The sequence below is a fragment of the Esox lucius genome, chromosome 23, assembly GCF_011004845.1.
Source record: "Esox lucius isolate fEsoLuc1 chromosome 23, fEsoLuc1.pri, whole genome shotgun sequence".
Classification (NCBI taxonomy): domain Eukaryota; kingdom Metazoa; phylum Chordata; class Actinopteri; order Esociformes; family Esocidae; genus Esox; species Esox lucius.
In genome coordinates, this window is record NC_047591.1 from 8480117 (window position 1) to 8624295 (window position 144179).

General features: G+C 41.5%; 1 protein-coding gene across 2 annotated transcripts; it reads left to right on the forward strand.

Moving 5' to 3' along the window:
- Nucleotides 1-417: 417 nt before the first annotated feature.
- Nucleotides 418-112137, forward strand: tafa5a (TAFA chemokine like family member 5a). 2 transcript variants are annotated; one of them, XM_010886984.4, is made up of 5 exons: nucleotides 418-758; nucleotides 65968-66117; nucleotides 94631-94758; nucleotides 105190-105381; nucleotides 109963-112137. In XM_010886984.4, the coding sequence occupies exons 1-4, from the start codon at nucleotides 647-649 to the stop codon at nucleotides 105196-105198; spliced, it is 399 nt and encodes a 132-aa protein (XP_010885286.1). In that variant the 5' UTR covers nucleotides 418-646; the 3' UTR covers nucleotides 105199-105381; nucleotides 109963-112137. The 2 variants fall into 2 exon arrangements, with proteins under 2 accessions (XP_010885286.1, XP_010885287.1); XM_010886985.4 differs by lacking the exon at nucleotides 418-758 and adding an exon at nucleotides 40543-41549.
- The last annotated feature ends 32042 nt before the right edge of the window (nucleotides 112138-144179 follow it).

The window sequence follows — 144179 nt, forward strand, 5'->3', positions numbered from 1 at the left end:
CGTCCTTTCTGCCCCTTCTCGTTTTTATTCCACCCGAATCAGAAAAGCCGTGCGCATGGTGATATTGATAATCTACTCGTTAGGTTTGAGGACAGTCGATTGTGACTCGTGATCTCCAAGGACTTTCCTTCTAGGGTCGATCCCATGTCCTATTTATTGGATTTAAAAGGACCTTGTTAATTAATCTTTTCAGTATTTCTTTGCCGAGGAGGTGCACAGCCTAAAGCATTCGCATCCTCTTTAAACACAGGTGAATTGAAGGAGCTGTTCTATGTTGCGGTATAAGTAATTTAATCCTTTTCTTTTTATCTCAAGATTTCACCCATTTTCTCCCCATTCTGCAGTATACTAATTATACTAATTTCGCAAAAAAGTATCTTGAACATAAGGGACATTATTAAGCAGTTGCTTGCGTATTCCCAAGCGCAAAGACACCTGTTTTTATTTTATATAATATATATATATATATATTATCAAAAGGCTACAATGCCCCGGCTGCATAAACATGTGAGAGCTTTTACGATGAGAGGTCCGTTCCCAAAATGTATTTTCTAGGAATTACACGTGGAGAGATGCGCTTTGTGGAGGGGAAGATCTGGCTGGTGAAATTACATTAGATTTTTGTGAGAGGATATCGCTCTGTTCAATGGCTCCGGCTTCAAGGTTGACTAAACGTAAGGATGCCAGAACCTGGCCAAGGATGTCTTCAACTTTCTGTGCTGTGATATTGTTGACCAGCTTCCTAATCATCTACTGCGGTAAGTGTTTTTGCTCTGGCTCTTTTTTCATGGTCCTATTGGCTCATATTGATAAAATGCTGCGACGCTTGGCTTTAAGGTGACCGTGGTGTCATTGCTCTGCCCCTTTGACATCAGAATTATGCGGCATATTATCGAAAATCACTTCAAGGGTTATTGGTTTTGTCATCGCAGTCTTGCGGTTATCGTTTCATAAACTTATAAGTATTAGATAACAGTTTCGATCATCAGTGTCTCATGCAGACAAGCACGCACACGCCCCCCCCCCCCGCACACGAACACGCACACACACACACACACACAAACACACGTACTGCATCGCACCTCAACATTGAATGCTCAAGTTGCTGCTTGGTTCATCATGAGTTTTGTACATATCTACCTTAGGCCAATGCAGTATTTGATCATTTCTGCTTTTGAACTGTTTGGTCTATGATTGAACTGAAATGGAAAATATACAGAAGAGGATTACTTTTGTTAGATTTTTATGAATCAAGATAAAAACAAAACAATTGCATGGAAGTAACACACATCTGTTATTTATACCACCATGGTTATTTATCAAGGTTTTTAATTTGTGCTCCTTGGTTATTCTCAGACAGGATTCCACCTGTAATAACAGTGAGGGAAATATGTCCTACAATTGCAGACATAAATCCTCATGTGAATTCCCACCAAGGAGGGACATCAAGCTATGACTGTCTCCCATTCACCCGGGCCAATCACCCAGTCTGAGTCACTTGAGAGTGATCTCCAGCTGGCACTGTGGGTTGTGTGTGAGAATGAATAGGAAGGGGAAGTGTCATGCATTAACCACAATAAGCCCATTACAAGCTAAGCTATTTTATTATCGCTTCAGCTAATGACTAATAAGATCATTGCGTTGTCTAGGAGCGCGGAGTGCTGCTCTACGACGGAGAAACATCCCTCTGCTCTGCCTATGTCTTTGCTTCATCCTAGGCTGCAGCAAATGTCAACCAGGGAATTGGAGCTGTTTTTACTTTTTCTGCTCTTTTGTTTTGAAAATTCAATCTGTTTTTCTTTTTCTTTTGTCTTGGGGATAAACAGCCGGTGTTTTTTTTTTTTGATCACACAGAGACTGTGGCTGTTTAATCATTGGCCAGTGTTTTTCTGTATGTTTTGAAGCTGTGTCTGTGTGCGCGTGTGCGTACGTGTGTACGTGTGTGTGTATGTGTGTACGTGCGTGTGTTGGCAAGCCACTCTTCCTCGGTGGTGACCTGCTGTGGATGATTGATCCTCTGGTTGGTGTCCAATCAATGCTCTGCTTCGCTGTTTGCTCTCTTCAGCAAGACTCAGAGCTGTACAATATCACCCTACTGCTAAACAGCCATTTGTTTCTAACTAGATTTACCACCTGTTTCCACCGCCTTCACTGTTCTGGTCCCTGTCTCTTGCCAATCTTTAACCCTATCCTTTCCCCCACTCTACCTTCTTCCATATTGTCCTGCCTAACCCTCTCTATCCAACACTTGGTACTGGATGGCCTTTTCTATGATGGTGCATCTGTCTTCTGTCTTCATTTGATTTGCTTGTGTCCCTCTCACGTGTCACTTTATCTTGCCCTCACATATTCCTCTCCTGCCCAGTCCTGTCTCTCTCACACCATCCCAAATGTCTCTTGAATTAGTGTCCTGACCCAGATGTTGTCTCTGAGATGAATCTCTGAACCTAACTGGCTCATGGAGGGATGTCACTAGCAGAGACAGAGCAGGGCTGAGCCGGGGCTGATCCATGTTTGTTATGCTGAGACACAGCTCTCCTCTTGGCCATGAGATGAAAGTATAGCTTATGGTGCATGTGATTACAGCAGCTGGATGACAGGGTTTGGACTTAAGCATTATTTGCAGATTGTTTGTCAGGCGATGACAGAGGCAAAGTATTGTTTCTCTAGAATGTGCTATCATGGGTTGCAGTTTTCGTTACAATATTGTTTAATATATTTGTTTTTAGTTTGATGCTGAACTCCGTACGCTGTCAATGGGCTCTGATGAAGATTTGGACTGAGGTTTGATCAAACCTGCAATAACAATCTGCTTGCAGTTTACTTATTATATCTATCCATTTCCCACACGCTTTCCATTCTGAAAAGTGAAATAATTCCTTTGAGGGCCGAATTTGACCTAGTAGCAGTTGTCGGTAAACTGTTGCTTGATTACATTTTGAATGATGCCAAACTAATAGCTTAGGAAAACCCTTTCTCAACTAGGTGCTGATGGCAGATTAGCTTTTGTTGCAGTAAAATATTAGCTTGCTAGCTAGCTAAAATGAATCACTGGGCACTGGATTATAACTAGACAACTTTAGACTTGATAGCTGTTTTTCACTCAAAATAGTAGCTCCCCAATACTGTATTTGCCCACATTACACAAATAAATTATTTCATTAACCAAGTGTAAGTTCGGTGTAACAGCCATTATGTCCTGATCAAATTCATCTGCCCACCTTCTTCTTTTGCTCCTCAATGCTGCACTGTCCTTAGAACAGTAATAACAAAATGTATAATGTGACACAGCGATAGAGTTGTGCTGCATGAACAATGCCATCCAATGACTGGCCATAGATTGACGTATCTTACACACACACACACACACACACACAAACTTCATGCTCCAAGTGACACCTATTTGGTCACAAGTGCTACCATAAGCTTCAGAGAGGAGAGAAATAGGAGGTCTGTTATTATGCTTGTGACTCATATGGTAACTGCCTCTTTAAATTAGCATCTCACTGAGATTATGGTGGCCCCTGACAGGGAGAGAGGGAGAGATCGAAATAAATGGAAATTAAATAGATTTTCATCCAATCATGCTTGTGATTATATTATAAATGTATGAAATAATTGTAATTATTATTAACAATTTTAATATAGACAACACTTTGGTAGTTTATGAATTATATCGACCATTTCTTTTCCAGAAAAACCCAAATGTCCCAAATGAAAAGTAGTCAACTTTTAGCACCTTTATTTCTTCAGTGGTATTATAAAAGCCCAAAACCTAATGTTGAATTGTGTGTGTGTCTGTGTGAGGGAGAGGGAGAGAGAGGGAGAGAGACAGAGACTTCTGTAAATTAGATCCCATTCCTCAGCCTAAATCACCAACAGTATTTCAAAGACAAGAGTTAGTTTATTTATGCAAATATGCTGATTGAGTTTAAAATATGTCCCTAGCCACAGATGATAGTTATCATTAATAAGTGAATTTCAGGCAAATACAGAGACCGTTTTATTCTGTGCACTGTAGCTCCCTCCTCTGGAAGCGACTTAAGATGCATTTGTTTTTTTGCTTATATTATTATTCTTTCATTGGCTCTGGTTGATAGCTTTGAAGTGCTAACGATGAGGCCACAGAGGTAGCAGCCAACATGCTAACAAAGTTAGCGTAGCGCTAGTTAGAGCCACAGGAATGTGTCTGGCTGGGGTCCTCTGAAGCGCTACAGTAGTAGAAAGGAGAACCAACACTGGGTCATTAGCGAGGTGTGCTAGCAGGCATGGATGTTGATGCTGGGGATCATTATCACTGCATGTATTTGAATGGAGTTTGTGTGTGTGCGTGCCTTTGTGTGTGTGCGTGCCTGTGTGTGTGTGTGCCTGTGTGTGTGTGTGTGTGTTGGGGGGGGTGTTGTGTGAGTATGTGGTCTATTAGTGTGTTCCGTATGAGAGTCATTCTAGGTACTTTGGAGCATGTTTTCCCCTAAAGGGAGGCCTGTGTTGTAAGACAGAGGGAGGGAGAAGGAGAATAAAGGCAAGACGACAGAGTTTCTCCCTTCTTCTCCATGAGCTGTACTTCCTGCCCTTGTGGTCAATTTCGGCAGTATCATATGAATCATACCTGGTCCTGATGTAACACCTGCTGTCAGAAAGAGGCCTTCAAAATACCACTGTGACTCACTGGAATTTCATTAGTACAGTACACAAGCCTTCAGTACAACCACACTGATCTCCCGTCACCGTACAACCTCACGTACAGTAGGCACCTACAGCACAAGCAGTGACTCACTAACACCGACCTAAATCCACAACACACCATTTCAGGCTGACAGATCAAATAAACTCCCAATGCTTCCAGTTGTATTCTGTTATGCATCAGTCTGCTCTACCTGAATCCATACAGCGTTGTACAGTTTGTGCCGACCTTTGTTTGGTAAATCTTCGGTAGTCTTCTGTAGCCTGCTGAGGTCTGCCGTGGCTTGTTGTGTGCCTCAGGGTGTGCAGGAACAGAGTTGGGTCACTAACTTTCTGAATTTAATCCCACGTAGTTACTAGTTACCGGTCCAAAATTATAACCAGTCGGGTAACTTGGAATACTCAAACTGAGTAATGTAATCTGGTTTCATTCCCTTTATTAAAGTTAAAAGCCAAATTCTACGAATGTTGACATGCATTGATAGATGTCCTTACATTTTTCTACCTATGGTTATCACTTGATAAAATAGGTGAAGTAAACCTGGCACCTTGCACATTCAGAGATGCTGTGGTTGACAATGTGAAAACAAAGCCTTGCATCTTGCTCACTGTGGTGCTATTTGTGACCACGCAATTTTGCCCATGCTATCATAAAGTGACTATCCAGCGATAAACCTTGATGAATTCATACCCAAATAAGGTGTTGACCTATTTTCTTGTTTGTGGACAAAGCAAAAAATAATGTGGACAATTGCAGGTTCACTGACATGGCCTTTCCATGCACAATCAATATTGTGATGTCTTAATGAACAAATCAAATGTATCCTGTGTAGTTCAATTGCTAGAGCACGGCACAACAATGCCAAGGTAGTGGGCCGGTAAAGAGGATGAATGAGCCAGTTGGAAGCTGAGGATGCCTAGGTGGCCATGACAGTAGGGAAACCAGATTGAATATTTAGCCAGGAAACTGGGGTTAATTAACAACACTACGTTTACAGTAAATGCCATGGAATATTTAGTGACTAAACAAAGTCAAGGCAACTGTATAATTTTCAATCAAAAAGACGTATTTTGATCTAAAAATACTGTTGTGCTATGAGCATGCCTTTAGGCTAGCCTGGGCTACAGCTAGCATACTGTTTGGGTGACAATAAACACTTACAGGAGGCATAATATCACAGGGAAATGTAACATAATGGAATGCAAATCTATTTATTTTTTTTACTTTTAAAACAGGCAGGTGCTATGGCCCCAGCAGAACTAGCTAGCACCCTTTTCCTTAATCTAAACAGGGACACATCTTCCAAGATTTTTTTTTAATACTTATGTATATGAGGAGTCCGCTATGATGATAACAGGATGTATGAGAAATGTATTTCAGCCTATGCTTTTCCAAATAAATCTTAAACAGAACACAATGTTCTATATGTTAAAAATAGTTTCATTAATAGTTTAAAGAATACATCTCAGAATAAGCACACAAAATGTAATTTTAATGCCCATATATCTGAAACTAGATTTTCTACATTTTGCTTCAAATCCACAAACGTAATGGTTGTTATGGACACCACAATGCTAAAAATGGATGCAGACAATAGGGAGAAACCAATTATAGACTCTTTTATGAAAATGTTCTTCACTGAGAAAGTTTCAAGATGATCCCTGTAAACAGTGTAGTGTTTAAACACATCTCATAGGGTGTTTAGTATGGGCTGATCTTGTCTTATGGTTTGCACAATTCTTGTTGTGGTGCGAGAGAAAAGGACGCCTTTCCTTTCCTAAAGTAACTCAGTACAGCTGATGAAAAAGAACTGACCTCAAAATCCAAGCAGTTGTAGGTAAAGACACACACAGACACGTTTGAATATCTTATTCTATTTCGAGCAGTGCCTAAAGGTTCTCTCGTCTACTGGGGAAGACACTCAAAGTACATCTATAACTATCCAATTTGTTTTATGGTTTCACCAAGAAAGAAGAAAGAAAGACAGAAATAAAACAAAATTAATAACATTAGAAATATATGTGTGGAAAATGGGGCTACTGAGCAGTTGTTATAAATATTTCATTAGCTTGGCAGGACTTTACAAAATCTTATGATCTTTAGTGTCATATATGATGTTGAGAAAGTTCTTTAGCTCTGCGGTTTTAATGCATGTATCACAGATGGAACGCTTTGGCAGAAGATTAGGCGTTTTGTGGCTTGATAAGGGATGGAATCCCTCGTTGTTATAATGCATATACCATTAGCTTTCCATATGAATCAGTGTAGCACTGTGTTTGAATAGTACTTTGTATGGCTCTCATAGTGATTACTGCTAAATCTGATAATGTACAAAATAGATTATCACTGGATTATCGTTATTCATTTTATATTTATATATGATATAGAGCATGGGTAAATGTGTCCAAACTTTTGACTGGTACTCCTGTGTATGTGTGTGTGTGTGTGTGTGTGTATGTATATGAAATTAATCCATATATATAAAATCTTAAGAAGATAGTATGCAATTACTCAGGTTCAAGATCAAATAATAATTCCAAGAAACAACCTTGCATTTTGTGTTGCTTTTAGTGGAAGGTGGAAATCAATGATTATTGCCTTTTCAATCTGCAATTCCAATGGCTTACTTTAGGTAACAACAAGGAAAAATACAGACACACTATTCAATTATAAACCCAATATCCATCTTCTCCATTTTAAGATCTTATTTCTTTGCTCCATCTGTTCCAACAATTAATGTAGGAGACACCCGGGAGAATAGCTTAATGGAAAAGAAAAAAAAGCAGAACGATCCATCTCTGTCACCACACTTGTTTATGTATACAGATGACCACCAGAAACAAACACTTCTGGATGACAATTTGGAATAAGTGGAGTTTTGAGACAATATAAAATCTATCACAAAACACTGCTACCATAGGGCTAACAGCAGGACCATGTTGGTGGAAAAGTCTCCTAATGGTTCTAGCTGCCATTTTATTTGGTAGCACCCCTAGAAAAACAATCCCTAGGCTAGTAATTGTTATAATGATTGTACTAGACTTCAGGTTCAAAGCAAACATGTTCTAGATTTTGTTAAGACCCAATGTTGGCTATATCTTGACCCAAACAATCTAATCTGCTACTCTAATCCTGTTATTGGTAAATGCTGCCAGTAATTATTGAAACTTTAAATGTTTTTAATTGCGATCCTAGTTATTGGTATTTGCTTCTGCACTGATTTTCTTTTAACGTATTGTTTAAAATGCCATCATAAATCCATGTACCAAGTTATCTGTGAAAAGATTTGAGCACCCTGACATTTTGGCTATTTTTAGCTCTGTTTTCACAACTCAATCAGCAGTGAAACTGCAGCTTCTGAAAATGGCCTGCTCCACTGCCTTCATAGGGTCCCCACGCACTAGGCCGGTTGACTAGAAGACCACCAGATCCACAGGACCAGTAAAAGGGTGAGTTGTGACAGCAGTTCACAGTGAGTTGGTTTAACAGGATGGACTACAGGTATTTAGAGTTATGTTGTATACCTTAACTACATAATGTGTTGCCTTTGGTTATTCACTATGAGTGTAATAAATGCTACAAAACTAAAATTGACAAATGCTGGTGATCCCATCTTGTCTTGAAAGCTTTGGCATCTTGTACGAAAGCTGATGTAATTGAAACCTAGTGTAATAAAACCTGACCATTTCATATTCATTAGCCTTATCATTCATGAGAAAGTAAACCAACTAGCCGACATGTTTGTATTTAGTTCTGGCATCAATTATAGAGATTACTGCTGGTTATAAAATGATACATGTCACTCGCATTAAGAGTTAATATGGATTTAATATTTAATTAGCATTAAAACTGCATGCATAATCAATGGTTGGTGACATTTCACACTGATGAGTTTGATGTCTATTCTGGACTGAACATGTTTTGTGGTATTCAGTCAAGTTGATAGAGCAATTATTTTGTTAAACACAACAGCAGAAATGGACGACTATGCAGGCACTCCACTACACAGGCACACTTTGCGCGTATGTACTCACACACAAATCAACAAATCACCTGTGGGGAGTCTCTGGACACTAGAAGAAAACTGAAAGTCTGTTTGATTTGCTGAGGGAGAGTAAAGTCATTCACAGAGGACAGTTAGAGCTACTCCTCTTTATTATTGAAAAAAAAAAGCAATTGCCCAGAAGAAAATGCCACAATAGCGTTTTAAATTCCTGGAGGGCCACAGCCCGTCACAGCCTGGGAACTCACAGACCCACGACAGCAAACGTCTGGAGCAGAGAGGAGAAGCTAGCATAGTGGAGTGGGAGAGAGAGAGAGGGAGAGAGAGAAAAGGAAAAACACTAGACAATGAGACAAAAGCAGATGGAAAACACCCAGCCACCAATCGACAGATCCACAATCTGGCTTGAGGGAAAACTCTGAGCTAAATAATACAATGAAGAAGTCAGCTGGAGACGGAGACTAGCAGAGTGGAGACTTCAAGAAGCAGAAACAAATATTACATTAGATGAGACAGCCCCATTTATCTCTGGCTGCTCTGAGAGGCAGTTACTCTACAGAATAAGGAGCAATGCCTGGTTGATGCCTGTTGTAGGGGCACTTAGGCTGGGATTCAATCCCAAAGTGGCTTAGGCATTGCTTTTAAATGCAATTTCTAAAAGACAGTTTTTACTATGAATGGGATCTAAGTGAACATTGCCTTTAAAGGTACAATGCTTGTAACCCGCTTTCAGATTGCTGCTGTATTGCAGTGATTTATTTGATCAGATCAGATTTTGGTATTTTCTTTACAATTTGGTGAATTATTATTTTGTGTGAGAAAAATCAACCGCTAATGAAGCCTGAAGCTATCCATTAAGATGTAAAAAAGATAATTCATGCTGATAGTTTTTAATATGAGGAACTTGGCTTAATGCAGAATGGTGGAATCATTGTAGCCAGGACTTCAAATCCTGGTCAATGCATACTGAGTGTTCTCAGGGATCTAGTAGAGGATGTTAAACATTGGCAAAGCAAAGTCCTGAGTGGATGGGTAGGATGCTGGATGACGTGGCATTGTCTTGTCTAGCGCTAGCTACTCCGTTTGTTAAGTTTTGCAAGCTCAGTTGTGTGAGTTGGCTGGTGAATGTGCTCACCTCCAAGCATGGCAAAGAATTTCTGTTTGAGAAAGCAGTCTGGCAAGAAACCAATTGGCTTAGCGAGGTGTGCTTTGGTGATCATAAACACATCTTGACCTTCAAGTCATATTAACCTGTTACTGCAATGAGGCAAGGTTGTCATTGCAAATTGGGACATCACAAAATAGGAAGGGATGGAAAAAAGCATTTAGTTACACCTCTTCTTCTCTCTGGGGTTTTCTCAATTTGATATTCTCAAATATCGCTTAATCTCTTCTTGGCCCTCTCTGGTTTCCTTAAAAAATATGATTTGGCAATTGAGAATATGTGGCGAGGAGAGTGAACATGCAGGGAAATGTGTTAAATGTCTGGTTAACCTAATTTCACTATCCTCTTAAAAATATGTTCTTAATTATTAGCTCAAAGCATTTTCTTCAGTGTCCATTTCTGAGAATTTCTAGGCAGGATCAAAAGTTTTTCAAAAAGTTTTTTTCACCTATTATAATGTTTTGCACATTTAATTCTCTCAAAATAATTATTGTCCATGCCGCAAATTCAGTTGATATCTGTCTCACCAACAGCAATGTGGTCACACACAGCATAGCAATATTTCTTTACTCAGCTTCCCCCAAAAACCTGGAATCAGGCGAAAAATGGGTTATTAGCTATGGCATGGATGCAAAAAGATCTACAGCAACAAGCCAGGTGTGCAGAAACTGTTTCTCTCCATTGTTGTTTAAGCTGTAGCTCTCTCCATCAAATTACCTTGTCAATAGGATCTGCTGGTTGTAGGAGAGCCTAATTGTAGATGTACAGTAAGTATTTTGTGTCAATCATATATTTACTTCAATATATTTCTTTTTAGTTTTGCAAAGCTGACTAACTAGCAACGTGTAGGAAAAAGGCTACTGTGCCATGTTTTGCACTGCATGTGGATTCCCTGCATTTGATAATGTAATTGAAAATACATATTTCATATTATTTTGATCAGTAGATAACATATCGTGTGAACAATTACAGTGGATTTTGGATGGACACACTCACCTCTCTAATTTTAAACTCTCCCTCTCTCCTCTCTAAACTCCTGACATTCTCACATTAGCAACACATTTTCTGGGTTTGGCAACACTTCAGTCTCTATGCACACCTCTGTTAGCCTACCCTACTGTAACTCCCAGTAGACAGCTTGGAGGAATGCTTTGTGAGCAGCTTCTCTAAACCATTATACACTTTAATAGTGCAGCATAATAAGGAAACACAAATTCACAAGCTAAACAAATGTATGCTATGCGTCACATAATTGATTACCATGGCTATTGCTAATTATTGCTAGATAGTTAGCTAAACCAGCTTTTAGCGTAAATTATGATAGAACTTGATATAAGCTAATTACCTTATAACAAACCAGGCTTAGTTACATTGGGTATAGTTGAGCTAATTGTATCAGAACATTTTAGTTTGATTTGTAGGTGTCTTGCCTGCCAGTTTTGTCATTAAAATGTTATTTCCAGCTGTTTTATTTTATTATTAAATCCACCGACGCCATGAAACGGGCTACTTCTGCAGCATAGTTGCTGAATAAAACAACAAATATATGTAAAATATCCATACATGTCAGCAATTTGAAATAACATTGCTCTGTTACTTGGATTTGTAGTGTAGGATGGGCTTTGAGAAGCAGGACTCTTGAGGAAGGTTCATCTACAACCTCTGGGAATGCAGTAGCATATTCACATGCTTACATGATAGCTACAGGTCTAGCCAAGGGTATTTTCTGGATAACTGTGGAGAATCATTCATTGATTCTGTCCTGAATGGCGCCCTACTATCTATAGCACACTACTTTGAACAGAGATATATGCGTCCTTGCCAAAAGTAGTGCCCTGAATAGGGAATAGGTTTAATAAGTAACGGATCAATGTGTGTGTGCTTAATGGTGTGTTTTGATTTCCCATTTCCTCAGGGTTTGTAACAGGGATACAGGCTATGTCTTATGACTGAATTTATTTTCCTTATGTTCTATGCATTGCCTGAATGTGTGTGTGTGTGTGTGTGTGTGTGCATTTGAGAGAGAGAGAGACAGAGAGAGAATTATTAGAAGATTCATGTTAGCGTAGAATACTACGCTGTGTGAGTGTTATGGGATAACGTGGCTAATCTGAGATCTTAGTCACCTGAGAGGAAAATGTTATAGTAAAAAAAGGAATTGATCCTAAGCTTATTTTGTTGAAAGAGCAGTTACAGAAATCACATAATGTTTTTAGCATAGTGAAATAAGTGGGGTTTGTATTAAGGTGCAAATCCTAAATGTTATCATATTAGGGTGAATCACAAGTGTCATATAAAGGTAAGTCGGCCAGATGTATCGGCCATTCCACTGTATTCTTTTGATGAAATAATCCCACAGAATCCCACAATATTATTGCTTTATTTCACTCACATAACACTTATTACTATTAGTATTGTTTTAGTCTAAATTATTTCCCCAATTATTACATTTGTAATCTTTCACCCCCCCCCCCCGCCCCCCCCCCCCCCCCCCCCTATACAGGACATTCCAATGGATGTTCAAGCACAAACATCAAAGACAACCAAACACCCCGCGTTTCCAGAGGTCCCCAAGAAACATATATATTATTTATCCAGGTGACATCAATTAAAGGCGTGACATGAAAACAGTGCATTTTCAGATGGCACACTATTCCCTTAATAGTGCTATTGATTTTGACCAGAGCCCAGAGGATCCTACTGGCCCAGGGCTGAAGTATTGCTCTGCAGCCTCTACTAAAGCAAACAGTGTGCCATACTGGACCAAGTCTGTGACCTTTGGATCATTAATATTAATGCCGATGGATGTGACTTCAGTACCATCTGCCGGGGTCTTTCCTGTTGTTTCCAGAGGAGATCACAATACTCTTGATATTCCCTGTTAATCCTCCCTAACACACAGGACAGATGTCAGTGCGGTAATTAACAAATCCTTCGGCACTGTGGCGGAATATCTTAACAATTGTTGTGTGTATCTGTGTATGCGTGTGAAGGACTGTGAGAGCGTTGTGTTTTGATGTGTGTCCACCCAACGCATCTGTTGAATATGATAAGTCACTGCAGTGTTGAGGAAGAGAAAGACAGGAGGAAGGGGGTCAAATGATAGGGGACCACGAAAGAGAGCAACAAAAGACGGAGTGACGGGACAATAAAAGAGAGCAAGAGAGAGTGACGGAGTGACCTAAGGAAAGTTTGATTGTGTGACAGAGGCCGAAGAATAGGTTCATGGATAGGAAGTAAGAGAAGATGAAGGAAAAAATAGAACAGGAAGAAAGGGAGGGGAGAGGAATGTGGTAGGGCCTGGCAGAGCAACAAATCAGTAGTCCCATATATTAATGTACTGAACTGAGGAGATGGAGAAACCAGGAACCTCTAGATGTCATAACTCACCGCGCAGAGGTTTTTCTACTTTCCAAATGGCAACCGCTTATGTCCACTTCATTGTAAGTGCACTAATTTTGACCAAAACCCTGTGGCTAGGCGGTTTGGGATACAGAATTGGTCATTTTAGTAACGAGGTCACACAAAATCGGTTCACCACGGCGGTAACAGGAAGAATAGAGTCTACTGCAAATGTCACGCATGAAATGGTATGAAGTTGCATGGCAGCAAGGACCTGCACAATGACCAGGTAGCCGGGTGTGTTATTTGTTTGTGCAACAACCAGGTGATCAGCTGACTAATAACCATCATCCAAAATTCCATGACCAGTGACAAAGTGGTATTGGATAATAAGAGGATTTTTTAAATCAAAAGAAAAACAAAATGACATCTCTGTAAGGACTTTTAGATGTTTATAACACAATATTTCTTCCTTGGAATTAAAACAGGTAATTTTGATTCAAGTCATTACATCCACCCCCCCCCCAACTGCTGCTTTCCACATCCTAATTTGACGACTCAAATAATAACCTATAGATTCAAGCTGTGACTTTTGGTGGAAGAACATACAGCCATCTGCGTCAGTGTAGGCTAGCCTACCCCCAACAGAGCTAGTCTGGGCTCAAGAAAGTTACTTAATTATGATTGGGTGATGTCCAACGCATGAGTAATGTGGGGATCTGGGGGGAAATTAGTAAACTGGAGATTATTTTATGTGTTTTAAATGCTTTATGTGTGGTTTAGAAGCTAGGGACACGTCAAATTTACTGGGGTGTTGTTTCTAGTCAAAAATGGAGGAGGGGGTTTGAACTTTTATGGTTGGTCTGGGGAGGGTAGTGTTTTTGGAAGTGTGATTTATTTTTATTTTTAGGGGGGTTTGACGGTTTTCCTAATATATTCCGTCCTTCCCTTGATTGTTTTTTATGGTACTTCCTATTATAGGGCTGATATTGGATGAATCTCTGCTGCGTTCAGAAGCGTGTGTTTTGATGAATGTTCAAGTAGAAATATGTTATGTAGATCAAACATTCCTTGACAAAAAGTAGAATGAGAATCACTTCAGCTCTATTCTTGGAATTTCGATCTGCAACATTCAAGAATGTTTTGCTACAGAACCCATACCCTCCACTCCAAAGAGGTTATTTTATTGAGATGTTGCACCTCTGAAATTCATTGCACCACTGTGTTCTAATCTCTCAGTGTTCTAATCTCCCAGGAGATATCACAGTGTAAAGGCTGCTGCATATCTAGATGTACAGTAGCCACCAACAACGTTTTGGGATGGGATAAAAGTAGCCCATTCAAATCCTATCCAAAAAAAATTATATATGTACTCTCAAGAAGGCTGTACGTGTAGCCAATGTTTTAGTTTAAATTAATAAATATTTTGACCACAACTTCCTGGAAATGTCATCACAGTTAAAGAAGCAAGGGCAGTGATGAATTATTTTTTTCTAGGTTATTTTAAAGGGAATGTAATGTACAGTGATTGAACTATGGGGCTTATTTAGCCAATATTGCTTTTTATCCCTGGTTTGTGCCCTGTAGGTGGAGGACATTGACATAATTTCCATGTGGTAGGCCTTTATCATAAATGACTGTCCCTTAATGGTGGCAGTTCATGCTAGTGTACACTCCTGGTTCAGTTTCTCGTATATACGTGTAATGGAATTCACATGTAAGAACCTTGTTTTTTAATATAGTATATATACACTCACCTAAAGGATTATTAGGAACACCTGTTCAATTTCTCATTAATGCAATTATCTAATCAACCAATCACATGGCAGTTCCTTCAATGCATTTAGGGGTGTGGTCCTGGTCAAAACAATCTCCTGAACTCCAAACTGAATGTCAGAATGGGAAAGAAAGGTGATTTAAGCAATTATGAGCGTGGCATGGTTGTTGGTGCCAGACGGGCCGGTCTGAGTATTTCACAATCTGCTCAGTTACTGGGATTTTCACGCACAACCATTTCTAGGGTTTACAAAGAATGGTGTGAAAAGGGAAAAACATCCAGTATGCGGCAGTCCTGTGGGCGAAAATGTCTTGTTGACGCTAGAGGTCAGAGGAGAATGGGCTGACTGATTCAAGCTGATAGAAGAGCAACTTTGACTGAAATAACCACTCGTTACAACTGAGGTATGCAGCAAAGCATTTGCGAAGCCACAACACGCACAACCTTGAGGCGGATGGGCTACAACAGCAGACCCCACCAGGTACCACTCATCTCCACTACAAATAGGAAAAAGAGGCTACAATTTGCACGAGCTCACCAAAATTGGACAGTTGAAGACTGGAAGTATGTTGCCTGGTCAGATGATTCTCGATTTCTGTTGAGACATTCAGATGGTAGAGTCAGAATTTGGCATAAACAGAATGAGAACATGGATCCATCATGCCTTGTTACCACTGTGCAGGCTGGTGGTGGTGGTGTTATGGTGTGGGGGATGTTTTCTTGGCACACTTTAGGCCCCTTAGTGCCAATTGGGCATTGTTTAAATGCCACGGCCTAACTGAGCATTGTTTCGGACCATGTCCATCCCTTTATGACCACCATGTACCCATCCTCTGATGGCTACTTCCAGCAGGATAATGCACTGTCACAAAGCTCGAATCATTTCAAATTGGTTTCTTGAACATGACAATGAGTTCACTGTACTGAAATGGCCCCCAGAGTCACCAGATCTCAACCCAATAGAGCATCTTTGGAATGTGGTGGAACGGGAGCTTCGTGCCCTGGATGTGCATCCCACAAATCTCCATCAACTGCAAGATGCTATCCTATCAATATGGGCCAACATTTCTAAAGAATGCATTCAGCACTTTGTTGAATAAATGCCACGTAGAATTAAGGCAGTTCTGAAGGCGAAAGCGGGTCAAACACAGTATTAGTATGGTGTTCCTAATGTACATATCCTAGTCAAGAAATTCTTATATAAGCTTACATATTGCCCTGTGTATATGTGGGTGTGGCTGGTTTTGGAGTGTATATGAGTGAAGTTTCACAGACGTTTAAGGAATGATGTATTTCTGAATCAGTGTTTTGGGATACAAAAGAGAGTGAATATATGGTATTTCCTTGTTTGTAACCCGCTCCGTGTATAAACCGCACCATTAACTTTATAGCTTTGTTTGTACTGTATACAAACCCGAATATTAACTGCACCCATATATAAACCGCTGTGGTTGAAAATGTTTTCAAAATCTGTGTATAAGCCACGGTTTATAAATGTGAAACTTCGGTACCAGAGAATTTTATGACATTTTAATAAATCCTGAGTGGAGCTTTTAACCGAAGCACACACTTTATTCACGTGTCATCATTTCTCCTGTTTTACGGTATTATCTGTCCACCTGGCCCCTTCCCACAGGACCTGTTAGAAATGCATCATCCTATGATGCACTTATGTGATAAGATGTGGTCCTGAGGGAGGGAGCCCCCTTTCCTATCCAGGAGGATAACCGGGAAGCATTTTCTCAGCTTGGAGGTTCGCGTTGTCCAGCCACTACTAATCGAATGCAAACATTATTCAACCAGCATCTATTTAAAGGAGAGCTCTCCTAGATTTATCGGCCAGGTTTAACTGTAAGGTAAAATTGCACATTAAGCAGATGATATCACAGTGGATAAAATGATTATGCACGCTTGCAGAAAAGTGGAGGAGGCCGGCTTAATTAAATGCAAGGTCCTGGTTATACATCACTAGCTCTAATACACACACACAGATGCAAGCATTCACACAAACACATATATATAAATATATATACACAAACACACAAGACCAGACTGAGGCCTCTTAACCGAAACAGTAGTTTCTTTCTTACATTAAAGAAGGGACAAAAAGCTGAGCTGAATATTTTTTTCTCCTTGTGACTATTTTAAATAAATATGCAGGGCTCAGATTATGCAATGGAGTTTCTCCTTTGTGCTGGATTTTCCAATGATCCAAATTCTTGTCTTAACTGGGTAGTTTTGGCTTAGCTTAGCCCAGGACACGAAGGCGTGGCATTGTATAGTACACTTTTATTTGTACTTTTGTAATATTTTATTTTTTTGTACTTTGTACTATTTTCGATAACATTTGTCATCCTAGTTTGCTGGGAAAGCTGTCTTCCTTGGAAATGGAAATTAATACTGGCTTATGGTTTCAAAAATATCTCAATGATAGAACTCAAGCACTTGTAACAGATGGGTTTGAATATAAATGTATTGTAGTTCATATAGGATTTCCCCAGGGCTCCCTTTTGGGTCTTTTACTGTTTAACATTTTTTGAAATTATATTTGTGACTTTGAGAAACTATAATTTTCACTTTTATGCTGATGATACAGTATTTTCTCTAGTGCAAGCATTTTTGCACTAGCAGTTTGATTTCCAACTTTCATAAACTTCCTTTTGAGATCTTCGGTTAGTTTTGAATAAAAATTAAACAACATGTTTTTCTCTAGGTCTATAAACATAGGTTCTTATCATTTTAAAATTACTACCCTGGACAATTCAGTCTTAGAATGTGTTCCTTCATACAAAAACCATGGAATCTTGTTGGATGTTGAGCTCTTAAAATGCACATCGAGTTGGTTAAAACGTAGAAATGAAATTGTTCAGGCGACATTTATGTCATTTCTGGCCTACGCTGATATACTTTACACGCATGCTTCAGCAATCCATTTTAAAGAGTCTGGGCTCAGCGTGTCATGTAGCATTGTGTTGTATTACTGGTGCCAGCTTTTGTACACACCATTTGTCTTTTATACAGTAGTGTTGGTTGGGATCCCTTGTTTTTCAGACCGGCCAGACATTGGTAAATGTTTGTTTATAAGGCCATCTGCAGAAACCTCCTAATTGTCTTTCTTTAAAAACTATTTGTAGAAACACCACCTTTGAAATACCCTCCCAGGACTGACTAGTACCAGAGGAACATCGGGCTCATTCCAACATGGGTAAGACCTTGTTGACCAGCAACGCCCCCCACTCTTGGAATCTTTTGCAAAAAGTCCTTAAGTTGAAGACCACTGTAAAAATGCAGTTTAATCAATTATCGAGTGAGTGTTTTACAGTGAACTGTGTTTGCTATTCTTAATGGGTTTTCAAATCTGTATTTTGTGTATGTTTTTATTGTTTGATGTCGTATACTACAATTGCTCTCTCCTTAAATGAGGTCTCAGTCTTTATTTATATAGGTTTTCCCTGTATAAATAAAGCAACATATAAAAAACACTGTCTGAGTGTAAATCAAGTATATATAACAAGATTTGGACTTTCTTCAATGCTGTACCTTGGACATGATTTCTCAGAGTTCACTGGTAAATTGGGGAGTCACAAGGTGGGGTGAGAAAGAGCATGACCCCCGTTTGAACAGTCCACCTCAGACGCCTGCTGGTGCCAACCCTGCCTGTTTTACTGTTTCTTCTAGGCAAAGCTCACCAGGGGTCCCTTTCAACTGACCAGGCTTTCTCAACACCGCAAATGCTTGACAATGCACAGCTCCCAAAAATCTTTTGAATCCATAGAATCATTCAACATTTAGCACTCATTTGTGAATAAAAAAGAAGATTTAGAGCATTGCTAGGTTAAAATACATTTCCACAGTAAGCGACTCACCCCAGGATAAATCAGCTGAAATCAAATGCTCACTACTTTTTACCAAGTGGCTGCTGTGGGCCTCCCTCCGTAGTTTTTTATTGAACAGCCTGATTTGTCGTAAAATGGGAACTGGGGAGAAGGGCAACTTCTGCCGCTTCCTTCTGCTACTACTGCCGTCGCTTAAAATATACCGGCTCAGGGGTAAAGCGAGACGAAAAACAAGCTGAAGTTGCCTATTTCTTTTTCTAAACTAAAATAACAAAGCCGTGACAGCCTTCTGTGGGGCACATGCCAGTACACACAGCATTCACAGAACGGGGATTGAGCAAAGTGCTCCGTGGTTTTCAGTCTGCTAGGGATTTGTTGTTGTTGTTGTTTGTTGGTGTGTGTAGCTGTTAGCTACTGATTCTATTTATCCCTGCAGTCGAAGTCTCTGTAGTTATGTATTGTATTTCATGCTATTGTTTTATATTGTACCATCTTGTACCATCCTCTCTCCTTATACTGAAACATGTTATAATCAAGTAAAGCAGCTGAAACTATCTGGCAAGGAGTCTTCTGTCCCTGGATAATCGAAACCAAAGGGCTCTTTTGGCTTGTCTTGAGGAGCTGCTGTGGGGTGAACTAATTCACTGAATGCTGCTTTCTAAAATGTTACATAACCAAGATGGCCACAAACTGAGATTGTCTGTGTGTGTGTTTGCTTGAGTGTGTTCGCATGCCTTCCATAAATCCTGTCTTTGTTCTGTTCCTCGCATGGCCAAATTCTATACAATATCCTATGGATTTGACCTCCAACTTCCCAGCAAACCTAACAACATCAACACACCCAGAAGCTCCGATTGCCTATACTCCCACTACTATGCTTTACATTATATCAACCTACAATAGCACACTCTAGTAACTGCATTAGAGATGGTGGAAAATAACAAAAATATCCCAAAGTCCTTTTCACCTCAGTCTATACAATAATAATGGTAGCAGTAGATCGAGTATGAAAAATAATTGTTGGCCAATTAGACAAGTGCAGGTCATTCATTCAACTGTTAATTGAAATTCCTACGGTTAGGAAACGTCCCAAAGATGCTTTAGTGACTCACGTGGTGAGTGGAACAAAAATGCAGTTAATGAACAGCTTGTTGCATTGGACAAGGGCTTGTTTGACTAGAAACACAGAGCCAGGCCGTTATTTCCCACCGAATTCAGGATCTGTAGAGCTGTTACACCAGTTGATCAGCATCTGCATTCTGACTGCTTCTGTCTTTTTCAATCGTTCAATATTTCTGCCTCTGCGTCTCTCTTGCTCTTATTATTTCGTGATGCTCTACACAGGCCTCACACAAACCGAAGCATTTTAAAATCACTACAGTCTGAGACTTTAGGCGCTTAACTCTAAGACTAATGTGTATAGTCATGCAGTTGAGAAACCCACAACTGGAATTGCTGTCTCGGTAATCACCTGCTGTCACAGACATATCCTGAATGTAGTTTAAATAGAGAAGGAATACTCATAGAAGTCCAATTATTATCTTCATTTTTTATTATCTTCATTATTTAATGTGCTCACCTCCACCTTCTCATTCCTCCTTTCGCACCCCTACTAATTCCCACTCTGGCATCATCACTCGGCTCGCTAAGAGTTTGCCACTGGGTGTTCTTGTTCTATCTGTCTTTTTCTTCCTCTCGCTCTCTTAGCCTTCTGTATTTTATGGTTTCGTCTGGAGGGAACATGCTTGTGTGCTTTGCACATGGATGATAAGAACCAGTTTATGTTCAAGGCCAGATGTAGGCAAAAAAATTATCCTGTTTGACCCCTCTGCAGAAAAAAAAAATATTGTGTTAATCTTCCAAAAGGAATATTATAAATGTTTTCATCACTTCATCTCTAAGTCTCTGTTCTTACTTCTCATTGTAAGCTCTGAAGTTTTATAAACACATATTTCACAGTATAATTTAATTCTATCAAATGATTGATTTAAAAATGTTGTACTTATGTTGTTCTTATCCCAATATCCCAAGGTCCAATAATAGTTACAGTCTTATAGCAACAATACCAAAGGAGAGTCTAAGATTGGGACGTGTCCTCTGAGACATATACTTGTCAAGCCATTCTGCATTTTTTTCATACTGCACACCTGGACGTTAGCCAGGACCAATGCAGTTGTCATGTAATGCTCCTCTGGCTAGCAACCAAAATGACCTGCAAATGACCTGCCTGAGGGAGTCACTACATAATCCAAGGAAACCTTAGCTGACCTCCCTCTCCCTTAACTCCAATGCTAGGAAATTTCAAATCGCCCATTGGAGTTTCCACAGTTGTATTGAACTGTGCCTATGATGTGGAGATTTAGATGACTGTTTCATATTTTTCTGTAGCCACTCACACTTTCTTACAATCCAACCTATGTAAACACATTCATAGATAGTTGGTACACACAGGGATACACACACACACTTTCACACTCATCATATTCACTGCTGTTGTTTGCGGTTATTCCCTACACTGGCTTGAGAAAGTATTTAAACCCCTTTCTCCCCGTTTTGTTGTGTACCAGACTTACTTCATAATTGATTCATTATATTTTTTGCCATCAGTCTGCTCACAACATCCCATAACAACTAAGAGGAAAACACATTTTGGGAAATGTGTGCCATTAGGCTCCATTATTATAAAATGGAAGAAGTTTACAACCACCAAGACTATAGCTGGTCATCTGGTCAATTAACCAAGCAAGGAGGACCTTGGTCAGCGAGATTACCACTTTTGTTACTGTGGTTTTGGAGAAAAATGAACAGTAGGTATTTAATCGTTGGTCTACACCTGTTGTTAACAAAGCATTTGACAAATACAATTTGATATAAACAACCCCCATTTTGATGACCAGGAAGCTTACCAGCATGCAACTAAGATTGACCAAAAAGTAACAAATGTCAAACTGTCCTCTTGTCATTTGGAATATATTAGACAGTTCAGTGCCTGTTGTATTATGAAGTGAGACATCTGCAGACAGCTTAATCTCTGCAAGTCCTCGTCAAATTCAGACTTCTGACAGCCTGGAGCAAATAATACAAAGTACCAAGATTAGCACTACTCAAAAGGAGATCAATGCGGTTGGAGAAGTCAAGCATCACAGGCTACAATCATCACATTTAGACAAGATTCTCCTTTTCCCTTACCTCTTCGCCTGTGCTACTCTAACACAATGGTTGTTGTGCAGTCAAATTACACACTTTTCTTAGACAATTCACACCATTATCAATAGTTTCTGGCTCAGAGTGCCGGGGGTTTCACAGTAGGAATCTTAGAGGCTTTTAGGAGAACACTAAGGAGATAGAAACCCAGCAGCCACCTGAAAGACTACTGAGAGACATCAATACACTGGTCATTAGCTTGTCCCACATTGATGACACTTCCTGTGCGGGTGCATGTATGCACCTGTGTGAGTTTGTTTGTGTCCAGTATTTATTTCTGGATTCATGTAGGTGTATTCTGTGCATGTGTGTATGTGTGTAGGTATGTGTGTGTGTGTGTCTGTGCAGTGTTGGATGATTACAATCTTGTTTTTGCCAGACCGCGTAAACTGAGCCGACTAAGAAGAGCAAATGTCTCTTACTGAGTGAGTGAGTGAGTGAGGCAGGCGAAGCGAAGTACGCATTGTGAATTATTTTGTATTCTTTGTTGGCTAAAACCGAAACCTGAAATTGTGTATGGTTATATTGCGACTATTTCTGGCATGGAAAAGTTAATCTTCCTTCTCGCTAGCAATTGCTCAATTCTTATAAATATTCCTAAGAAGTTAGTAGATACCAGTAAGCCTATTACTGGCTAATAAACTGTTAAAATGGCCAGTGGCAAAAGTTAACAGTTCATAGATGCTATTTTTGGTGGAAGTAAACTTATTAAGAAACTTAGTTAGTCAGTTTAACACAATGCTCAATAGTGTTTAGTGACTGGTGAAATGCATAATGCTGTGGTTATAGTTAAAGACAGTGCCTCTCACGTGGAAGGCTCAAGTTCAAATCTATTGTGAAAAACAACATTTATCTATTTTATTTCCAAGATTCTCTCGTCGTTTCACTTGATGAAAAAGTTAGTTATCGTCACCTTTCTTGATAGTTATAGTATCAATGTCATTCACAAATGAAAGAAAAAAGTATGTTGTTATGCCATGAAAGAAATGAATATGTTCTTATGCCATGAAATGAAATAGCTTTGGCAGACTCGCTAGCAATTCCTCAATTCCTATGACTATTCCAGTAAGTTAGTAGATACTGGTAAAGCCTATTACTGGCTAATAAGCTGTTCAAACGGCCAGTGGCAAAAACTAACAGTTCATAGACGCTATTTGTGGTGGATGTAAACGTTAGTCAGTTTAACTGTATCAATATCATTCACGAATGGCCAATTAGCTGTTAAAACGGCCAGTGGCAAAAGAGGATTTGTTCATAGACACAAGAGGCTATACTGACACTCTTAGCAACACAGCCTTTGACATGGGTGACCTGGGTTCGAATTTCAAGAGGGCAATACCTTCTATTGCGGTCCGCCTGAACTAGGCTTGCCTGGTTTCTTGTTAATATATTAAAGTAACTGCCCAGTGAAAATCTGACATAAGTTTGGGGAAAGAAAACAGTTTCAGTCAAATTGTAATTTTTAGCATCTATAAGGGGAATAGCAGAAACATTGTATTTACAACTGTAGATAGCTTTAGCTGCTGACTACATAACTCTCTAGCAACGCAGACCAAAAAATGCTGGACACTTTCTGAACTTCTGGGAGGGTTGGGATGTCTGGCAACGTTTGTTGGCACTGGCGCATGACAGACAGATTCATATGATAGAATCAAGATAACAGTTAACTAGCTATATTTTAGATAACCTTGTAAAAGCGTGTTTCAGAACACCCATTTCAGTTGCCTATCTTCCCCATTGTAGACCTAAACGAGTGAACAAACACTTTATACATTCCCAAGGCTAGTGTGGTGTCAATATACACTCACCTAAAGGATTATTAGGAACACCTGTTCAATTTCTCATTAATGCAATGATCTAATCAACCAATCACATGGCAGTTGCTTCAATGCATTTAGGGGTGGGGTCCTGGTCAAGACAATCTCCTGAACTCCAAACTGAATGTCAGAATGGGAAAGAAAGGTGATTTAAGCAATTTTGAGCGTGGCATGGTTGTTGGTGCCAGACGGGCCGATCTGAGTATTTTACAATCTGCTCAGTTATTGGGATTTTCACGCACAACCATTTCTAGGGTTTACAAAGAATGGTGTGAAAAGGGAAAAACATCCAGTAGGCGAAAATGCCTTGTTGATGCTAGAGGTCATAGGAGAATGGGCCGACTGATTAAAGCAGATAGAAGAGCAACTTTGACTGAAATAACCACTCGTCACAACCGAGGTATGCAGCAAAGCATTTGTGAAGCCACAACACGCACAACCTTGAGGCGGATGGGCTACAACAGCAGAAGACCCCACCGGGTACCACTCATCTCCACTACAAATAGGAAAAAGACGCTACAATTTGCACAAGCTCACCAAAATTGGACAGTTGAAGACTGGAAGAATGTTGCCTGGTCTGATGAGTCTCGATTTCTGTTGGGACATTCAGATGGTAGAGTCAGAATTTGGCGTAAACAGAATGAGAACATGGATCCATCATGCCTTTTTACCACTGTGCAGGCTGGTGGTGGTGGTTTAATGGTGTGGGGGATGTTTTCTTGGCACACTTTAGGCCCCTTAGTGCCAATTGGGCATCGTTTAAATGCCACGGCCTACCTGAGCATTGTTTCTGACCATGTCCATCCCCTTATGACCACCATCCTCTGATGGCTACTTCCAGCAGGATAATGTACCATGTCACAAAGCTCGAATCATTTCAAATTGGTTTCTTGAACATGACAATGAGTTCACTGTACTGAAATGGCCCCCACAGTCACCAGATCTCAACCCAATAGAGCATCTTTGGGATGTGGTGGAACGGGAGCTTCGTGCCCTGGATGTGCATCACACAAATCTCCATCAACTGCAAGATGCTATCCTATCAATATGGGCCAACATTTCTAAGGAATGCTTTCAGCACCTTGTTGAATCAATGCCACATAGACTTAAGGCAGTTTTGAAGGTGAAAGGGGGTCAAACACAGTATTAATATGGTGTTCCTAATAATCCTTTAGGTGAGTGTATACTATGAGTAGTTTACTATTAGTACAAGGTCGCTAGCTTGCTGGTTTTATAGAGCTTTTCTGAAAAATAAATATGGCCAACAGCTCCAATTTCTTAGGTCCTTTTCAGCCTGTGTATTCCTCTATCCCTGGAAGGTGATGCATACTGTATTACTGGGATGTCTCCAGAACTTTATCCCAATTTCATACCCTTTATATTATAATTAGCATTTCAATGCGTTCATAAGGAAGAAGTCTTGCAAATGTCAACTTTAAGACACAACAGACCACTTAAAAACTGTTTCAGTATGGTTACAGAAACATTGTAACCAAAATAGATAGAGTAAATTGGCTTGTATTCAGGCCATTGAAGTGCAAATCGAAAAGTACTCAAAAGAAACATACATTTGTTCAAATACATGTGATGAAACTGTGTGTGTTTGTGTCTGGCAGTGGAAGCCCTGAAGGTTCTCTGAGGTGGTGGGCCCCACAGACCTCTGGGAGCTAGTGATCCCAAATACCTGTTGCGCCCCTTAGTTCTCTTTTCTCTGACACCTCTGATCTACATAACCAGGATCTTGCTTTCCTAGTGCGGATAAAGGGCAGCCAGGAAACTACCCACAGTGCACCTGGCAGTGTTTTTGTAAAGAAGCAGATCCCATATTCCACCTTAGCGTGAGGGCCAGTATGGAGTTTATCAGGAGTCACCCCTCGATATGTCCCTACAAATACAGTCCCTACTCTCAGGGAGGGCTCTGTGAAGACTACACACGCTTCATAACTTCTGAATTAGTTCACTATAGTTGATGAGAGACTGAGAGAAAGACTGAGGCTAGCCAGGTACCTATCAAATCCTTCACCCCTCTCCCCACATGTCCCTGGCTGTCATGGGAACTTCATCAAAGTCACTCCCCTGCCTCTTGATTGTGATCTGTCTCATCAACTCAACTCCGTGGTCTTGGCAGCTGCAGCAGGACTGATATTGCAGAGAGTTGCCCTCTCATCGATTACCACAGCCACAGGCAGCTCGTGTCTTCATTCCCTCACTCACCGTCCACAGACAAACCTGGGTGACAGTATTGGTGTTCTTTCAAATGCATTAAAGCTTTTGATTAAGCCTGACTGGCATGAAGCCCTATCTGGTGACCGATGCTACTGCTGGGTCTGTACACAGCAATTTGGCTACAGTTACCTGGTGTTGATTCTGTAGTTAAATTAACTCTGGAAGATTGACATTGACAATCTATGGTGTAAAATCATGTTTCCCGTCATGCTCTACAGTAAACAGGTATTTTGGGTAAAATTTCTTGGCAGATATAATTTTGGGTGCATAGAAACGTGCATTCTGAAATGTGGAATTCTTATATACTGGTTTCACAGACCGGTGTGAACTGAGGAATTTGCTCTGTCTGTCTCTGATAGAACCTTCTTGTGTGGGTAAAATATGTTGGAACAAAACATTTCACAGTAGGCCTGATGGAACAAAACATTTGTCTGTGAACTTTCCAAATGTCAACGAAACACAATATGCTACAAGAGGTGGAATGTCTTTGTGCAATAATGCACCAATATTTATACAATGATATCACAGTCAACTGTGAGTCATGTGATATGTTGACCTGTTCCTCCCACTACAACTTTGTAAGCATGCAGAGTAAAAATATCAAGGGTCTCCTTGCAACATAATGATCTGTTCTTAGCTGCCTTTTGACAAAATAAAAACCTGATCTCTTTGTTATCCATGATGATCTCATCATGTAGTCTTCCATATGTATAAACCAGAGTTGGCACATTTGCTGTTTAACAGCATTTAAGGTGAAAATATTTGGTAGGGTTGAACATGCTATGGAAATGCACTGAACTTTTTTGAAACACTTGCTCCAGGATATCTTGTTTAGAATAGGTCAGCTTATTTAAAAGGGCAGTATTTAATAAATGTTTACTGTACTACTAGTATAAAAATAAGCAAAAATGACCAGTTGACATCTGCAGTTAATGTTTTAAGTTAATGTTTCTAATAATCTTTCTCTACAATATTAATTACAATGGCTGACATGTTGCAATTACTTGTAGATGGCATATCTCTTTATACTCACTTTAGACACTCATAGTTCTATCCTGTCTGTCTTTTTATGTCTGTCTATATCTGTCTGTCTGCTTGTTGGTCTGTTTATATCTGTCTGTTTCCCTGTCTGTATCTCTTTATCGCTGATTCCCTTCATCTTCCTCTTTATTTGTCACTGTCAATTAAATGAATTCAGTAGACTATTGATATGGATCGGATTAGTATTATTTACTGTTTCTCTGAATCTCTGCTTCCTGATTGTTAGTGGATATAGGATCATGCCTTAACAACTCGGAAAAACGGAACACTTCCATCTATTCTATTACAACCTAATCTTTCCCCGGGTGTGCATTAACGGCAACAATAACCATGACTGGTGCCTCCGCTGTCGAGATCAAATCAACTCGGAGCGTTCACGTAGATGGTTGTGCCATCGATGTCAATATGTGGTCACTGTGGGGGTTTAGCCGTCAGCGTGGTCCGGTGCCACGGTGTCTGTATCTATGTCATCTCAATGAGGGCTGTGCATTGTCCGGCCATTATATCACAGCCCCAAAACAATGGGGCCTGCTGGCTGGCCACACTCTCCATCCGTCGCCTCGGCCCACATGAAAGGAGAGGGGATACAGCGTGACTGCTGAGGGATGGGATGAGCTCGTCTGCAGTGGGAGGGAACCTGCCAGGCCCCCCTGCTCCCTGCACAGATGGAACGACACCCGCCTCCCCCTCCCTCGCCGCAGAGACGACGCCCTGCCAGCCAACGAACCCGCAGACCCATGGATGTCTGTGTTTAAGGGGACCGCGTGGGTTGGGGGAAAGCGCATGCGTGCCTGCGTGTTGTGTGTGTTCAGAAGGGCAGAAGTCTGCATGCAAATCTCCATTTCTTTCCTTCTTTGAATTCACACATCAGCACGTCTTACTTAGATGCTTTTCTTTTTACGGTTTGCGTCTCATGAATAAAAATGAAACGACACATATGGTGGACTTGGATTGATGTGAGGTGGTGCGCCGGTGGCAGAAAATTGCCTGAGCCGGATATGCAGACGCAGTGGTTGGCGGCGAGACCATTTCCAGGTTCTGCTTCAGCTGCAGACATGTGACCGATCTGAAGAACGAGTGCCAGGGGTTTGATGGCAGCACAGGGATGTTGCCATCCCTGTACACCAACAATGTATGGAATGTGTACCAGGCTGTCTTTCGCTCAACTCTATCTAACCCCACCAGCCTGAATCTGAGGCAAATCGCAGCATCTCAGAGATTGCATGAATTAAGGGACATGTACTTTTAATGCCCACTTTTCTTTTGACTGAAGGGCCCTGCTGTACCATGTAAAGTGCTCCAATTTATCTAGGGGAACGGAGTTGTATTTGGAATGCATCCTATTTTGAACGCAGCCTTTGTGGAACAGGATTTTATCTCTTTGACTAAGTATTGCCCCCGTATGAACAACAGACAGATTTCTCTAAGGACTGTTCCCCAGACAAATGACAGACAAGAGTTCTCTGAGTATAGCCCTGGCACCCAGACCACAGCAACACCCATCTGTGCCATTGGCCGTCTGTAACTGTGATTGTCAGAGGAAGCAATGATCTGGATGTGTTGAGAGGAACATGACGAATATGTTACATCCCTGCCAGGGGGGAGCTACGTGTGTGGACATGTGCGTGCACGCGTGCACATTTTTGTGCGCCTGTAGACGGGGAGTAGGCGACCTTGGAAAGCCTGTCTGTACTCTTGACTCTTTGTGCTTGGACGGGTGGAGGTTTGAGCTGTAAATCCTCGCTTGTGGCAATCTGTTGCCTCTTACACACACATGCGTATGCAAATGCAAGCACACAGAGGCGGGAAGACTGACAATCCCGGGGAAAACCACAGCCTGATCCGCAACCTACTCTCCAACTCTGGTCACACGAGATGTTTACAGGGAGATGGGCCTCTATGAGGCTGAGCTGTGGCTTAGAGCGGGAATCAGCGTCTGCGTCTCCAAAATGATACCCTATTCCCTACAGCAATCAATCAACGCGGCTTACTGCTCAGGCACCTATTTCTTTACCATATGCTGCCCACTACACCTTCACAACATCAAACCACCTCTTTGAGCGTTGCTTCATTCAGAAGTAGGGCATCCTCGTCGCCACACAATCTAATCCAATGCAGTGTAGATCTCTATGCAGGCCAGAGGAAATGGAATTCCAAGAGCTGATATTTTCTTAGTGTGAGGAGTCTAACGCCATGGCTGAATACGGATCATGAACTATTTACAGTATATTATCAGGTTTTAGTAACTTGATGGGGACCAAAATCCCAGCCAGCAAACGTGTGTTTCAACTCTCTTAGTGTTCACTAAATATCCCATAGCACTTATCTTAAGAATAGGGGTGTTGATTCTAGTGTCCAGGATGTCATTTGTATTAGTTGGTAATTTGGCCCTCATACCATGGCTACCTAATCATAATTATGTTCCATTTGGTGATCCTTCCGCTCTCAATTGGCTGTTGCAAAATAATACAAAAGATATAAAGTGCTTTAGATATTAAATATAAGCAATTACAAATGTTAGGTGCTCTGGATCAACATTTCAGGTAAATGACTACAGTATACACGTTAAAAATGTAAGAACCCATGTAGGTGTTATGGTTAGGAGTTAAGTTTAAAGTAGTGCTGTGAAATGATTCAAATAATTAATCGTTCATCGTGATTTAATCGTGATTTTAGAATGTGTTCGAATTTTGCCCTTAATACACACTTTACTGTTTAAAAAGCAGTGCATTATGTTTTATTGCACAATATGGACAGTGCCTGACTTGGAATTAAATAAATACAAGTTGTCACAGCCTTAATGTAGTTTAATATACATAAAATGTCAGCCCATAACTTACCACAATAACTGGCCCCATCTAAATGTAGACCATGTAAATCTAAACAGAAGGTTGCTGGTCTATGACCCCATAGTTCTACCATCTCATATTGTTCTCTTGATTAATGCACCAAGGACAATAACTGCTACATTAGGCTCCTGTATAAAACACATATCAGCCCCTCTTATCTGGAGAGCTGCCGAGTGAGCAGGCATTTAACCCACTGAATCACACCTAAGGAATTGTCCTTCGATGTTTAGGCTGAAATGTGTTTAGAATGGGGTTCAGGTGGGGGCCTGTAAACATTAGATTTCCTGAAAGATGGTTAGCCACAACTAAATAATTGTGTCTCTATGAAATGATTCCCAAATTGAACCAAATGCATAAGGTAGATTACTTGAATAGGCAATGACAATGACAAGGTAGTCATAGCGGCTAGAGATGTTATCTACTAACATTAATCAGGGGACATCTGTAATTCATGCAGAGCACAGATGTTGTTTGTTAATTCCACTATTGGAATATGCTTTGGTGGAAACATTAATGCTTAGCTTAGATTAGCACAAACATTAAATTATGACTTACCATGCTACAAGGAAAGTGTTAGCAGGTGGATTCACGCAACACAGCGCCTCTGGTCCAGTTGAAGAGTTAGGGGGAAAATTGCCTGCATTTTCCCCCTAACTCATTAAGTGTATTCAAGTAGTGCGATCCTGACAGCTCCCGCTAAAGTCAAGTTCTAACTCTGGATGGCTCTGTGGTTCAAAAAGGAAAAATATGTTAACGGCGACAAAGAAATGAATGGCATTAAGTATTTTCATTTAATCGCACGCATTAACGCGTTCATTTTGACAGCTTTAGTTTAATGTGTTGGAGTAAGGATTAGGTTAAGGGTTTGTGGAATTGGGATATGAAATGGGGTCTTTGGGTTACATGCCAACAGTAAAAAGAAAAACTATGCGTGTGTTTATGTACATCTGTCTGGATTTTCTCTCCCAATAAAAAAAGCTGTTTTGTGGCTGACAACTCTTTTTCACAAACGTGCACCCAAGCGCGCGCACACACACACACACACACACACACACACACACACACACACACACACACACACACACACACACACACACACACACACACACACACACACACACACACACACACACACACACACACACACACACACACAGGCTGACAACTCTAACTGAAGGCCACGTGCACAGTGAGTAATTGAAAGTGAGCGGGAGGGGATATGAATCCAATAGCAGCTGTCAATCTAGCGGCAGCCGCGGTGGTGATAGCTACTGACAGCGGCACGGCCTGCCCCTCCATCGGCGTTACAAATCAACAGCATGTTACTCAGACTGTACAACTAGCGTGTCCTTTTTCCCTTAGCCTGAATACACGTACATACATGCATACACACATACACATACACTTTAACACATCCGCGCGCACACCAATTCCAGCATCTCCAATCCGTTCTCGCTCACAGTTGTATCTATTTACCACCATAACTCCACTCACGTCGTTAGGTGAAGTCAAGGTTACGGCAATCTTCCCTTGGCTGGTATCATTTCACAAGAGTTGGTTTGCCTACTGGCCCGGTATATTTTCATAATCTTTCTCTCAATAGGCTGCTAATAATTGAGGCCAAACAGTCAGTTGGTGAGTATTTAACAGCATCTACTTCATAGATAGTGTAGCTCGTTGCTTCTCTTCTGCCTTCATTCTCATTGACTTAAACATATACACACCGGGGACTGAAGATGCGTAGATGAGAAGAGGTGTTATCACCAATACCTACGCTCAGTCGTTGTCTTGCTCTCTCTTCCTTTCTCTGATTTGCATACTGATATTCTCTTTGTATCCTCTCCTCTCTATTCGGGTCGATAAACACCTGCTGTGCTCATCTCGTTACATTCATTCCTCTCCTCCTTTCTCCTTCTCTCCTTCACAAGCTGTGCTGCTTTCTTGGGCCAGAGGGTTTGTTCTTTACAGGGGCGAGATGGTATGGATTTTTTCAATTTCTAATCCTGTGCTTCAGTTGTTTTGTGAAGAGTAAAGGAATAGTCTATACACTGCTATCACTACCTGGTCCTTCAATGTTGGACAGGATCCATACCTGTACAGGTTAGGCTTTGTCTCTGTTACAGTTATTTAGATACTGAAGGACAAAAAACTGGGTTGTAAAAAAAAGCATCACTGGTTCATTTTCACACTTAATAATCGATATGAGTGACCACTGGTGTCATTCTATCATCAAGCAAACATTCAATTAATGAGACTAGGTGACTGAATGTTGCATAAAAACAGAATGTTTATTTTCTGGCCAGTGATCAAGCGGATGGCCACCTGTGCAGAATATAGAACCACCGCCCTGGGCCCTGCTGGGTAGACAAGCGGTTAGTGTTGGGCCAGTAACCAAAAGGTTGGTTGATCGAATCCCTGAACTGTCAGCTGATCTGTCAATTATTCCTAATTGCTCCTGGGTTGCTGTCAATAATAGTTTAGCCCTGGCTCTGACCTCTCTCTGGAGGGTGTGGGATATATATAAAAAAAAAACACATTTCCATTTCACACCTACACATATGTAGTACTTGTACATGTGGGTGGGACAGGACAAATATAAGCATGCAGTATTTACACATAGTTTTATGACTTTCAAAGGTATTTGTTCTTTCAAATAACAGGACCTTTTTCATAATTTCCAGTACAGACTTGTGATGCCACTGCAGCATGGAAGCACAAAGAGCACAATTCTCTCATTTAACATGTGTTATAAGTGCTCCCTTACTCCCCCACCTCGTTTTGGTGCTTTGAATTCTGCTGCTGATTATCTGTAGAATAAATAATTGTGAAAAAAAATTGAATAAATTATAGCTTATATAATTCAACCCCATCAACTCAAATAGACATTCTTATTTTTTTAACCTTGTGGGGACAGGAAAACCAAAAATCCATGTTCCCTGTCCCTTGTCTCTAAATTGAACACTAATCCAAACCCTAAACTTAACCTAACCCTAACCTCAATAACCTCACCTCCATGCCAGAACTTTACTTTATCCATACTCTTAAACATAAAAACTTAACAGGAAATTCATATCGGCAAATATATATATATATATATATATATATATATATATATATATATATATATACACTCTCACCTAAAGGATTATTAGGAACACCTGTTCAATTTCTCATTAATGCAATTATCTAATCAACCAATCACATGGCAGTTGCTTCAATACATTTAGGGGTGTGGTCCTGGTCAAGACAATCTCCTGAAATCCAAACTGAATGTCAGAATGGGAAAGAAAGGTGATTTAAGCAATTTTGAACATAGCATGGTTGTTGGTGCCAGACGGGCCGGTCTGAGTATTTCACAATCTGCTCAGTTACTGGGATTTTCACGCACAATATATATATATACACTCACCTAAAGGATTATTAGGAACACCATACTAATACTGTGTTTTACCCCCTTTCGCCTTCAGAACTGCCTTAAGTCTACGTGGCATTGATTCAACAAGGTGCTGAAAGCTTTCTTTAGAAATGTTGGCCCATATTGATAGGATAGCATCTTGCAGTTGATGGAGATTTGTGGGATGCACATCCAGGGCACGAAGCTCCCGTTCCACCACATCCCAAAGATGCTCTATTGGGTTGAGATCTGGTGACTGTGGGGGCCATTTCAGTACAGTGAACTCATTATCATGTTCAAGAAACCAATTTGAAATGATTCTAGCTTTGTGACATGGTGCATTATCGTGCTGGAAGTAGCCGCCAGAGGATGGATACATGGTGGTCATAAAGGGATGGACATGGTCAGAAACAATGCTCAGATAGGCCGTGGCATTTAAACGATGCCCAATTGGCACTAAGGGGCCTAAAGTGTGCCAAGAAAACATCCCCCACACCATTACACCACCACCAGCCTGCACAGTGGTAAAAAGGCATGATGGATCCATGTTCTCATTCTGTTTATGCCAAATTCTGACTCTACCATCTGAATGTCTCAACAGAAATCGAGACTCATCAGACCAGGCAACATTCTTCCAGTCTTCAACTGTCCAATTTTAGTGAGCTCGTGCAAATTGTAGCCTCTTTTTCCTATTTGTAGTGGAGATGAGTGGTACCCGGTGGGGTCTTCTGTTGTTGTAGCCCATCCGCCTCAAGGTTGTGCGTGTTGTGGCTTCGCAAATGCTTTGCTGCATACCTCGGTTGTAACAAGTGGTTATTTCAGTCAAAGTTGCTCTTCTATCAGCTTGAATCAGTCAGCCCATTCTCCTCTGACCTCTAGCATCAACAAGGCATTTTCGCCCACAGGACTGCCGCAAACTGGATGTTTTTCCCTTTTCACACCATTCTTTGTAAACCTTAGAAATGGTTGTGCGTGAAAATCCCAGTAACTGAGCAGATTGTGAAATACTCAGACCGGCCCATCTGGCACCAACAACCATGCCACGCTAAAAATTGCTTAAATCACCTTTCTTTCCCATTCTGACATTCAGTTTGGAGTTCAGGAGATTGTCTTGACCAGGACCACACCCCTAAATGTATTTTAGCAACTGCCATGTGATTGGTTGATTAGATAATTGCATTAATGAGAAATTGAACAGGTGTTCCTAATAATCCTTTAGGTGAGTGTATATATATATATATTTATACATACACAAGAAAGAAAATTATGGCTCATTAATGTAAATATATATATCAAATATACTGTTTACTGCAATAAATTGAGACCAGAAAGATCCATCCAGATGTGTATTGTTACTGGTGTTGTTAGAAACTGATGCTAGTCTCTGATTCCTCCCCTCTCCTCCTCTTGCACCTGCCTCTAGGCATTAAACTCCTATTGTGATCTGTCTTGATGCTCCCTCCTTGCTGCTTATCTTTCTTAACGAACTTTGTGTACAGCATGTGAAAGGAAGACCGACATGTCCTGCATAATTAATTACTTTGTGGGCCTAATTCATACCCTTTCAAATCATATCCTATGTGTTAGGCTAAATGCTTTGCACTTTCGGAAAGCCGATTCTAGATGGTGCATCACACACGCACACAGGCTGACACAAACATAGACACAATGAGATTGCTGTATGTCGCTAATAGGTGAAATCACTTTGTAAGCACTGACATCACCACCACCTGGCATCCTTTTGTTTTGTGAAGGTGTGTGTGATCCATGTCTATGTGTACATGGCTGGACCCAATGTCCCCACAAGGTCTTTTGGCAGGTCTGCACTAGGGAAAATGTGATTTCCGGTTTAGGTAAGAAAAATTTAGAATTGGTCATTTTGTTGAATTAGGGTTGCTTTTCAGTTTAGGCATTGCTGATTAGGATTAGGGGTAGGTTTACGCATAATTTAGGATATTAAAGTTTGGTTTAAGGTAAGGCTTAGTTTACGGTTAGTTTTAGGGGATGGTGAAAATGGATTTCTAGATTCATTTCAGGTCCCCACAAGAAACAGAAAGGTGTGTGTGTGTGTGTGATAGACAGAGTTTTAGTTCTAAAAAAAACTTTATTGGATCCAAGACCCCACACCACAGAAAACACTTATTCAAGCAAAACATAGTTAAACGTAATTAAAAAACACAGAGAGAAGGAGATATTAAGCTAGTCTTCACTTACACAGACATGAAAGAGGACGAGATGGTTTGCAGAGCTAGCTATTGTTATTACATCACCCAAGAGCGAGATGTATCACTTGCACTTGGTGATGAAAGGGACATTTCACTCTCTCAGTCCATTTGAGGTTCTGCGTGCCTTGGCTTTTTATCTGTCTCTGACTGTCCATCTTCCTCTTCTGGAGTTATGTAATCCTTGTCTGCTTACAGGACGTTGTTAAAAAGGGGCTTGGCACTTGGTTTGATGGAGTTCTACAAATGTAAGCTTTTGGAGAATCCCTTTTAAGTTTTTTAAATGTGTAATAGTAACCTTTACCAGAACATTCAGGGGATACTTTTGAGTAGGTAGGTTCTTTGAGTAACCATTAAAAGTATTGTTATTTGAAATAATAATTAGCGTTTTTCTTGAACAGCTTCTAGGGATTCCCTCACAGTTATGATGAATGTGAAGAACCTATTGAGGATCTTCTAGTAACCTTTTCATTTTAGAATGTAGACAGCTAACCATGCTAAACAAGAGACAAGGTAGTTAGAGTAGGATGAGTCCCAAGACATGAGACAGATATTTGTTGGTACATAATGGCAGTGGCGTTGTTAGAGCGGGGTGTCCGGGGCTATAGCCCCTGATCTATTCATCTATAATTCCGATATAATTCCGTTATGACAATGTAGACGTGTAGGCCGCTAGCATGTACATCAACATTTTCCTTATGCACATTCAAAACCCTGTACTTTTTTTCCCTGGGGGGTGTGGAGAGGGCTTGGCTCAGAATGTATTGTGTTCCTAGCAATGTCTCTGCATAATGGCAAGTCAGTGCTTTTAAATTAAGTGAAAGAATGCTTTTGTGATCACCCACTGTTGTAACTGTATAATGATGTGTCCTGATATCTATATATTCTTTGTGTCTATGGCAACAGTTAGTTCAACAGGTTTCTATTTCTTTTTGTTGGGCGACATTGAACGACAATGAATCTGTTTCATAAATAAGTTGAAGTTTCTGCTTTGTGTTTGACATTTGATATGTTTGTTTACATTTCCACTAACAGTTGTAATGCCAGTGAAGTATTCCTGAATTTGAAAAATCAGAACAGGTGTGATGGATGAAGGACTCTAACATATGATATTATTAATATTAACATTGCAGATTAACTTTAGTAATGATGTGGTATTTATTCCAAGTAGCATGGGTTCATTAGAAATGTACAAACCTCTGTTAGCCTCATTGGTGCTACATAAACTTGCTTGTAAAACAATTATAATACAGTAGTTAGTTTATTAATGTGATGAAAATTCCACAGAACAAATGAACAGTAATACAATTTTTAATGGGTGGTCATGTAAAGATCCATCATTAAGCCAAGCCTCTACCATTAACCATCACCACTCCTTTCTATGAAATCCTGCTTCCTTTTGTCTCCTGATTCTGCTTCTTACACTCTAGTCTCCACATTCTATCCACATTCAGTTTGTTTCATTGGTCCCTTGCACACCGAATTCCTCTGCGCATGAGCTTCCACGCTGTCCAGATTAAATCCTCCCAATAATTATGTCCGGTCATCCGATAACGTACCCCCTTGACCCCAGACCTTCCCCACTATCCAGACCGTCTCTCTCTTCTACCTGTCATCACTTCCCCTATGAACTCAATCATGTCCACTGGCTTTGTGCCCTCTGACTAGAAGATGGCCAGGGTTACTCCTCTCCCCAAGAATCTCGGTCATTTCCCTCAAACGTCAGTTTTAGTGGAAACACATTACTGGTGAGAAATGTGCACATTTCGTATGCATTTTATAATACATGCATGAAGGTATGTCGTCAGTTGAAGGAGTACCTAGCTGTGTGCAGGAATAAGTGTGGTCTATGTGTTAACAATCCTTTTTGTGCTGTTCTTCTTGGGAGTAATAACTGTATTGCTTACACTTGATTACACATTTTCTTTTAATGTAATATAACAACATGATTTAGTATAAGAAAATAATTCCAATGCCATTGATGAAGCACGTATTTCATTCCCAAGAAATGTCTTCAAACCTATGCAATCAGGTTGAGCTGTTTGTGTAGTTAATGAGGTGGCGTTCTCTCTCACTCTCTCTCTCTCTCTCTCTCTCTCTCTCTCTGTGTTAAACTGAGAATATTCAAGAGCAAACAAACATAATTACACTCATAACACACTGACTCACAGCAACACATTACTTAAGCTGATGACAGCTAGGATGAAAGCAGGACTTACACTGACAAAGTGAGCTAGGTGGAGAGAATGAGGTGAAAAGGATGATGGGAGATAGTTTTGACAAACTCCTGATTGTTATGATTTTCCAGAGTCTGCAATCCTAACAGTAAAATGTGTGACCAGTGGTTGTCAAACACTCATCTAAATATAATCTACATTTCTAATTGCCTTTGTCCCAGTGTTGTTGAAATTATTTCTTAATTAATTGGTGTTGTTATTGTTTTCATTTGTTTGGCAATTTCAAAATATTGCACCTTTAAACTGAACTAAAATAAGAGACGCAGGTGTATTTTCAGGTTGAACTTCTGATTATAGCTGTTGGTTTTCCTCAGATTGGGTTAATTGCTGGGCGATTAATAGACTAGAAGGAGTGTAAATACCACTGTTATCACAGAGTCCTGATTAAGCTGTAAAGTAGGACGTCATTATATAGCTCAGTGACCTAGACTCCAAGTTATACTTACAGTTAGTGCTTACACTCTTAGTGCTGCCAGAGGTGAGGAGATATCATCATTTGTCAAACCTCATACATTGTTGAGGACCACCCAACACTATGTCATAGCTGAAAGCATATCTTAGCTGAATGCAAGAATATTTTTCTATTGTCTGTTACGAGCATATACAGTATGCATTTCGTCTGCCAAAAAGAAAACCCTTGGAGAGCCTTTTTGAGTAGGCCTACTGTATATTTCATTTGGAATGTCTTGGTTTCAGTGGAGCTCTCGAACAGTGCTTTGAAATTATTTTCATCACACAAACCTTGGCACCGACTGTTTTTCTCTATTTCATTTTTTTTTTTGGCTCACACAAATGTAACTCTTATTTCTGTATCAGCTAATCAAACTGCTCCTCTGAATCAAGGAAAGTAATAATAATGTAGTTGACTTAACTTTGAGTTAGACACATACAATTGGACAGTATATTAAATGAACATCAGCTTTTCCCCCTTTTTTTCTTTTTTTCTTCTTTCACTAAATTAAAAAAAGGCTTAACATACGCTTAAGCTTCCTTTTAAACAAATTGCCCATGTAGGGAGTGAAGTGAATATACACATTCTGTTGCTTTTAGTTATGTGTATTTTATTGCCAATTGCTTTGATTTGGCACCAAACCGACAAACAGAAATGAACAAGACAGGGGGCTGATGATATAGTTGTAGTGTATTTTCCTTGCAGTCAGCTGAATCATTGTTAGAACAAGGTCTGAATCCTGCTCCCCGGATTAGCCATGCTTGTAAATTAGCACCTCTGAGTTCAATCAAAGGTGTACGGCCAGATTGTGTGTACCTTTCGATGCATACGGATTCCAGTTGAGACTACCTGGTTGATTGGACAACATATCTTGACATCGACTGTCCCGAGTCCACTGGAGGTTGCTGGGATGAAGTACAGACTTAATCACAAATTAGATATCACAAAATTGGGGAGAACAAGTCGGGTCAAAGTATAATAATATGGTGAACAGAACAAAATCAGATGAAATACAAGAGACGGGAGGGATACTGCTGAAACTACAGGACTACCTATACTCAGGTATTTGCTATACAGACCTGGCTATGTAGCTTAGAAGTATTGTAGACCACTGCAATAGCCTGCAGCTCTACAGAAACCCATGTTTTGGCCATAGAAAATTTGAATTTTTAACTACTGCACTTAGAATAGGCATAGTATGTTTGCTTGAGGCTTCAGTGCAGTTCACGGATATTTGCTGCGTGGCACCTAAGTGCTTATGCAGGGTTAAAAACATACGATTCTTCAAATTGTTTATTATTATTGTTTAGGCTTGTGAGTTAGTTTGGGTAATACTTAATAAATTAGTTGATTCATTCCACATTCACCATAGACCACATAGACCACATAGACCACAGCCCTCCCCACCACTGTCGAACATGTGCGCGTGCACACACACACACACACACACACACACGTGGACAGGTCTCCACTAATTGCTGTCCCACTGATTGATGTATCACAGCATGAAAATGGGGGGAGACCCCCCCCCCCCCCCACATCAATTACTCCCTCTCCTCTTGTCTGCAGAGGTGGCATCAAACATGGACGCGTTAACACCCACCCCTTACACACTCCTCCACCAGACCATGAACTAGGTGCAGAACCACTTTACAAAGGCAAAAATGGAAGTTAATCTGGATTAAATTGAACCTCAGTTTGTATCAGCTGTGTCTCTGGTTTACATCCTGTCTATATTAATAGAACAGAACATGGGAATTGGCCAGACAATGGCTTTAAAACTGAGATTGAGACACTGCTTTGTCGAATATTGCATTAAAATTGGCTTGATCTATAACATTATTTCGGTATTTGTATATAGTACAACATTTCTGTTCTGTTCAGCTTTAAATTCAATAGCCGAGATGTCTAGGAATTCACTAAATTGTTTATAGCTTGAGTCTACATATCTGGTTGTTCAATATATTTTATATGGAGCTACTGGCACAGTCGGGTGCTGTAGGCCATAGGCTACTTAGGAATGGAAAGACCGAAAAAACACTTTGGAAATCCATTGGATATGTCCTAAGGCATCACAACTGTAGTTCTCCAACTGGAGAATACGAGTTGTAATGAGCGAGTTAATAAAAATCAATGCAGTATTTTAATCGGCCAACAGGACACTGCTGCTCAAGCCTCTCCATGCTCATCTCACACTCTTCTGTGAAGTCGCCTGAGGAAACATATTTTGGGGGGAGTTAGTTGTGACGTAATCCACCGAGAGAGCAGAGCAGGGAGACAGAAAGTCGCGTCTGTAGTCAGTTATCAGCCGCTGTGAAGGGGCAAGCCCGAAAAACTAGCACAGAGCGCGAAGATCGTGATCATCGTTATCATCCCTAACGGACAACTTTATCGAAATCTCTATTAGATTATCTGATTGATACAGAAACCTAAACATCGCGGAGGGTCTATTGCGTATTTCGTTTATGGTTTATTTTCCGAGAAAGCCCCACAGGTCGGAGCGTATCGCTTCCAACTCAAGCCACGAGAATATTTTATGATCTACAGGCACAACTAGACGAGACGACAGTTGACGGTATCCACGGAACTAATTCGTGGTTGGTGATCTAAGCTATATCCGTGCGTAAAATGGCAAGGAAGCCATCTGTCTCAAACTAAAAGGATTTAGCCCTGGTGCATAGCGACATGGTAGCGTATCCTCCACGGGAGTGTTGTGGAACATGCACCGGATGAGAGTGATCAGGTCATCGAATTACAGTTTCAGCGCTCAGCAGTCGGAGAGAGGTAGCGGAGAAAGAAAGCTGATGGTGAGCCTGTCGTGGCCAAGCCACGAATGCGCGGAGGAGAAATTGTCGTGGGAATGCCAGCACTTCAAACGATGGGGGTTTAACGGCCCCGTTTTATACTGAGGAACCCCACACTTCAATTTTTAACAGCACTGAGTCATTTCCACGGGCGGGATCAGATCTGTTTCTCTGATATTTAACTGATTATCTTAACGGAATCACTGTTTTTCATTCGCCCCGTTTATATCCAAAACGGACTACGGGGAATCTTCTTATTCCACACCTGCTGTGTTCATTTTGAGTCCTTTCTTCGGAGAAGCATTGCGCTGCGTTGGAGCAGAATGGGAGACTGTGTGTCTCTCTGAAGACTGCTGGCTACTCTCCCCGGGTGTTTGAATCGAGCTGTTGCCACTCGCCAGCCAGGATGCAGCTTATCAGAGTTGCGTGGGCTTTAGCGGGAGCGGCAATCTGTTGTTTTGTTATTCTTCTCATCCACTCACGCTTGCTCAAAGAAGGTAACAGCCGATTATGTTGAGATATTTTCATGTAACAAACATGTTACAAATGTTTTCACGTCACCTTTATGTAGTGTAGCTCATTCAATGTCCGTCATATATTAAATTACATGAGAGCCTCGCCGGAATGCGTCTTTTGCGCTCGTGCGTAATCATTGCCTTCGCGTCAACCTGCTGTATTTTACCCCAAAGCCGCAATATACAATATGATAATACGAATATCTATTTATTCGCTGAATATGAATCATTCCTGGATCGAATTTACCACCAGCAATGTTTTCTTATCTATTATTATTACCAAGTTAATGAGCCCATGAGCCAGTTTTATTATATTTATTGTTGGATACATTTTATTCTATGCACTAGAAGTAGCACACGATTATACCTACATACTGTAACTTATTTATGTGTGGCATCCCTTTTAAATATATAATGTGATTTACAGTAGTGTTCTTCAATAGGTGGCACTAGAGTCTAGCTTTAGGGTAACGCTGAGGTCAAACCCTTATTATTTCCTTCTATTAGCCGGCTATGATTTTATTTTTTGTACCGCGTGCCACAGCCCCTGGATACAATGCAACTAAATGTTATTATAGCTACAGATCTCGTGCCCTCTCTACTGCTTTATTATGGTTGTTAGTTTTGGGCTGCATCAATGTCGTTAATACATCTAAGAGCCGTTTTGACTGCTTTAAATATGACACTTCTTTCCAAAATACTTTTCAGATATATTTGTGCTTAAATGCAGAATTAGCATAAGGGAAATGTATTTATAGGCGCCATCAGTTAGTTCTGACACCTTAAAATACTGTAGGTAGCTTTTATGATTGTATTCAGTTCTAACTCATTATTTGTCTCATTAAAGTAGAAACAAATGGTAATTTAATTACATAATTAGGCTGGTATAAACCTGGTAACGGTATCTCAAAACCTATGGCGTTTAAATCCAACACATGAAAGATTTCACATTGCTAAAGCTTTAAATAGATCTCCTAAGCACAAACTGCCATGCCTTTCTCCCCCCTCATGACTGGCATGAGGCTAGGGGCAAACGAGCATTGTTTTTGTGTGTGTGGGTGTGTGGCAGGCAGCCGGTTCATGCCTTTCTGCTGGGGTAAAAAGCTCAGAAGTGGCAAGGCTCCTTCTCTCCTGGCCTCTCCTCTCTCTGCTGCCTGCCACTGTCAGTGAAAAGGCAGGTCAGCTGGTAACGAATGGTCTCTCTCCACGATAAATTTGTGCCACATGGTGGAATGGGAAGTCCTTTTGTGCCAAGTGAGAAATACATTTCCTGTCCGATTCTTGCCAACCAAGTCGAGGTCAGGACACTGCTAATCTCTAACTACAGACCAGTTAATCCACATCCACTCCACTGCATGTAAAGCGTGATTGGCCAGGGTCATGCCATTCTCTAAAAGGGGAATGCACTAGGCTCCACAATACTTAGAGGATGGTAAATCATGCCATGTGCTTTGTACATACACAGTACAGCTTGTGCTTCCTGGTCAATTATTATTATTATTTTTTTTTTTTATTGTGGGCAAGGCCAAATTGTTTCATGTTAAATAACAGCATTTTGTGAATATCATTCACTGCCTTTCTACAGTACAAAAAGAGCAAATTGGCTAGCAAACATGATTGTTATGTCTTCTTAATTGTTTTCATTTTTGTTAGATGTATTAAATCAGTGCTATACAATGGGAAGTATGCACTGTGGGGTTATTTTTCATTGAGATCTATGTAAGGCAGGAGCCATATAATGGAAACTGGGACCATGTTCATTTTGTGCTGTTAGAATAACCAAGGTCAAACATTTTGTAAAAGACATGCTGCTGATATAATCAACTGAAAATATCGGCATCTGCATCAAAGACAATTTATCAGGGCTATAGTAACAAAAAGGCTTTCACAGTACGGAAGTACATCAATTTGCTCATACAGCTACTACTTCTTAATACTCCCTTAAAACAGTCTGTCAAAATTCCACATTTCTGCCATCTTTGTGTATGAGATGTTTACTAATGGAGAAACAAATCCTTCCTAAATGAAATAAGTGAATAATTAATTTAACTTTCACAGCATGACTGATAGTTACAGTAGCCGTGTATACAGACAGGCAGTAGTTCATTGCTAGATGACATGAGGAATCACACCGTATATCTCATTATCATACTGCATGGTGGGGGCTGTCTGAGAGACATAGTCATTTTGTTGCCAGTGACAGCAACCTGACATTTCAATGTAAATACAAGGTAACAAATATCAGCACGTCGGACACTCTTGAGATAGCCACAGGGTGTCAGGAAAGGGTATCTTGGGTAGGCAAGCATAAGGTTGCTGGCATTTTGAGCAGGGAACCGTGAGGATGCATCTAGCATAATAGGAGACTGCATCAGATGAGTTGAGGGATGAGCTGAGGGATGAGGGGAGGAGTAATTGGGAATGTCACATTATTATTTTCCTGTGACAGATGACTGAGTTATCCTTCATTTAACCCACAAATCCATGTAGATAGCGTGACTCGGTGCACATTTGTGCACATTTTCTATGGAGCATATTGGAACAATTTCTAGTCTCATTTTTGACTGTCATTTTATGTTTTGGATTGACGAGTTCACTGCCTTGGCTTGTCGCTCAATACATACATTTTACCAAGACTGTTGTTGCAGACCACCAATGAGAAAATGAAGCCTATACCAACAGTGGGACCTCTGTTCTGGGGATTCAAAAGGCACTGGTGTGGTGTGGCAGGAACAAGGTTGCAATGCCAGGAAAGAGAAATGGTTTGTCCGTATATGCACTGTGGTGACATAGAGAGGAGGGCCAGGTTATAAATATGGAGCAAATGGGGGGCCAGTATTGATGTATGGTGCTATAAGGAGCCAGGTTAGATGTATGGTGATATGGGGAACCAGATGCATGGTGATATAAGAAACCAGGTTAGATGTATGGTGATATGGGAAATCAGATGGATGTTGCTATAAGGAACCAGGTTAGATGTATGGTGATATTGGGGAATCAGATGGATGTTGCTATAAGGAACCAGGTATTATGTATGGTGATACTGGGGGACCAGATGGATGCTGCTATAAGGAGCCAGGTTAGATGTATGGTGATCGGGGGAACCTGATGGATGGTGATATAAGCAACCAGGTTAGATGTATGGTGATATTGGGGAACCAGATGGATGGTGATATAAGGAAGCAGATTAGATGTATGGTGATACTGGGGAACCAGATGGATGGTGATATAAGGAACCAGGTTAGATGTACGGTGATATGGAGAACCAGATGGATGGTCATATAAGGAACCAGGTTAGATGTATGGTGATATGGGGAACCAGATGGATGGTCATATAAGGAACCAGGTTAGATGTATGGTGATATGGGGAACCAGATGGATGGTGCTATAAGTAACCAGATTAGATGTATAGTGATATGGGGAACCAGATGGATGGTGATATAAGGAACCAGGTTAGATGTATGGTGATATGGGGAACCAGATGGATGGTGATATAAGGAACCAGGTTAGATGTATGGTGATATGGGGAACCAGATGGATGGTGATATAAGGAACCAGGTTAGATGTATGGTGATATGGGGAACCAGGTGGACGGTCATATAAGGAACCAGGTTAGATGTATGGTGCTATTACCATTGTATATTACCAAGTATATTATGAATAATTCCTCCAACTTTCCATTGATATCTGAAGCCACATGCTGTACAGTTGAGATGCAAATGTTTGACCGCCTGGTGTGTCAGAGGAATGTCACCCTCTGGAAGGTTTGTTTGTCTGTGTGAGCCCTAGATTGCATAATTACTGTTAGTGTTGGTGCGCTGTTGTGTAATTGCCGTGGTAACGCTGGTTGTGTGAATTACAAACATTGATGGCAGTTTTATTCACCACTGTTGCTCTACCTCACAAGGATGCTTAAACCTACAGAAAGAGACGATAAGGAGGGCTTTGGCTGATTTTCCCTTGAGCACTGAATTGCTTAGGGCTAACATGACATTAAGAAAATACCTGCGTTTAGCATGTCAGTAATACACACAGACACACGCTCACACGCGCACACACAGATGCCAATAGGATCTCATGGTTATTGTACTGTATGCGTAAATCCCTTTTTCTGTTACAGGGCCATCTATACTACATTTATAGGTGAGTGGAACCCTAAATCAAGGATTAGCGGTTGAATAGAAGGATCTCAAAGGGATTGCTATCTGAAATTCCCAATGATAACGATACAACAATAAACCATGGAATTTGTGAAAAACCAGGTCATAAGCATCATACATAATTGAAAATACAGATTTATTGTGGTATTTTTATTTTGCCACAATTCAGAGAAAACAGCCTGGGACGGTTCTGTTCTTGTAACCCGCAGCATCTCTTGCACCATATTTCCTTAGGGTTGTATTGATTGTTGTTTGTTGGGTCCCAGGGATAGTAAAATGCCTGTGCTGGAAATGGCTGAGACTAATGAAAGCTGCCTGTGCGGTTATGGGGTTAGACATAGGATTGGGTTTTATCAGAAAAGTGTGTTGTGCTTTGCCCTTTGCTCCCTCATCATGGGGTCTGTCTGTCTGTCCCTAGGGAATAACACATAGCCCTCACATGCATCACATAGCTACATTAGTGGCATCTTATCCCTGAGCAAATCCTCAACCTTAACCTGAATCAGTGTGTGCCTGAACACATCTACACCTCGGATCAGTGTTGAGGGGCAACGAGGCCCCCCCTCCCCACGCAGCCTGGGTCCTGGTTAGAGACCTGGAGGGCCGTTTGTCTAATGGACTGTCAGGCAGTGGGAGGAGGATCTGGTCAGGTCAGCGCTTTCCTCCAGGGGCGGCAACCAGGCTGTGATCCTTCTCTCTCTGCTGCATCGGCAACATGTCAATCATTAGCATTTAAAAAGGAGGCCACTGTTTGTTCCTCCTAAATAACCTAAATCATCAGTGATAGTGTAGCGGAAATATATGTCTTCATCTCCTGTCGGCTGAGGATGGAGAACATACGCGGAACACGCAGGTACAAACACACACACGCGCGCCCGCGCGCACACACACACGCACACAAACGGTAGTATGCATGAAAGCACACGCACAGTGGTTTCTGGGGCACAAACAGTCACATGGATGCACACACGTTGACACACATACACGCGCACGGAATGTGTTGACTCATGTTCAGTATGGATTGTTGACGCGGCAGAAAACCAACCAATTGGAAGGCAGTGGGGTGCGGAACCATTCCAGCCCACTTCAGAATGTGTGTGTGCGTCCATGCGTACTTGTGTGTGCTCCAGACACCAGTCAATCATTCTTAACCAACTGCAGTGGATCCTGCTCTTACAATAAAATGTAGGTTGTCAACGTTTGATGATTGAAATGCATATTCCGAGCCTGATTCAGTTGTTATAAATTATAGATGATATTATTGTACGCTAGTCAAAGTACTCCTGTTGTTGGATTAGAACCTCACAGCAATATACTGTCCAATTGCACTTTTACTGACATGCTGGCTTATGTGTGATTTGTTTGTGGAACAATCCGTCTAAAGGCTGTTTGAAGTCTATACTCCACCCGAATTAATAAAAACAATTCTATTAGTAGAAATAACAGTAGACTTTAGTAGACTTTGTTTTAAATGGCCAGCCAATGTCTAAGTACAAAAAGGTTCCATTTAGAATTAAAAATGTCACTTGCTTTATGTATTCGATGGAACTAAAATAAGAATGCCATAACATTTTTATTATATGCAAACATAGTTTAGAAAGATGTACCTAGGCTGTGGCTAGAAAGGCGTCTCTTAGATCATGTCCATGTCGCTGCCAACAGTGCCAGACCGGTTTATGGACAGAATAGTATGGGTTGTTCTTTTCCTGGAAAAAAAGAAGTAAAAACACAAGTTAGCCACACTTGAGTTCTGTGCAGAAGCCCAAAGATTATTTTGTCGTTGTTGTCTAAGATGTATTGTTGTTGTCTAGCCTGTCAAATAGTGTCTTAAGTCATTTTAGAAAAATCATTATTTTCGTGGCAAAACAAGCTCCATCTCATTACTGTCACCTTCCCTCCTCCTCCTAGCCTCCAGTGATCCTCCACTTTTTATTTCCTGTTGAGGGAAATAAGAACATTTTGAAATGACACAAAGAATATCTTAACCCATTCAATGTCATTTTCCCTTAGCTTTGTGTTAGTTGAATAGATTGCATGCTAAGATCAATTTCACCCTGACATAAAGACAATGGAGGGAAAACCATAACGATTCGAAATACATATTCACCTATCAAGTAATTTCATTATGGCCGTCAGGCGAATGGTCAGGCCGGGTGATTATGCAACTAAGCCGCCCAAATCATAATACAGTGATTGAAGTTAACTTGTTTAACCCCTTCATCTGCTGCTGGAATAAAAAAAAAATATAAAACTGAAAATGGACCACAGCCAGAGTGTCATCAGCGTAATTATGATGTCCCGTGTAATTTGATCCTTTCACATTGGGTTTGTAGTGCCTCTAGGATTGCACCTATCAAGTGCTCGACCAGGTGTTTGGTTTCAAGATCATACACGGGAATATGAGTTCAGTGCTGGCTTACAGCATGGAAGCGTATTCACGACTGTATTAGTGCATTATACTCTGACACTACACCCCCACACCTGGCAGGCTGCCCAATTAACCCCCCCCCCCCCACCCTCAGACGCAGTCATTTGTTGGATGTCAGTTCACGGCTACATTTATGGTTACAGGCATGGCTACATATAGAGGTACGGTAGTCCTCACAGCCCTGTCAGGGCACACAGAAAAGCAAGTCGGCTCCAGCTTAATCATCATTCAGCCCATATGGACCGAACAACTTAATTAATAGACAGATTGGGCTTGTTAAAACAGACTCGTAAATACGGGAACCTTTTCTTAGCTGCCACTTGAAGACAGACTACTGCTAGCATTTAGAGTCGTGTAACACCTGCAGGTGTTGTGGTCCAGATGTCGTCGGGCTGCACACAAAGGCACACGCACACACGCACCCGTGAAGGAGACCAAGACTGGGCCGAGCATATTTCATATCACAAGTGTGAATGTAGATTCTATTTGGTAGGCATTGGCAGGACGGCGGATTCTGCACCAGCCCGTCTTTTTCGGCGTAACAGAAAAAGGCCCACAACATTGATTTAAAACTCAGACGGCTCCTATCAAAGGATACAAACGTTTAATACAATCCCACAGAGGACTCGAATCCGACTTTGAGACCACCGTGCCACCCAGCAAGCGTGAACACGCGCAAAAGAAAGAGACCCGGGAGAAAAAAAGGTAGAACTTCATTTTTTAATAATGATATTTGTACAGCAAATGAAATATGCCGGCTTTGCACATTTGCCTTGCTGAACAGACAATAAATTATACCTTGTGTTTCTCCACAAGCCCAGGGATAATATCACACCAAGTGAGATGAGAAAAATAGGCTGCTTGGATGCAGGCGGAAGAATGCCCTTGCTTAAATCAAACCGAAAAGGGAAACATTTGCGCGTAGGTCCTGTCATAGTGGCTTACTTCAAGCATGCATTATTGCCGAGCCCCAGCACAGCTCACTGCAGAGGGGTCAGTCGGTAAACACACCTTCACCTACCCTGTGTGTCCGTTTTCATCTCTAGCTCAGAATAACCTCTATTCAGGCCACACACGCACGCAAGCACACATACAAGTAAGCAGAGATTTTCGTGCACAGCACACGCACGCGCACACATACACAGACACATGCACTAAATAATCTCAAATGCAATCAATTATTAAATAGACTCACAATAACCAAAATGTGAAATTAATGAATCTGCACAAGGCTTGCACTTCATAAAAGACTGTGACAGAGAGAGGAAATAGCCATGTTAGAATCTACCCGTGTTGACAGACCATGTCCACAATGCTCTGCATTGCTTTTCTCTAGTTAGCATACTGGATGTAACATCTCATTATTTTCCATAGCACAATAAACCTCTCTGCACAAATGCTTTGACTACATTGCAGCATAATCTGTTTGTGAAGACTCACCAAAGATTTGTTTTTTTCTTCTCCCGTATCCACTGGATTCGTGACGCAATGCGAAGCACATGGCGACTGTTTCTCCTACATGACTCTGACTGGTAGAGACTGAGGTCTCTGAAGGAGTGTCATCAAAGATTCAGGAAGTCAGAAAATTTGGACAGGATAAAAAGACATCTGCTTCTAGTTGCTGTGTGTCAGCAGCGGGCGCAGTCATACCCGTGAAAACAGCCAGTAAAGGACAGACACAGACTGACTGGAAGATGGACAGACTGATGGACAGACACTCAGACAGACCAGAAGGCAGGCGGTTCTGGCAGTAAACCACCCCCCACCCCACCACCACCACCACCACACCCACCAAAACATCCACGCCCTTCCCACACACACACACACACACACACACACACACACACACACTGACATAAATAGGAAGGCCTGATGAGACAGCAAAAGCAGCATAAGCCGCCCTCCCTCACCCTAATAGCTTGTGATCGGCAAGCAGAGCAACACAAAGTGTTCAGCCCAGGTGTAACCACTTGAGCAAATTGCCTCATTAATTGATGGACTTATAGCCATTGTGGTTCACTCCAGCATGCAGTGCGAGAAGGCGAGAGGTTGCTGCTTGCCTTGCCTGCTGCCAGTAGAGGGAAGGGAATCTGTCAGAGTCTAATGAAATAATTGGCACAAATGGTTACACATGGGTTCACTGCTTTGTCTGGTCCCTACTCTCCCATCAGTACAGATAACCAACCGCTCAACTGAAAAAAACCTGATGGACCGACCTGCTGCTTGTGAGAGCCAGTGGACTGTTGAGTAGAGCAGTGGTAGCTAATGACTAAACTGACTGGCCACAGACAGCCGACGACTCAGAGGAGAGGGGACCGACGAACTGAGACAGGACGGGAGGTTAGCCTAGGTTGGTCCGTTGGCCTCTGCCATCGTCGTGTGCCGGCGCAGTGAGGGTTTGAATCTGGCCCGCCGCTCTTTAAACAAAGAATCGCTCTCTTCCCCCTCGTCCCTCCTAAAGCTTTGAAATGCCTGGAAATGAAATAGAAAAAAATCATGGAGGAAACGAAGAGTGCAAAGAGAGAGAGGGGATTTACTGTAAGAGTGCGAGAGAAACAGGTTGTAGCTGGTGTTCTATTCTGCTACTGGTTCCTGAAATAAACCATTTTTGGACAGTTGCCATGGTGACTTGTCCTTATAAGAAAAAGGTATTAGAATAATAATAATAATAAGAGATTACATTTGTAATGGGCTTGTCATCATACAAGAATAATATCATGAAGGAAAAAGGGAAGTAGAAAAATTGTTGAAGCAAAACATATATTATCATGTCATGAAAACAATCAAAATGCAGGAGGCCAGTTAATAAAGATTAGGTCTGCTTTTAAAGCCCCTGTTGTCTGAACACAAGTGATATGCTATGGCCAAGATCTGTTTGAGAGCTAGGGGAAGAGACATTGATGTTTCCTGACAGACCACATCCATGCAGTACCACAAAGTTTTAATGAGATGCAATGTGTGAGTGTGTTGTGTCTAGTGGACATGTTACTGTGTCTTTTATTGTGTGTGTGTGTGTCCTAAACCTATTTCAGTCTCCATCTGTGTCTATTTGATAGAGAGAGTGTGTGTATTTACAGCCTTCTTTATCTTTGTATGTGGGTGTCAGTGTAATAAGAATGATTTTGTTTGTGTGTGTGTGTGTGTGTGTGTGTGTGTGTGTGTGTGTGTGTGTGTGGAGGGGGAGGGGGGTTGTTGGGGACAGGTGATGAGGATGATGTAAGGCTGGTGGTGTGGAACAGTTTGGGGGCAGGTGAGTGTGTGTGGATAGGGCGGGTGAGCTCTGAAAGGCTAAAAGGGTGGGCAGCGGCACCAGGCAGAGCAGGGCAGCCTTCCATAATGAGCACTGACAGCAGAGCCCTGCGTGGGGCAGGGAAGAGGAGCAGCTAGCTTGACTAGCATTGCAGAGAGAACTGTGGAAATACAGATAAGTGTGTTTCCTCTCCTATTCTCATAACAGGTTCTGCATTGGCTGTGATGTGCCGAGAATACCAATTACTCTGATCCAATATCTCACCACTGGCAAGCAATCGCCACACTGCAAGAGTGAAGACAGCGGAGAGAGAGAGAGAGAATTTACTCTCTAATTTGAACTCTCCCTGCCGCCTCGGTCCTGTCTTTTTAAAGCCTATTCATGAGCTCCTTGATCATTCCCTAATACCATTTAGCAAACATAACGAAAAGTCACCAACGCCAGCCCACCTCCCGTATAGTTCACCATCTCCGATCCGGGAATTAAGGTGTCATTTCGAACATCCGACCGGCATTCCGGCACGGCACAGCTCAGCTAATGTTTAATGTAAGGACCTGAAGTGTACATTAGCGTGGGTCTTCGTCATCTAGTGTATATTGATGTGGACTGTCATCCAGTAATAGCTAGGGTCTAAGTGGAACCCTTTTCCCTATGTCTGTAAGCAGGACAGTGTATGGGCGCTAGCGTGCCACTTGGAACGTGGGGTTTGTAGTGGCTGATATTAGCGGTGCTGTTGAGAAGAATGAATAATGTATAATTTAACACTGGGCCAGTAGTGAGTACATCACCCCCATTACACTTGATTGGCTGTCTAAGCCTAATGGCAGCTTCTAGCTTTATTACTACTGTATAGTCATTCACATACGTCGTCCACACACACACACACACCTACATGCAGACTAGCATAAAGATACGCACATGCAGGCACGCAGTCATGCATTCGAACACACACACACATATACATACAAATTTTCCCTTTATTAATTTAGTAGACTCTTTCATCCATAGGGACATGCAGTTAACGCATTCATCTTAAGACAGGTAGGTGGGCCGACGACACAATAAGTGAGTATATTTTACCCAGTGAAAGTAAAATAATCTGAAGTGCAGGAAAGGAAAAAAAGACACATTGGAGGAAGGAAGTGCCTGTGTGGGGTTGCGGAGTTCGAGTCTGGTGGCTGGGAGGGGCAGTTCCCCTCACCGCTCTGTAGGGAAGCACAAGGGTTTGGTTGTAGAAGTGGTCTTCGAGTGGAAGTCAGTGGAATGTGTGGAGGAGCAACGTGACACGGGACAACTGGGGAAGGTTGAACGCCAGGAGACCTTCTATTGTGTCAGCTTTACATTTTGCACTCACAGTCCATTTTCATCAGGACAATAAGGGGCCCTTGAATCCCAGCTGGGAGAAGAATGGGGATGTGAGTCACATAGAAATCCCACACTGCAACATGTGTTATCACCTTCACCACTGACAGCCAGGAGACCGTCTAGTTGTTTTTTGTCTTTCTTTTCTCCCCCTTTCAGTATTTCTTTATTTCTGAACCTTGCCTGTCAGGGAAATGTTTATTTAAGAAGTTGACCGTCAAGTGGCCACACTGGCGATTGGAATATCATCTTTTTGATGTGCTGTAGTAGCTTTGTGTGTGTCACGTCTTACATTCACATAGGATTTGGACCAGATCAAACCAAAACCAATCATCCACGTCTCGAGACAAAAGGCACAAATGCAGACTCAGAAGGCATGAGTTTGAAGCACAGGTCAAGTTTAGTTGAGCAATGTAAAGGTAACGTACAGGCAATGTAAAGGTAACGTATAGCATAAGAACAAACAGAGAACACAGGTTAAATGCACAAGGAATCATGGGGCAATGGGTGACAACTGGTGGGGGAAGAAAACAAGACCACACAGGTGAATGGAATCAGGCTGTGACCGTTAAGAAGTTGAACACAGCATACACTACGGTAGAATAGAACACGGCACAGCAACATCCAGTACAGTACTACAGCACAGTACAGCCTAATACAGTAAAACACCGTACAGAACTATAAAGCACAGTAGAGTACAGTACAGAACGGCAAAATACAGTACAGTACAATACAATACTGTACAGAACAATACAACAAATTACAGTACAGTAAGAGTGCAGTAAGGTACGTACAACGCAGCACAATAAGGCTGTTTCACACATACGAACACCACAATTGAGGATGTTAAGCACTGCAGAGTACAGTGCAATACAATACTGTAGAACATAGCACAGCAAAAACAAAAAGTTACTTACAGTGATGCAGCGTCATTTTTATTCATTTTGCTAAAACCTAGCTGTCTTTTAAGGCCGTGGAACACTGCAGCAGTTGTAGACCTCGCGACCACTTGGTGTTCCTCTTACCTGCGATCACTAACTCACCTCATGCTGTTTTTGGATGACCACCCCCGGATAGCATCAAACGCTTAGCATTTCTTCTTGTTGAATTGCTTGTCGCTTGTCGCCAGACACTAGCTTGGAACCAATCAAAAACCAAGAGAAGAAATCACTGGTAAATGTCAACGAGACAGAGGAGAGAATTTCTTGCGTTTGTGTAAAACAGCAATCAAAACACGACAAATGCCTGTAAGACATCAGAAATTTGAAATGCCTTATAGTCACCAGGGTTTCTATCTTATGGTCACAACAGAAAATGCCATGAGTGTGGACTAGATTTAAGCAGTAAATGTTTTTTAAAACTGAATAAGACTAGAGATACAATACAATACAGTATGGTACAATTTTATTCTGAGGATTAGAGGACCGTAGAGTATGCGTACCGTGGAATTCATTCAGAAGAATGGAGTGGAGTGAATTAATTTTTAGCAAAATGTCATTTTGGTTCTGTTGTAGCTACAGAGCAGAGAGTATGTTTAGTGTGATCTTAATCAATCTTTCAGTCCACCCATAACTCCTCTGCCCTGGGATTTCTCACTGTGTACACCACTGGTGGTCAGGGCTGTGTTACTGATCAAAACTTACCAGCCCTGATCAGAAAGCACAGGGACATGGCGTCAGCCGTGGCAAAATGTGTAGAGCGGCAGCATGGCAACTAGTATTGAGCTGCTTTCAGGAACCTAACTGATAGTTTGCAAATGTGTAGATTTTCTATCATATGTTCTAATATTTGTCGATCCCTGACGTGAACAAGCTTAAAACCATCGCAGTACAGTTATAGTTAGAATGGTATAGTCCGGTAGAGCTCATCAATATCATAAGGAAATGAAAAAGGATTAGCCACAATGTTGAAATGAACTGTAATGGCATACGGATTTATTATAGAGACAAAGCGCTCTGGAATGGCAGGAGTTTGGAGAGTACACTTGTGGTGAGACTGAAGAATACGTTTTTTAATACAGAGAAGGCAGCAGGGAGTGTGGCCTTTCCAAAACATGTCAGCTCTATGGCTCCCAGAGGTGAATATTTTCAACATTGTTGATTATTCTCTTGCACCCCTGCTGTCCAACTCGCTGAACCCTCTGAAGCACATGGTGGCCATATGTGTGTGTGTTTTAGCAGCAGATGAGCTGTGTTATTACACGCACACTTTATTTTCTGTCCTTGTGGGGATGAGAAAACAAGAAATCCATGTTCCTTATTCCCTAACCATAAACCTAACACTAATCATAATTCTAACCCTCATCTTCACCTTAGCCTTAATCTAACACCTTACCTTACCTCACCTAAACCTAACATCTAATAACCTGAAAGGGACCTCAATACTAACACTAACCCCAGTTGTTACCATAAACATCACCCCTTGGCTGAAAAAAAACAAATTCTTAGCACAAGCGGGAACGGGCAAAAAAAACTTGTGTGCACTATTTGTCAGGTTTGACTATATTTGTGCATTGTTAGACTTGGATCCCCCACACACATCCACAGTAGAGGTGAGTTGGAGAGGGCATACTGTAGCTCCCGGGAAATGTTACTAATACACCCAGTCACGAAATTACAACAAGGTTGTCACGGTCGTCTGTTGCCATGTTTGTGCTCTACTGCTTATTCCATTCAACCACTTTAAAAGTCAATAGGATATTGAATGATATACAGTATGGCAAAGCTCAGTAAGCCTGTGTTTGTCGTTTGCATAGATTTAATTCCTTGCCATTTATGACTATGAGCAATATATCTGTAAATGTCATATTTTTTATTTGAGTTATTGCATTGTTCATCCTGATAAACACACAGTGCAACTAAGGTAATGCTGGCTGAAACTACCACCTAAAACTACCACCTGGTTTAAATTTTTCAAAGCGTCTGTGTTCTTCATGCCTGTGAGTTGGTTTCATCTCTCCTGTTTGCTCCCCAAATGGTACCATATTCCCCCAGTAGTTCAGTACTTCTGACCAGAGGTCTGTCGTCTGGTGAACGTTTGTGCACTTTGTAAGGAATAGGCTGCCATTTGTGATGTTTTTCTGCTACTTTATAATCGTTTTCCTTGCTAAACTCGTAAATCTCACAGTACTTCACTGAACTAATGCATATTCATTATGTGGAAGCTAAATATGCATGAGCAAATGGAACAGGACAAACACTCCCCCATATTTGAAATGTCTGGCCAACTTGCTTTTCAGTCATAACAGTGAAAAAAGAGGTAGCACTCTTCTTTACATTTTTTTTTATTTTGAGCTAAATCATTCCCTATCCAAGACACAGAGGGCTGTATGTAGATTGAACCCCCAGGTGTGGCTCTCCAGGAGATAGAGGGTGGGGTTGTCAGTCAAATGCCTGTCAAAGTGACAAATCAGTGGGGGGGATTGTGTGAGTGACAGCCCCCACAGGTACACAACACAGACACGTGTGCATGCTCACACACTGTCTCTGGGGACAAACCAACGGGGGGGGGGGTCCCTAATTACCTGAGGCTCGTCAGGCTCAACCCAGAAAAATGGCCCATTTCTGTACCTCGAATAGAAGACACTAGCCTAATTTATGACCAACGCTGGTGTAAGAAAGCTCTATACTTTAGGTGGCAGGTTATGGTTCCAGCCCAGCTTTTGGTGACAAACCTAATTTAGATAATTATTTAGTAATGGACTGCAAATTGTAATGTTATTCAATGGGCTTCAGATTAGGCCATATTTCATTGAATCTGCTTTGTGCGTTTGTCAGTTTTCATGTGCACGCCATTTTCATTTCATGACTATAGTTGCCAACTGCCGATGACACGATATCTGTGCCTATTTCCCTGTCTGAATAACATAACTGTCTATCTCTCTGTCACCTCACCTCACATTCCCTCAGCTAGCCATCCATCTCTCTCATAATTACTACTCATCTATAAAACCCCAGCGGATAGAGAAGCAAAAATCCTCCTCTTCTCGCCTTTCAACCGATGCCATTTCCCGAAACACTGATAGGACGTTGCAGACAGTGCAGAGACAAAAAGTCTAATTTGGTGACGCACAGAGGAAGTTTGGCGCCGTTCAATTGAAGTCAGCGAACAATCCTCTTCGGTGTGGAGATGAGCTGAGTTTCACGGCGTAAGTGTGTGTGTGTGCGTGTTGTTGGATGTCATTCAGTCACTTGTCAAACCTGTCACTGGGATGATTAGGCTTTGTGGAGGGAAGCTCATTGTTATTCTGGGGAAGAGAATGGCAGGCAGGGAGACAGCGAGAGGATTAGCTGGCTGGGTGATGAACTGACTGCCAGCAGGTTATTAAAGAGATGTCGAGAACAAGGGTCACGGACGCCACTATAACTCGCATCTTCCAAAAAACGTTGCATTATTATAGACATGGGATGGGCATGTGTTATCTGTGCAGTCGCTAGTATAATTAATAAATATTGAGACAAATTAATATAGTCTTCAGCCTGTGGGCCCTTAAGGTGTGTCACCTCTGCACATTTTTCGAGGAGATATCTGAACGTCCTTCGGTGTGTTACGAGAGGAAGAGAGACCAATCCGCAGAAACGAGAGGGAGGGCGGGATGGAGAGACGTGCAGACTGATCGACAAACTGACCCGAAGACAGATCAAGTGAACTGGAGTCTGAGGAGAGAGAGCGATAGAGAGATTGTTCCTCTGACCTACCAAACGAGCGGCTGGCCACGGGGCAGAGATGGAGGGAGGATGTGAGTGTTCTTTATCATACAGCTGAGCCGCGGAGAGCAGCGAGGGGCCAGCTGAATGGGAGAGCGAGATTAAAGGGAGGCTGGTTTGTAGTCTGCATTCAATCACTGCAGTCCCAGAGTCCTCCTGCTGAATGCTGATCAACCCTCAATGAAAGGAGTCATGGACCAGCACTGCTCTCACTCACTCACTCACTCACTCACTCACACACACACTCACACGCGCACTCGTGCGCGCGCACACACACCCCCTGACTAGGTGCATGATTGTAGATCTTAGATGCTACAAATACATTGCCTATCTATGGGTGGCCACTCCACCCCCCCACCACCCCCCCCATCCCTGTAGGCCTGAGAAATGGTGTTTAGTTTCAGATGGAGTTCAACCTGTGAAATAACAGTGGTGTTTAAGGCGATAGTGTTGCTGTCCCTGTTGGGAATCCTGAGGGATTTTAAAATGTGCTTAATTGCAGTGATGCTTTGTGTGTGTGTGTGTGTGTGTTTGTGTGTGTCTATTTCGTTTGTATAGTTTTGGTGTATAATTCAGTGTAATTTGTTTTCCATTTCATCCCGGCATTTTAATTGATGATCATTCATTTCATTGTTCCAAGCCAGCATGCTGGTATTACAATAATGAATTATTCTGAAACACTAACACAGGGAAAAAGGTTGCCCCTCATGGGAAAACAAGCATTCTCCATATGCAAGTTACTTCAAGGTCAAATTTGGGGAAAAAAGGATATCATGGTTATTAAAAAACATACTTGCCTGCAACAAACTCATTCATTAGAGGATCACAGAATTCCTTTCAAAACACAGAGTTCTTTTGTTTTGGTGAAAGAAAATCAAGCATATTGTTAATTTTTTTTCTAATATGACAAAGAGAAACTAGAGGTCATGAGTAACATGAGAAAAAAAAGTGCACCAATTTGCATGTAGTTTGTGCTGATCTAAAGAGTTACCTAAAAGGTCAGTCAGGATTGATTTACCTCCATCTTGGACATCTTTGACATGAATCAAACATAATGATGAACCATTTTAAGTTTGGCTTTGATATCTTAACAAATCAGGGACTCTTATTTAACACTGTTGTTTATAATAACAATGATAATCTTATTCTCCCAGACTTAGACAGATTCAGTCTAAATGTGGTCTTTGGACTCATCACAGACTCCCTGAAGACTGAGAAAGTAATGTTCATGCAAAGAAAACATAATCCTGGTAGATGCATAACAGCACAGCATTATAATTTAGAAGTATTTTTTACACAGAGCTGAAATTGTGTTAAACAGATATTAAAATGTTGAGATCTGTGTGAACTGTCCTTTGAAACTGTATGTGTACTAGTGTCTGTGTGTTTATGAGTCTCTGTGTGGTTATTTCTGGTTTATTTCCCCCCAACAGTTAACTTTTATATAGTGTCATGTTGGAGAAATAATGCATATACAAACCATTATGAATGCTTAATTCATAATGGTTTGTATATGCATTATTTCTCCAACATGACACTAAATTTACACGGAGACTGAACATTTTAATGTCTATTGGTTTATTTGAAAAACATGGATAGCCATTTCAAAAGAAATGCAGAGTACAATGTGGTATATTGATCAAACAACTTTTACATGCTGTTTAAAAAAGTATACTCTGAAAATAGAGAAACCTGTTGAAGGTTCTGTAAAACCTTGATGGAAGTTGACTTTACAGAGAAAGTTTCAGGATGATCCCATGTTAGCTGTTTTACAAAAACTAAAAAGTCCCTGGATATTAAACTGCCTGTCTCTATTCCCCCATCTATCTTTATAATACTGTAGAACACAAACATCTCATCTTCACAACTGACACACAGCTTTGTATGATAAAACAAGCTCAGGAATCCCTTTCTAAGATCCATAAAATAAATAGATGCCATCTACTCTGTTAAAGGACAGCATTTAGTCACTACTGCATACTGTAAACTAAAGTCTGCATGGCAAAATATCAACTGTATGATTACAATTAGGAAGGAAGTTTGATCTGGTTGATCTACGTTAAGAATCACCTTTCAAGTTGTGTTTGTATTTGTATGCCCAAACACATTCTCATATTTTCGAGAAGGAAGCGCAGGGAGAGAGGGTACAGAAATGAAATCCCCTCCTAGCTGGAGTCAGTCCAATAGCCAACGAGGCGCTTCGCAGCTCAAACAGCCATGCTTCCCCGAAACAGATTGGACAGGCAGAATCTTTGCTTTTTATGATGCGAGGGCTTGCGACGAGAGTTGTCTCGAGAACGTTTCGGGGATTCTGGCAGCACTGATGGACCGCTAGCTCTCGTTGGCGCCTGGCTGCAGTGCTGTACAGTAAACGTGTTGTTGTGTGATAAAACGGTTCTTTGAATCCGGCTGAATCAGTGATGGGGAAAATGCCCACCACATCCTCCTACTGCGAGCGAAGGCGTCTGGAAGCAGGCCCGAGCTGCTCATTCCGGATCTGTTTCCCTACCAACAGCGTGTATTCTCTCAGCCCCGTACTGTATATAGATAATGAAGTGTCTCATGCTGGGCGGGCAGTAGCTGTGTGTGTGTCAGGATGAGGGCGGTGGGCGGTGAGCCTCAATCCCACCTGGTGGTTCACTGGGTTGGGAAGCTGCGCTGGCTTTTGCGGACCCTTATTAAGCTGGTTAAAAGACTTCATCTGAATCTCCCCCGCCAGGCCCAAGGGTAGGCAGTGTCATCAAGGTTTCCCTAATTTATTAAATCAATTACATTTTATGAATTACATTTGAGTCAACTCAGCTTGTTGTTGGCTCTTTCTCCGTGTGAACAGCTGTATGGTACTGTTGTGGACTAAAATGGACCTCTGTTTAAACCACCTGTTTGTGTGTGGGTGTGTTTCAGCTGGCTGGAACATGGCTGCCTGTCCCCTTGTGTTAACTTAGGGTCGATAAGTGGGTGGAGTTGCAGGGGACTGTGTGTTCTGTTGGCGTTTGAAGAAGGGATTTTGGCAGGAATGTGTGTGTGTGAGTGTCTAGGTGTAGATATTTGCATCCCTTCTATCTTTCAGGTGAAGTCAAGGTGGTTGGAGATGAATCTATCAAATTCTATTTATTGCCTGCCTTTACAATCTGTTCCTAATGTCCTGAAATGTCCTAATATAACTGAAGTCCTTTCAAAGGCAGTGATGGTACTGTAAGTAACAAAAACACTGTGTGTAAAGGAAACCTACAAAGGAATCTGGAATTAAGGTGGTAAAATGCAAAGTTTTCTAACATAGCAGCTAGAGCGGGTTTGAGCCAGAAACTTAACTCAGCACAGCTGTTTTACTTGTTACACTTGAAACTTAAAAAGCATGCATGAAACAGAATCAGTAGTACTCAGTCTCTCCTGTAAGGTGAGTCAATGGACTTTAATAATTGAGTTGGTTAGCTCTCTGTACTTTGCAGTCCATAAGAAATTCAGTAGGACATTTCCAAGAGATACAGTAACGAATGGATTTTGTTGTCGAAACCTACCTGATTCTCAGAGGACAAACGCAACAGCATTGCCTGCTTTCTATTTAGTGTTTTTAGTTGTTACCATGAATCTTGGTGAGAACCATTTTTAAGCACCCAAACATTGTTTTTTACCCTGCTGCTTCAGCACCTGTGCGACATTTACATTTTGTACTCGTAGCCAAGCAGTAAACATTCACCACAGCAAGAATCTACTCTGTTACGCGCAAGTCTCACAAACCTGGATTTCACGCCCAGCATGGAGCGTCTCTCCGAGAGACAAAGACCGGATGACGAAGCACATTTTATTGTACAGTTCTTGCCACACTTCCCTGAAGGACATTGTGTATGTCTGCATAATGCCGTTGAGTGCTTGTGGTGGATTTCTTATCGCAGATAATGCCAAGATTACTTGTGTTTCGGTGTATTGCATGAATGTTTAATTAATGGGCTATGCTCTGTTAGGTTTTGTGCCGTCTGGTTGGCACTTGACTGTGTGAGGTGAAGGAGGGTGCACCTGTGATCTCCCATCTTTGGCTGTATAGAGCCTGTACTGGCAGATAATGTGTCCCGTCTTATACTGTAGAGATATGTACTGAATTAAAGTCATTGGAGTGGCTTTATCTGCTCTGGAACACATTGTTATTTTGTTGCTGAGGGGCTCAGAGTTGTTGAGGCTTTTTATTAAGAGGGGAGGCATTTTGTATTTTTTATTGGGGGGGTGGGGGGGGGGGTTGTACTCAAGTGTCTCGTTATCTAGTCCTAACTCTTCCACAGAAACGCCATGAGGGCTACATGCAGTATGCAACGCCAAGAATTTAAGTGTTAATTAGCGAAATAATGTTTTCATTCTCTTCGCTTCTGTTTTTTTTTTCTCTCTAAGTCAAATCTAAATGGAGTCAGAATTTACATTGCAGTTCAAAAGAATGAAAACAGGAAAGACACTGAAATAGAAATGTCAAATGGCAGAATCCATACAGTAATTTCCCTTTCAGCAGTTTTCTAACACTTTTCTGATTATTTTTAACCTTGTTTATATTTTCATGGCGGATGAATGAAAATACAAACCCCTCGCCGAGCATTTGATTCAGCTGTGTCACAGATTAAGACGTGTGCATGAGGTGAACGGTTTTAGATGCGTTTGCATCCGAAGTGCAGAAAAAAGGCCAGCTAAAGCATTTCTTCTCGCAGAAAATCCTAATGAGCACACTTCTGAGACCTCGGGGGCCCAACGGCGTCGACACGAACGCAAAATCAATCACGCATTTCGGCCTTGTGTGCTCGCTGCTGTGTCGGACACTTGTCAAATGACCTGGTGCGAAAGACCGATCCTAATGCGTTTCTGGGAGCGCTCACAGAAATATAAAGCCTAGGAACGTGTCAATAATCTCGCTGTGTATTTAGTTGTATGCTTACCCATGTTAATCCATCTTCTATACTGTAGACGGAGGGTTCATTTTGCCGCAGGTCCGGACACATACATTTTAATCAGCTATCTCGCCTACCCAGCTGACTGCCGGGTGACAACAGGATTTGATAGAGAAAAATCATACATCGCCGTGCTGACGTTCGTTTTGTTCAAGCCCAACAAAAGCCGTCGAAGTGGGGATGCCATCAGCATAACGCACAGGCCTAAAGAATAACGAATACAGAGTGCAGACAGTATTCCGCCGATTCACATTCCCTAATGAGTACATTTTATTTGGAATAAGTCCACAATATTTTCATACAACTTTAGTACACTTTTGTGTATCAGACGTTATGTGAATAGTGGTGTCCATCTAATTGCGTTCTTGGCAATGAATCACATGTAGACGTTTCCGGTATGGACACACTTATTTTGATACAAATCCCAGAGGTGGAAGATGCCACACCATATATATTCTTCACACAGCCAAGTGTTCACAGTGTTTAGTTCAATAGAAAGCAGCTTCTAGTACCATCACCAGCACTCAAAGGAAACCGTTTGGACTCTGTACAACCAGTCATTAACAGTTAAACAGTGGGGCAGGTCTGGAGAGGTATTCTGCCTATAGCTGAAAGCAGCTGGAGACGCTCCTGCTCTTTGTTCTAATATGACACACTCTGCTCCATCTCCAAAGTGATCCTCGCCGTAATATAATGACACAACGACAGGCGCGGAAACGTTCTCATCTTCACTGAAGAAAGAAATAATCATTTCAAAGGGGAACTCTGACAGAAGGAGAGGCAGTGAGTGGCTCCTCTGTAGCAAGGTGTAAAAATAATAAAAACTAACTGCCACTGGGATGACGCGCTGCACTTAATTACAAGTCATTATCCTGCATCAGCCGGAGAGGCTGGAAGGAGAAGGAAGAAAAGCGGGAGGATTAGGAGACGGAGAGCAGGAAGGTGTTAAATTAAAACATGTAATGAAGGCCGAGAGAATAGAAGGAAGAGGAAAAGGAGGTGGGGAATATAGGGGAAGTGTAAGTTGAGGGGGGGGCGGGGCGCACGGAGTTAGCGAAGTGAAACACTCAACGAAAAGCCGAGTAAGACAATGGGGGAGAAGGAGAAGAAAACGAAAAGGGAAAAGCGTAACGAGAGTGGAGCAAGACAGCAGATAGGGCGGACGGAGGCAGCGTGAAGCAGCAGGAAGGGGAGGAAGTTCAGTGAAACACGTGATGAACCTCGGAGGCAGGAAGACGAGTGACAGAGACGGGAGGAATACAAAGAAAAAGGGGGGGGGGGTGATGAAGGGGATGCTGTACAGGACTCACATGTCAGCGTTGTGCTCTAGTCACAGGCCCCTGCTGCGAGGGACACAGTCAGAGATTATCAGACATGATGCGGTGGCGCAAAGGCAGGCGACATCACAGCCCCTCCACGAGCCATCACAACCTCCTGTAATACACGCCGTCACACGCCATCACAACCTCCTGTAACACAAGCCGTCACACGCCATCACACGCAGCAACAGCCCTGTGTTCTGTCTCCGCCGATCTTCATCCGTCTAGGCGCATTCACTAAAGATACGTGCTGATAAGTGCTTTCGGGATACTTTCCGCCTTTCTACAGAGGCAGGGTGGAGGGAGAGTGAGAATGTGCGGATGAAGAGTAAGATATCTTGAATCGGGGAAATAGAGACAGAACAATAGAAAATGAAAAGTAGTGGAAGAAAGTGAGTTGGAGAGAGAACTAGGTAGGTAGGGTATATCTTTAGAGAGGGAGAAAGAGAACAAAACCGTTACAATAGGATATATACATTATTTAGAGGGACTGTTCAGTATATATCATTTTAGCTAAATAGTGGCTCCCCTAATTTACACAGCATGGATGAATGAATTTAGTTTGATTGGGTAATGAATGCATATTGGTTGGCTACTTGAACATGGGGTTGATTAAACAACCGAGTGTCCTCTCTGTATCATGGCGGGCCAGTCCATCTCTGTGCCTCGACAGATGAAAAGGCTTAAGAATGAACTGGCGTTATTTGAAAGTGAAAACTGAACGTGAAAGTGAACATATGAAAGCATGCGCTTCAAAGTGACACCGACACCTACCTCCTCCGTGGGTAGTGAGCTGCTACTGCTATCAACAGACTTACCCTGCTGCACATTATGGTCTCCACCACATCTCAGCATCCTGGTCATGATGGATCCCAATTACCCTGGGAATGACCCCGCTCTGGAGTTAATTATGTCTTGTAGACTTTTCTCTGTTGACTAAAGGCCAGATTAAATCACACCTCTGACCCGGTTGCCAATCACAATTAGCCCTGCCTTGCACTTCTAACCCTCCCCGGAAGAGACCTGGGACTCCCGACACAGGCCCGGGTTAAAGGCTGAACAGCACGGGGGGAGGGCGTCGTACAGGAGTGTGTGTGTGTGTGTGTGTGTGGTTGATGGGCCAACAGCAAGAGGGTGTCTAAAAGGTCAGAGGTCACCTGGTTGAATCACTCAGGGACCAGTCGGGATGCTGTGCTGAAAGTGAGAGTTCATCAGTATTCATATATTTCATTAATGGCTAATGAAGGCAACACCTCCACAGTGGTAGGCTGAAATAATGTGCAATTAATGAGAAATGAACAGGAATTACTCAAATCTGCTTGTTTCCAGTGGAGCTTTAATACATGTTAGAATATAAACAGTTCCTCTAATATGGACTCAACTGATTGTTTAGAATTTTTTATTAGCTCTTTTTTTGCTTCAGGGCAATTCCACGATAACAGGATAATGTGTATACTTTGAATTCCAATTTATGCCAGACTACTTAAATAAACTGTACAAGCTTGTGCTCAGTGACTGTTTTTGACAGTTTGCTCTAAACATTTTTACAAAAAAACATTTGCAATAAGTTAAGTAACAGAATGTTAAACTTAGCGTTTTTGATGTGAACATGTTTTCCCAAAACTCAGTTGCAGAAAGAGTTGAGTGTCACCTTTAACTATATGTTTTGGAAAAATGTCAATTTGGGTATTAAACTACAAAAAGTGTATTAACACCTAACAGAATGACACAAATGAATGACAACAAGGGTCTCTGATCTGTATTTAACAGAAAGGTATCATAAAGGATATGACGCACAGTATTCAGTGTGATGTGTTCTGAATAGGTACACCAAGGTAGAACATACAGCTCCGGAACAAATTAAGAGGCCACTGCACCTTTTTCTTTCCTTTCCAAAAAAGTGGAAAAGGAAAGTTTTGAGTGAGGAAACAGAAGCGTTCAATTTGCAGTGGTCTCTTAATTTTAACCCTCCTGTTTCTCACTCAAGGAAAGGAAAGAAAAAGGTGCAGTGGTCTCTTAAAAAAAAATTCTGAGCTGTATGTTTCTAACACAATCTTTCCTGGTATGTTCTACACATTGGCTGTCAGCCTAATGATTCCATTCTCATTTTGTTGGACGGAAACACCCAACGCTGAACACTTCGCTAAGACCCGTCAACACTAAGGATGGTTTGCACGTTGCTTCATACCTCTGTAATGTTTATGTGCTTCTGTCCTGTTTTCTTTCTTGTTGTTTTGATGTCACTTCCAGGTCAGCTGGCAGCAGGGACGTGTGAGATTGTGATGCTGAACAGGGACAGCAGCCAGCCCAGACGGACCATCGCCAGGCAGACGGCACGGTGCGCCTGCAAAAAGGGCCAGATCGCTGGGACGACAAGGGCCATGCCTGCGTGTGTGGACGGTAAGCCTTGTTTTCCTCGTTTACCTGAACTTTGGAGGGATCCCTTTGGTCCATTATAGGAGTTTATAATTGGACATATTAGCTATTGAAATGAACCTGTGTCTCTGACACTGAAGAGACATGGTGTAATGCGTAGCGTTCGAGCTAAGAACCAGGGTCATGGAACAGCGTTATATAACGGGGTGTTTCAAGCAATTCGTAAGGGTTGGGATTGCATTTTGGCAGAAAGACTGTTAAAGGAGCTAAGCAACATCATGTCGGTAAGTCATATAGAACCTTCGATATGACTGATTCCAGGACGAAACCCTGAAACCAGAACAAACAGCATCATTTCTGGGCGGGGGGGGGGGGGGGTGTTCTAATGAAATTGAATCCTCATAATGGTCCTTTAGTGGAAAGATCACTGCCATATGATGGCCTTATCCCTTATCTCCCGTCTTGGTGGGTTTCACGTGAAATCACTCATATGCTTCACATTATCTGCTTCTTTGGCATGGATTCATCCGTGACAGGCTTTCACGTTCTTGTGGTTGTCAAGTTACCACTGTCACCAGTAGCAGTACTGCCTCCACCCGAAGCCAGTGTTATTGCTATTTTACTGACGCTCTTGTCAATATAGCTTGTGAGTTGGAAGACACACACGCGCGCGCGCGCGCACACACACACACACACGCGCGCGCAAACCTCACCCCGGGCACACTGCGTTGACAAAGGGTTTTGATATTTGTGTCACGGCGTGTGCCTGGTTTTCCTCTCTCCCCCCTAAAGCCACTGCTGTTTGTTCACAGACACACAAGGGAGTGGCCAGTCTGCCAGGGGAGAACAGGAGACAGCATAGTAAAAACAAAAAAAGAATCACATTTGAATTATTGCTAATCATATTGAGGCCTGGGCCAGCGCTGTAAAATGTCCTTCATTTCATAAGCAACATTAGGCTTTTTGTTTGACACCACGTCCTTCCTTAATGAGGAGGTGAAAATGAGGCCCAATCGATGGGTTTGTGCCTCCGTAATGATATATGCAAAACAATGGAAAATGCTCAAAGAACCTTCATTTGGGCGATCCTCAATCGATCTTTAATCCTGGGGATTAGCTCTTGTGGAGGATCATCCGGATGAGACTCATCATCACCAATGCAATCAGCTTCGGCAAGATGATCTTTCCAAAGTCGTCAGAATATTGAATCCTGGGAATGAAGAAGAATATGTTTACCCCCCCTGCATTTGCCGCTGCACTGTGTATGTGCTGCCGGAGTCCGGGAAGCAGGTTGTTCATGGACACAGTGAATTAAATCCGACAAGGTGCCCCGTTTCATGTTATGTCATACCATCCGTTCCACGGGACACAACAAACCAGGACAACGCAATCCTTCTTGGTCCAAATCTCAATTCCACACCGAAATATTCCTCTCAGCCCGGTTGAGGTGAATCCAATGTGACGCTGTCTTGAGTTGCATTAATACAGACTCCCCTTTATCTGCCATTTCACACAGTCTTTCTTTTTTTCTTTTCCTGTAACAATGTGTCAAGAGTGTCTGCGCTGATTTCTATCAAGGTGGGCGGAAGATGGAACAGGGCTGGACTTGTTAAGGAGTGTTGTTTTGAAGTGAAGGGGCCACTGCACTGATTACCTGAAGAGCTTGTCGAGGGGCCATGGACGGAGAAATGCTATCTTCTCCAAGGGGGGCCTGGGAGTGGAGAGGCCATCCTGTGGAGCGTGTAGGCTTTTGTTTTGTGTGGGGAGGGAGCGAGGGGTGGGTGTGTGTTGGCTATTGACATTGATTATACCCCTGGTTGCTGGCTGCTGAGTGGACACAGTGCTAATGATGTTGGCTACACATAGCACCAGACAGGGCCAGGAGACTGCGTCTTCCATTGGCCGGTGGTGTCCCATGGGAATCAGTGTAATCACGATACACTGTTGAACAGGAGGCTGAGTCCAGGTTAGGCGCTCTGTACGTTTGTAAGGTACAAATACGTCTGTCTCTGTGCTGGGTCCCTTCAGGATTAAGCAGTGTTACCGAAACGTTGCGATACATTTGACGGCACGTTTTTTCTGGGGTGTTTTTTTTTTTTTGTCATGTTAATTTCGTATAAAGCAGGGGGAGCTGAATGTCACAGGGCTCTTAGTTCAATGAGCAAAATCATTTGAAATATATATTTTCAAAGTCTTGTGCTCATAGGTATTTGCTCAGTTCGATTACAATGTTAAGCATAATACATCTTAAAAAGTGCTTGAAACAGTATCTGTTTTCTCAAGAGCATCATTATTAGAGACAGTTGTTGGTCTTAGCATGTCTCGGAGCTAAGATAGAAGAGTGTGTATTAGTCCTGTCGCTTGCTGTCTCTTCCTGTCTTGTGAAATGAAAATGCTTTGTCAAACAACAATACAGTCCCACCAGGATGTTGCGATTCTTCTTTGACGTCAACTCTTTATTTGACAAAGTATTGTTATTCCAAGAGACTGGAAGATACTCTATTAGGTGTTTACAATCCAGTCACAGTAGAACTGTTGAAACGGTGAAATCCTGATTAACAACACCTTTGGTTGCTTCCATTCCATCATAGGATCTTTGTCTGTCATCTTTGCTGAACAAAGCAACTCTATTCAGCCATATGTCGCAGAGTTGATATGATTGGCCATCAACCAGCAGTGGCTACAGATTTGGATTTAGAAAAATATATACCTCTCTGCTAGTAGGGTTTTTGGCGCTCAGCTTACCACAATCCCTTGTAACTCTCTACAATCCTTCATTCCACCAAGGAAATTGTTGGTGCCATAGTATTTATGCACTTTTGTATGTTTAATTGAGTTTCCTACAGTAGCTATCTGCCTAAACTAGACATCTATAGCTAGACTATTTGACTATGGTTTCAATATAGGGAGATATAGATGTAAATATATATTTTTTAGATCAAGTTACTCATCTGAAATGTTATGGTACATCCTTGTATGTAAAAATGTCACATGGGTAATGAAAACTTCATTTAAAAAAAGGCTTATTAGTTTAAAAATAGTCATTCTATCCCAAAACGAACACTGACACAATTATTTGGACACTACAGTTTGTTCTGATATCGGAATAATTGGATTACCACACACCTCCCCGTTCAGTCCACTCTGTAAGCGTGAGCTGCTTTAGCTGTTCTTGCAAGCACTGGAGCCAGTGCTGTGTGCTGAGAGGAGATTTAGTGCTGTGGTGATATAATGGGTTCCTGTTGTAGGCATCCTGGTGGGGGAGGCTAGTGTGACTGGTGAGGCTAGCAGTCATTCTGGGCAGGCTACAACTGCCCTCTGGGCTGGGAAAGGAGCAAGAAGGAAGGGCAGAAGGGAGGGAGGGTGGAAGGGGAGGGAAAGGCCACAGGAATACATATCAAAGCCCTGAGATAGTGAGACTTATTATCTTCCACATCGGGTCAGCATCTCTGTAAGAACATCACATGTAATGTTGGCTTGGAGTCTGATAGAGCTGAGTGTGAGGTTAAAGGGTTCCTGGCGGTCACATGATGAGGGACAGGTGGGGGAATTTGATAGTCAATTAAACGTGCCTTTTGGGGATTTATTTGGGCAGCTTTAGCGTATTTTCTGTTCGGTGTTTCTTATGTAACTGTGTTACAAAACTGCAACTTATTCTAACAGTCATTGGTAAAATAAAATTTGAACAACAAATCTGGAGAGGGCCTCTGCAAATAACAAACTGCTGTCCATTGAGATTCTGAACATTTCCACTAGCTCTCTCAACATTTCAACTCCCCAGAACATTGTCAGTAAAAAATACTGGAGAACTGTCGAGTGTTGAGCCTTCACAGCTCTTTTTGCTACCAAAGATGGAGAAAAACACTAACTCTAAGGAGTACACTTCGACTGACTCTGAATTTGTTTTCTAAACCTAATGCAATGTTATTTCTCTAGGGTAGTCACATCAAAGTCGTTTTTTGGTGGGTTTACAAAAATCATATTGTGTAGGTTGTTTTCTCTATGACAGGCAGAAATATAATACAGAAAGTACCCTGCATACTTCTCCTTTCGGGAATGTCTGCTGACATGTGACAGATGTTAGCATAGAAATAAAAAGTATGTGAGAGCCGTTATTCCCACGCACAGCTTTTCCCATCTATTAACTTTACACCCTTCTTTCTTTTTATTTCTGTTGGTGCTGAATCACACTTATTTACTAATAAAAATGAAAGAAAACAGGTAGAGTTGACAGGAATCTCTTCAGGAAATGTCTCCCCTGATAGTCCCCTGATCCAGTAATTATCTATGCATGACAGAATATAGTGTTCAGCTTAATGTTTAATATCACAGATGATATAGCACTAATATGAAAGCACCAGTCTTCCTCCTTTAACCAACTGCATTAAACACTTCCTGTTGCTACACATAACTTCCTGTTTCTGTGCCAACAATGATGCCTAGGTGTGCAATGTTTTCGAAGGTCCCGAGCAGTTGATAACATCAGTTGTTATTGATGTGTCCTCCTTCCATTTCTACTGTCCTTAATTAATAATGCTATATAATCCCTTTTATATTCAGTGTGTCTGTAATGCATGGACGTTTATAATGGTCAAAAGTAGGACACTATGTAGGAAATATGGCACAATTTAAGATACAATTACTGAGTGCTGCAAGTAGTTTAGGATTAGGTCTATATATGAAATAGTAGCTCCTGCATAAAAGTTTGGGCTTTTTCTCCACTTAACATCTTTCCTTTTTAGTGATGTATATCATAGTATCTGTTGCGTCAGTGCCTGTTTTGTCCCTGTGCTTTTTATGTTTTTCTTTACTGTAAAGAAACTTCTACTGTAAAGAAACTGTGGTTTAATGTTAGCACTAAGTGAAACCGTCAAAATTGATCCTCGTTGGATTAGTTTTTTATATAATGATAAAAAAATCCTGTATGTTATGCACCTCTCTCATCCCAAGCCTATATTAATTATTCATGTGTAAACTAAACTAATATGATACTTACAACACAATACTTTCAATAAAACACTACAGTGATGGAAATTTGAATTTGAAGCGACTCAACCAGTATTTAGAGTTAACACTACCAACTTAACTAACACATTACTTCAACCAACTTAACTAACACATTACTTCAACCAACGTAACTAACACATTACTTCAACCAACTTAACTAACACATTACTTCAACCAACTGAACTAACACATTACTTCAACCAACGTAACTAACAGATTACTTCAACCAACTGAACTAACACATTACATCAACCAACTTAACTAACACATTACTTCAACCAACGTAACTAACACATTACTTCAACCAACGTAACTAACACATTACTTCAACCAACTGAACTAACACATTACATCAACCAACTGAACTAACACATTACATCAACCAACTGAACTAACACATTACATCAACCAACTGAACTAACACATTACATCAACCAACTGAACTAACACATTACATCAACCAACGTAACTAACACATTACTTCAACCAACTGAACTAACACATTACATCAACCAACGTAACTAACACATTACTTCAACCAACGTAACTAACACATTACTTCAACCAACTGAACTAATGTGTTATGTCCCTCCTTCCTACCCCATGCGGTCGTTCATCCATCATCTTATCACCGTATGTAAACACCTAGCTCTCATTTCAGTAAGTGTTAACCACAGCGAGCACCACTGTCAGCTCATACACCAGAGAGTTCTTCTCTCTCCCCTCCACTGTCTCTACTTTCACACGCTCTCCTTTTTTCTCGTTATGGATTGGCTCTTAATAGACCTTGCTGTGGCTGAGCCATTTCCTACGGACTCTGTACCGCTCCATACCCCCCCCCCCTCTCTCTTTCTACCCTTTCTTGCCGTTCCCCATTCCTCTCCCTCTATCTTCGTTTCTGACATTTCTCCTGCTGGTGATGAAGCCCCAGTGGCATTCCTCCACATCCTCCACTGCGTGTCTCTCTCTCCTTCCTTCTTTTTGTGGCGTGCCGCAGTGCGCTTAAACGCCTGGCCCTGCTGCTCTCCGATGCTCCTTTTTACACTCCTCCATGATCTTGCCTCGATTGCGTCGCCTCCGTGCCCCTGAAAATGTGTAGCCGTAATAGGGAAGTAAAGCTCCTGGTGGGCGTGGGTGGGTGTGTCTAAAGGATATGTCTGTTTTGAAGGCCACGCGGTGGGAACAATTAAGAATTACTTCATATACTTCTTTCTTTAACCCCTCAAAGCCTCAGCTACGTGTTGAAACCTTGGGACTAGAAAGTTCGATCTGCTCACTGCATAGTTCTGAGATATTGATGTCATCTCACATGACCCTCACCTTGAGGTTACCTGAAGGGCAGACTATCAAAATCCTCTGTTTTGGTGGATCAAACTTTGTAATGTCAATCTGAGTTCAGCAGTAAAGTTTCATCTGCCCATAATATTACAATCACTTACATTTTAACAGAAAGGTGGATAAGTGTAATGCTAAAAAAGGGCACACGGTTTCTTCTTTCTAGTCACATCTTGAAATACATGAATTAATGTACAGTATGAATTTTGTATAGTTAATAAACTGCTCAAAGAAATGAAGGGGGCACTTAAATCACACATTGGGTCTCGATGAATGAAATATATTAAAGATATAAATTTTTTCTGTACGTTGTGTAATTTGTTGAGAACAAAATGATGTAACAACGGTCAATGGAAAATCTCCAACCGATTGAGGGCTGGATTCAAACTCCCACCGAAAATCGAAGTAAGCAACTGAAATCACAGGCTGTTCCAACTTGTGTGAATTTCATCACGGCAACTGATAATGTGACTCAGTAGTGTGTATGACCCCCACGTGCCTGAATGCACTCCCGACAATGTCTACGCATGCTCCCTATGAGACGGCGGATGGCGTCCTGGGGATCTCCTCCCAGACCTGGATCAAGGCATTAGTGAGCTCCTAGACAGTCTGTGGCACTCAGGGGTAGAGCTTAGCTTTCTCTCTCAAATTCTTAGCAAAGAAAACAACAAGATCCTGGGAGACACAGCAAACCTTGCGATGGGCACATATGGATGTGCCATCTTGGAGGAGCTGGACTGCCTGTGCAACCTGAATGGGCTGCAGGTACCGCCTCATGCTACCAGTAGTGACAAGGACACTAGCAAAATGAAAAACTAGAGAAGAATCGGTCAAGAAGGATAAGGAGAGAGCAATTGTCTATGGCCACCACCTGCAAAACCATTCCCTTTTTGGGAGTTGTCTTGCTGTTGCCTCTCCAGTGCAGCTGCACCAAAACAGGTGACATTGATTCACAATGGCTTATGCTTCCTAACCCGACAAACTGATATCCATGAAGTTTAATTGACATGGTTTTATACTGTTATGATTACGTGTTCCCTGATTTTTTTTAGCAGTATCCTGAACGACCGACAACATTGCCGAAGCTGGATGTTTTTGTTTTTATGTGGAGCAAAAGACAAAAACAGCAGTGTCTCTCAAGTGGGTCTGCTAAACAGGCTCTAAGGAAGGGTTTACCAACCTCTTATTCACTGTGGATCTAAATCAGAAACATTTTCATGGCCTGAAACAGCTCTCGTCGTGCGTAACCAAAAACAGGCACATATACTATTCTTTTACTTCAGACTTTATAAACCCCAGCGGCTATATACAGTGTCACTACTTTTCATCTGCCCTGCGAAGCTAAATCCTAGCTCCCAGCAAGCAATCTTTACTTTGGAGAATATTAAATCCATTTAAAGCCTGGGAGCTATCTGGCTAAAAAAAGCAATGGGCTTTTGTTATTATTTGACCATAGGCCATTTCAGGTGGTCCCTGTCTGGCAAAATAAATAACAATTTGGGGCCTATACTTTTTCCTGATCTGGTAACCTAACGAGGTAACATGATTAATCTCTTGTTAACATGTTAAAACCAAAAATGGTTCCAATTGCTAAGAGGTCACACCACCATTGTTTGGGTAAAATGCTGAGGGATGGGTCTGGAGAAATGTAACAACTCAAATTCATAGAACCATAAAGGCAAGGCCTTAACATCTGATTTGTAACTCCTGAAAAAAAACCTGGCCTTGGGGACAATGACAACCCTGTCAAACTGGGGTAACCTTGTACTTTTATAATAGGAATCATGTTTTAAAGAAAGACTAACAGGGGTTTCCTATAGGGTACTCTAAAGTAGCAGACATGCCAATACACAGATGACATGATTGCACAATGAACTTCATGGGGCTGAGCTTCATGCAGGTTTGCATTGTGTAGTCTGTGATGGGAGTCTGTTCCATCCAATTCAGCAGGTGTTGCAGGTGTGACTTGAAGTTTTCATATGCACTATTAGCTCACAAACTGGGATGCACTTTGACAGTAAATTACCCCTAGCGCATGACAGTGCATATATTTGCATGTGAAAGCCTAGTTGCCTCCAAAGCCTGGTACCAATGTAGTTGTTTGTTTATTTCTTTATAACTTTAATTTATAGACATTCGTCTGGATAGGTGGTGCTATAAATAAAAGTTACGGCAACAGATGACATGAACCCGTGATATTATTCAAGGACTAAAGGCCTTAAGGCTTTATCTGCGACATGTGCGAAACTCTGGTGACATTGAATATTTCAGAATAGTATTTGTGATGTCTTCCTATTTCATGACTCAATACTTAAATCACTTTTTATACAATTCTTTTTTTTTATTGACACCATAGAATTCTGTGATTGGATTCCATATTTGAGCAATGTGTATACTGCATGCCCAATGTACCACGGCTGAGAGCTTCGCAAAGTATCTCAGAATGTTTGGAAACACTCTTGTTGCTGTTACATACTGGTTACTGACGCTATTAGACCTGTATAAAGGTCTACCAGTGATATACGATCTCATATGCCATGGCTTTCAAGTCAATCAACATTCAGGATATGAATGATCCAGTTTAAAAAGTTTGTCACGTTTCTGGCTTAAAATATAGGTTTTTACATTGTGAGGACCACCTGAAGGTCACATTTGTGTAAATATAACTCAAATCAAATAGTGTGTGGGATATGAGACCTAAAAAACTAAAGGGAGAAATTCTTCTTTTCCAAAAATGCAGAAGGAAATAAAAATTAAAATACAGAGAATGGCAACGCAAGGTATATATTGAATTAAGTGAAATGAATAGGAATAACAATGGAAAAATACGGACTGACATAGGTAGAAATAACTTGGATATACTTGGCCCGTTACTGTGTAGCTGTTGGCAGAGCATGGCGCTTACGACAGGTTTGTGGATTTCATTTCCACAGGGAGCCAGTACCAGAAAATGTATACACTCACTGCTGTAAGTTCTTCTCAATAAAAAAATGCCTGCTAAATTAAACAGGGAATTCCAGAGTTGATGTGCGGTGGTATTTTAGGGTTATGTGCATATTGGGAGGGGTAACAGTGGATAGATTTATAAACAGTAGCAGCAGCAACTTGCTGTGTACATCTTAACAATATAAACGGGGACCAAACTGTCTCCAAATGTTGGTTAAATTAGAACACGGCAACTAATGGTGACAGGCTGCCCCATTCTGAAAAATGCATTTTAGTTTTGGGTTAAGTATTAAGGTTAGAAGTTTAGGGCAAAAATTACAATCAGCGTTAAAAAGGGTAGGTGTAACGGATTACGTTTGGAGTCGGAGTTAGGGTAAGGTTATGTTTAGGCATGAAAGTAAACCTGTCAACATTTAGATAAATAAACCTGTCAACATTTAAATAAGTAAACCTGTCAACATTTAAATAAGTAAACCTGTCAACATTTAGATAAGTAAACCTGTCAACATTTAGATAAGTTAACCTGTCAACATTTAAATAAGTAAACCTGTCAACATTTAAATAAGTAAACCTGTCAACATTTAGATAAGTAAACCTGTCAACATTTAGATAAGTTAACCTGTCAACATTTAAATAAATAAACCTGTCAACATTTAAATAAGTAAACCTGTCAACATTTAGATAAGTAAACCTGTCAACATTTAAATAAGTAAACCTGTCAACATTTAAATAAGTAAACCTGTCAACATTTAAATAAGTAAACCTGTCAACATTTAGATAAGTAAACCTGTCAACATTTAAATAAGTAAACCTGTCAACATTTAAATAAATAAACCTGTCAACATTTAAATAAGTAAACCTGTCAACATTTAGATAAGTAAACCTGTCAACATTTAAATAAGTAAACCTGTCAACATTTTAATAAGTAAACCTGTCAACATTTAGATAAGTAAACCTGTCAACATTTAGATAAGTAAACCTGTCAACATTTAAACAAGTAAACCTGTCAACATTTAAACAAGTAAACCTGTCAACATTTAAACAAGTAAACCTGTCAACATTTAAACAAGTAAACCTGTCAACATTTTCAGTATCCATAGTTTTTTTGTGTGACAGTGTGTGTATTTAAAGTCTAATTTGTGTGCATATCATCTATATAGTCATAATACTAAAGGGATAGCTTTCTACCAAAATGTCAGGTAGAGCCGTGTAAAACCACTTTCTGGATTTTACATTTCACAACCAATCTTTCCTCCAGGGGATCTCCTCTTTCACTCTGTCTTTCCTTTACTTCTTCTGCATCTCATTCCCACTATGATATACAGTAAGTGCTTTGCCTTTGAAATAAAATGAAAGCCTGCAGAACAGAAAATGCAATTTTTTAAAAGGTACATCATGCATCTGTAGTGACATTGGTCTTAGAGGTATAATCTATGGTACATTCATGTATGTTGATCTGTAAATCCATAGCCCAAGGCCCCACAAAAAACACAAATTGCTGATCTAGGAACAGTTTAGCCGTTTTGACATCATTCTAGATAAGCTCTCCTTCTTTGAGACACTTTGTGAAGACTTGCCCTTGCCCTGGCCTTTTCCATGGAGATAAAAGGGTCAGCCGTGTGCCAATCTACAGTACAGCATGTAAGGTCTTGTAAAGATTACCCCCTAAGAAACAATTCACCTCTGACCTCCCTCCACCATCTGTCATCAGTACAAAAGGATGACTCTCCCCCCCCTCCGCCCCATGTATATAGCATGGATGTCATTGCTTGCTTCACTTGTTATGGCCTAGTACAATATGTGGGCGGGGGTTAATAAGTTTGTTCATGCACCCCCCCCCCCGGTTCATAGCTGTCTGCTCGGAGTTGCACAGTTGCTCCGAGGGTTGCATGTTCAGTCCCTGTGTCGCTCACACGTTTCGCCACACACCTAAACACGCCGAAGGAATGCCTCTCAGTCATCATGTCTCTTCTATTCCCAAATCTTAGCTCTTAACTCGTTTTAACAATAATATATCACAAGTTGTTAGGCGGCGTGCTGTCAGACTGGCTTTAAGAAGACCAGTTTTGAAGTTCTCATCTCACTGTGTATCAGTCAAGTCAAACGGTGCTCATTTGATCACTCAAAAGGATCCCACCATCCAACAGCAGACCGATTAATGGAACTGATACATTTTTATTTAAAATACTAAAGAAAACACAAATGCAGTATAACGTCTTTGGGTGACTCTGCCGTTAGGACCACAGCACTTGAATTGACGAAAAATGCAGTATAACGTCATTTGGTGACTCTGCCGTTAGGACCACAGCACTTAAATTGACACTGTAGACACATTTCTATCTTGGCCACTCAAATCCCACTTTTGCAAAATGTTGGTGTTAGTCAGACTCATTTTGTAGGCTATACTAAACAATATCATGTCAATTATTGATATTCAACCAGCAGGTATTCAGTAACATTAAATAACGCTGTATTAAGTTTTTCCTGGCATTTTGTAGAAATTATGGAAACAGGTTTCTGCTGTTATGGTGTATCCCTACAATTTAGCAGTGGCGCTGCACCGGGCTGTACTGGATTAGATTCACTCCTGGGTGCTGGTAATCTTAAATAACTTGTATGGTTTGGTAACACAAACTGAAATACAAATGTATAATAAAAGAACATTGAAAGAAATGTATCCTATTTAATCCACATTTATGTGGGCAAATTAACATAATAAATATCAATATGTCTCAATAGTACCCCCCCCAAAAAAAATAAGAAACCCTAATGAGCACAGCTTTTAATGATTTGAAAGCATAAAAGGGCCCACTCCCTCTGATCACTGTTGTTAATGTTAACACTTGCACCCGCACACAGATATAGATACACGTTTATAGCTTCAGGCATTGTACATCAGTTTTACCTCTCATAATTGTTCTCTCAATTTCAAAGAGCTTTTAAACCTCTCCGACAATGTGATGACTTCTCCAGAATACAACAACAACAGATCAGCCAGGTGTTTATGTAAAATATCATACAGCTGATAGATCTAACATGGGCTATTCTTTGATTTTGACTAGTAACAAGGGGCAAATACTAGAATTAGGATTGGGGTCATTTGCTTAAATCGTTCTTCCTGATTTGATTAAAATCACTGTGGGATGTTCTTTCAGCCAAGCAAACATTTGTTAACGTTTTTTTGTTTTTGTTTACTGTATATTACTAGCTAGCCAGCTACGTCTCTGTGCTACCTGTCCTATATTTTCTGTTATCTAAAGGAACAACTATTGTGTGTTAATAGCTGAACCTTCCATACTGTATGTTTCCCTTGAAAATGAGCGGTGCACAGAGTGGATGTTTAAGCGTCATAAGAGACACAGACAGAGTTAGCTAGCAGCTGCAGAGACTGAAAGCACGCAATGCCCACAGCGTTGTTGCACATTTAAAGGTCACAGGCCTGTGTTTCATCATAGAACACTATATCTTTGCTCAGTACTGTCCGCTGTGATGGGTGGATGCTGGACATAGCTGCCTTGTCTCTTAGTGCTCTATCAACTCCTTGTGATATGTCAGGCACCTGTGAGTTCAATCACGATTGTCGGAGAGAGAAAATGTCTCTTTTTGCCATGTGTACTTGCCGAAGAAGTGTTATAGGAAATAAAACAGCTGGGTGAGATGGGAGCACATTTTGACCTACAGCGGGGACGCGGTGAAATCTGATCTGATTTGCCATTGTCTCATATCACAAGATACCGTATGTCATATCAGGCGAAGTGGTTGAAATCCATCAGAAAGGTAATTGAAAGTTCAGGACAACATCAGGCTAGGAATGTTTATGGAGAATCAAATACTTTCCCACCATTTTTTGCTGAGGAATTCTGCACAGATTCATCTCTCTCTGCGAATGACTCTTGCACAGGTGTGTTACTTGGAAACATGACAGTAATGCATTTCAGACATAGGGTCATAGTCAGTAGCATCTTAAACTATTGGAAATCTACAGCCTAACTCAAGTCCCGCTCAATTTTCTGCTCAATTTGTACCTGCAGCAAAGGTCACTAGTGTAAGCAATCAGCCAATGAAGACACAGAGACACACAAGTTTGGCAGACTTTGGCCCGTGACACCACTTTTCGAGGGTGGTCTTAAGAATTGTAATCTTGGTTGTGTGGATATAAAATAAGACCAAAGTGATTATTTTTTATTTCCCCTCATTAAAGCAGTAACGGAACAGCTGTGTTTCCACGAGGCACGGATTGCAGCGAGGCACTCTATTGTGACTGAGATGATAAAACGCATAATTAGGTAGCAAGTCACTGTTGTGTTGTTTCTCCTCTTCTGTATATTTGTTTGAGAAATAATCCTCTATCTCTTCTCCTGTGAAGTGGTGCTGTTCATTATTACTGTGCTGTCACCTATTCTTTCTGCCTGCGCGGTGCGTTGTGTAATTTACCCTCATTGGCTGGGTTGGCAATTTCATGAACACGGCTTGTTTAATAATGGATGTGGTTTGTAACGTTGTGCTATTATTTCCCCCCACCTGTAAATGCAGGAGATGTGTGAGTGCAGCTGTGTTCAGTGGGCTGGATATACCAGCCACACAAGCTGGGTGTGAGAGTGAGATTGGAAGGGATGTGTGTGTGTGTGTGTGTGGGGCGGGGTGGAAAGAGAGGAAGGCAAGGTTTGTTCCCCTGTCTTCTCAATGAAACACATCTACAGGATACGTCGGGGTGGATCTGAAGAGGACCTCTGATGCGTTTGGGTGCGGGTTGTGCGCACGCGCTCGCCCGTCCTGTTTCTGTCCGCCCCGCCCGTCCGTGCGTGTGTGCCTAACTCTGCGTTCGTGCCTGTACCAGTCTGTGTGTCTGTGTTTTGGCCTGGGCGTCAGTGTGTGTCTGCGTGAGGGTTTGTGAGTGTGTGTGTGTGTGTGTGTGTGTCTGTGTGTGTGTCAGTATCCAGCGGCACAGCCCAACAGACAGTTGCCCTGTACGCTCCTCTCATCTAATTGTTCGGTGAAGCCCTGCGGAGAATTAGAAGTCACAGTAGCCTTTGTCCTTGGGATGGTGCGGCTCGCTGCTGGAGCAAGTCTGTGTTGGTGAACCACGTTCAGTCCCTCAGTGAGCCTGCAACTCATATGTCATTATCCCAGCCTTCACACATCTGCTCTGTTTTCCGGGTTGTAGTAGTGCACTAGTAACCAAGGCACTAGTCACTGGGAATGGTCCTTGGTGCTGTGAAAAGAAAAGAAAAATGGCTGTCTATTGTGAGGCAATTTCTGGGAAAGTTACAGGGCATTTCATGGGCAAGGGGGGGGGGGGGGGGTGGGGGGGGGGTGGAAACACGTCTCTTTTAGCCGAGTAGTGACATGCAGCGGGAAGAAAAAGATAAATGTAGGATAAAAATAAGGCAAATGAATACAAACGATGTCTCCTTCACCGGGAGCAGAGGATAAATCACCAGGGCTTAATATGGTCGTGAGACAAGGGCTCCTTCTCTGGTGGAGTGTTCAGAGCACCGAGCCTGGGCCCGTGTTAATAACTGGCCCTGTGCACTGGATGGGCCGAGCTGGCCGTTTGTTCATTCAGGTGTCACAGGAAGTGACCTCGCATCGTGGGATGTGTAAAAGTGACCTTGTGGTCGTTCTTTATTAAGCTTTCTTGGCAGAAAAGGATCCTCTTTGCGTTATACACCTGAAGTTGCTAATCTCGGGTCGGGGTTGGATTGCGCCCCTCAATAGTTCAGGGTAGCGGTTCGCTGGGACCTGATAATAAGGCTCGACCACACCAAAGAAACTCAGATTAGAGCCTTCTGAAAGCAGGATGGTAAGAAGCACACTATAGCCTGCATCCACTGAGTGTAGGTTTAGAGTTGTGCTACTTAGGGATTAGGTAGACTGAGAGGGGGGGGTTTATTGGTGATCTACTCTAAGCCTGTGGGCAGTGACCTCAGAGCTTGTAACTAGGTTTGACTCTGAGAGGTTTTCTCCATGTATAAAACACAACCAGTGGATATAACCTATGGATATTAAACGGCACACTCATACCACATCTGTTGAAATGGGTCAGAACCCAAAATGGCACCGCCCCCGATTTGTTCTGAACAGCCAGAGCTGTGGCTACAGTCAGTTTGTTGGGCTAACAGTCCCCGATTTTTTGATTTTAATGAAACTAATGATGAACGAGAGGCCCTCTCCTTTTCTCAATCTCTAAAGTCCTTTCCTTCTCTCTCCCTCAACTCCCACCAAATGACTTTCCTCTGTTCGGACAAGAGCGGCCCTTAATGGCCCCTCAAAACAGAAAGTGACTTACTACGCCATCAAACCCGATACCGCTGTCAGTGAATATTGTGACTCATGTTCAGTGCTTCAGCTACAGCAGTGACACATCCAGCCCTGACACACGGCACAAATTCACTGAACACCAATGTTGCTGCAATTATCACCGGTTCAGTCATTTTATCATCTCCTCTCATCCAGAAAATGTCTCCTACCTAAAAATAACAGCTGATCCGGAATAGCCACGGCACCGGCCCGGGACGTTAGCAACTGTGCTGTGTGTGTTTTGTCCAAGTGTGCGCGCGCGTGTTTGTGTGTGTATTTTTCCTTGTTTTACTGAACTTACGAAGACCAAACATTTCACATGTCTTAATGAGGAAGAACTATTTGGGTTTAGGGCTTAGGCTTAGGGTAAAAGTTACAATTGAGGTTAGTATTGGAGAAAAGATGTTAGGTTTAAAGTGTTTGGGGTTCGATTAGGTTGGATTGGATTGGCTGTGGGTGGGTGCGTGCGTGTATGTGGGCTGGTGTTTTAGGGGTTAGGGTTAATAGGATTGGGTGTGTGTGTGTGTGTGTGTGTGTGTGTGTGTGTGTGTGTGTGTGGAGCCCAGTTGTGAGGTAGCCATGGACATCCCCTGTCATTCTAGAGGAATTACATCCATCATTAGTGGGAATGACCTCATTTGCATGGTGACTTGAATATTATTGATGAGCAACATGTTCACCATCACACGTAGCCCCATTACAAGGATAATGAGCGAGGAAGGTCATCCTGCACACAAACACACACACACACACACACATTTTCACTCTTCAATCCATCCGGGCATCATTACATATGGTGAATTATAAACTGGGTGGATATAATCCTGAATGCTGATTGGCTGTTAGCCCTAGTATACAATATGTATGACATTACATGACTCTTTGCTACTCTAATTGCATTGGTAACCAGCATCTTGGACCGTGGCTAGGCGCTGTGTCCAAGCACTCTGCGATGCGTCGTGCCTACGGGACAGCTCTTATATCAGCCTAATACCACAGCCCCATGTGCCTTATTGTTAGTTATACAACATGTGGCCGTTATTTGACAGGTGTTGCGTGCTAAACAGATGTCCCAATTACCAAATTGGACAGATTATTTTCCTGAAGGTTTCTAGAGAAAGTAGATGCCGCAAAAGATGTGAAGAGACCACCATCACCCTATGCTGTGCCAAACGAATGCCCTTTTCCAGCCTCGTCATCCAAGGCTCTGACTTTTACATCGGAAGCCCTGTAACGAACGTGCGCACTCTCACTCTCCGCATGTGTGGCGGGATAGGTGGTGCACTATGAAAGAGACGCATTAGGGATTCTAAGGCTTGGGGCGGTTTTTCCCTCGTACAGAAGTGCACTTTTTTCCCCCACGGCCCATGGGGACCTGGCCTGAAGTAGGGCGATATACGCGGGAGAGGATAGGCCGGCGTTTGGGAGGCTGACAGACCAGGGGTAGTTCTGAGAAGAACAGAGGAGCAGAGGAGCTGGCTATGTGTAACAGGAGAATTGCGTACTGGTGGGGAGAGACAGTTCATGTCGCTGAAAGACAGGGGGAAGTGAACATGAACGGGGACACGGTGCCCCGGGGAAACCAGGCATTCACCAGAGACCTAAATATACTGTGCACTTCAGACTTTCTTCCTTTCACATGAATGTAGTTCTTCTCTCTGAGGTGTCACACTGAATGGATGGTGCCTGAAAATGATGGTTCAGTGTGTCGAAAAAGATTGCGAACAGGAGGATGTACAGCGTGCTGTCACTTCCTTGCGATCTAACCGAGCTGCAGGACTCGGGATGAATGATCCGGTTATGCGGAGTGTTCACTTTGACGCTCTCTGAGAACACTTGACATGGTCCTCTCAGGCTCTGTGTGGAGTGGCGAGGCCCCCCATACATACAGTACTGTCAGCATGTATGTCTGGCTCTGTGTGGAGTGGCGAGGCCCCCCATACATACAGTACTGTCAGCATGTATGTCTGGCTCTGTGTGGAGTGGCGAGGCCCCCCATACATACAGTACTGTCAGCATGTATGTCTGGCTCTGTGTGGAGTGGCGAGGCCCCCCATACATACAGTACTGTCAGCATGTATGTCTGGCTCTGGAAGTGCCAATTAGTCACTGGAATGAATTTGTAGTGTTTTTATTTTTGCCGTTGGTTGCTTTAATAAGAAATCATTGGGCCCTGATGAGACAAGTGTGTGTATTCGTACGTTTGTCTGTCAAGCATTTCCGATACTCTCGCTACTTGATAACGCATGGGCAATTTGACAATGAACTCCTTGTGAACTCGCCTACCCAAAGTGGGTGCAAAGGCACTTCTGGTTCGCCTGTATTGACAAGTAAAAGCAAATAACTGCAATTTAACTTTATCTACTGCCGGATGCAGGAACACTCATAGCTTTACAAATGACACTAACGGGTCAGAGGAAAAGAGAGGCGTAATGACAGCGATAAAGGAGACTGATAAGCAGAGAAGGAGCACAAGGCAGAGAGGGAGCGAAAGGCAGAACAACAGCAGGGAGTCGTCCAGAATCGCTTCCCCACACCGTAGTTCTCCGGCAGGTCTCGGTGGAGTCCCCATTGATTGGGTTCATTTGGTTTGGAAGAGTGGATCCCCTCGAAAAACTTTTCCCCCAGGAGGCAAATGACTAATGAGCTATCGATTGGTTTGTTTACATTCTGGTCGGAACAACACCTCTCACAGTGCATGATGGACCTCATAAGGGAGGTCTCCGAGGTTGTTTTTCCGGCTACTAACAGGCACCTCTCCAGGCCTGAACACCGTCCCACTGTCAGAGTCCGTTATGTGTTATTCTGTCAGTCACTCTGAAGCTCCGGAGAGAAACAGGCAATGGCTGTAGAAGGAGGGGACCATATGGAGTGGCTGTCTGGGCACGCAGGAAGAAACAGACATATGCCTCTTAAACCCGACAGTTAATATTTGCTGTCTTTCTTCCTTCCTCCATCAGACAGACTGAAATCTCTTGCACCTGTTTACGTTTCCCGCTCGTTTGGGACACAATGGGGGGGGGGGGAATCCCAAAAACCCCTCGCTATCAAAACAGCCTGAATTCTTCCCCATTTGAGGTGTGTGATGTTATAAATCAGCATGGATGGAAATTGGTCAGAGCGGGACAGCCAGTCAAACCTGCCCCCCCCCCCCCCCTTCTTTCTCGCCTCAACAAACCTGGGGCTGTTGTTTTCGTAACCTTTGTTATTGATCCGAACTGAACTTCTAAATGTCAAGTTAAAACTCGACACACTTTTCACATGTGGGTAGAGCACCCAGCCACACTCCGCACAATCGGGGTCTACTGGGATAATTACAAGATGTCATCATTAGGTGGTGGACATGTCCAATTATCCTAATTAGCCGTTGATGGTTTGTCTGGGGTCTCTGGCACGATAGCCAAGTATTAATCAGTCTATTCTGCTTGTTCTGTGTCCGTCAACTGCTCCTGTTCATTAGCCTCAATGGGCCTTTCAGAGAATCAGACACTGACAGAGGGCACCGGAGGTAGGAGAATGGAAGTAGCAGGAGTCGACTGGAAAGTTTCAAGACGTGTCTAGAGTTATCGGAGATAATTTAAGTCGGGATAAAAATAGGACGATAAGGAAGTATGTTGTAGCATTTTATTTGTGATGCGCTACGACCGTGTGGTGTGTGTGTGTGTGTGTGTGTGTAAAGTAGTATGTGTGTACACCTCACATCAGATCAGATTTAGATCTTTAACTCAGCACTTTCCAAGCTGGGCTGGGGAATGTATTCTAATTCATTCTGACTGACGCAACAACATCAAGGCGAAGTGAAAAGATCAGACATTGACATCAGTGCTGTCTGGAGATGCACAGCACAACAGCTTATGCCAGCATTACATACCGAACTTAATGCTGTCCTCCCTTTTGGTGGTGCTACACACCTAACACACACACACACACACACACACACTCCTCATTGTCTCAATGGACACCGTCTCTCATTGTTGGTTATCAGTCACAGAACCTGTCTTAACTGGGTCAAGACCACCGGGGCCTGGGAGACCTCTCCGTCTCTCTCCTCCTCTGCCCCTGATCCGACCAGATTGTCAGCGCCTCGGAGAGACACAGCTGGAGCCGGGACGTCGCTCACACCTAATAGGAATCCTGAGCCGAGCAGGAGCACGGAGCGTTTAATCGTCGGAACCTTTGAAATGCGCAGTGGCGGGCCGGACTGGCAGCCAACTGTACGTGGCTTTGATCGTTTCTACCGCATCATCATGGAGGTCTTGGCCGGCTGCAGTCTTTGACACAAATGGAGGGTTTTGTATTATAAATCAAACAGTGCAATCGATATTAGTGCATCTTAGCGCATTTATGTATACATAAAGGTAGGTTTCAAACAGAGAAAACAAACTGCAGGTGCAGTATTTATTTATGGGAATTGTACAGCTTGTGGAAAACAACCGTATGTGTTCGCTATTAAGAACAGAAAATTATCACTGACACATTAGAGTGATTTTAAATAGATGAAAGCAATTTGTCATTGCTTCATATTGCATAACAAACGTCATCAGTAAAAGCCTGTCCTCGGATCTAGAGACAGTTGAAATTTACAGTAGAAATATGTTTCTTAAATCCATTGACAAATCTATTTTTGACAAATATTAGAAATGCATCTCTGTTTCATTAGTTTTCACTGTAGACTGCAGAAGATAATGCAGGACAGTTACTGAATAAATCACCAGTCTGTGTGTGTGTGTGTGTGTTTGCTTGCTTGCCCGCCATCCCGCATGGCACCCTATTCCCTACCTGGAATGGGGTTCAGTTTGGGATGTCCTCTATGTACTGGGGTACAGACCCCTAAGGCCTAACTGTAGGATGACCCAAGCAGTACCACTAGGAAACAGGTTAAGAAACAGTGGAAAGCTTTGATATTAACACAGTATGTATTTAACAGATAATATGCAGAAAAAAACACCCTTCCTTTCATGAAACACGGTGTCGTGGTATCAGGGAGGGGCTGAGAAGGTTAGAAAAGTGAAGAAATAACCTCTTATGTGAATATATGTTCTGTGATTATTCCTGTAACCGTGTTTGCGCATGGTTAAAAAATAAATTGTTGCTATAGCTACGGCATGTACTTTATAACTAGCCACTGTTATCCACAAGGTTTTGAGAAGACGGTGTTTGATTTATTCTTGTTATTTGTGTAGTTGTAATGGTACTGGTTGCCTTTCGGATTCGGAGGCACTTTTTCCGTAATTGAATGCGGTTTAGTGTTCTGCAGTATTTGAGGATAATGTGGGGAGAATAGGGAATAAACAGGGGGTATGTGGGCCTTCTGCCAAGCAAAAGGTTATGCATAATTTATAACGGATTAGTTTGGCACGTAGAGGTCAATAGAGGCTAAGTTGCTTGATCCACACGAGACGTAAAAAGAGAGACTAAGAACGATACACAACCAGACAGACAGATGCAGGGACCGTGAGAGGGACAGAGGGGGAGGAAGGAAAAGAGAGAGGGGGGGTGAAGGAAGAGAGAGAGAGAGAGAGAGAGAGACATATAGAAACAGATATAGAGTCTGTGTGTGTGAGAGAGAGATGGGAAGTGTCCTGAGGGGATGTTGGGTTTAGCCCAGCTTTACGCTCTTCATTAACACGCTAACCGCTAGCTTACACATTTGGGAGTTGCAGAGTGAACAAGAACATTATATAGCACCATGTCCAGTGTTCTTGGCACTCATTGTTGCTATTATTTTCTGGTTTCCCATCCGGTCATTTCTGTCTGTTTGAACTTCATAGGTCCAGTAGTTGTTTCGGACTGCAGACCATGCAGAACTCTTTAAACAGTACATGGCTCCATATGGACTGGATCGGTAGAAACTCATAATGACTTCTATGTTCTTCTATTTCAGTCAGAGAATGCACAGTGTGTACATAACGATGTACATAAAGGCTTGATCTGGATGTATCTGATTGTTTATATTGGTTCTCTATAAAACGTGTACACAGAGCCAATGTGGAAATTAGACCATCGCTCTCAGTGACTCAGTGACAAAAAAAAAGTGAAATCAAGAACATCTAAACCATTAACACAGCTAAATCATTGTATGGTGTTTCTAAAGAAGCAGCCAACGGAGCTTTGCTGCCTGCTTGCCTGTCACTCAGTCTGTCAGTCACATGGTGAATGTACTGATTGAGGTCCCAGTAGACCTTAGTCACTATTGCGTAATCTACATCAGTGCTTGTTGTGTATCCAGGCTATATATGCGTATCACATACACACACACGCCATGGGCACTGACAAACACCCTAAGCTTTGGAGTGCAGAAGAAAACCTGTCAATCATGTACCAAAACGGCACCTACTGAAACACAGGGTTAGGCCGCGTTGCACTACAAAATATGTTGAAATGGAAACCCTTGAACGTTGAAACACCGCTGTACATGCAGTGTGCTATATATACATGGTAAAACTCAACATCAGTGGAAATTGCCAGGTAAAAATGGATCCAGTGAAAATATTATAATATACTCTGCATTTTACAGCCTTCTCTTTATTACAACACACAATATCGCCATATTTCATATCCGTGCTATCAGTGATGATGAAAGATTTATTAAGATCATAAGGTCTCATATTCCTCTCCCGGGATGTGTAGGCCGCCATTAAATGCAGAGCAAAACCAAGATTATTGCAATGTGCTGGTATGCTATGTCGTTATCTCTGCCTCTCGAAGCTTCACGGGTGCCGAATCTATTTGGGACACATTCACTCCAGGTACAACCTTAGGCTTTGAAAGGCTTGACAGGTTTTAACGCGAGACATTCATCAAGCCAGCAAACGGGTGGAATAATCATATGAAAATCAGGCAGTGGACTGGAAAAGAGAGAGAGGGGGACTGAGAGAGACAGCTTGTGGCTAATTATAATGTTAGAATGTTTTTCATTCCTCATGCACAGTTGTCTGAGTGCACACAATCGGGTATGAATACATTTTCAAACCCAGGTTCTAATCCCAACCCTTATCTAACCTTAACCCTATCTGAGCCCTTACCAAACCCTAACCTTATCTGAATCTTAACCCTTACCTAACCCTAACCTTATCTGAACCCTAAACTTTACCTAACCCTAACCTTATCTGAATCTTAACCCTTACCTAACCCTAACCTTATCTGAACCCTAACCTTTACCTAACCCTAACCTTATCTGAACCCTAACCCTTACCTAACCCTAACCTTATCTGAACCCCTAACCTTAACCTTATCTGACCACTAACCCTAAGTGTATTGCTCTGTTTACATTGGGTTCCAACATGTAGGCCAACACACAGACCTGGATCACGCTTCACTTCATTTTCACATTATTTGTAGGAACCCCAAACATTATTCCCATACAAATTCTACTTTCCCCAAAACCTGGTTGTAGTCTACCAACAATGTCCAAGGGCCTCACATACGGTGGTGTAAGTTGACTTTTCACCATCCAGGGTTGTTGGGGTAGTTGTGGGATTACTCCTTGAGGTAGGTTGCTCGACTCGCAAGCAAATTTGTAGTTGTTGGCTGATAAAATGCGTAAGTGTTGGAAAGTACTTCCTGGTTTGCAAGCTGTGTGATAAAAAACAAAATGACATGGCGAGATAGCTGACACATTTCTCTATGTTGGACTCCTTGTTTGCCAGTGTTGATGTGAAGAATCTAACCTTGTGAAGTCTAACCTTATATTATATATACAATAAATAATAATACCATATTTATTTATACATTTTCAACACAAAATCCCTTTTTGACAGACCGCGTAAGCGGAGCCGGGTTAGAACAGCGAACGTCTCTTACTGAGTGACTGCCTGACTGACTACCCCTTGTTAAAGAGCATAGTGGTTAGAGACGCAGGCTCAGGAACAACAGGTCTCACGTTCGCCTCCCGTAACAGTCAAAATTGCATTATGCCTGAGGTTCCGGACTGAAAACATTTTGCTGGCTACAACTTTACATAGCTACGTAATTGGAAGCCTAAAATAAAAAGGTTCTGGTGGATATTAGGATTTGTTCAGGATAGACAAACACTTCACAATTCTCTTGTCTTTTCACTTGACAAAAAGTCAGTTATCGTTAGTGATGGCCATTCAAGGCTTCATTACCGTTCTTCTAGCAGCAGGATATTATGCAAGCAGTGCTAACTCAGATTTTATTTTTCAAAATAAAAGCCATCATTGAACTATATATAGTTAACAATATTTTCTGTGCATTTTATGTTTAATGTCCGTTCCAATGTTATTATTTTCTGTTCTTTTTCACAGACTAGATTGTTAACTATATTGCCTTATACATTTCAATTATGGCTTTTATTGTGATAAAGATAATCTGAGCGCTGCCAGCGTAATATCCTGCTGCTAAAATAATGCTAATAAAGCCTTGAATGGCCATCACTAATTATCGTCACTTATATTGATAGACACTGTATAGACAAACTCTTCACTGGCTACACGATTCTCTCGTCTTTTCACTTGACGAAAATGTCTGTTATCGTCACCTATATTGATACAGTAGTTATTGTATCAATGTCATGCACGAATGGCTAATAAGCTGTTAAAACGGCCAGTGGCAAAAGTCATACAGTTCATAGATACTATTTGTGGTGGAGGTAAACTTAATAAGAAACGTTACTCAGTTGAACGCTGGTTAAATATTCAAACTTGGCGTGATGTTAATAAGCGAATATAATATAATATGAAGACGCTATACTAATGCTTGGCATGAGTGCTGTTTGGTGATGTAGTGGTTAAAGACAATGCCTATCACATGCGCAACCTGGGTTTGATTCTCAAGAGGGAAGCCACAATTAACAAATTTTATTGCGGGCCGGCTGAACTAGGCTTGCCTGGTTTCTTGTTTTTCACCTTACCTTGTTCTGGGATTCAATCCAGCAACCTTTCAGTTACTTATCAGTCAAGACCTAAGTCCTAAAGTAGTCTTTTTCCTGATAGGTAAAAGGGAGATGTCCGCACAAATGTTTCTTGTTTTACAGTTTTTTGAGGTTAGTCAAATCTGTAGACACAAGCATGCTCACACATCAAACACGCGCACACTGAATGATGCCGAAACCTGGCAGAGCATGTGTCTGCCTCAGCATGTTGATAGCACAGGAGCATGATGGGTAATTAGTGTGATATTGGGTTTCATCCCAAATCGCACCATGTTCCTGTTCAAACACAGTGCACTAGACATTCAGGAGTGTCATTTGGGGGACACACTGCACTTACAGAAACATGAAATGGAGTTTTGATGATGAAAGCAAATGACATAGCCTTAATGATAGTCTTTGGGTCGTTTAAGCCCTTTTGTTCGACCATGTCACTCTTGAAGACTGTGGAGAAGTTCTCCCTGTGTGGTGTGAAGATGTGTGTGTGTGTGTGGTGTGAAGATGTGTGTGTTTGTGTGTGTGTGTGTGTGTGTGTGAAGTTGTGTGTGTCCAAAGGTTTTACTCTATGAATGGGGACAGACGTTTCCAAAACTGTGTTTAAACCAGAAAATTGGGATATTTTCCCCTTCCCTAATTTCTAAAAAAGGCATGGATAGATTTTGTGGGTTATGGTTAGGGTTCAGTTAAGGTTGTCAACGTCGCTGATGAAAGGCACACCCTCTCTTCTTTCAGACTCAGACTGTGACTGCTTTTCATGCCCGAAGGGTGTGTGCATAGACTCGGAGTCAGACAAGTAATGGGTGGATCCTCGACCAACGGGTTGAATGAAAACGATAAAGGACATGTTGAAACATTCTTCTTGGTAGTTTCAAATCTGCCCGTCCTCCATGTTGCGAACCACCAGCAGCACTCAAGATGTAGGCTTAAACCACTGATGCTGGTCCTATCATCTGTAATGGATGCTTCCTAGCTGTTATCATGTGAGCAGATCTAGTATCAGTGCAAAGCTTCCTGCTGTTTCCATTTTATTCCAGGCATTGATGGAGGAACCGTTCCCAGGCCCTTCTCTCTCCCTCTATCTCTCTCCCCCATTTATTTTTCTCTCTCCCACCCCCCCCTCAAAATCTCTCTCTGTCTTTACCTCCATCCCTCTCTCTGTGTTTCACTACCTCTACTTCCCCCTCAATCTCTCTATCTCCCCCCTTACTCTTTATCTTCCTCCCCTCTCAGCGCCCTCCCCGCTCTCTTCCCCCCTCCTCCCCTCTCTCTCAGCGTTAGTCAGGATTTATCACCTCGCTCCTCTCCCAGGCTGGTCGACGTGAGATGTGATATAACATTTCACTCAGATAGAGTCCTTCCGCAGGTGGGGTGACGCCCCCTCCCCAACCCGTCACCACTGCCGCATGAACTCACTCGACGATACCCTCCCCCCAGCGGATCCCATCTGGTGGGCAGGGCCGTGGAGACGATGTGTACTTCCACCTTCCCTTGGACACCCGCGAGCCCCGGTTACGTGCCACAGCGAAGGCCGACGCGGCGGTATGCCCGGGGTGGCAGCAGCAGAGACAGTTTTACAGGAATAGTGAATGGAGGGTCATGACTTGGAGGGTATTACGTACGGCGGTTGATACCAGCTCAAATGTCGGCGGAAGGCTCGATGAGCCGTGAGTGGCGTCGTCTGTGTGCAGCGCAGGAGATAAGGCGTCGTGGAGAGTTGTGGCTCGTGTCATTCCATCCAGTTGTCAGACGTGAGCAGAGCACGGCCACTTCATCTTCTTTTATGAGAGATTGGCTTAATAATTGGCACTTACAGGCTATCACAATCACATTGCGAGTCTTCCGGACCGGGCCATTACCACGACCGGACACACAAAGTAATAACCCGGTCTCCACTATGTCCCGTTTGAAATGGAGGGGAATCCGTCACGCAAGCTGGGCCGTTGCTTAATCAGGAAAGATCTCCAGGAGCCTTTTTGAAATCTAGAAATGACCTTGTGTTTGACCTATGTTGGACACATCAATGATGTGAAAAAGATCATTCTCAATAGCATCTTCAGGTCCAGGGTAAAGATTCCTAAAATGTTTTCTCATTCAACTAGGCGAATGGACCTTTTTCTTTTCCATGTCCAATCTTCTTTTTTCTTCGTCTCTTCCGTCCAGAGTTGTGCTCGATTCCTTTTTCTTCTGACACTTATCCATCCTGAGCTGCGCCTCAATGTTTTGTATTAGATTGATTCATCTGTCAGCAGCTGCCAGCAGCCCTGAATGCACGTGTGTTTGTGTGCGCGTTCGCGTGCGTTCGCATGTGCGTTAGTGTGTGCGTTAGCGTGTGCATGTACGGCTGAGCGTGCATGGAAGTGAATGCAGAGCAGCCTGTCCAGGGGCGTAATTGAGTGCTCTTGTGTGGTCATTGTGTGAACTGCTTGGGCCCAGAGAGATAGGCGCAATGATGTGATGTGAATAGAGGCCTGAAGTGGATCCTATTGAGCCTTGATTACTGGTGCTCTACATTAGATCCACAATTACTACTGATTGGCTGTTTTGTCTAAAGGCCTGTTATTGTGAGGCACTTCTCTCTTCTTGGTTGCTGTGTTCAGATGTTGTGTTGATACGAATGGTCCCTGTGTTTCATTTGTTAAGACCTAATTTTTTGTGACAATGATAGCATTATTTTATGAAATAATTTGCCAGTGTTTGTAAAACAAGATGACAGGACATTTTAGTATCACACAGCTCAGTCAAAATGTATCTGCATTTGAGTCTACATTGTCTGCTTGGATATTCTTATGTCAGTGTCAATGATCTATGCTATACGCTAATAGAAATTCAAGGTGACCTAAGCAAATGTGTAGGTATGGAACAAAAGATAGCTTACCCACGGTTTATTGTAATAGTTAGTATCATATGTGTCACGATCAAGTAGGGCAATGTATTCACCCTCTGTATCGTTTGTCTCCTATTGCCCTGCTGCTTTACATAAAATGTTAGTCCTCAGTCTCATTTGAAAGACGTAAAATATGTCCCTCTCCATCTCTCTGTAACTCGTTCCTTCTCTCTTTAATGGTCCCTCTCGCTTTCCTTCCTTCCCTTTGAGGGCCAGTTCAGGGTGTCATGGTATGCAAATGCCGTTGTGGGAACAATGTTTGCGTACTGTATGATGAGTATTCATGTCAAAGCTGGTGGTCAGGTGATTCCATGGCTTAGAAAGAAGTCTTTTGTGCTAGTCTGCTGACAAGTCCACTTCCAGGCTGGACAAGGATGACATTATTTTTTGTTGTTTTAAACATACATTTCCCTCATACTTTTACCCATCAAATTGGCATTACAGTCAACTCTATCAATCAGTCAAATATATTTTTTAAAGCCCCTTTACATATTTCGCTAAGTGCTTACAAAGATTGCCTGCCTAAAACCCCGGAGCAAGCAATAACACTTTAGTGACATTAGGGAACAATCCATAGATCTGTTGGAACAAAAACCTAGAGAGGATCCAGGCTCTGGTGGCAGACCGGTTCTCTGCTGGCTTTGCCAGGTGGACATTATAAGAGTACATGATATTTAAAGGTCATGTCATTCCTTCTGAACCCAGCCCACCTCTGACAAGTGTAAAGTAGGATGAAAGAGTCAGGCTACTGACTGTAACACTGTCATGTTGATAGCACTCTGGCTCGGTGTCATCTTTAGTTAGTGGTTAATACAGGGCTCGATTCCATCGTCTGACATATGAAGTGGAATGGACACATTTTAGAAGCCGTTTTAAACCTTAATTACTCTGCAAATGTCCATTTGGACATTTTAGTGGTACAAGACGATGATCAAGTTGATTATCCTGTATCTGTAGCAACTGTTTCATGAATCTTTAAAGAACCAGAATAGCACCTGAAAGTATTACTGTCATCTGCTTATTGTGTGATTTGATCCTATAGAATAATGTGTTTGGACTCCTCAGAATGGGCGTTAAGGTTAACCCGGTTTCTCCATTTGTCACCTTTCCATCTTATTCTGTCTCTCTCTCCCTTTTTCTCTATCGTAATCTCTCCTTCCTCCCTCACCCAACAGCTCGTATTGTCCGGACCAAACAGTGGTGCGAGATGGACCCATGCCTGGAAGACGAAGGCTGTGACCTGTTGGTCAATAAATCCGGATGGACTTGTACACAACCCGGAGGCAGAATCAAAACCACCACAGTAAGTTTCACTTCCCGGAATCAGAGCCACAAGAACAGAGACGTCAGTGAGAATGTCATTTGTGGTATTGCATTTCCATCAATCACTAATGCGTAACCTCACCCCAATCTGAGACCCATGTTTCCGCTCACTCACCGCACCCCACCTTGGCTCCTGGGTCAAAGTTCAGCGCTGGGGCAGTTCACTTCCCTCCCATAGTTAGCGTCGGTAGCTTGCGGCAGACAGATAAACTGTGGTATTAATAATCCCAGCCCCAGCCATGTTAAACTCAGCAGATGTACCAAAAACTTTTCTCCTTCTGCCCTCCTACTTCTACCCGACAACACAAGGGCTTGTTTACCTATTCATCTCTTGCAATTAGTTTGAATTAAGGTTCCATCTAATTACTGGAACAGATGGAGGATTCACGGCAGGTATTTTAGAGAGGATGCCACCTACCCCTTGCTTCACACGCAACGCACGCGCACAGCAACACGCCGCCATACAGACGCACATGGGTCCACGTGCACGTGCGTATTCTAACCCTCTTCCACACGCGCCTCCCACCATCTCTGTCTTTCTAAACCCAGGAGTATCGTGGCAGTCTCCTTCTCTCCACCCCGCCTTCCACTCATTAGTAATTAAATACTGTTAATTTGCGCATTCGTTATGCAACTCTCTCGCTCTCCCCAATTTGCCCGCCCACCCGCCCAGTTTCTGAATGTCACTTTGTGAACTCTGACAAGCGTAAGCCTCATCATTAATGCATCTCATAGTTCTGTCACCATCTGAGCCTAACTTGTTTATGGGCAATTCCACAGGAAGGTCAAACAGTTACTGAAGCAGGCAATACAACATCCGTAGAAAAATGTTTAGAAAAACCTTCATGTAAACTGTGCACCTTGCATTGGATCATCTTGAAACTTTCATCTCTGTGTTCATCATCTGTAAGATTTCTTTTTTTTTTTTATCCGTACCATTGATTACGGTTGGGGATGTGATTAATTATTATGCCTTCACATCATAGCTGTGATTAGGGTTGGGGATGTGATTAATTATTATACCATCACATCATAGCTGTGATTAGGGTTGGGGATGTGATTAATTATTATACCATCACATCATAGCTGTGATTAGGGTTGGGGATGTGATTAATTATTATACCATCACATCATAGCTGTGATTAGGGTTGGGGATGTGATTAATTATTATACCATCACATCATAGCTGTGATTACGGTTGGGGATGTGATTAATTATTATACCATCACATCATAGCTGTGATTAGGGTTGGGGATGTGATTAATTATTATACCATCACATCATAGCTGTGATTAGGGTTGGGGATGTGATTAATTATTATACCATCACATCATAGCTGTGATTAGGGTTGGGGATGTGATTAATTATTATGCCTTCACATCATAGCTGTGATTACGGTTGGGGATGTGATTAATTATAATGCCATCACATCATAGCTGTGGAAGCTAGCTCATTCACCAGATTTTCTGTGCTTGTTCTGAGAGGTTGTCTGTTTACTGAAGCAATTATTGATAAGGAAAAAAACGTTCTAGCTGCAATGTGCTGAATTGCATTTCTTATAGTATTTTTGATAGACAGATAAATGTTAATGAAGTAGCACTTCAAAGAAGGCCAATTGTTGCTTAATGACTACACCACTGCTCTTCCGGAGATATGTGCTGAGGAATGTAGACGTATTTTCAAATCTAAATCAATACAGTGTCTCTCTTCCACCGTATTTCAAGGTGAGCTCCTAAACCTCTTATAACCTTATACACTAGACATTTCTATTCCATTTATTTAGCATGCTCTTATTCAAAGTAATGTATCGTAAAAAGCACCTGACTCTGATGTCATTTCCCTTGATAATTAACCATTTATTATCTGAGGGTGAAACAGGTTAATCTATAAAACAAAGGATTCTCTGATTTCAAGTTGTTGCACCCTTGTACTTTCTTCAAATAATGTAATCCACTTTGTCTCTAAAATGAAGTTGGTATTGATCAGTATTTGGTTTCCAGTTCTTTTTTTCACTGTTAGCATTAAAAAGCTTTCGGTTTAGATTCAGAACCTAATCCTTTTAAATCCAAAAATGAACAGAAATGACATTGCCAAAAATATTGAAACCATAGAAAATGTGGTAGGCAAAATTGCACGTCATTCCTGGCAGTTTGGCCCAGTATTCTTCTGCTTCTTGTACTTCTTCTGTTCCAGTTCACCCAGATTTAAAGGTTGCTTCCCAACTGCTGTTTTCAAAACAGGTTTTCAACAGGATTTAGATTGGGACTCACTGATGGTTATTTCAGAACAGTCATTGTTTTGTGTTGAACACTTTCCTGGGTGCTTTTGGAAGTGTGTTGGGGGTCATTGTCTGGCTGGAAGACCCATGACCTTTGACGGAGACCAGGCTTTCTGACAATGGGTTTTTCACTGTGCTCCAAAATGCCTTGGTGTTCTGCTGATTCCATGATGCCGTGCACACAAGGCACCTAGTGTCAAAGCCAGCAAAGCAACCCGAAAACATCACTGAATCGCTGACATGTTTCACTGTGGTGGTGTTCTTTTCTTACATGTTTATTTTGTTCTTTACCTACAAGCTCTGATTCAGTCTCGTCTGTCCCAGAAGTGTTGTGGCATGTTAAGGTATGTTTTGGCAAATTGTAGTCAAGATTTCTTATGCCTACCATATAACCCACTTGAATTGACAAGGGATGGTGCAGGTTGAAACTGTTGTACTTTGTGTTTAAAGGTCAGCTTGAGTCTGTGTGAAAGTTGACTGAGGTGCTTTTTCCACCATTTGAACAATTCTTAACTGTGATCTTCTACCAAGTTTTCTCCGGCGGCCACATTCAGGGATACTGGCAAGGCCTTCTTGATAACGTTAGGTACAGTGGAAACAGGAAAATAAATGTCTCTGGAGATGGACTTAAAGCCTTTAGATTCTCAATGCTTTTCTATGATATTGTGCCTGACTTCCTCTGAGAATTCTCTGGTTTCATTTATTTTCTCCATATTCATTGCGGTACACACAGTGACACAAAACAAGAGAATGAGTCCTGGTCAGATTAGTTGAATGAGTGATTTTCATATTGCAGGTAACTGCAACTCACCACAGGTGAGTTCAATTTCTATGTAAAGGAGAATCACATGCTTGAAATGAAATTATTTCTCACTAGTTTTAGAAAGTGACAATAATATTGTTTGGGCCATTTTAGGATTTATTTGTGGAAAGTCATTTATTCAGATAGTTTGACTTTGTTCAATTGCAATCCAAAGAAATGCATACAGTATGTGGATACCAACATGTTTTAGAATTTTAACAACCTTACAATTGGCATGATGCATTGTTTGAAAAGTACAAGGGTGCCAGCACCTGTGGCCACAAATCTGTATGTCGGTTTTGTAGGTCAGTTGTGTACTGAGAAGGTTGAGTGTGTTCGTTGTATTTCAACCCCAGTTGGAAGGCTGTTTGTCATCCTGTGTTGATGTCGGCTTTGAGAGGTTGAGTGATGACATGTATTTATGTTTGCTCAATACCGTACTTCAGAGGCCCCAGTCGAATGTGTTGTGTGCGTGCGTGTGCGGGCGGGCGCGCATGCATATGTGTGTGCGCAGCCCTCTGTTTCCCCGCCCGTCGGCTTGTCCGCCTGCCTCTGTGGCTTGTCCGCCTGCCTCTGTGGCTTGCCTTGTATAGCCAGTCTCTGAACGGCTGGTTGTGAACATGGAGAGACAAGACATTGGAGAATTTCACAAAGCAGTACACAGTGACTCACTTCTGTTAAGGGCAGCCAGTGTATGTTTTTTTCGTTTGCTCTTTTCTTCTATGGTTTGAATGTGACGGTTCGTTAAACCCATCCATGTCATTGATGAATCACATTTTGTTTAGATCGACACTGATGACCTATTCTAATCCTTGGTCCGGCCTGTAGGCTTTGTGGAGCACGTGGAGGGAGACGGTCATGAATCATATCCATAAATGGCAGTTCGGTCCGTGTGTCATCCGCTGTGCATAGAAAAGGGAACAGAAGCGTTTGACAATCCGCCTCTCTCTTGCTCTTCCCCTCTTCATGTAAGTAAATGGGAAACTTAACGGAGGACCTACATATTCATGATTCGATGACAGTCCAATTTAGTATTGACGGAGTACTGTACCAACCCTAAAACCCTCCCAGGGAATTTAAATATGTATTTATATCACGCGGCAGTAGAGTTAAACTCTGATGTCTAACATGGTTAACAGCTTTTCAGAGACATTTCTCTGATGGTTCTATAATATTAGTTTCAGCAGTCATCCTTGATACCTTCTTTCAGCTAAATTGCTTATTGCTCTCTCACTCTTTTCCTTCTCTTTCCTGTCTTTTACCCTCACTTCCCTGCTATATTGCTTATTGCTCTCTACTCTCCTTCTCGCTTTCTCACTCTCTTTCTTTTCCTGACTCTTTCTCCGTCTCTCTCCACAGATGTTTCACATTTTGGCCTCCATTTTACGTGCAGATAAAAGAGGGAACGGACTCTCTTCATGACCAAGCAAATGCATGCTGGGAGAAATAAGTTTAGAGGAGAGTAAAATCACCTTAGGTTATATCTGACTATATTTCTTGACAATTTAATAGGATGAACCATTCCTAGGAGTTGGGAGAATGCAAATGGATGAGAGAAAAACATAAGAAAAGAAAAGAGGAAGACGAAAGAAAACCTTGAGCCTGTCATATCAAGTAGTGACCATTGTCTTTCATGGTCCTGGATCCTGTTAAGTTTGTGAGAAGGCTAGAATTTCAAAGGAACATTTCATCTTGGCAGAAAGTGATAATTGCATGAACTTTCCTTCTCCTGGTGGAAAATTGTCTTCTTAAAAGGTTTCTCAACTTCGGAAGACCACACAAAGCCTAGTCAATGACTAGACTGTGCCACAGAAGAGGTAGTATTCAAAAGCATCTTAACTGGGCAAATCAAAATGTTCCTCAGCTGAAACAAAAGCTTTTTCTCAAAGCTCAACGTAAAACATTTATTTGTTATAATAATTTCTCAATGTGTCACAAAGACATCCTTACATGTAGTTGACTCAGAGTCAAGAGTCAGACTAGACTCATTTGAACCACAAGAGAAAATAAATATGTAATAAAACAAAGGAGGCTCATTTCTGCAGTTAGGTCCAGGTCAGTGGAGATTTTTCATATAATATCAGAGTGCAAATGGACCTAGAAACTGTAGGGATCTGAAGGGCTGCAGTCATTCAATAGGAAACATCATTATGCTCTTAAGTAAACTGTTATTTTAGGAGGGGGTGGGCAATTTAGTTAAATATGACATAGATGAGGTGGTTCAAGATCCCACTTGAGACCAACAGTAGAAGGAACTGATGTGTTGCAAGAGGAAACAATAAAATGATGAAATACTAGGAAAGGTGGGGTGACCTGTGGGCATCTGAGGGTTGAAGTTGAAATTGGTGTAGTCATCTAGTGGTACGGTAGTATTCAATGACAGGTAGCAATGAAAGATGGTGTCTTGTGCCTGTTGTAATCCTCTGGGTTTTCTCCAGGGTTTGTGAATAGATAGAATAGAGTAACATTTTCTATGTACAATGGGGAGAACAAGTATTTGATAGACTGCCGATTATGCTGGTTTTCCTACTTACAAAGCAAGTCTGTATCATAGGTACACTTCAACTGTGAGAGACAGAATCTAAAACAAAAATCCAGAAAATCACATTGTGTGATTTTTTTAATAATTAATTTGCATTTTATTGAATGACATAAGTATTTGATCACCTCCCAACCAGTAAGAATTCCGGCTCTCACAGACCTGTTAGTTGTTCTTTAAGAACAGGTTTACCTGTATTAACTGCAACTGTTTGAACTCGTTACCTGTATAAAAGACACCTGTCCGCACACTCAATCAAACAGACTCCAACCTCTCCACAATGGCCAAGACCAGAGAGCTGTGTAAGGACATCAGGTATATTATTGTAGACCTGCACAAGGCTGGGATGGGCTACAGGACAATAGGCAAGCAGCTTGGTGAGAAGGCAACAACTGTTGGCGCAATTATTAGAAAATGGAAGAAGTTCAAGATGACTGTCAATCTCCCTCAGTCTGGGACTCCATGCAAGATCTCACCTCATGGGGCATCAGTGATCATGAGGAAGGTGAGGGATCAGCCCAGAACTACACGGCAGGACCTGGTCAATGACCCGAAGAGAGCTGGGACCACCGTCTCAAAGAAAACCATTAGTAACACACTACGCCGTCATGGAGCAAAATCCTGCAGCGCATGCAAGGTCCCCCTGCTCAAGCCAGCACATGTCCAGGCCCGTCTGACGTTTGCCAATGACCATCTGGATGATCCAGAGGAGGAATGGGAGAAGGTCATGTGGTTTGATTTGACAAAAATAGAGCTTTTTGGTCTAAACTCCACTCGCCGTGTTTGGAGGAAGAAGAAGGATGAGTACAACCGCATGAACACCATCCCAACCGTGAAGCATGGAGGAGGAAACATCATTCTTTGGGGATGATTTTCTGCAAAGGGGACAGGACGACTGCACCGTATTGAGGGGAGGATGGGTGGGGCCATGTATCGTGAGATCTTGGCCAACAACCTCCTTCCCTCAGTAAGAGCATTGAAGATGGGTCGTGGCTGGGTCTCCAGCATGACAACGACCCGAAACACACAGCCAGGGCAACTAAGGAGTGGCTCCATAAGAAGCATCTCAAGTTCCTGGAGTGGCCTAGCCAGTCTCCAGACTTGAACCCAATAGAAAATCTTTGGAGGGAGCATAAAGTCTGTATTGCCCAGCGACCGAAACCTGAAGGATCTGGAGAAGGTCTGTATGGAGGAGTGGGCCAAAATCCCTGCTGCACTGTGTGCAAACCTGGTCAAGAACTACAGGAAACGTATGATCTCTGTAATTGCAAACAAAGGTTTCTGTACCAAATATTAAGTTCTGCTTTTCTGATGTATCAAATACTTATGTCATGCAATAAAATGCAAATTAATTACTTAAAAATCATAAAATATGATTTTCTGGAAAATTACAGACTTCTACATGCTTTGTAAGTGGAAAAACCTGCAAAATCGGCAGTGTATCAAATAATTGTTCTCCCCACTGTATACAATACACCTGGTAAGGCTTTAAATTGAAGGGAACAGGCACTATATCTAAACAAATAATTTCTCAAAGCCTCAGAATTATTTGTTCAGATATACAGATCAATAAAGAACAAATGTTGACTCAACACAATCGAGACAGGCTTGTATTATTTAAATCAGTCAGTAAAAAATAAATTATATATATATATATAGACTCACCTAAAGGATTATTAGGAACACCATACTAATACTGTGTTTGACCCCCTTTCGCCTTCAGAACTGCCTTAATTCTACGTGGCATTGATTCAACAAAGTGCTGAAAGCATTCTTTAGAAATGTTGGCCCATATTGATAGGATAGCATCTTGCAGTTGATGGAGATGTGTGGGATGCACATCCAGGGCATGAAGCTCCTGTTCCCCCACATCCCAAAGATGCTCTATTGGGTGGAGATCTGGTGACTGTGGGGGCCATTTCAGTACAGTGAACTCATTGTCATGTTCAAGAAACCAATTTGAAATGATTCAAGCTTTGTGACATGGTACATTATCCTGCTGGAAGTAGCCATCAGAGGATGGGTACATGGTGGTCATTAAGGGATGGACATGGTCAGAAACAATGCTCAGGTAGGCCGTGGCATTTAAACGATGCCCAATTGGCACTAAGGGGCCTAAAGTGTGCCAAGAAAACATCCCCCACACCATTACACCACCACCACCAGCCTGCACAGTGGTAACAGGGCATGATGGATCCATGTTCTCATTCTGTTTACGCCAAATTCTGACTCTACCATCTGAATGTCTCAACAGAAATCGAGACTCATCAGCCCAGGCAACATTCTTCCAGTCTTCAACTGTCCAATTTTGGTGAGCTCGTACAAATTGTAGCGTCTTTTTCCTATTTGTAGTGGAGATGAGTGGTACCCGGTGGGGTCTTCTGCTGTTGTAGCCCATCCGCCTCAAGGTTGTGCGTGTTGTGGCTTCACAAATGCTTTGCTGCATACCTCGGTTGTAACGAGAGGTTATTTCAGTCAAAGTTGCTCTTCTATCAGCTTGAATCAGTCGGCCCATTCTCCTCTGACCTCTAGCATCAACAAGGCATTTTCGCCCACAGGACTGCCGCATACTGGATGTTTTTCCCTTTTCACACCATTCTTTGTAAACCCTAGAAATGGTTGTGCGTGAAAATCCCAGTAACTGAGCAGATTGTGAAATACTCAGACCGGCCCGTCTAGCACCAACAACCATGCCACGCTCAAAATTGCTTAAATCACCTTTCTTTCCCATTCTGACATTCAGTTTGGAGTTCAGGAGATTGTCTTGACCAGGACCACCCTAAATTCATTGAAGCAACTGCCATGTGATTGGTTGATTAGATAATTGCATTAATGAGAAATTGAACAGGTGTTCCTAATAATCCTTTAGGTGAGTGTATATACAACGCACATACAGTATACATCATCTCTCTTTCTGATTATACTATACATTGAGGAGTAGTCTATTAAGTAACGCATGATGAACCTAATCAGTGAATCCATTAGCTCGTCCTGATTGTGTTATTTAACTACAGCATTGAGAGTGGTGTCAGTGGCATCCACTGAGAGACGGCCTGTGATTATACAGCACACTGCTCAAGGCTGTCTGACAGCCACAGACGAGTGGAGTGGAGGGGTTGCTCATCGGGGGAAGTGAGGGACTCAGTGTGTGAGGAGTGGAGGGGGAACGGGGTGATTCCACTTTTAATGAGGTCCAGATGTGTCACCTCGGTTTGGTATTCGTGTGTGGTTGTGTGTGTGTGTTGGGGGGGGGTGAGACGGAGAATAAATTAATAGACACACAGTCCATGTGGGAAGGGAAGCCTTGTCTCCCAAACAGACATGCATGTGTGTGTAGGGATGTCCGCTTTTGCGCAATATGTTCATCACTGTGTTCAAAGGAGATTGTGAGGAATCTCTTGGTTTTGGATCCTCCCAAAGTGCCAGTCGTTGCTGACTCTGTAGCAGGGCTGTATAGTACGGAGGGCTGCTGCACAGGCTAATAAAAAACGGGCTGCCTTGGTTCCCCTTGCAGTGTAATTGATCCCTTTGGGCCCGGCAGAACACACACGCAAACACACCCACGGCTGGCAAAGCAGGACAAATCCAGTAGAGGTTTTAACAGAACCACCGGGGAGAGGACAGATGCTCCGGCTGCCAAACAGAGTATGCCACAGCAAACTATTAGCCGCTACTGCCAAGCCTCGCTCCGTAGCCCGATACTGCCTGGTGTAACTGTGGATGCCTCAAATCATTACATAGACACTAATGCACAGTAACATTTGTGCACACGCACCCACACAAAAATCACGGCAACATATCAAAACCAACCACACACATACAGAGGCGCTGACCTACTATATGAGTCCCACTGTTGTCTTGTTTCCGTTGGGTAATCAAAGGATGCTGTCTTTTTAAGCTTTTTTTTTGGGGTGTGTTCCTGATTAAGCAGGATGTCATTAGTGGGTTGTTTATGTTGCTGCCAACACAGCCAGTGAAGACAGGTGTTTTTCTCTCAAGCTGGGAGCCGGTAACATCGAAATAACACATGGGTTTGTTACAATAAGCACTGTCCCGTCTGTACGGCCTTGTCCTTACCGATGTTACATTTTCCACGTATCATACTTATATTATTCTGTACATTTGTACTGTACATGCACTCATGCCCTTGCTGATTCCATATATTTATATTTTACATAAAAATATATATATATCCAGAGAGACTGACATGTCAGCCGAGTCAGTGCTAGAAGGAAGAGAAAAAACTGTTAATATAGACAGGGACGTGTGTTACGCTTTGTGTTGAGAGTCTTGCATCTGTAGATAGTCAACAAACTATCAACAAACTCAATGGACTACCTGGAGTAGGGTAAGGGTTAAGGTAATAGTTAAGATAAGGGATTGGGTAAGGGTTAAGGTAATAGTTAAGATAAGGGTTTGGGTAAGGGTTTAGGTAATAGTTAAGATAAGGGATTGGGTAAGGGTTAAGGTAATAGTTAAGATAAGGTTTTGAATTTGTATAGGAGTTACGGGAGTTAGCGTATAGGAGTTATAAGTATAAGGGTTACGGATAGCAGATTGCCAAAGTGCTATTCACTTCTAGGACTCTTAAAATGGGACATCTGCAATGAATGGCATCATTCCGTGCCTCAACTCAAGATTCTTCACCATCTCCCTCTCTTCCCTCCCTCTCCCCTCCTCTCTCTCCGTACTCCCTTTTCTGTCCCAACCCCCCGCCGATATTCCTTCCTCCCGTTGTCGCTCGTCCCCGCCACCCCCCTCCAATCTCCCCTCCTCTGTGATTCTCTTCCAGGCTCTATGACGTGCCAGGATGCCTTGTGGATCCTCCATTCCTCTGACAGTACTATGGTGGAGGAGAGCATTGATGACTCTAACAGACAGCCTCAGACCTCACCAACAAGCACCATCACCAGTCCCTTACTACAGACAGGAACAACCAACATTGCCAACTCCAAACCACGCCAGGCCTTATCCACACAGCAAGGTACAAAGTCTTCATCAACAAAGAAGTCGACATGACCTGGGAGAACCGAACCAGATTTCTCTTAATCCTAAACAGACAAGCGTGGCATAGAGATGTTGACAGGGGTTAATTGAGATAAACTGGTGAAACGACAATATTGCGCTACAGTTGTGTTTATTTGGAGGTGTAGAAACTGCAATTGACTTAGCTCAACAGCCTGCTGAGTCTGTGTTGTAGAGAATCAAAAATCAATATGTAGGCTATAGCATTAGGGAAAGACATTGATGTACTTTTTCTATTCCATTATTGACATGCTTTGCAGTCTGTGATGTCTTTAAAATATTACAGCCATTACAGAGTCTTGCATTTACACAGAAGATAGAACCAGGCGTCACACACAGAAACTCAGATCTAATAAAAAAAATAAATGAAGCTTCTCGGAAAGCAAGACAGTGATTATTCACTGTATTGTCTTTAAGGACAACCTGTACATTCAATTCTCAGTCTGCATTTATGTTTTGTTTATGTTTACTGGTCTGTTGACTATCCTGTGAGTGTCTCCGACCGTACTGTATGTTCAGACTAAATAACGCAATACGGGCTAAGACTTTGACCATAAAGAGTAACTATCACAAAAAAAGATGGAAAAAAACAGACCGTGGCCGTGGTCACAGTGAAACACATTCTTCATTTTACCAATTTGTTTGCAAAAGTGATACATTTCTAGCACTTTTTGCACCTAATGCTTCACCTTTACCATTTTAACTTGTAACACAGAAAGAACTTTTGAATGCTCCGTTTGTTGTCCAAACCATTCAGGAGACAGCAAGATGTTAGCGTTGTTGCGCCTCCTCCTATCCATCATTTTGCTCCACCTCCACAATTGATGTTTCTGAACGATTATCCGCACACTCAACTTCTCATTTGAATTTTATTCTGGAAAATATAAAGAGCTTTCCTTTAAATGGCGAGTGAGATGAAACCATAAAAAAACAGGAATAGCTTTGTCTATTCAATTTTTAGCTATGTTTATGTGTCCTGGTCTTCGGTCTCTACATTGTGTAGAGATTGTGTCGACTACTGAAAGACACACAAATGTAGTACGAACAAGTTATAGTAGAACAAGTTATAAACAGGGCTATTTTTATTAAGTTCTGTTCTCTGCCTTTTTCACCCCTAATTTCTCTCTCTAACTAAATATATATTAGACAGGAAAGTGTGGAAAGACAGAGCGGAGAGTTTTTGCTGAAATAGCAATAGGCCAGATTCAAAACCACACTCCAGCAGTTCATGTGCTCCAGAGGCATCGGCTTAGACCGCCAGACCACCCTAGGCTTTAAAAAAGGGCTAATAACTAATCATGTTGTTACGCAATAACTTGGAATAAAAGGGAATGTGATAACAAACACACACACACACACACACATTCTTCTGCTGAGACTTAATGTGCACTACAGACTGTGTATTCCAATGTCCAGTGTTGATATTCTGTCCACAGCGTGACATACACTGGACAGACGAGTGCTGGTGTCTTTGATGTGTAGACGAAATTTAATATGAAAGAGCTGATTAGGATAAAAGCACAGATAGCTTTGAACTCTTTCCCTGGGTGCACGGGAAGTATCTAGGAAATATCAAACACACACTCGTCTATTAAGGCTCCTCAATCTTGCTTGGGAGCGTTTGATCACATTTTACTCTGAATGACTGTAGGCCTATGTACCTTTCTTTACAACTTATCCATGTAAATCATATTAATGTGTCTAACATACCTCAGTCATTGGCTGACATCTTCCTGAACCACTTTCGTGTATAAGCCTAGTTTAGAATCTCTGTCACATATTAACCATATTATCCCTCGATTTCCAATTTCTGGCCACAAATCAGGTCTGAGTAATTACTATTCTCTGTTTAATTACTGTTCTCTATACTTTCTCTACAACAAAAAAATTCAAATGGCCACAGACGGATTACTTCTCAATCTGTCAATCTTGGCCATCATTCTTGATGGCTATATTTAGGGACAAGGAAATGCAAATGTCCTTGCTTTGCCTTCTGCTGATATTAGGATGGGCGATGGGCTGTGACATTTTGCTTGGAGGAGCAGGGTGAGTTCAGAGTGAGTAAATGTCAGCACTGGGGCCATATGCTCTGGAGCTGTTGTTTACCATCAGTAAGACCCAGGTGGAAAAGTGCACACAGACACACACACACACACATTTTACTATTCTTGTAGGGTCCCTGCAGCATTATCCCCATTCAAAATAATTTCCCCCTAATCCTAATCTAAACATTACACCCACCCGAAACACCTAACCTTAACCCTAACTCTGGATTTAATCGCCAACTCCTGACCCTGTTTCTAACCTTAATCTAAAATGCAACGTTTACATTTAACATGAAGCCAAGAAATCGTAGTGACTCGTAAAATTACTTTAGATTTTCCTTCATTTACTAACCTTGGGGATATTTTGGACCCCTACAGGATAGTAAAACATTTATTCAAATTCAGACACACACACACAAAGGCAGACACACAGTCTCCATATGTGCTTTAAATAACAGACTCATCTATTGGCTTCGCATGAAATGGTCCTCGGTCCTGGAACCACTTCAACCCCCCTGCATAACTTCTCCAAAACCCTGAGGAGGGGACATGGAGAGAGGGGAGAGAGTGAGATGACGACAGACAGAGAGAGAAGGCAGGAATGAATAAAAGACAGAGGGAGAAACGGCAGAGAGAGAGAGATTGAGTGAGGGAGAAGAGAGATTGAGTGAGGGAGAGAGGGAGAAGAGAGATTGAGTGAGGGAGAGAGGGAGAGAGAGAGAGACACATTTTACTTCCATCCCTTGGTTTTATTCAGGAGAATAATGATACATATTGATGTTTTTGTTCTGTTTCTCTGTTTCTTTGATGCATGTGACACCTTATGCAATTGTCAATACATTTGCACCTCAGAGGGTCTTTTAGGTCAGCCTGAAAGTTGGGCAGCTATTGCTTGAAATATCTGTTTTCTCAAAATGATTGCTTTCAATACCTAAGGAAAGCTTGAGGATACTCCATTATCCATAATGTTTTCCTGCAGATACATTATAACCAGAAGAAATCAAATGTTTTCTATGTTAATGTTTGAAATAATCACGTTGTGTCTATAAATGTTATTTACAACTTGGAATTGCCCATATTCAGAGCCACAATAATAGGCTGTTTACATTTTTATTGAGATGCGATTTGTGTGAAGATTTACAGTGTAATATTTTACCATGGCCAGTCAGGGAGAAATACAGTAGTGGACAAGAGAGGTGAGACAACACAGCCAGACTCTCACTTCCTGCAGCCAATTTTAAGTCAAATTACAATGAAATCAGGAAGGGCGGGAGAGAGGGAAGACGGAAGGCTATAACTAACAAACAAATATACAAACAAATAAACAAGCAAAGCAAACAAATAAATGCTTAATTTCTGAACCTCTTCCCCAACCTACTGCACACACCCCATATAAGTCCGGGATGTCAATGACACGAAGCTGGCCTTGGAAGACTAACCATCGTCAGTTCAGAGACATCACAGTGAAGAATGGGGATGGTGCAGGGATAGATGATTGGTTGGAACAAGCCAAATACAATTATTCAGATATCGTTATGAGCTAACAAACCCAAGTTTGATTTGTTGGTCCACCAGGCCTTCCCTGAGGTTAGTGTTTCTGTAGTACAGTTAAAATGTATGCTCTACTTCACCACTAGAGGGCAGTAAGCCTGCCACTGCTACCATCTCTTCAGCCTGGAGCACTCCTGGGTCATTTCCCTACATACCTTTCACAGTACAGCCACTACCCTAAACTGTGACAGTATCCTATTAAATGACACAGGTTCATTTAGTTGCTGATTGCCCTGTCCCTGTCATTTTTATCCTCAGACATGCTAGCATTTGAATCTAACACCTGCCCTCTTTCATGGCAATTTGCACTCTGTGTAATTGTCAAGAGTTTATTATTATAAATTAAGCAGCCTCTGCAATCTTGGAAGGCATCAATGCCCTTATCAAGTTGGCTGAAGACCATACACAGGCCAGATGGCACACAGGCGAATGACACTCCCCCCCCCCACCTCCAGATTTATTCTGTGAGGCTAATTAATTGTTTTACAGTTCTGCACTGGAAGATTTGTTTTGTTATTAGGTCTCTGGCCCCAGCTGAATTCACAATATTTGGATGCCAGAACATACTGCTGTTGACAATGATTAGTGTGGGACTGTCGAATTTCTTAGGAACTCCCCATCAGAGTTGTGTGCATAAAGAAGCTCTACATATTTCAGCTATTAGGGGAGTAATGTCAGTAAATATCCATTGTAAAAAAATTGTCCAGTGGAATTTTCAATGTCGGGACAATCTTTGAACGGATATTTGGAATTAGGAATTATACAGCCCCATTCAATGTCCGGATTGAGATTTGACATTAAAGCAATTCTAGATCTGTGGTTTGCATTGCGACAGCTTTTACCATAAAATGTCATTTCATGCATGCTTTTACATGTAAGGTTTGTCTGTCATTAGCATTGATTAGCCTGTACTCTGTCAGAAATGTGCTCTCATTGATCCTTAGGTCTCTTAGACACGATCGACAACGGCCAACACCGGTGGGTTTAAGGGTACGAGAAGACGAGGAAGAGGTCTCATCTTTGACTCTGAAGAAGCTGCTTCCTGTATCTTGTGCCCTAATTCCTGGCTTGACTCCTCTGCGACTCCGACCAAACTATGACCATCTGCTGTAGATAACCTGCTGTCTGTCATTGGATCAACATGTCCTGTCCGCCTCCACTATTACCGTCCGTCTGCTTTGTAAATGAGCAGCCCCTCCGAGTGCCACAGAGGTCTGGTGTTTGTCAGCGCCTCCTTCAGGTGGTAACTGGCAGGTCATGTTGGATTGACTACTGTGTTGTATAGCTACTGTCGGCTCCTGCTCGGTGGACGGACTCACACTTGTGTCAATGTCACCTGCTTCTGTTGGACTCGAGAGCCCAGAGAGACGTTGTCCCAGAAGACTTTTGCGGCTTTCCGGTGTGACGACCAAGCGCCAGACTGTGGACTGTACCAAACTATGTACTGGATCTATCCACAATCTGGACCGGGCTGTGGACCGGGCTGTGGACCGGGCTGTGGACCGGGCTGTGGACCGGGCTGTGGACCGGGCTGTGGACCACACTGGACCGATTCTTAATGCTCTGTGCCCGCCCAGTGCTCTTCTGTGAATAGGCCTTCTGCCTGAGGAGTACAGCTTTGGCACTACATATTTTTATAGACCAAAGAGGAATAAAATAACAACAGTTTATTTTAAGACGCGTTGGACCAGATTGGGATAGAGAACTAGCTAATTGTTTCTCGCTACACAACGACTGCCCTCTAGCTGTAGATGTTGGGCTTTATGTGGACTTGTGCAATCTGAATATACGCTATAGAGTAGTGGGACACACACTTTGCTGACTTTTTGTTCTCGGACTAAACCCACCACTGTATTCTGAAACTGGAGATGTAGAGAAACGCATCTGTGTATTAAAATAAATTCTGATTTGCATTTTTCCACTGCTACAAATGGGGACCTATTGCAATAAGCATGGTTCGTAAATGGTAAAACTCTGTTATCAGTGAGACATTAAAAAGAATATTCAAACTATCATTTCTGGCTGCAGTTGGCGAGTCGGGGCAAGAAAAATGTCATTAAATGTATTTTGAAGGGCCTAAAAGTTATATATTTAACAGTTTTATATGTTGTACCTTTGTACAGAACCTATTCGACATGAATAACATGGTCACAAAATGGCAGCCGTAGAACGAGAAGAAGCTCTGTTGTTTCTATAACACTGGTCTGTCATACTCTTTCTGTTCTCATAAGTAGCTGCTCTCCTCTCATACAGTACATATCTCCCAACTGGACTACAGACCTGATCTATCAATTACAGATAAAGGAAAAAACACACATCGAGTTCACTCAGAATACGTACTGAATATTTTACAGATGTCTGTGAGAGTCTTGCAATGTGCATTGGTTTAAATGTGGTTAATTCCAACACATCCAACACGAAAAAATCAGATTCAAATCATAATGCTTTTTCCCGTTATCTGGATCTGATTGAATTCTGGCCAGTGAGTCACTTGGTTAAAAATGAAAAAATAAATATTTAAATAAATATGTACGACTAATATTGAGCTCAATACAGACCAAGATTTAGGCTGGAAGTTATTAAAATCCACCAAAGCAGAGTTCATGCAGTGTCTTTATTTCCAGTATTCATTTCCTTCCCACACATTTCAAATTCTGAAAGCAAACCTGTGAATGGGATTGTCTTGTTAGTATGTTTTTATACAGTACCTAGTCTGTGAGTTATTTGACTATGGAAAAGAGCCACTGCGTAAATACTGCAATGCAGGATTGATTTAATTGAGCCTTTAGCCAGTGAGGAGCCATTGAAACATGCTGATTGCTACAGTATTGTATTGTAAAAGGTGTGGAATACTGACTCATTTCTCTATAATATGGAATTTGATCTAATTTATTTTTGTGCTTGTGTTTGTCACACAATGCTGACCTCCAGTACTAAATGAAGATGATAATGATGATAGAAAAAGAGTATGATGGTGTTGTTCTTGGTGGTGGTGATGATGATGATGATGACGACGACAGGCGAAGATGGGAGGCATTGCGGGAAGTCTTAGAATCATTTACATGAGATAATTTTTTATCATGAAATATTTTAAGAATAAATGAAATACATGAAAGAACCGTCACTTTCAAACAGAGATTATTTCTTATTCAAGGTCACCATATCCTTTTCCATATTATGTTTATTTCATTGATCTGTCCTACATGGTTAGAACCAAAAAATATACAGACATACATTAACATTCAAAAGTTTGGGGTCACTTAGAAATGTTCTTGTTTTCCATGAAAACAAACATGATATGAGTTTGACTAGGAAATATAGCAAAATGAACAGGAAATACAAGGTTGACAAGGTTAGAAATAATGATTTTTTAAATGTATTGTTTAAAAAAATGGTGTCCTTTGAACTCCGCTCTCGTAAAATAATCCTCCATTTGCAGCAATTACAGCCTTGCAGACCTTTGGCATTCTAGCCATCAATTTGTTGAGGTGATCTGAAGAGATTTCACGCCATGCTTCCTGGAGCATCTACCACAAGTTGGATTGGCTTGATGGGCACTTACATACCATACGGTCAAGCTGCTCCCACAACAGCTCAATAGGGTTGAGATCCGGTGATTGTGCTGGCCACTCCATTATAGACAGAATACCAGTTGACTGCTTCTTCGCTTGCAAGGTTTGGAGCTGTGCTTGGTTTATTGTCCTGTTGTAGGAGGAAACTGGCTCCAATCAAGCACCGTCCATAGGGTATGGTGATGCAAAGTTGAGTGATAGCCCTCCTTCTTCAAGATCCTTTTAAACATGTACAAATCTCCCACTTTACCATCACCAAACCACACCCAGACCATCACATTTGTCTCCACCATGCTTGACAGATGGCATCAAGCACACCTCCTGCATCTTTTCAGTTGGTCTGCGTCTGACGAATGTTCTTCTTTGTGATCCGAACACCTGAAACTTCCTTATTCATCCGTCCCTAACACTTTTTTGCGATCTTCCTCTCTCTGTGTTTGTGTTCTTTTGCCTGTCTTAATATTTTCTTTTTATTGGTTAGTCTGAGATATTGTTAGGTACAGAAATGTGTGGACACGGATACGATCTTCATAATTTTGTCTCTATATGCCACCACAATAGATTTGAAATTAAAGAACCAAGATGCAATTGAAGTGCAGACTTTCAGCTTTAATTCAATGGGTTGAACAAAAATATTGTATGAAACGTTTAGGAATTGCAACCATTTTCTTACACAGTCTCCTTATTTCAGGGTCTAAATATAATTGCACAAATTAACACAGTCATAAATAAAATGTTGAGAATCCTTTGCAGGCAATGACTGCTCCAAGTTTGGAACGCATGGACATCAACAAACGCTGGGTTTCCTCCTTTGTGATGCTCCTTTGCCAGGCCTTTACTGCCGCTCCAGTTGCTGTTTATTTGTGGGTCTTTCTGCCCTAACTTTGGTCTTCAACAAGTGAAATGCACGCTCGATTAGGTTGAGATCAGGTGATTGACCCGGCCATTGCAGAATATTCCACTTCTTTGCCTTAAAAAACTTGTGGGTTTATGTTTTGGGTCATTACCCATCAGTAAAGTGAAGCGCCATCCAATCACTTTTGCTGAATTTGGCTGAATCTGGGCAGACAATATATCCCTATACACTTCAGAAATACGTCCGGCTGCTTCTGTCTTCTGTCACATCATCAGTAAACACTAGTGACCCAGTGCCATTGGGAGCCATGCATGGTCATGCCATCACACTGCCTCCTTGCAGAGCTCACCAGAGCGTTCCTTTGTTCTCAGAATGTACCAAAATGTTGATTTGGACATTCCTAATGTTCCTGCCATCTCTCTGATGGATTTTTTTTTTGCAGCCTAAGGATGGCCTCTTTCACTTGCACTGACAGCCACTTTGACCGCATCTTTGACCGCACTGACAGCCACTTTGCCACACCTGGAATCAACTCATGAGTTTTTCCCTGCTTAATTGATGAAGAAATAATTGAGGAATAGCCCACACCTGTCCATGAAGCAGCTTTTGAGTACATTTTCCAATTACTTTGGGTCCCTTGAAAAAGAGGGGGCTACATATTTAACTACTGTAATTCCTAAACCCTCCAATTTGGATGTGAATACCCTCAAATTAAAGTTGAGGGACTGGACTTTAAGCCCATATTCATTATTTAACTGTAACTTGTTTCGGTAAACAGACAAAATGACAAAACCTGTGTCAGTGTCCAATTATTTTCGGACCTGACTTAATATTTTTCTTTGCAACTCTGCCTAGAAGGCCAGCATCCTGGAGTCGCCACTTCACTGTTGATGTTGAGACTGGTGTTTTGGGGGTACTCTTTAATGAAGCTGCCAGTTGACGACCTGTGAGGGGTCTGTTTCTCAAATTAGACACTTCAATGTATTTGTCCTCTTGCTCCTTTATGCATTGGGGCCTCCCACTCCTCTTTCTATTTTGGTTAGAGCCCCTTTGTGCTGTTCTGTGAAGGGAGAAGTACACAGCGTTGTACGAGATCTTCAGTTTCTTAGCAATTTCTCACAAAGAATAGCCTTCATTTCCCTGAACAAGAATTTCTGATGAGTTTCAGAGGAATGTTATTTGTTTCTGGACATTTTGAGCCTGTAATCGAGCCCACAGTTGCTGAGGCTCCAGATACTCAACTATTCCAAAGCAGGCCAGCTTTGTTGCTTCTTTAATCAGCACAAGAGCTTTCAGCTGTGCTAACATAATTGCAAAAGGGTTTTCTAATGATCAAGTAGCCTATTAAAATAATAACCTTGAATTAGCAAACACAAGGTGCCATTGAAACTTAGGAGTGATGTTTGCTAGTAATGGGCCTCTGTACGCCTATGTGGATATTACATAAAAATCTACTGTTTCCAGCTACAATCATCCAGTGTCAATTTCAACATTAACAATGTGTTCACTGTATTTCAGATTCCTTTTATGTTATTTTAAGAAACATTGTCTGTTCCTTCAAAAACAAGAAACTGTGACCCCAAACTTTTGAATAGAACTTTTTAACACATTTTGTTTCTAGATTAGCTAGGATTCTCCTCCAAAATATAAAATAGTAATAATAAAAAAAGAATAGCAATACTGAGCTATATTGTATGCTCAGAGATATGGGACAATTTTATTATTTTATACTAACATCAAGTAATTGCCATGAGAATACTGTGTTTAACAACTAAAATTGTTTTATCAAAACAAATACAACAACATACTATATGTATCCAGATGATTGGCACCCTAGAGAATCCTTTTGATAAAATCAAACCAAGTGAAATTTGCATTAACTTTTAGCTTTCTTAGATTCATCGCAGTTTAAGGGACTGCATTGTTAGTTTCCTTGGCTTGCTGTTTCATGGGGTAAAACGATAATGTAATATGTAAAATCCATTCATCACTGACAAAGAATGTACAAATGAATATTTACAAATGTTTGTTCACTTACTTTATGAATAATTACATTTGCACCAAACTACAGCGGAAAATGTAAATATACATTGGTTAACATGCCTGACAAAGGAGGCATGTAGACGTTGTCCTTTGCATAGTGAACAGTACAAAGGTCATAGGTGAAGAATGCTTGCATCTGGGGTAACCAAGATTCCCGGGGTATAAAATGATTAATCACAAACACTCTTGTTGCTGTAATTAAGTAGCTTTTCTGAGTAATTTTCAAAATACAGTAACTATTACTTGAGTTACATTTTATTAAAGTTACAATACTTGAGCAGAACATTTCTGTACTCTATCCAGTACAATAGGGAGTTAGTGGATGAGTGCCTTTTTAATTTCATGCATTGAAAAGATTCTGTGTAACAATGTTCAAAGATCCACATAAAAATGTGTTTATTACAATGGTTCATGTTTTTATTTGTAAAGTTACTAAACATTTACTCAGTACTTTTAGAAGAACAACACTTTAATTTTACTAATTTCACATGAGATTATTTAATTTGCATCTACTTGATATTTTAGTAGTGTTTCCATCCTTGGATGCCAGTAGGATATATTACGTTTGCTGTATGGCACTTGCACTTGGATTTCATTCAGGTTTTACAGTCAGAGAAGATATGAGATGAAAATACAGCTGTGGCATGCATACCAGTAATGTGTATGGCATTGAAAGAACATTATATATGCAGAAAATAATCTGATATCTACTGTAAAATATGGTGGTGGATTATTTCATTTATTTATTTTGGGGGGGGGGGGGGGGGGTGTTTTGCTTCCACGGTCCTGGAGCACTTGCTAAGGTCAACAGCATCAGCATTAACTACACCAAGTAATGGACACCTCGTTGCCTTTGCTAAGAGGCAGAAATGTGGATGCAAGTGGATCTTGCAGCAAGAGCATTTAAATGTGTAATTAATTATAATTTAGCAGATGCTTTCATCCAGAGTTAGAGTAGTGAGTGCACATTTTCATACTGGTCGTTTATGGGATGTGAATCCACCCAGGTGGGGTCAAATATAATGCTCCACCAACTGACCCACACAGACCACATTCACACATCAAAATGTACAAAGGAATGGTTCATTGGCCACAAAATGTAGCCTACATTTTGCAACAGACATCAGTCCCTGGGCTTTGAAAAACCACTGAACTCCTATTGTTTGAATTGAAGAGAGGGGTCCATAAGTAACGTTGAATGTAAAGGATCTAGAAAAAAATGCTGTATCAAGAAATGGTTTGATAAATGTGTTCTACAATCTAATAAATCATTTTAGAAAAAGGCTCAGTGTTAATATTCTCACAAAGGGAAGGTGCGGAAGTTTTAAAAACAAGGGAGCCAATTTTGACACGTCAGAGATATAATTTTCTGTAAGAATATTTTGTTGGAGAACTTATGGTTATTATGCAAAGGACTGGGAATGTGCAATGAACATTGGGGAGAAAAAAAAAAAAAGACCGCTGATATCAGTACCTAAAATATCACATAAAACAACATTATAGAGTTGGGTGGTGGACCACAGTGCCCAAAACCCAGTTTTAGTACTTGCAGCGCCATTAATTAATTCCACAATTTAGAATGTTGTATAGGTTTAGGGTGGATCACAAATGCTCCTTAAACCATAAAACGTCAGGTGAGCAAACATTCCCTTATCTTAATGTGACAGTACATTGCCAACCAAGTATTTATACCTGTTCAAACAACACACTCCGGGGGGCAGTATGTACCCTTTCAGTTTGTTTACCATCTCATTGAAATAGAGGAGGAAGAAAATTGAATACTTTAATATGAAGACGCCTGTGTGTCGCATGTCATTATGGCACAGATACATCATTGCAATACAACTCCATGCCAGAAACATGCTACAAGTTTTGCAGTGCAGGGGTATCATAACATAACAGCCTTCAAAGGGTCTTAGCCTCAATCTCCTGTGCCTACACCTTGCAGAATAAACCCCCAATTAACACAGATTATTCAGATCCAATTGCTCCTGTTCTCTGATTCACACATGGCTGCGTTGGTCATCCAGTCTGAGTGACTTAGCTGACTGACTAACAAACTGTTCCTGACTGGCTGTCTTACTGGACCAGTATACCTTTGTCTGCTTGTCTTTCCTTCCCAATCCTAGCATTTCTGTATCTGCCTGTTCTACCAACACCAGCTGGAGACTAAGACAGCCATTGAAAAAGGAATTTTCCAAGGATGCAAATTAGAATTAATTTCCTGAAAGGATCTGTGGGTTTCTGATTTGAATATGATTGAATTCCAATAACAAGTCCCATATCCTTGAGGTTTGGTGTGATGATAGGAGTCATGTCTCATACACATTTTAATTTGATTACAGCAAAGTACTATGACAAGCTTTTCCTAGAGCTATATTGTACATTCCAGTACAAAAGAGAGCTGGTGATGATGTCAGTGCCACGGGGAAGGAAGCAAAGTGGGTCACATATAACTGGGGGAATGTTACTGCGTGTGTGTGTGTGTGTGTCTATCTGTGGAAACCACAGGTCTTTCTATCATTACAATTGTTCTATCCTCCAGAAACCCAGCAATTCATTTTTGCCTTTCTCACCAGCCATTGGTTTTGGTTCACAGTCACCTGAAAACATTTTGGCATTTTTGATAACCTTGAACCAAAAAGGCTGTAAACAATACATTACACAAAACTGTTTGAGAATTACATTATTTGAATCACATTCAAATTCAGTTGTGGGTTTCATTAGTCATGTCTTTCCTCTAAATGGGCTAGGTGTCTGATTTGATAGTGGAGGTTATGTTGTGATAGTGTGTGTTGTAGCTACTATGCCTCGAGGGACAGACAACAGCAAGTGTAACGAGTACAAAGCAAACAACAACCATGTGCAACCACACCACAAGAATTGTGTCATTTTCTTTCTCGGGCAGCATGGACACACATAGAATCAGTGAGTGAAGCTGTCCCTTTGTATCCTTGACAGAACATTCTGGGCTTTTTAATTATATCACTGGGGTTGTTGGGACTTTGATCGTTTTCTCACCAATATCCCTGCAGTCTCATTTTAGCACATTATATTGTCATGTGTGTAAATGTGTGATGCACTTTTGTGATTTTACAATTTAAATAGTTTTTTACAAACATCTCAGGAATAGTGTGGTCTGTTTTCAGAGAATTGTAATCTTTTCATGTTAAAAGCTTGTTAAAAAATCATGATGCACTGTGTTTTTCAACTTTCACCTACACATGTACTGTAATGTTCAATGTTGCATATTTAATATCAACCCAATTTTAATGTCCATCTCAGTGCACATACAATAAAAAATAGTTTAAATACTTTTTAATTTTATGATTTTCTTCCTTAAGATTTTTTGCTGAGTCTTGGTGGGGTATCCTATGAAGCAAGCTATTTGTGCTCAAAAGTATAGGAAACCATAGATACAATAATTTAGTAACACAATCACTTTTGTTTAACTTTTAAACGTATCTTGCATCTCTTCATTACTACATGTGTAAAGTAACAGGAAACTTAATGTTAAACATTTACATACAAAACCATTTGATTGACATAAAAATGAAAACATACAATCAGTTTTCTTCCTCAAAATAGAAGGGATAATGACACAATCTTTGCAAGAGGGAGGAAAATGACTGAATTTGTTCTCAACTTGTGGCTGGGCTATATTACGGGCGGGTAAAGTTAGCCATGACTTACCTAAATTAAAGGTGAGCAATCTTTTCATGAAAGTTCATCCACAGAGTTGACCAAAGTTACCTCTGACCTCTCATACCTCCTTTGTTGGATACACCTCTGGAGACTAGAGCTGCCCCACTTCTGATGGTTTTTATATAATAGATTTTCACAAATTCACAGAACAATGTTAATGGACCACTTTGGGGTGTTGAAATGACTGGGTCTCTATTGTTGAAAGTAGGTCTCAATCAGGTATTGCCTAAATGGCATCAAAGAGCAAACAATACAGTCATTCAGTCATTCACTATAATGTGGCAAGGCCAAAGGTCAACAAAAACAAAGATAGACTGGACCAGAGACACTGAATCAAACAACATGCAGCATCAAATTACAGAGGAATATACTGGTAACTTTTACAAAAACAGTTATTGGAATGCAAGAAAGGATGGACTGTGCAAAGTTCAGCTAACTATTAGCCAAGCTCCTAGCAAAAGCTAACATAGCTGAAGCGATTCATAATTGACCATCAAGTCAAACATTTGAGCTGGCAGTCAGGGTACATGAAGCAACTGTCGAATCACACAATCCAATTGGAATTCATTTTGGACTGTGCATTATGTGAAAGACGATCCATGAAAGGCACAAAATGGACTGTACTCTAGGGTGACCACATTTTCAAACCCCCAAACAGTGACCTGTGGTTGGTGAGCGTGGGCGCTTTGAGCTTGGATGAGAATTGTTGCTATACTCTGCAGCTTCGACTGGTATGTGGAAAAATGACAGTATTATTATTGTGGTGATGAAAACCGGGACAATTAGGTAGTGAATGTCAGAAACCGTGTAAGTGAGGAAGAGTGATCCCTTCTCTTTAAATAAAGACAAGGTTGGCTTGTAGGCTTCACAACATCTTAATCAGGGCATTTAGATTGGATGCCATAACAATTTGTGATTTTTCCCTTGTTTTTTTGATAGCCTAACTGAAAAAGAGAAATCACAGTGTTGACTTCAGTAAAAATCGAAGGACTTAATATGCTACCGGCTTCTCTGATAATGCATAATAATTAAAATCTTCTAGCCTACCAAAATATACCCTACCTATAGCACTTTGATTATTTAAAATAGCCTGGCTATAATATTGGCTACATCCCAACGATAAAAAGTAGCTAGGCATTTGCATTCTTTGCCGGGAATAAAATTAGCCATATCATTAGATTCACGCCATGTGCTCACCGCCACTCGGGCCATTACGGGTGGTGTCGGCTAGGCATGTTGGCATTTCATTTCACGTGGGTCGGATTTCGATGGGCCTTGTATGTTTGTTCAGAAACGTTGGTTGTTTGTTATCAAAGAAATTAAGTTTACATAAGATCATGTAGCTAGCAATAGTATGATGTCAAATCCAATTTGGACCACATGGGATAATTAGGTTGTAACAATTTAATCTTAATTTAAATTGTTCTAAATAGGCGGAGGAGCTAACTGTATTGTTTGTGTATTTTACGTTTTTCCTACAAAAAAGAGAAAGGGGCACCTTTTGTTCGGCCTCTGACGCCTGCCAGGCAGACGATCACACACACCTTACGGTGCCCTGTCCACTAAACAGTTTAAAGACGAAATCTATCAGAAAAGGACAACCATAAAATGTGTATTTTCTTCCTGTCATCGGTGTTCCTGTGTAAAGTTCCTACAATACACATTTTCCTACAACCAAATAGAATGAATTAATAGTGTGGTGTCCCGATGTTCAAACGTGAAGAAAGCAGTATTGGTCAAGGTGTACGAGGCTATCGGTGTACCTGGTGGGTTTTATGAAGACGATCAATGCACATGTATCTAATCAAACACTGCCAACCACTGTGCTACTGCTGTAAGTACTTTATCTGTCTTTAGAACTTTTCTATGCTCAAAAAAGTGGGATGGCACTGTTTCTTGCTATATAACCTAGGCAATGTGAAATTCCTTCGAGACAACTTTTCTGAACAGACTTGCCCGACCACAAGCCGTAAAAGAAATCCGACCCAAACGCACGCAGTCGAAAAGTCAAAAAGTCTAGCAGACACCGCCAAATCAGCGGTTGTCTTAAAAAATGAATGCAATAAACGATAACCCGCTTCAGGCGATGTATGCCCGAGGCTTTTAATTGATTTCCTACGGTGTTTACCCCCATGTTTATTGTAGATCGAAGATCAGTGATTTGTCTACTGTCTTCTGCCGAAGCGCGTGTTTGTTTACCGTCTTCAGGAGAGGAGTGTTTGTTACAAGTATTCCCACAGCTGTCCGCGGTTCCACATTCGCGAACTCAAGTATCCGCGGAAATGTTTCAAGAAGTCCGACATTCTAAAAACGCGCTAATTTCAGCCATCCAATGTATTTATAAGTGTTTTATATATTATATATGTTATTTACATTATTCACAATATATTCACAATATTATCGTGCAATAACATCATGGAAAGGGTAATGGCATGTTGTGTAGGGTAACTGGGAGTGATTTTTAAGGTTGCGTCACTTATCCGCGATATTAGCAGAACCGATCCCTCGCGGATACGGGGGATGTACTGTATATAGAAATGCTATGCATTCATCTGCAATGTAAGTTCCGGGCTTGTTATAGATTGTTTCGTGATTGTTGCATTCTACAATTGTAGTATATTGTTGACTTATTTATGATACTGTGTTCACTACTTGCCGATTGGGATGTATGCATCCGCAATCACATCGCAGAATGTGCGATTTAAGGTAAACATATATCAACAAAATATGTATTATATTACAATATATATATATTTCTAAATGTTAAACTAGCATTATATTTGTATGATATAACGTAATTTACTCTGATGTATTGGTTATTGGATACACAGTTTTTTATTATTATTTTAAACATGGAGTTCGTTGCAGCACGTGGTTGACATGCAGGCTCTGCTTGCACGTGAAGAAATTATGAGCGAGGAACAGATAAAAAAAATACCGACATTTTGAATTTGGTTGCAAAAAGAAATGCATCGTCAATTATATGGAAATATTTTGGATACACACAGGATGATGTTTACCAAAAACAGGTAATATTGTCAAGAGTGCCTTGCTTGAGGCAACAGGACCAATTTGTTCGATCATTTAAGGCGGCACCACAAATCTTCGTATTATGAGTGCAAGCATCTCAGTGCCCACAAAAGCAAAGATCTATTTCGAATGCCTTTGCCAGTATATTACACCATACGAGAAAGGGTCCAAACGGCAGAGAGAAATCACAGATTCAATAAAATGTCACGTTGCCAAAGACATGTTACCAATTAAAACGGTTACCAAAGAGGGTTTTAAAAACATTATCCGGTCGCTTGACAAGCGGTATGTAATGCCATCACGCAACTATTCTCAAGTTGCGATCCCAGAGCTGTACGAGAAATGCAAGGCACAAGTTGAAACAGAGCTGTCACAAGTGGAATATTATACAGCAACAACGGACTTGTGGTCCAGCCGGACAACGGAGCCCTACATAAATCTGACCGTACACATTATTAATGAGGACTTCCACCTGAAAAGTGGCTTTTCGCAAAATGCATTTTCCCAGAGGATCATACAAGTGAGAACATCGCATCAGGGGTGAGAGAAGCTTTAGCTGATTGGGGCCTAGATGAGAGTCCTCTAGTCTGTATTACAACAGACAATGCCACGAACATGGTGAAGGCTGCACCTGAACAAGTGGACCAGATTGCAGTGCTTTGGCCACGGACTGCATCTTGCAATTGGTAAGTTATGCCCAATTGTGCATTCTATTCTACTACTGTTGCTATTGCTATACTATTACTGTTACATATTATTACATATTATACACATATTATTACCTTTTTTTTATGAGTTTCATATATTCTATTATAGAGGATGGGTCTGGGGGAGAATGTAGCGTACAGACTGTCAGGTTGATAGCCAAAGCTCTGAATGCCAGGGCTGATATCCTATGTCATTAATGTTTCATATCTATATATCTCTGCTCTCTTTTCTATGTTTAAATGTTGCATTTGTTTGCAATAACAAACAATGAAATTAAATGCACCTATGTTTTGGGTAATCATTAAGTAAAATAGTTAGTGCTAAACTCATGAGATATAAGTTATATGAGAATTAATGTGTTTGATAATAGGTCTTTAAAACTTAAAGAAAGCTTGCAGAAACTCTAAATCTCATCTGTAAATAACTAATTGTATAATCATTTGCAAAACAGTTTATTTTTATAAATCATTTATTTAAGTAAATGTATTAATTGTGTATAATAATAAATACTTTTGTCTTTGTTTTTCCCCTTAGTAAATGCTGTGCAAATGGGTGGACGCATTGACCGTGCTGCTGGTGTCTGCAAGAAGCTGATGGGTCACTTCTCTCACAGGTGGAAGGCCAGAAGTGCTCTTGAAAGAGCCCAGAATGAACTCAATCTACCTTCACATTCCCTCATATCAGGATGCCAAACAATATGGTGTTCCAGACAGAAGATGATCAGCAGGATACTGGAGCAGCAGAAGGCTATAACTCAGGTCCTGTCTGAAGACAGGAAGACACGGCATCTAATTCTAACCTGGCAAGATATGGATGTTCTGGAATCTGTCAGTAAGTCACTAGGCCCACTGCTGGACATCACAAATGCACTCTCAGGAGAAGACTATGTTAGTGTCTCATATGTGAAGCCAGTTCACATATGGGGGGGTGGGGTGTCACGGTAGCATCAGTAATTGCTAAGATGTTGATGTCTGGCCTGTGTCTGTAAATGTGTATTTGTACTGCTATGCTAGTTAATAATAGATACAAACTTAATAGTTTAGCTGTATTGTGTTATAATGTACATATTTGTCTTTTACAAAACCAGATGAAGATCACTTTCTACATCAGGGATTGGCAAGTAGGTTTGACACATTGTCTCTGAGCTAATGTTCACTAGGCCAAAATATGAATAGCATGCCAATTGAGGGTTGCAAAGACATTAGGCTATATGCAGGGCAGTTTGTCAGCCAATATTAATAACCTACAGTGACTTGTGTTATTCAACAACTACAGCTCATGGTTGGAAACTATAATGACCAACTTTCATAAAACACTCCATTTTGAATTTGTGCTAGTGTCATGACTTGGCTAATAGTTTTAACTCTTGCTGAAATTAATGTCTACAGTTTTGTTTGTCTGTTACATCAGCTGGATTCTACATATTAATAGGCAGTAATTAAATGGTCTATTTCTAATCTAAGGACTGCCATATTAATTGAGATGCTAAAGCAACAGGGGCTACAATTACTCCATTTTACAATGTGCTTATACCCCTCTCCACATAGGAGTCATACTCAATTGTATGTTTTGCCTGTAAATGCTTAATAACAATGTACTTTACCTGTCAATGTAGAGCAATGACCAGAATATGTGAGCATAGCTGAGTGTAGGAAACTCTCACTCGCCGACTAAGCAGTTCTTGTCGCTGTAGGTGCTTCCTGCTTCACAAGAAATGACTCCGTTCTCACATATTGAAGGACATTAAAAATTCTGGAAAAAGCATGGCCAGAACACTTGGAAATCTGCAGAATGGTTCCGTCACATTAATTCCCTATTGTACGTTTATCCTGTACTATCCTTTCATGTTGTACATTATTTTACATTTATAATAATGTCAAAACCACTGCTGAAAAATATACATTTTCCAAAATTCTTGGTTGTGGGCAAAATAAATTGCCTACCTTATGATGCCGACCCTTGTTCTTTCTGTTCTGTGGTGGTGATCCAAGTTAAATAAATACTATGGATATGTTTGCATTTTCCTCTGTCTTGCCACACAGTCTGTAGTACAAACCCAATTCCAAAGAAGTTAGGACACTGTACGAATTGTGAGTAAAGGAATGGAATAATTTACAAATATCATAAAATTATATTTAATTCACAATATAATATAGATAACATATCGAATGTTGAAAGTGAGACATTTTGTAATGTCATGCCAAATATTGGCTCATTTTGGATTTCATGAGAGCTACACATTCCAAAAAGGTTGGGACAGGTAGCAATAAGAGGCCGGAAAAGTTAAAGGTACAGATAAGGAACAGCTGGAGGACCAATTTGCTACTTATGTCAGTTGGCAACATGATTGGGTATAAAAAGAGCCTCTCAGAGTGGCAGTGTCTCTCAGAAGTCAAGATGGGCAGATGATCACCAATTCCCCCAATGCTGCGGCGAAAAATAGTGGAACAATATCAGAAAGGAGTTTCTCAGAGAAAAATTGCAAAGAGTTTGAAGTTATCATCATCTACAGTGCATGATATCATCCAAAGATTCAGAGAATCTGGAACTATCTCTGTGCGTAAGGGTCAAGGCCGGAAAACCATACTGGATGCCCTTGATCTTCGGGCCCTCAGACGGCACTGCATCACATACAGGAATGATACTGTAATGCAAATCACAACATTGGCTCAGGAATACTTCCAGAAAACATTGTCGGTGAACACAATCCACCGTGCTATTCGCCGTTGCCGGCTAAAACTCTATAGGTCAAAAAAGAAGCCGTATCTAAACAGGATCCAGAAGCGCAGGCATTTTCTCTGGGCCAAGGATCATTTAAAATGGACTGTGGCAAAGTGGAAAAGCGTTCTGTGGTCAGACAAATCAAAATTGGAAGTTCATTTTGGAAAACTGGGACGCCATGTCATCCGGACTAAAGAGGACAAGGACAACCCAAGTTGTTATCAGTGCTCATTTCAGAAGCCTGCATCTCTGAATGGTATGGAGTTGCATGAGTGCGTGTGGCATGGGCAGCCTACACATCTGGAAAGGCACCATCAATGCTGACAGTTATATCCAAGTTCTAGAACAACATATGCTCCCATCCAGACGTCGTCTCTTTCACGGAAGACCTTGCATTTTCCAACATGACAATGCCAGACCACATACTGCATCATTTACAATGTCATGGCTGCGTAGAAGAAGGATCCGGGTACTAAAATGGCCAGCCTGCAGTCCAGATCTTTCACCCATAGAAAACATTTGGCGCATCATAAAGAGGAAGGTGCGACAAAGAAGACCTTAGACAGTTGAGCAACTAGAAGCCTGTATTAGACAAGAATGGGACAACATACCTATTCATAAACTTGAGCAACTTGTCTCCTCAGTCCTCAGACGTTTGCAGTCTGTTATAAAAAGAAGAGGGGAACATGGCCTTGTCCCAACTTTTTTGAGATGTGTTGATGCCATGACATTTAAAATCAACTTATTTTTCACTTAAAGTGATACATCTACTCAGTTTAAACATTTGATATGTCATCTATGTTCTATAAATTTGAAACTTCCACATCATTGCATTCTGTTTTTATTCACAATTGTACAGTGTTCCAACTTTTTTGGAATCGGGTTTGTAATTTAGAACCAACAGTGAGCTTAAGTCAATGGAGGTTGAGGGTATTCGCAGCCTTCCATGAAACAGGTGATGGTATTCACTGCTCAGACCCTTCCAGCTAGCTGTTTTTACATGCAGAATATTTGGTGAGTTACCGTGCGTTGGTTGTGTTCCAGTCATCATGACATGACAATTTCTCCCATGTTTGTAATTTCAACACCTCTCTCTGCTACTGTATATCATTTAGTGGCAGTCTCAGTAGTAACAGCATGACATGAGCATGTACAGTGAAAAGTTTGGGGAGATCTACTCGTTCAAGGTCAGTTCTTCATTCTTTTTTCCACATTGTGGAATATCATTGAAAACATATAAAATATGAAATATAACATGGAATCATATAATAACCAAAAAGTGTTAAACAAATCAAAATGCATTTCATATTGTAGATGCTTCAAAGTATCCACCCTCTGCCTTGACGACAGCTTGGCACTCTGCATTCTCTCAACCAGCTTCATGTGATAGGCACCTGGAATGCATTTCAATTAACAGGTGTACTGTATTAGAAGTACATTTTTGAATCAGGCCTTCATGGTCGAATTGCTGCTAAGAAACTTCTACTGAATGACATCAATATAAACAAGAGACTTGCTTGGGCCAAGAAATATGAAAAATCGACATTAGATTGGTCGAAAAATGTGCTTTGGTTTGATTGGATCTGTGCAAACTTAACCAGCATTGCTACCGCAGCATTCTGCAGCGATTCCCCATCACATCTGATTTACGCGTAGTGACACTATCATTTGTTTTTCATAAGGACAGTGACCCAAAAGCATTCCAGATGACTAACTCACAAAGCTTGTTGAGAGAATTTCAAGTGTGCAAAACCCTCATCATGGCAAAGGGTGGCTACTTTGTAGAATCTAAAATATAAATGTATTAAGATTTTTGCTATTAACAGAAAAAGTACACTAGCCAGCTAGCTTTTACCTTTGTTTTCTTTAAGAGCCATGTTGTTTCATAAAAAATAAACTGCTGTGATGACATCATGTAGGTTAGTGGTTAGTGCTAGCATACCAGAATAATCTTGTCAGCATAATTATCAAGCCCTTGACCGTTTGATTCAAGTTAGCTAGTTTTGGGTTGCAATAAAAGTATGGGATGTGTGGTTTGAGAACCACTGATGTTGGTAGCTAGAAAGGCCCCTCTGGCTTGTACTTTTTAACAACCTTTTGTATGTTTATGGTTACTTCTGGTTGAAGCATATCATGGCTTTTCTTTTTATATGTGGCCTTTTAGCATTGCTGTCCATATTCTATTTTTCAGGAATGTTATGTCATGAGCTAAGCCCATGCTTGCCACTTGCCAGTATATTGCCCTGTATGCTAACCGAGGGAAAGATTAGCAACTAGTTGTATTCATTTGAGCAATATAATTGCGAGAAAGGACCAGGGTGCTTATATGTGATTATAAAAAACTAAATTCCTTCTCTTGGAACTACTTCTACTGAACAGCCAATCGGGAGCCTGCCAGGGATTTGTAAATTCTGCATTTCCCAATCCTGTGTTTTTGCTATGTGATAAAAAGAAAAGACTGTCTGCTATGGGAGCATACCAGAGTTGCAGATATTTCTTTCTTTACGTTTCTGTCCTGCAGCTAGTAAGTTTTTATTTTTTTAAACGGACAGTCAGTCTCAGCTGATAAGCTTTTTGTTCAGAGACAGATCCAAGAAGGCTCAACCAATCACCCAATGGGATGTACAGTATGCCGTGTCTCATAAATATTTAAGATATTTCCTTTGGCCGTCCAACAGACAGATATTTCCCGTACCTTAGTTGATTCTAAAGCATTTTTTCACGTTAAACCTAATTGTGCACAGGGTTAGTTCCAAAATGTACAACTCAAACCTTTTCCCAATTTTATTTAAAATTTGATTACAGTGCAGCAACTTCCAGCATATTAAACAAGTTGAAGATAACATCAGGCTTTTCTTATATGCATGCACACCGAGCATGTGCACATACATAGTGTTAGTTCCAAAAAGTTCCATTCCTTATCTTCTTTCATTTGCATATTCACTTTCATTAATATGTACTCTAACTCTAACTTTTTCCCAATTACATTTACAGCTGTCTCATTGCAGCAGCTTCCAACATATTAAACAATTTGAAGATCTTAGTAGGCTTTTAAAATAAAAACCTTACAATAACCTGGGTGCATAAATGTGCATACCCTCTTATACAGTGGGGAGAAGAAGTATTTGATACACTGCCGATTTTGCAGGTGTTCCCACTTACAAAGCATGTAGAAGTCTGACATTTTAATCATAGGTACTCTTCACATTGTATGCTTTTTAAGTAATTAATTTTGCATTTTATTGCATGACATAAGTATTTGATACATCAGAAAAGCAGAACTTAATATTTGGTACAGAAACCTTTGTTTGCAATTACAGAGATCATACATTTCCTGTAGTTCTTGTCCAGGTTTGCACACACTGCAGCAGGGATTTTGGCCCACTCCTCCATACAGACCTTTACCAGATCCTTCAGGTTTCAGGGCTGTCGCTGGGCAATAGGGACCTTCAGCTCCCTCCAAAGATTTTCTACTGGGTTCAGGTCTGGAGACTGGCTAGGCCACTCCAGGACCTTGATATGCTTCTTACGGAGCCACTCCTTAGTTGCCCTGGCTGTGTGTTTCGGGTCGTTGTCATGCTGGAAGACCCAGCCACAACCCATCTTCAATGCTCTTACTGAGGGTAGGAGTTTGTTGGCCAAGATCTCGTGATACATGGCCCCATCCATCCTCCCCTCAATACGGTGCAGTCGTCCTGTCCCCTTTGCAGAAAAGCATCCCCAAAGAATGATGTTTCCACCTCCATGCTTCACGGTTGGGATGGTGTTCTTGGGGTTGTACTCATCCTTCTTCTTCCTCCAAATACGGCGAGTGGAGTTTAGACCAAAAAGCTCTATTTTTGTCTCATCAGACCACATGACCTTCTCCCATTCCTCCTCTGGATCATCCAGATGGTCATTGGCAAACTTCCGACGGGCCTAGACATGCGCTGGCTTGAGCAGGGGGACCTTGCGTGCACTGTAGGATTTTAATCCATGACGGTATAGTGTGTTACTAATGGTTTTCTTTGTGAATGTGGGCCCAGCTCTCTTCAGGTCATTGACCAGGTCCTGCCGTGTAGTTCTGGGCTGATCCCTCACCTTCCTCATGATCATTGATGCCCCACGAGGTGAGATCTTGCATGGAGCCCCAGTCCGAAGGAGATTGACCGTCATCTTGAACTTCTTCCATTTTCTAATAATTGCGCCAACAGTTGTTGCCTTCTCCCCAAGCTGCTTTCCTATTGTCCTGTAGCCCATCCCAGCCTTGTGCAGGTCTACAATTGTATCCCTGATGTCCTTACACAGCTCTCTGGTCTTGGCCATTTTGGAGAGGTAGTAGTCTGTTTGATTGAGTGTGTGGACAGGTGTATTTTATACAGGTAACGAGTTCAAACAGGTGCAGTTAATACAGGTAATGAGTGGAGAACAGGAGGGCTTCTTAAAGAAAAACTAACAGGTCTGTGAGAGCCGCAATTCTTACTGGTTGGTAGGTGATCAAATACTTATGTCATGCAAAACAATGCAAATTAATCTTTTAAAAATCATACAATGTGATTTTCTGGATATCAAATACTTGTTCTCCCCACTGTCTGTATCCACACCGAGCCCTTTTACTTTTTCCACACAGATTTTCCTACCAGGAAGTCAAATGAGTAAGCATATGTGAAGGTTCGCTCACTTATCTGATGACCTTAGTTGGCCTGCAAGTGGCTAAACCACCTGAATTCAATGCTAGCGCTCAATGAGATCAAGAAGTCCATGCTTTTAATGCTTCCTGATCACTTTGCGATGTTGGCCAATATGCATTGGCCATTGGGCTTTCAACACTCTCGTTAACTAGCAGCAAAATCAAGGCGTAAACCTAGCCTGCTGTAGTAAGTTTGGTGCTGCAACAGAGTACCTTACATGGCTGCAGGTTTTGATATTTAAATTTGATATTGTCCACAAAGACGAGGGCTGAATTTTACTGCTGGAATATACTTTGACCAAACAAAACACTCTTGAGTGATGCTAGCTACAACACTAAAAGTAGGTCAAATAAATTAGGTCTAACATGCACAAACAAATATTACCAATTACTGTCCTAAGGCCCCATGTTGTGTCATGGAATTTAATCCACAGGGGAAACAGCAGAAAGCTTACCTCTTTAACAACCAACACTTAACTAGCAGAAGATATTTCTTCTCCCTTTACAACACCCAGATAAATCTCTGCGGTCTGCTGCAATACCAATACTGCACCAATAGCACAAAATATTAACTGTTGTGATGGATAATATTTACCTGATAATTCACATTTCATGTTATAAGTCTTTGTTTACAATATAAATCGAATGAAGTGCACCCAGCGCTGTTGCGAAAGGGATCAATAAGCAATATGGCTCGCACAGCTGCTTTCCGCTGAAAACATCTTTTGTCGCCAATAATTTCTAGCCATAAAACGGTTGGGTGTTTTCTCAGCACTTGGTCCAATGAACTATCAAGGTTAGGACAGAGAGACACAACATTACCCCCAGTGTCTATCATGCAGGAATGTATTTGATGTTTGTTAAATAGTTTGCAGGTCCATTTGAGTTTTCTATTAACACTTTTTACATTCTAAACACATTACTGAGGAATAGTGAGTCAGACGACAGTTTCAAATGATTTTGCACTGACTTGAGGCCTTGATGAGCTCTGCAGCCTGATAAAATAACCAATAACCACGTTCTGTCTAAACAGATTACCTCAACAGCCTTGTCCTGTCTTTTGCCTGGTTGTGTACATTTATTCCTCCACATGTTGGGCTTGGTAGTTTTAGGCCAGCGCTGTCTTTTTGAGTCCTGACCGAGGTTTTCTGTCTGTCCTCAACAGACCAGGGTAGAAGTGGTGCTGTTGTCAGCTGGGCATTCAGTCCCTTTTATGCACCACTAACCATCAGCCTGCGTTCATTACTATTCTGTCTTTCTCCCTCTGTCTCTCCTTGCCTTTGTCCATGTTTGTGGATTGAATTACAGTACTTTCAGTAATTACAGTTTACAGTATTGTAAACTATGTGTTTTTGGAAATGATTCGGAGGAATGGGTCATAATTTGCTTGAAGATATTCTTTGAAGGGCAAACTTTGTTTTGAACCAGAAAAAATTATATATATATATATTTGCTTACTAATGTGGAAGATATACTACACGATTTTCATGATGACTAAAGCAATCCATTTATTCAAGTCATGGAAAAATGCTATAACTAAATACTATAACAAAAACGTTTACCACAGCAATTATAACAAAACACAAATTATCACCCCACATTATTTACATTGAAAGGTTGTATTTGGAGTAGGCCATGTAATCCTAGTACAGAAAAAATTTGGAAATATATTTTACTTAAACATTATAAGAACAATAGCCTATGTTAACTACTTTAAAGCTAATGTTAAAGGTACAATACAATACAGATATAAAAAGTCTAAACACCCCTGTTAAAATGGCAGGTTCTTGTGAAGTAAAAGAATGAGACAAAGATGAATCATGTCAGAACTTTTTCCATCGTTAATGTGACCTATAACGTGAACCATTCAATTGAAAAACATACTAAAATCTTTGAGGGGGAAAAATAAAAATATAAAACACTCACAATAACCTGGTTGCATAAGTGTGCACACCCTTAAACTAATACTTTGTTGAAGCACTTTTTGATTTTATTACAGAACTCAGTCATTTTGGGTTGGGGTCTATTAGCATGGCACATCTTGACGTGGCAATATTTGCCCACTCTTCTTTGCAAAGGCGCTCCAAATCTGTCAGATTGCGAGGACATCTCCTGTGCACTGCCCTCTTCAGATCACCCCACAGATGTTCAATTGGATTAAAGTACAGGCTCTGGCTGGGCCATTCCAAAACATTAATCTTCTTCTGGTGAAGCCATGCTTTTGTGGATTTTGATGTGTGCTTTGGGTCGTTGTCATGCTGAAAGGTGAACTTCCTCTTCAGCTTTCAAACGGACGCCTGAAGGATTTGTGCCAAAATTGCCTGGTATTTGAAACTGTTCATAATTCCCTCCACCCTCACTGATGCCCTGGTTCCAGCTAAAGAAAAACTGCCCCAAAGCATGATGCTGCCACCACCATGCTTCACTGTAGATATGGTGTTCTTTGGGTGATGTGCAGTGTTGTTTTTGCACCAAACATACCTTTTGGAATTATGGCCAAAAAGTTCAACCTTGGTTTCTTCAGACCATAACAAATTTTCCCACATGCTTTTGGCAGACTTTCTGTTTGTTTTTTCAAACTTCAACCAGGCTTAGATGTTTTTCTTTGTAAGAAAAGGCTTGACACCCTACCCCATAGCCCATTCATTTGAAGAATACGGGAGATTGTTGTCACATGTAGCATACAGCCAGTACTTGCCAGGAATTCCTGCAGTTCCAATAAAAATTGCTAAGTAATTTAATTTGACTCTTGATGTGTGGGTATTTGCTCGTATATCAGTTTCTACAGACAATCTGAACCAACCCAAGGCTTTTTTTTTTCTGAATTAGTGCTCCGGTTTTTGATGATACCTTAACACACCACCTGTCTATTTATAAATAAGTGTGCAACACTGCCACTAGTGGCCATATCACATGTAGACCTTAGTTGGTGGCTGAGTGGAAATACTGCAGACCCTCACTACAATGGTTGGGAGTTCAACTCCAAGGTGGGGCAGTTGGCCACCCTCTTACCCACTGTCTTGACTGACCAAGTCAGTCAGCAACCATCTTACTGACTGACTTAGTCAGTTAGCCAGATGGGCAGTCAGCAGGCGGCAAGACAGTCAAGGTGGGGGCTAGTCAGTGGGCAGGTGGCAAGGGGGCAGGCAGTAAGACTGTGGGTAAAACAAAATGGCAAGGCACTCAGCCAGCAACCCCCCTACCCACTGTCTTGACTGACCAAGGCAGTTGTCAGTCTGCAACACAGTAGATAAGATGATCAAGACTGTCATGTCATTTCAAGGCAATCAAAACAAGTTTTAAACTTACTCATCTCACCAAATTCAGTGTCTCAAACGACTTGCAAACTCACGATGGATTTGAACTAAGGACATTTGGAATCAAAATGAGCAACTTTGCCCATGAAACCACATTAGCTGCTCTACCAAGCACATGATTGTTTGTTGCTTAAGAATGTACATGTGATATGGCAACTAGGGGCAGTGTTGCACACTTATGTATGAATAGTTGGTGGCCGAGTTTGAAAACCACAGCCCTTCACTCCAATGGTTGGGAGTTCAAATCCAAGGTGAGGTGGGCAATTGGACTGCCTCATCTAATTATCTGATGTCTTGACTGACTCAGTCAGTCAGGGTATTTTGCCTAACATTGGTGGCTGAGTGTAAAAACTGCAGACTTTTTGACTCCAACGATTGAGTTCAAATCAATGGCAAGACAGTCGAGGTGGTGAGAAATGTCAATCTAAAATCTTTTGAAAATGACTTGGCTCACCACACCATGAATTCAAACTGAGAACCACTGGAGTCATAGGCCCTCACTTATCATTTTTGCGTAGAAACAGGCGTATATGTTGGCGTAAGATTTTGCTTACACTCCTCTCACCACCTGATTTATGAAGCTGTGCGTCCCTTTAAAATCCAGGTGTACGCAATACCTGCCCTTGATAAATGCCGCGGCTGAAAAGGATCGTCATTAGAATAACACGCCCCTATATATTCAAGTCTCCGCTTCCCCCACACCCTCATTTTACGCCATGGACACACGGAAGACGGCAAAAAAGAGAAACTTCTCTGACGTGGAGAATGAGACGATCACCAGGGAGGTAGAAAGAAATACAATTATTTTATTTGGCAGTTTAAAAAGCGGAATAAAAGATGATGATGTGATGTGGAGTACCATTCATTCACATTAATAATTGCATGACAATCTGTAATATTTGTCTTATTATTTTATGATATTTATTATTAATGACGTTTATTGTTATTTAGAAGAAGAATGTCGTTATTATTTTTATTATTATTATTATTTAAAAGAAGAATAATGTCATTTTTATTATTTTGTCAGTCTGAATTATATTTTGGTCATTAAAAGCCTTTTAGTACTGAACCCAGTCCGTGCGCAACTGCTGGGCCTAACCCTGAAACGTCATGTAAATTGCACAGGCTCGCATCTGAAGGAATACATATAAATCAAATGCTTTGGTAAAGTCACACAAATTAAGTCCATGTTGCACAAAAATATACACTTAAGTTTGTAATTATTATGTTGTTGTTTTTGTTTTTACAGTGGGTCATAATATATCATATCTTTTAGTTTGTCAGTGCGTTAGGATTTTTTTTTCTGCGCATTTCCGCATTCACTTAAAACGTGCGTACACCACCTCCTGAGCTGGCGTAGGATTTGAGAGTGCCGTATGCCAACATCCATATTGATAAGTCTCAAAGTCACCGTGGTTTTGGGTGTACGCCAGGTGTTCGCTGGAAATTTGGTGTATGCACTTTTGATAAATGAGGGCCAGTATCTGCAGATTTTACACAGCCACCGAATTCAGCCACAATACTGTGGCACACCACCCGTCTATTTATACATAAGTGTGCAACACTGCCACTTGCTATTTCACATGAACTATATATCACATGACTTTGACTACAATGGTCTTGAGTTTAAACCCATGCAGATTATTGCAACGCATTGAGGTGAAAACAACACAGCTAGTTGTATTTATTTGTGCAGTATTTGATTGCGTGAAAGGACTTATGTGGATATAAAAAAAACAAAAGCCCATACTTGGCTCTACTGAACAGCCAATCAAGAGCCGCCAGGGATTTGTAAGTTCTGCATTTCCCAATCCAGTGTTTTTACATATTAAACAAGTCTTCAACTTGTTTAATATGTTGGAAGTTGCTGGATTGTAATCAATTTTTAAATAAAATTGGGAAAAGGTTTGAGTTGTACATTTTGGAACTAACCCTGTGCACAATTAGATTTAACATGAGAAAATACTTTACAATCTACTACAGTACGGGAAATATCCGTCTGTTGGAAGGCCGAAGGAAATATCTTAAATATTTATGAGACATGACATACTGTACATCCTGTGGGTGATTGGTTGAGCCTTCTTTGATTTGGCACTGAACAAAAAGCTTGTCAGCTGAGGCATGTCATTGACTGCCAGATCAGTTTTAAAAATATCCAACTTAATAGCTGTAGGACAGAAACATCAATAAAAAAAGAACTCTTGTATGGTCCCAACATCAGGCTTTTCTTATATGCATACACACTGAGCCATTCTGTTTTTTCCACACTGATCTTCCTACCAGGAAGTCAAGTGAGTCAGCATGTGTGAAGGCACGCTCACTTACCTGATGACCATAGTTGCTCTCCAAGCAGCCAAACTACCTGAATTCGATGCTAGCGCTCAATGAGATCAAGAAGTTCATGCTGGTAATGCATATATTTGCGATGTTGGCCCTTATGCAGGTTTTGGGTGCTCCCTTATGACATAAATAGTCCTTGCTTAATTACCCTATCAATAGACCAAAGGCAAATGACTATTCAGATACACAACCATCTTACCATATGTGGTGACCAAGTGCCAACACACTGTGGCACAGCGTGAAAACAACACAATTCCTCTTGAAGACTTCTGATGTCTTCTGTCCTTGGATAGGCTCACCCATCAATTAAATAACTCCAACCCAAAGATCTGGGACCCGGTTTCCCAAATCACTCGTAAGATGCACATAAGTGCCCTGTTATTTTATCAGTGCATTTCCTGAAAGCATGGTTACTTACACCAATGAGCAATAACATTATGACCACTGACAGGTGAAGTGAACAACACTGATAATCTCATCATCATGGCACCTGTCAGTGGGTGGGATATATTAGGCAGCAAGTGAACATTCTGTTTATGTGTTAGAAGCAGGAAAAATGGGCATGCGTAAGGATCTGAGCAACTTTGACAAGGGCCAAATTTTGAGGGCTAAATCAGAGCATCTCCAAAACTGCAGCCCTTGTGGGGTGTTCCCAGTCTGCAGTGGTCAGTATTAGGGTTGCACGATATTGGAAATAACTGACATTGCGATATTTTGTTTTTATGCGATATGTATTGCAATGAAAAAATACAGGATGTCTCCAGAAAGAGCTTTGGCTATCAACCTGACAGTATGTATCCTTCATTCTTCCCCAGCCCCATCCTCTACAATTAAAATGTATTAAACTCATGAAAAAATGTATATTTCAGAACAGGTTGCTAGGTAATAATATGTAACAGTAAAAGTATAGCATTAGCAACAGTAATAAAATAGAATGCACAATTGGGCATAACTTACCAACTGCAAGATGCAGTACTTCACCATACTGCAATCTGGTCCACTTGTTCGGGAGCAGCCTTCACCATGTTCACGGCATTGTCTGTTGTAATACAGACTAGAGGACTCTCATCTAGGCCCCAATCAGCTAAAGCTTCTCTCATCCCTGTTGTGATGTTCTCACTTGTATGATCCTCTGGAAAAATGCAGTTCGAAAACAGCAACTATTCAGCAACTATAGGTCCTCATTAATAAAGTGTATGGTCAGATTTATGTAGGGCTCCGTTGTCTGGCTGGACCACAAGTCTGGACAACGCCTTGCATTTCTCGTACAATTCTGGGATGGCAACTTGAGAAAAATAGTTGCGCGATGGCATTACATACTGCTTGTCAAGCAACCGGATAATGTTTTTAAAACCCTCTTTGGTAACTGGCAAATGCATCCTAAATAGATTTTTGCTTTGGAGGGCATTGATGCTTTGCATTCATCATACGAAGATTTGTGGTGCCGCCTTAAATTATCGAACAAATTGATCATGTTGTGGCAACAATTGCAAGGCACTCTCGACAAAGTACCTGTTTTCTATTTGCTCTTCTGGTTAGATGCTAACAGCATTTTGTTGTACTGTACTCATACTGTTCAATGACAATAAAGTTGAATCTAATCTAAAATCTAAGTAATCTTGACAAAATAACTTATTTTCTCCCTATTCTTAGACTGAGGCTTCTCGTTCTTATTCCTTCAAGTGTACTAAAATGTTTCTTTTAATTTATGTATGAACAGCATACTCAAGTAGGAAATGAATGGATAGACTTAATTTGGGAAGGTATGAGAACACATCTTTTAAATCGAATGCCTAAACCCAGTGTCCCCCAATCTCCCTCCTCTCATAAATGAAGGCATAGTATCCCAAATACATGAACTTTCAAGTTGAATAATTTTAGTTTTCTGGACTACAGTATGATCCAGCAGTAACTACAGCCATCTAAACTCCCAAACACGTTACTTATCCATACATTCCCAATAATAACCCAATGTTTTTTCCCAGACTTATATTTCCACAGCCAATGGGGTTTGTAGGGACGCTGCATCATTATTTTGCTGGGATAGTTAATGTGGCCAACATTGTTTTCCCTTTAAAAAAATTATTTTGACGTGGATCCCAAGTCACGGTACAAAGCTTTGTGGTGCCATCTTTTTTCTCACAGGATGAAAATATACCTGCAGTGCAGCGATTATTCAGATTCCCACAAAAGGCCATTCAACACCTTAAATCTACTCACCCTTCACACTTGTGTACAAATATTTCTTACATATGGATGAACAATTTACATGTAAATATAATAATTTAGCATTAGCAAACATGCTAACACCGCAGGGTGAGGACTTGTTTGCCTATATTTTCCCTATAACTTAAAATACTATCATGAAATTTGACAATCGTTGTAGTTTTGTTAACATGTCACTACTTGAGTTCAAAGCCATAAAACGTTTTAGTACCAAGTCCAACGCTACATAGAACTACTACTGTAATGTTAGCCAGCTTTACCCTGTTGTCATTGCTAACCATGCTGTCACAATTTTCTTTTTAACTGCTGAATAGACATCCTATAGCTACTAGCTAACTAACAAGAGACCGTCTGCAACCATGTTATTTGGACAAGGGATTGTTAGATTACAGTAGACCTTCATATGTTTATGGTTACATCTGGGTATGGATTATGAGGTGAGAGACATCTAATATACACTCACCTAAAGGATTATTAGGAACACCTGTTCAATTTCTCATTAATGCAATTATCTAATCAACCAATCACATGGCAGTTGCTTCAATGCATTTAGGGGTGTGGTCCTGGTCAAGACAATCTCCTGAACTCCAAACTGAATGTCAGAATGGGAAAGAAAGGTGAAAGGTGATTTAAGCAATTTTGAGTGTGGCATGGTTGTTGGTGCCAGGCGGGCCGGTCTGAGTATTTCACAATCTGCTCAGTTACTGGGATTTTCACACAATGGTGTGAAAAGGGAAAAACATCCAGTATGCGGCAGTCCTGTGGGCGAAAATGCCTTGCTGATGCTGGACGTCAGAGGAGAATGGACCGACTGATTCAAGCTGATAGAAGAGCAACTTTGACTAAAATAACCACTCGTTACAACCGAGGTATGCAGCAAAGCACTTGTGAAGCCACAACACGCACAACCTTGAGGCGGATGGGCTACAACAGCAGAAGACCCCACCGGGTACCACTCATCTCCACTACAAATAGGAAAAAGAGGCTACAATTTGCATGAGCTCAACAAAATTGGACAGTTGAAGACTGGAAGAATGTTGCCTGGTCTGATGAGTCTCGATTTCTGTTGAGACATTCAGATGGTAGAGTCAGAATTTGGCGTAAACAGAATGAGAACATGGATCCATCATGCCTTGTTACCACTGTGCAGGCTGGTGGTGGTGGTGTAATGGTGTGGGGCAGTGGCTCCCAACCTTTTTCAGTTACTGTACCACCAAAAAGAATTTGCACTGCTTGGAGTACCCCTGAAGTACCCCCTCATGTTCATTTCACTAGTAAGTCCATGGTGTCATGAGTGTTTTCAAGTACCCCCTGTGGAAAGGCCAAGTACCCCCAGGTGTCCTAGTACCCCTGGTTGGGAACCACTGGTGTGGGGGATGTTTTCTTGGTACACTTTAGGCCCCTTAGTGCCAATTGGGCATCGTTTAAATGCCACGGCCTACCTGAGCATTGTTTCTGACCATGTCCATCCCTTTATGACCACCATGTACCCATCCTCTGATGGCTACTTCCAGCAGGATAATGCACCATGTCACAAAGCTTGAATCATTTCAAATTGGTTTCTTGAACATGACAATGAGTTCACTGTACTGAAATGGCCCCCACAGTCACCAGATCTCAACCCAATACAGCATCTTTGGGATGTGGTGGAACGGGAGCTTCATGCCCTGGGTGTGCATCCCAAAAATCTCCATCAACTGCAAGATGCTATCCTATCAATATGCTTTCAGCACCTCGTTGAATCAATGCCACGTAGAATTAAGGCAGTTCTGAAGGCGAAAGGGGGTCAAACACAGTATTAGTATGGTGTTCCTAATAATCCTTTAGGTGAGTGTATCTCTCCAAACAATTTTACATACATAATACATTTTATATTACAAGGGGCTACTAGGCCCAAAGAAATCAAACAGCAAATGGATATTTGCTGTTTGATTTCAATATAGAATACAGAAAGAGTGAAGTCAAAAAGTCTAAAGAGCGGTTTGGTCTAGTCCATCATATTGTTTTATTTTTCTGCTGCAGCCTGGCTGACCAAAGGGGCACCTAACATCTCACGTGTCCGAAGTGTATCTATGCATAATTCAATGTATTTTTCGAGCTGGAGATTAAAAATGCAGGTCCACTATAGGTCCCTCAGTGTGACTGGGTTGAGAAGCCTATATCTGACTCCTTTGTTGGACCCATAAGAGCCCTCTCATTTCTGTGAAGTAGTTTTGCTTATCCCCTGTTGCTGGGTAGTCAGGGGATATGTTAGTCTTGGACTGACAGACTCTCTCTGCTATCTCTGGTAGGATGTTATCAGCACCATTCAGTGGTGACATTTGTCTTTAAACAGATGCGGTTTTTTGCCCATACGGTCGACAATCCCTGGTTATAGATAACATTTTACTATTTTGAATGGCCTTCAGACACAGGAATCTCTTACAGAGACTTCACTCTTCAAGGACGCTGACTTCATTTTAAAATTCAATGGAAAAACATTTGAGTTATGTCGATATGTTATCTTGGACATACAAATGTGTTTAAAACTCAATAGCAGTATATTTATTTTCATCTAAATTTTGAGCATACAAATGTGTCAAAAATTCTATTGTTGACTTTTCATTTTTGTCTCAAGGGTGTGATGCACCCTTGAGACGAAGCTTTCCTTGAAACGAAGTTTTCAAGGAAACAGCAGTTACTTTGGATCTCTGCGAAGGCATCAGAGTTTTGCTGGTCCAGCGTGTGGGCTGTACAGTCAGAACGGACAGCTCTCCAGGCAAGTGAAAGGTTACGACCAAGCTCGGTTTCCTAGCAGAGAATGCAGCCTTGATCTGTCGCCTGGTTTAAGTCAAGATGTTGCTTATGGTGAAGTCCACCGTTGCCTAGGGTTGCTGTTGGTTCAAGATATAGCTTTTTTCAGATGATTCAGAGGGCCCAGCCTGGCCACCTCTCCCTAGATCAGAAGGTATATTCCTCTAAGGGATTTTTAGCATTTCAACTTGTTGTCCAATAGTTGTAGTTCTAATTACATAACATTCACCAGATAGAAAAGCATTTAAAGTCAATTTGGTTTGCATGCATTAGCGGAACTGCAGCCATCACTAGTCATTGTCCCCAAGTCCTGTGTTGTAATGTATTTCAGTAAAGACAAAGTCGTTTATAGTGTCATAGGGAAAGGTTCTGCCAGTTATTTTCGTGATCAGGCTCATACATTTTTTGTGATGTCGGACTGGGGAAAGGCTAAAGCTTCAGCTCAGATTGTCAGGCCCGATCCAAACTCTGTGGCTGGCAGGCTGGCATGGGAGGTAGCAAAGAGAGAGGACAACAGGCCGGCAGGGGAGGCCAGAGGAAGCAGAGCACATCGCTTGTACACAGTGTGGCTGGCTTGCTGTAGCTGCTGCCAGGGGCTTTAATATGCTGCTGAACAAACCTGAAACACAATACTTTTAAGCCTTGACACAATCCTCCCTCAAAACTCCCTTTCTTGTTCTCTCTCGCTTGCTCTCTCTGCCTCAACCTATGCCTTGCCAGTTAGGGAGGGAAGCAGATAAAAAGAGAGGGAAACAGAAAGAAAGGCAGAGCAAGAAAAGAGAGACACAGCAAGAGGGAAACGGAGAGAAGAGTATACTCGTCAATTGGTAATCAAGGCCTGATGTGGTGAATTGAGCCTCTCATCCTTTTAATCCACAGGAAGGAAGACAGACCGACAGCTGGGGGCTTCGCCAGCTCATCTGACCACTAAATGAGAAAAATGACCATCCACCAGCCAGCTCCTTTAAAAACTAATTTACATCCTGTCAGCTTCCATTATGGCCGAAGAGGACCGGGTGGATGGGGCGGGGGTGTGATTGGGGCGGTGGGGGTTTTGGGAGGCAGGGTGGCAGGTTTGGGGAGGCTGACAGAAGTGGGTTTTAGCAGTAGGCATTAACGTATCCCCACACTGGCCAAGGGAAGAGGATAATTCTCATCCGGCTCTCTGGGCTTGAGGACAGCTGAATCCCCCATACTATGGCTTTAGATTTCTATTTTTACTAAAATAATATGTACCTCATCCCTCAAATATCACCTCCAATATCCACCCCTCCATTCTGGTGTAAACTATCAGCGGGTGATTATCGGAGTGCCTGAAATCCCACTTTTACAGATTCATACAATTATGGCTCACCTAAGAGCATCAGCCATGAATTAAGACAGCTAAATGCTGAGGCTTGAATAAATTATCAGCAGCGTGTTTGCATAAGTGAGAGGAGAGCATGAACAGGATAGAGTCAAGGAGAGCGAGAGGCAGAAAGGTAGAGAGAGGAATGATGGGAGAGAGGGGTAGATAACGGAGAGACTAGGGTGAGAGGAAGGAGTACAGAGAAAAAGGCCGTTAAGAGCTGAGAGACGCCGACAGAACCCATATGGAACCAAATGATGATCATATTATGAGCAATAAGTATCTACTAAGACTTTCTACTTGTCCTTATGTCAGTGGGGTGATTCCATGCGAGTTGACTTAAATGCCTTATATCTGACTTTAATACACGATTTGTGATAAATGTCCTATAAATGTACATCTACTATACACTTTGTGCACAATTATTAGGCAGGTGAGTATTCTGATCGTATCATTATTTCTATGCACATTTGCTAACTCCAAACCATATAAACTTGAATCCTCATTGGATTGAATCATTTTCAGGTGACATGTATTTGTGAAATGAGGGAGGGTGTGGCAAGTGAATAATACCTTATATCAAGGTGTGCAAAATTATTAGGCAGCTTCATGACCTCAAGTAAAATTATCCAAAAAAGAGATTTAACTGACAATGAAAAGTTTTTTTTTTTAAAATGCTTTACAGACGGATGCAACACTCTTGAAATAGCTAAACTATTGAGGCGTGACCACTGGACAATCAAAGGTTTTGTTGCGCATAGTCAACTGGGGTGCAAAAAACGCATGGAGAAGAAAAGACGCAAATTAACTGCAAAAGACCTATGAAGAATTAAACATGAAGCTACCAGGAACCCATTAACCTCCAGTGCCACCATATTCCAGAACTGCAACCTACCTGGAGTGTCCCAAAGTACAAGGTGTCAAGTGCTCAGTGACATGGCCAAAGTCAAGAAGGCTGAAACACGACCACCACTGAATAAGATTTGAAATGTACTGTATAGATTGGGCAAAGAAATACCTGGTTTTATGAACAGATGAAATGAGAGTGACTCTTGACAGACCAGATTTATGGGCCCGTAGCTGGATCACTAATGGACACAGGGCACCACTTCAGTCAGGCGCCAGCCAGGTGGAGGAGGGGTACTGGTACATCCAGCCAAGTGAAGAACACTCTCCAGGAGCTGGCATTTCATTTTCCAAGTCTACCATAAAGAGAAGACTTCACAAGAGCAAATACAGAGGGTTCACCACAAGGTGCAGACCATTCATAAGCCTCAAGAATAGTAAGGCCAGATTAGACAGATTAGAATAGAAAAGCCAGCCCAGTTCTGGAACAGCATTCTTTGGACAGGTGAAACTAAGACCAACCAGCAACAGAATGATGGGAAGAAAAATGTATGGAGAAGGCTTGGAATGGCTCATGATCTGAAGCATACCACATCATCTGTAAAACACGGTGGAGGCAGTGTGATGGCATGGACATGAATGGCTTCCAATGGCACTGGGTCACTAGTGTTTATTGATGATGAGACAGAAGACATAAGCAGCCGGATTAATTCAGAAGTTTATAAGGATATATTGTATGCTCAGATTCAGCCAAATTCTGCAAAGTTGATTGGACGGCACTTCACTTTACAGATGGACAATGACCCAAAACATACTGCAAAAGCAACCCAGCAGTTTAAGGCAAATAAATGTAATATTCTGAAATGGCTGTGTCAATCATCTGATCTCAATCCGATTGAGCATGCATTTCACTTACTGAAGACAAAACTTAAGGCAGAAAGACACATGAAAGCAAAGCATCACAAAGGAGCAAACCCAGCGTTTTGG

Bases quoted from the DNA above. Each gene is read 5' to 3' on its own strand.
- tafa5a (XM_010886984.4), top strand. From the start codon at position 647: ATGGCTCCGGCTTCAAGGTTGACTAAACGTAAGGATGCCAGAACCTGG. The intron at 759-65,967 runs GTAAGTGTTTTT...TGTCACTTCCAG, and splicing joins CTTCCTAATCATCTACTGCG to GTCAGCTGGCAGCAGGGACG. The intron at 66,118-94,630 runs GTAAGCCTTGTT...CTCACCCAACAG, and splicing joins CATGCCTGCGTGTGTGGACG to CTCGTATTGTCCGGACCAAA.